Consider the following 124,278-nt stretch of genomic DNA (forward strand, 5'->3'; position numbering starts at 1 on the left):
GCAATGGAATTTCTTCCTTAGCTCTGGACCCTTCATCACTGTACAAAAACAAACAAACAAAAATGCATCAACAGAATGTAAGAATGGTTGGTCAAAGTCCTCTAGAAGTGGAAAGCTATTATTTTAAAGTTTCTGAGGAAGCATCTACCAGAGAGGAATAAATTATCCCTTCACTTGAACTTCTCTGCATTTCTCCATCAGTACAGGGTGCTATTATACCTGCCACTATAATTTGACCCCAAAATATAAAGAAACATGAGATAAAGTGCATGAAGGGTTTGGAAGAATGATTCTATTCTTTTCCCTTTTTTGCTGGGTTTCCATTCCTCAGGTTAATCTGATTGTTGTTTTTGCAAGGAGGGAATTCACCAAATACATTATAAATAAGCATTACCATGCTCAAAATCCTTCCGTATGGGAAGTTTTCTTTCCTTAATGCATTTACCTGTGTATGTAGAACCAGGTCGTCTTCCATTGCTAAGACAATAACAATTACTACTTCCAAACGAAGGTGTGACATTAAGTAGTTTAAATGCTGGCAGCCTCTCTCTACTTCTTTTTAATATTAAACTTCCACAGAAATGCTCAGTTCTTCAGGTCTTGCCTTTTAGTTAAAATCTACACATTGTGGACATACCTTAAACATGTTCTTGGGTGAAGGCTGATAAGGATTGGAACACGTATTAGGGGATATCGTTACCTGTCGACATTTCCAGAAGCCTTCAATCCTCTAGGAGGAAGGGAAAAACATGCTTAATGCTTAATTGGTCATTCCTTGACTACTGAACAGTAACCATGCCATGCATTTTTTTTTTAAACACACCAGTGGCAGGGTTGGTTGTATGAGGCATGAGTCTGCATGGCTGCTGTAACAAAATGCCTCAGACTGGATGGTTTGACCAGCAGACATTTATTTCTCGTGACAGAGTCCTGGAGGCTAGAAAGTCTAAGATCAAGGTGCAGCTGATTCAGTTCTTGACCAGGGATCTCTTCCTGACTTGCAGATGGCTTCCTTCTTATGTCCTCACATGGTGGAGAGAGAGAGAGAGAGAACTCTGGTGTCTCCTTCTCTTCTGATAAGGGCACTAACCCCATGGTGAGGCCCCTACCCACATGACCTCATCAAAATCTAATTACCTCCCAAAGGCCCACCTCCAAAGGCTGCCACTTTGAAAGTAAGGTCTTCAACATATGAACCTTGGCTGGGCTGGAATGGGGAGGACAGTTCACGCAGCATGAGTTAACAACCCCACCAAAATCTTAAGAGTTCTAATTCATCTGAGAAAGCGGCTTTCTAGACATCTGAATTTAACAAATACTAATAAAATACAGAGACGGCCATTCTTAAACGAATGTCTTTAATGTTCTAGACAAATCACACACCAAGAAGTTTATATTACCTTTTCCTGTAGCATTTATATTTCCTTATCTTTTACTCATTCTCTTTTTTTTAAATAATTGGGTTTAGTGTGCTAAAAATAGCCCATGTTGCACTGTTTTTCCTTCTAGCTTCGTTGTTACAAACTGATTTCTAATTGTCTTTGAGACTAGGAAATTCTCATGTGAATGCACTCAGCATATTTGACTGAAACTCAGGCATGCATTAATGCAACCTTGGATTGGGGGGGGGCCACAGCTCTTGTGACCCCTTCAGCTCTGCCCCTCCATCCCTCCTTAGTCATACACCCTTTGGGGATTTATTTCTGCCCAGTGTACAATCTGGGTATTAAATGCTCTGAGTTGCTATAATTAAAGAGACTCTATTTTTAGTTACAAACTGTTTCCCTGAGATACATACAACTGCTCATTAACCCTGGGAGCCTTTTTCGCAAAGCTTGTGTTCTCGACTTTTTTTTTTCAATGCCCAACAGGCTTATGAGGGAAAATACGAACACTGGTTATATTTAGTTTTCTCCTCAACCATGTCAAACCCTAAATTGAGAGGAAGTTATAAATACACTGCAAAGAAAGTGTTCTCTCTTTCCTTTAAGCAGTATTTTAGTGCCCCCCAGGATTGTGGTGTAAAGGGCAGAGAGAAGCCTGTGTTAAAATGAGAGATGAAGTAAATTAAACTCCAGCCTTTTGAAGGTGTTGTCCAGTCCGCAGGGCTGATCACACTCTGTGGCGTGGAAGAGTGTCTCAGACATAGTAGGCATTTGTCCAATATTTATGGGAACCAGAAGGATTGACCACATGTAGCAGCTATGCAGAAAAGGCCCATTGCTTGAATGAATATAACATTTTGCCTAGTTGACCCTTTGAGAGCAGAGGGAACGTTCTCTGAAGCAAATTCCTTGAAGAGGTGAGCACTGCAAAGCCACAAACCGTCCAACACCTTCCCAACAATGGATCCAGCCATCAATTTCAGTTTGCAAGTGGTCTCAGCAGCTTCTGGGGTGGTAGTGAGCTTTCACTTGAAAAGAGGCATTCCTGGGTTTGGAACTTCTAGCTTAGGAACATTCTGATACCCGCTGCCAAGCAGTTGCCCCATGATCAATCCCATCTCCCTGCTCTCCAGCTCAGAACCCATTTCCTAAGCTCTCTCGGGCCTGGTGACAAGTACCAGGAACCCATCTGACACCCTCTCGGGCACCTCTTCCATCCTTCTCAAAGGGCTCAGACGCAACATGACCCTCCACACCCGCTGTTTGCCACCTCTCACTGCAGTCTGGGGTGTGTTGTCACGTGAGGGCAGGGCTTGACAGTCAGGAGGCTGGTGTTTATATCCAGACTCATCTTTTACATGGAAGGAGCCGAGGTAGTGCCTTAAGTGAAGTGTTTCATCTCTAAATGTTGATTCCCCTAGGTGAGGCATAGAGGAAACAGCCTACTCATAAGGCTGCTGTGAGAATTCCATGAACTAATTCATATAAATAATCTAGTTCAGTTCCCAGCCCTGGAAGGAAAGTCTGTGTAAGTGGAGACTATTGTTACTCACAAGTCTGTGAACTGCCCCCCCAGCATCATCATAAACCTGAACGTCTTCATTTTCTCTCTTTCAGCTTCTGTCCATCATGCAGTCATCTCTTTCCCCCTCTCCATTTTTCTTTCCTTCCTTCTCTTTGTCTTCCTCACAAATCAAAACAAGGCTATTAGTGTTTCCAAGAGCCATATGATTGATAAACCCACAGACAAGAAAAGGGAAGCCATCAAAGTTCCCATCGTGGCTCAGCAGAAGTGAATCCGACTAGTATCCATGAGGATGCAGGTTCGATCCCTGGCCTTTCTCAGTGGGTTAAGGATCCAGCATTGCCACCAGCTGTGATGTAGGCTGCAGACATGCCTCAGACCTGGTGTTGCTGTGGCTGTGGCATAGGCCAGGGGCTACAGCTCCAATTTAACCCCTACCCTAGGAACTTCCATATGCTGTGAGTGCAGCCCTAAAAAGACCCAAAAAAAAAAATTTAAGAAAAGGGAAGCTATCAAATCTGAAATAAAATATCTGAAGTGAAAATAGGATGGGGTTAATAACTGCAAACACCCTTAACGATAAGTCCAGCATACTCCAAATACCTCTTCAAAATGTTCCCAGAAATCTCCCAATACTTCTAAGTTTAATCTGCTTTTTTTGAGCAGTCGACACTTCAGAACAAAGCAAAACCAAAAGTTGTTTTGTTTTTTTTTTTTTACTTTTCAAACATCAAACATATTTTTGGAGAGTGGCATCAAATAATTAATGCTCATATTTTGATCTGGGTTTCCATTAACAACAAGTACAACAGAAGTCTTTTCTAATATTTTTTGCTGCAAACACACCATCACAGGCTCCATGATGGGTAAAAGACGCTACTAGAGTGTGATCTTGGAAACTAGCAAATTACAACAGCACTTCCATGGAGCACATTTTTCAAGCTCCAAATAAGTGAGTTACAGCCACGTAGGGAAGGACTTGGTTGCAAGTTGAAGCCTGTGTCGTCAAGCATTTTCCCACACCAAGCACATCTTCCTTTCTCTGTTTTATTGCCTTGTTGTGTTTTGTTTTGTTTTTCTAAGATGTAGTTTGGAAAGGAGTTAGACAGTTCTCCAACACAGATAAAAGTTCAGGAACCCCTAATCCAGAAATGAATGACAGAAGGTGACAGATCAACTTGCTGAGAAGTTAGCACTTTTCATCACAGCTAATGTTTGGCCAAGAAATAATCATCAATCTTTCTGCAGCAACACCTGTAACCTCGGGTTTATTTATTTATTTTTTTCTCTTTTCATTCCTTTTCTTTCTGGTTTTTCTTGAGGGACTTAGCCTAGGGCAGGAATGCGTTTCCTTTTTAAGACAAGCATCGTAGCTTCATGGGAAAACGAAATGGAATCTCCCAAACTTTAAACACATAGATCAGACATCGTCTCCATCAGTTTTAAATAGCACATGAAGCGGGGGCTTGTGTACAACCTGCTGTGGTCCCCCTAGGACTGTGCTATGTGATATGAAATCTATTAGGCACGTGTGACTGCTTAAATTAAAATGAATTGAAAATGAGTAAAATGAAACCAGTTCCTCAAGGTGCGGTGGCCACTTGTGGATCATGGCTACCATATTGGAGAGGGCAGCTATGGAGAATTTCTTTCACTGGAGAAAGGTTTTTTTGGACAATGGGGCTGCAGAATATGGATTTTTTTCATGGCAGAACAGAGCTGGGGATCTTCACGACATCCGGATGATGAAGTTTCAGGGAGGACCTCTGCCGCTCTGGACCAGGGCTCAGACAAAGACTTCGCTATTTTACCACGCGATCTTTTGTGCGTCTCAGTGCGTAACATGAGAGTGTCATCACTCTGCTTTTCTGATGTAGAGGCTTATTGCTTCAGAAAGAGCTAAAGTTGCAGATTCAGACCTCTGACTCTCTTACACAATTCAGCAGGCCCTGAGCCGCCGAGGAGGCAACCTTTGCTCTCAAACACTTTGTAAAGAAGCAAACCGAGCAAGGACAACGACTTACTTATCATGTTCTTCCCAAATGCAACAGAGATTGTGAGGATGCAGCCAAGGTCATAATAGAGTTCTGGAAATAAAGCTTCCTTCGTTTCCTGGGTGGCATGATTTTCAAGAACCTCAGTGCTTGGACCACCTGCTCAGGAAGGGGGTGGTGCAGACAGCAGAGAAAAATGTCAGCCTTAGGGTTGAGTCAGCCTTTTGCAGTTGTCATCTCAGTTCAAATACAGAAAATATTTTCTTGACGTCCCCTCCATAATTATTTGGACACCAGTTTCCACCTTCTAAAAGGCACCAAGTGAATTTGGCAGCCCAATAAGTGTTTTAATGAATGCGTGTTGAGTTGGCTTTAACTTTACTATCAGCTTATTCAATGAAATACCACGACAACAACCCTCCAAGAAGATCAAAGTTCCCTCTTTTAATTCCTTTAGATCATTTGGGGAAAGCAATGTTGATCTCTGTAAAGTTCAAGTCTACATAACTAAGTCAACCAACTCAGATAACCAGCCACCGAAACTTGCAGAAGCCATCTCTCCCCCTCCTGCCTCCGTCTTGTATTCCCATTCCCGGCTTAGACTACAGTTTGGAAGTGGCTGAATGAATTCACAAGTACTACCGTTTGCACTTTCACATACTGTTTAAAGGCAGAAGTATCAGGTTTCACAGGGCTGAGAGGAAGTTGGCAACCACTTCAAAGCAATGTTGAAGCATCTATTACTACTTTATTAAGCAAGGGCAATAATGATCCGAAAAGTGCCAGCTTGTTCACGTTTTCCTGCTCTTTCTGCATTTCATTGCAAATACCACAGCCCCTCTTTTCCTGCTTAAATGCCAGTTAGTGTGTTGCCTTTACAATTATAGATGTGACTGCAATCACAAAGAAAGCGCTAAAAGCACATGGCTGCATGACTTATACAGCTATGCAAGTTAAAGAGGGGTAGAAAAATCTGCTGCAAAATAGTTTGTCTCTTGTCACTTTTTCTGTATCCGTATACTCTTTATCTCCCCCACTCCCTTCATTTTTGCATTCTGTATATTTTCTACAGGTATTGTGAAGAGCAGTAATAATTACAAATGATTCGTCCTTACGGTAACTCAAGAGACACCTAACTGTGTGTTTCCAATGAGTCCAACACTTGGTAGCCCAAGTGGATGCAATATAAGTGCAAATATTCTGTACTATATCCAAGGAACATATAATCTAATCTTGGGGATAAGTAAGTCTAACCCACATTAAGCCACAATGACAAATTCTACATCAAATAATGTAAATTTGGGGAAAATGGATGATCTGTTCTGGTCCCTTTCTACTGTAGTGGCGTATGAAATCTCAGACAGTATAACTTGAGGGCTCCATTATGCCCTACAGGCTGTAAGTCTTGTGGATGTTAAGATCTGAGGTGACGACTGAACTGCCATTCCTGAAACTTGACCTTGTGGCTTTTAACAAGGCCGGTTCTTACCAAGTGACCCCTCGCACTTAGGATCTATTTGTCAGCAACTAGTTTTACTCTGGTCAGCTGAAATCTACACTTACCGCTCCCCTCTGATGGTCCATCCACACTGGGGGGAAGATGAATGGAGCTGAATGACTTTCAAAGCCACAGTCCCCAAATCTGCCTATTTCACGTTATCCCTTAGCACTTGGTCTCGTCACAGTCCTCTGTATAAGTTCCTGTAAATGAATCCATTACATGGATTCTGAACGTTCAATCTGATTACTGGTCTTCCCGTTTATATGGAAAATGGAAATGGTTTGGTGTTTACCATCCCTCTCCCACTAAAAAAATCCAATGTTTTCAGACATGGAAATGATGTCTACCCAGAAAAGTTGAGGGCAAGTTTAGAGATTATCAGGAGTACCACCAGCCTGTCATCCGAGTATCTCAGACCTCAGGTCTGATGCCACAGTCTGTTTGTGGAGCATAGCTGGGTATGGCCGAGCATAAAGGAAGAGGAGGAGAATGGGTTGCTGTGCGTCTGCAAATCTCTTGTTCATATGTTGTAGCCACTACCTGACTTTTCTCTTGGATGGAGCACAAAGTCAAAGTTAATTCCCTCCTTTGACCACACTGGTAATGCTCACCCAATAATAAGAGCTGAATTGTTGCTCTTTTCCCTGTGTTGCTCTTGTGTCAAAGAGGTCATTTCTTACATCACAGCCAACTGGTTCAATCCAATAAATGGAGAAGCAGAGACTATATTTCCATATGCAAAGGGCCAGTGGACAGAATTTGGAGAAATTAGAAAGAAATAAGTCATATTCACACCTGTGAAGGCTGTCTTATTAAGGAATGACACTGCTTTTTTTAGGTAATTGTTTGTCCAAATGGGAATTGGCGTTCAAAACAATCAGCTTAGGGGTTCCCGTGGTGGCTCAGTGGTTAACGAACCCAACTAGGAACCATGAGGTTGCGGGTTCGATCCCTGGCCTCGCTCAGTGGGTTAAGGATCCAGCATTGCCGTGAGCTGTGCTGTAGGTCACAGACATGACTCAGATCCTGTGTTGCTATGGCTCTGGCATAGGCCGACGGCTACAGTTCTGATTAGACCTCTAGCCTGGGAACCTCCATATGCTGTGGGAGCGGCCCTAGAAAAGGTCAAAAGACAAAAAAAAAATCAGCTTAGAAGGTGATGTATGCCAAAGACATAGTTCTCTTCAGCATAGTTCTAAACCCTGATTTTGGCATCACCTTCAGCTCCAATGTATGAGACACCCCTGTAAATCTAGCCCATTACTTTAAAATCACACTTGGGTTAAGTCCAAACTGTGTTGCCTGATTTGACCACTCCCTTTGTTAGCCCAGTGCCTCAGTTCATTTAGGCTCTTATAACAAAAAGATGCCAGAGACTGGGTGGTTTATAAGCAACAAATATTTATTTCTCACAGTTCTGGAGGCTGGGACATCCAAGATCAAGGCACCAGCAGAATGTGTGTCTGGTAAAAGCCTACTTCCTAATTCCTAGTTTGCCATCTTTCCATGGAAGATGGAAGATGGTGGAAGGAGTGAGGAAGCTCTCTGGGTCTCGTTTTTAAAAGACTCTGCTGTACAGTAGAAAGCAACCACAACATTGTGAATAACTATACTTCAATAAAAGAGCAAACTAAAATATTTAAAGTTTCTAAAAAGGGTGCTAATCCCATTATTAATCCTATGAAAATCCTCATGCCCTAATTAACTCCAATGGCCTTCCTCCTCTTACCATCACTTTGGGCATTGTTAGGATTTCACATGTCAATGGGGAAGTGGAGGACAAACATTCCGTCTATAGCACCCAGCTTGACCATAACCTACTGTTGGTTTTTCTCGAAATATATGTTCCAATAATGAAGGATGCCACTGATGAGAAAGTTCGAAAGTACAAATTACAGTCTCTGAGGCTATAATGCTTCCAAAGGGTCATTTCACAAGAGTTGGAGCAAAAGTCTTATTATTGGGGGTGTCCCCTGGTGGCTCAGTGGGTTAAGGATCTGACATTGTCCCTGCTGTGGTGCACGTCTGACCCCTGGCCCTGGAAGTTCCACATGCTTCACGTGTGGCCAAAAAACAGAATTATTATTGGGAAAAGTTGACTGTTTTGCAAGATAACTTCTGCGGAGACCTCTCATGTAAATATCTAAGGGCTGTTTTATGCTATAGAGTACCTCCCAGTGTCATGGCTTTGCAAAGTCTTCCCCATAAGCCATGTGCCCTGCAGTGTACATTTCTCTACGCCATCATCCCTCCCCCATAGGTTTTATTTTTTCTCCTTAAACCCTGCACCCAAGGTCAAGTCTGACATTTTCCAGGAAACTTCTCCTGACCAATCAGCTGACCTTCAGTCAACTCAGCCAAGGCTGTCTAGACAGTCCTTCAGTTTTTTCCTCTTTTTCAGCTTGAGATATCTCGTTATTTTCCTATGCATTGTTATCTTTTCATACATGGTTTCATAGCTCCCTCATCAATTAAGTTATAAGCTATTTGGAGGTAGAGATCTCTCTTGAGCTTCATTGCATTTGCCATACAATCCAACATTATACCTGGTATGTAATAGGCACCCAATAAATATGAATTAGTTAATTGCTAGATGACTTTTTTACTTTCTAACTTTTATCTAATATTTTTTCTTTAAAATTTTTTGACTATGTAAAACATAAAAATGAAATGCATAGGCTATTAGATTTATCTTTACCTTGTGCAGAGGATAAAACTCCTTATCCTTGCTTTGGTCAACCAACATGCACTGAGCACCAGAGTGCATATAAAAAAGCCACATTCTCAGTGCTGAGACTCCAACTGTGTAAGAATGGAGCTCACATTTCCAGTGAGGGGAGAGGGAGATGGTTGATTAATAATAATAACAAATAAAATCCTAAAATAGATATTATATCTGATGGTTACTGGTGAGGAAGAAATAAAGCATGGAAGAAGAGCAGGGAAAAGTGAGGGTGTGCAGGCAGGAGGAAAAATTTAAAATGGGATGATTAGTGAAGACCTCAGTAGGAAGGCGATCTTTGAAGAAAGACTTGCAAAGAATGGGGAATCAAAGCTTATATCATGTAGGAGTTCCCACTGTGGCACAACAGAATCCGTGGCATCTTGGAGCTCTGAGTTGCAGGTTCAATTCTGAGCCCAGCACAATTGGTTAAGGGCTGTGCTGCCGCAGCTGTGGCTTAATTTAAAACTATGTTTTGGATCTGATACCTGGCCCCTGGAACTCAATATGCCATGGGTGGCCAAAAGAAAAAAGGAAAAAAAAGCTTGTCTCATGTAGGTGGTTGTACAAGTCTTTGGCAATTTCTTTTGGCTGTGCCCACAGCAAGTGGAAGTTCCCAGGCCAGGGCTCGAACCCATGCTATAGCAGTGACCTGAGCCATAGCAGTGACAACACAAGATCTTTAACCACTAGGCTACCAGGAAACGCCACCTTTGGCATTTCAGTGGGTAATCTTCTAAGCCTGATATTCCTTGTCTGGAGCAACCACGCCCCCCACCCCCTGCCCTGCCAAAATGGTGTCATGGCCCTCTGTGCTTATACACCCAAATATTAATCACAAAATTCCATTAATCCTTTTTTAATGTCTCCCTCAGGAGACTAAGAATGATTTGAAGATAAGGATTATCTCATTTATCAATACAAACCTCATAGATAATATTTAATACTTTGTGGCCAACAGTAAGAGATCAATAAAGCTTTGCTGGACATTGAATAAGTCTTTATTCAGCTAATCAAGTCAACAGTAAGAGATCAATAAAGCTTTGCTGGACATTGAATAAGTCTTTATTCAGCTAAGCAAATCATCACATCTAAATTCACAGCATAACATACCCTAATTTGAGTCCAATGATGTTTGTGTAGATATGTTTTTTGCTTTGGGGGGGGGTTGGGGGGTTTTTTGGTCTTTTTGCCTTTTCTAGGGCCACTTCCACGGCACATGGAGGTTCCCAGGCTAGGGGTCCAATCAGAGCTGTAGCCGCCAGCCTATGCCAGAGCCACGGCAACGCGGGATCTGAGCCGCATCAGCAACCTACACCACAGCTCACGGCAACGCCGGATCCTTAACCCACTGAGCAAAGCCAGGGATCGAACCCACAACCTCGTGGTTCCTAGTGGGATTCATTAACCACTGAGCCACGACAGGAACTCCGATATGTTTATTTTTAATGTAGACACTTGGCAAAACTTCCTTTGACATAAAGAATTAAATCTCTTATAAAAAGTTCAATAAAGCTGGCCCCGTCACCTCTTTTGGCACTTCTGTGTGGACCACGGAGAACCTGCCAAATATGGATCGAAAACCGGGTAGCACATTTGCTACTGTTCAGTAAAGGAGGAACAGCCAGTACAAGAAGAGATGGCACCGGTTCCCAAAGGAAACTTTTAAACTAGCACATGCAGTACCAATTTGGTCCTAGAATTATTAGCATGAGGAAAGAGTAAAGTTCAATTTGTCCAAACCCTCAAGGACAAATGCGATGACTAGACTGTTTCCTTGGCGTAATCGTGGTTGTGGCGAGACTTGACTTTCTTGCCGGCTTTTGAGTTGGGGTGGGGGAGTGGGTGGGGATGGGGTGAATGCCAGTCTCTTCTTCACCATGGTCTGCCCCTCACAGAGAAGTGTTCTTTCTCTCGTCATTCCTTTTCAGTTTTCCCTCTTGTTGAGTGTTAGAGGCTCCCAAACAGAAATACCCAAGTGCTCTGCCTTCTAGCCACGTGTCCAAAAGGGCTCGTCGCCGGAGGAAGGCTATCCGTGGAGTGATCTAAAGGCGGACGCCACTCTCTTATTGATAAGCTCCCTGGCGACAGGAGGTTGATTCCAATCCAGTAAAATCTATTTTAATTCCAACCGATACAACAGGCCAAAGCCATTCGGTATCACTCAACACGCAGCTAAGTGTTCCACCGCCTCTCTTGAGCTCTCTTGAGAGAACACAGATGACTCGGGGGTCCTGCCATGTGCTCCTTGGCCCTGAGCTGGTGAGGCAGTTCCAGTGAAATCTGCTGCTGGCTTCCAGCCAACCAGCAGCCTATTTACCACTGTTGCTCTAGGCATTTCATTGTGGGCAAGCTCCAGCTGTGGCCACAACGGTCACTCTCTGCCACCCCCAGAGGTAACAAGGTGCCTGTAAAACGCTGCTATAGCCACTCTCTGGGCTCAGGCTCTGTCTCTCTTCCTCTTCTCACCCTCTTGACCCATTTGGTTTCTCTCCCACTGACAGGACTCTCCTTTTCATTGACCACCTAGCTGGATGGTTTTATCTGATTTTCTTTTCAGTTTCTGCCCCAGATGCTACCTCTGGGGCTGATCCTCAGGGAATAAGCATGAGCATCTAAGGCTATTCCTTTCAGTACCATCCAACAAGTATTCCTCTCTCTCCGTCTTTTTTTTTTTTTTTCTTTTTAGGGCTACACTCATGGCCTATGGAAGTTCCCAGGCCAAGGGCTGAATCAGAGCTGCAGCTGCCAGCCACAGTCACAGCCACAGCAACGCCAAATCTGAGCCACATCTGCAGCCTACATCACAGCCGGTAGCAACAGTGGTGCCTTAACCCACTGTGTGAGGCCAGTGATGGAACCCGCATCCTCATGGACCCTATGTCGATGTCTTAGCCTACTGATCCACAATGGGAACTCTAACAACACGTGCTTCAAATACTGCTCATTTAGGGGAGGACGTGGATGGAATACTACCTATGACTCCACACCATAAAGTTAACACAAAACAAATGAAATAAAAGGACCGTGCTGAACATCTGTGCAACCATATAAACCCGACATCCAATCATCTTAAGGCACACTGTACACCTAGGAATAGCATAAGGGATCATCAGCGTGCTTATAGATGCTCTGGGTTCTGGGTGTGGCCAACACATCAGCAAGAAAAAGATGTGGTGTCCAGATACGTCCCTGTGGGCACAAGGTCGATGGAGACTTGATTTTGCCAATTTTTATTGTAAAGAATTTTTTTTTTAAAGCTAATTATGAACTACTTCAGGAAGTTTCCTGAGTCTTCTACAGCCTTTAAGGAGTAGTAAATATTAGGGAGTGGCCTAGAGATCCCCTCTAAACTAGTAAGCAGAGTTCCCTGAAGTTTAGATTTCAAAGAAGCCTGGAACTGGATTTGCAATTATAATTTTTTATCTTACAGGTGAAAAACCAAGGCTTTGGGGAGTTACATGGTGAACCTAAGATCTCTGTTGGGACTTTTCACTGAGTCCATTCAGACATTTGTCCCTACTGCTTTCAGTTCAGATGTGGCTCACTTTAAGTCTCATCTCTCTCTAAACTCTATCTAATGATGTTGAGGATCCCTTCCATAAGTGAAAAACCACCATGAGTTAAGAACATGATGGAAGAGTGTATGAGAAGAGGAATGTATGTATATGTATGACTAGGTCACTATACTATGCTGGACAGCAGCAATTGACACAACACTGTAAATCAACTACACTATAATAAAGAAAAAATTAGGGAGTTCCCGTTTTGGCTCAGCAGGTTAAGAATCTAACTAGTATCCATGAGGATGGAGGTTCGATCCCTGGCCTTGCTCAATGAGTTAAGGATCTGGCATTGTCATGAGCTGCAGTGAAATTCACAGACGCTGCTCAGATCTGGCATTGCTGTGGCTGTGGTGTAGGCCAGAAGCTGCAATTCCAACTTGACCCCTAGCCCGGGAACTTCCACATGCTGCAGGTGCGGACATAAAAATGCAAAAAAAAAATCAAATTAAAAAAGAAGTAAGTATATTACATGCAGTCTTCTCCAGTTTACTCAAAGAAATGAACTAACTCTGTGGTGTTGTGTTCATATATATCTGTCTCCCAAATCAACTGGAAGCCCCTTAAAGGCAGAGATGGCCCTTACATGGTTTCCCTGGGATTTAGTACATGATTACAAGCAGTTATTGAATAAATAATAAATCCTCCTAAAGTTAATGGGAGGGAGGTCAACATTTAGACATATTGACTTCACTGTGCCCTATCACCTCTAGTTAGTAAGATGCCTTGGTCAGATTACTTCAGGAAAGTCATGGTTTGGTTATCCTATAAGCTGGTTATCTATATTCTTTCTATAGAGATTAATTTCACCTATAATCTCTACTAGTCTTCTTGAAGTTGGGCACCATGACTGAAAAACAATTTACATCGAAGGCCATAAAATCGTGCTGCTTGACTTGATAGTTACACTTGAAATCACTCCCAAGGTAGGTGCTTTATAAATGTACCCCAAAGCATTTATAGTAATATAATTTATTCTTCTAAAAGTTGTCCCTGACTAAAGAGCAAAGTGAATTAGAGTACATTCACAGTACATAGAACCATTCAGTGGCTATCTATGAAGTGCTTGCTATGTCCAGGCACTATCCTTGGCACCTGATGGACATTGGTTAGGGCACCAAAGATCTCTTCCACAATGGAGTTTGAATAATAAAAAAAAAAAAATTCTGTTCTTGGGAGTTCCCAATGTAGCTCAGCGGTAACGAATCCAACTAGCATCCATAAGGATGTGGGTTCGGTCCCTGGCCTTGCTCCGTGGGTTAAGGATCCGGCATTGCCATGAGCTGTGGTGTAGGTCACAGACACAGCTCAGATCCTGCATTGCTGTGGCTGTGGTGTAGGACGGAAGCTATAGCTCCTATTTTACCCCTAGTCTGGGAACTTCCATATGCACAAGTGTGGCCCTAAAAAGACCAAAAAAAAAAAATATGTTCTTCAGAGCTTTTAGTTGCATAGGGAAATGCTTAACATATTAAGTTAAAAAAAAGCAATATACACAATTATACATTCAACATGATCTTTATCTGTTCCTATATCCAGATAATTATTTTAAAACCCAAAAATCTTAATGGAAGTTGTCTCTGAGTGTTAACATTGTAAGTTATTGTTATTTTTTCTTTATGACCTTCCATATTTCAATATTTTAAACCTTATTTTCCATAAGCAATTTTTATAGTGAGATAAACACTGAAGCAGATAGAACCATGAGTAACACACCCATCTGAGCTACAGGAATCTGGAATTCCTGTTCTAAAAACTCCTACTCGGTGTTCCTTACAAGTAATACCACTTTTTCTTTAAGTAAAAGTTTCCCAATCTACAAAGCCCTTTTCAGCATTCCTCTATCTGGCAGCTGAGAATAGCAAGCAGTAACCTGCCATGAACAATTGCTGCTCAGTGTTAAATGTGTTTGGGGCTGAAAAGTTAACGAGTTGATAGGTCGATGTAAAGTGCATTTTTGAGATGTTACATATTCTAACACCCATGGAATTATTTATATAATGGTACTTGTGTACAAAGTAGATTGAGCATCTGTGAGCATGATACACACACACACTCTCTCTCTCACACACACACACACACAAGCATGTGCATCCCCCCAGGGGTAACAAAACAACGATAGCCGGGTGCTAAAGATTTCCTAAAACATTCCTAATGTCATTGAATTTTTTTGGTATCAATGCAGATAACATTTAAACTACAGTCTTTACTTTTTATCTGTTCGTGAGACTTTGACCAAATAGATATTTAAGCACTAGAGAAAAAAAAAATTCTTTATCAGACCGTGTGTTCTAATTTTTGTTTCAGAATCTAAGCTCACCTAAAAAAAGGAGCATTATATAAATGCTCATGGCATACCCTAAATGGAGACTCTTACATTTGTTATCCCAAACAGGTGTCAGAGGTGTATAAACACACCCAATGGCTCTACTCTCATTTTCCTGCATATCTGCACATTAAACACACACATACACAAATGAATTTGAGAAAGACACTGAGGTGACCAGGAGGAAGGTGCCTTGAAGGCATAAGTTAGGTGAACATGAGTAATGGGGACAATGATATACGAAGGATCAGACCTTGTAGCATCTCAGCCCTGGTGATCCAGTGAGGAGGTAGGATATAGGACAGAGGGAGAGGGACTGTTGGATTTTCTGAAGTCTATGGAACTGATCTATTAACACCTTTGAAGTGATAAAAAGAAAAGAAAAGAAAGGAAAAAAAAAAAAAAAACACCTCAAATACCTGATTAATACCCAAAGCAGAATTAAGCTCAAGATTGTCTGTCTAACCAGAAGATTCGCTTTCAGGGAAAAGCTCATGACTACGTGCAAAGAAAGAATGGCACGTTTGACTTACTAAGTAGGTGCAGGGATTCGAGTAGTTGTTCAATGGGTAGTGATGACTCAGGCTGCCCTCCCACAGAGGTGGCTGGCAGAAAAGGGCACTATGGGAGGACAGGAAGGGGCGCAAAAGACAGTTCAAATTTTGTTCCAAATCAGTAGCTAAAAGAAGAGCCATCTCTTTTATGCCAGGGGTCCAAAGAGTTTCCTATCAATGACATGTGAAAAAGCCAGGCTTCGAGAAACCTGGTGGGAGTCAGAGAGGCAGTAAAGCAGTGCCACCGACGGCTTGATTCTGAGGACACAGGTGGTAAGATGGGGGTGGCAGTCCCTGGGAGTATATGCAGATTCTGGTCCCTAAATAGCTTGACCCGGTACCATACAGGGAACACAGTGAGAAGAGGGCGAAGAAGGGACAGGGACCCAGACTGTCTTTTCCTGTTGTGTTCACCTTTCCCATTTGTCTTTGTTTTGCTGGGCTTATTTCTTAACATAACAGCAATACAGATGAACATATGCTTATTGTGGAAAAATACATAGAGGCAGAAGGATGCAAAAATAGAAATAAATACCACCTGGAATCTCGTCTTTCAATGACAGTTTGAACATTCTGACATATATCCATCCAGCTTTTTTTTTTTTTTTTCCCAACACATAACATTGGGTTTTTTTTGTTGTTTTGTTTTACAGCCACCTCTTTGGCATAAGGATGTTCCCAGGCTAGCAGTTGAATCTGAGCTGCAGCTGAGGCCTATAGCACAGCCACAGCAGCACCAAATCCAAGCTGAATCCACACCTACGCCACACCTTGTGTCAATGCTGGATCCTTAACCCACTGAGTGAGGCTGGGGATCGAACCCAGAGCCTCACGAAAACTATGTCAGGTTCTCAACCCACTGAACCACAGTGGGAACTCCTGTTTCGTTTTGTTTTTTAATTGGGAATCATTGTGAAGATACTTGGTTCCTGCCTCTTAAATTTTAAACACGTGTTGAAACCTGCCTCTTAAATCTTAAAAAATATCCTGATGATTTAATAATGTCATTCAGTATTCTTTTAAAAAGTGACTTTTTTTTAATGGTGATTTTTATTTTTTCCATTATAGCTGGTTTACAGTGTTCTGTCAATTTTCTACTGTACGACAAGGTGGCCCAGCTGCACATACATGTATACCTTCTTTTTTCTCACATTATCATGTTCCATTATAAGCGACTCGTTAGAGTTCCCAGTGCTATGCAGCAGGATATCATTGCTTATCCATTCTGAAAGCAATAATTTGCATCCATTAAGCCCAAATTCCCAATCCATCCCACTCCCTCCCCCTTCCCGCTGGCAGCCACAGGTCTGTTCCTCATGTCCATGATTTTCTAAAAAGTGACTTTTAATGGCCACAGGCAATGCTGTCACGAAGTTTCTCTCTCACCTGAGCTATGACTGCACTCACATCTCAACGGATTCTGACCTACACAGAGTTTGTAATGCACGTGTTCGCACATAGGGCTGTAGCAAACCTCTGCTTTTCTTCTAGATAGTTTTCTTGGGGTGAAACTGGGTGAAATGACTGCGCATAACAGTCAGGCACTTGATATTCGATGTCCAGTTGTCCTCCAGACAAGTCTGCTGATCTGTCTTTCATCAGCAGGGCATGAGTCCGCCTGTTTCCCCCGTGTCACATTAACTATCACAATGTTACTGTAAAAAGAATTTGTTGCGGTTCTATTTAAATGTCAGTGTTTTATTACAGTTTCTACAACAATTTTAAAAATTATTGGTGAGATTTCCCTTATGCTTGTTCACATCTTGTGTTTTAACATAAAAAATAAAACCAAAATGCAAGTTTCTTTCCTTTTTTTTTTTTGCTTTTTAGGGCTGCATGGCATGTGGAGGTTCCCAGGCTAGGGGTCGAATTGGAGCTACAGCTGCCAGCCTCCACCCCAGCCACAGCAACGCAGGATCCAAGCCGCATCTTCGACCTACACTGCAGCTCACGGCAACACCGGATCCTTAACCCACTGAACGAGGCCAGGTGTAGAACCAGCAACCTCATGGTTACTAGTCCGATTCGTTTCCACCGAGCAGCAATGGGAACTCTCAAAATGCAAGTTTCTATGGCACACATTTTTTACACAAAAGCAGAAGGAGCACACACAATTATTTGCACCCCTTCTCAACTCCTGCAGTACTATTTCCTTCACAGTTGTTTTTTTCCCCCAAAGGGTCAGTAAAATGTTTTTTAAAAAGGAAGAGAAGGGGGAATAGCAGAAAAGAGTGTCAAAAAGTTTGAGAGACACGGCTTATGCTTCAGCTCCCGTGTCCCTGAAGGAAGGGAGTGAATATTTGACAGAGAATACTGGAACCACTCAGGAGCCAGTGCTGGAGTTCCCACTGTGACACAATTGGTTAAGAATCCAACTGAGGGAGTTCCCACTGTGGATCATTGGGTTAAGAACCCAACTTTGTGTCCATGAGGATTCAGATTCTATCCCTGGTCTCACTCAGGGGTTAAGGATTCAGTTTTGCCCCAAGCTGCAGCATAGATCACAGATGGGGCTAGGATCTGGTGCTGCCGTGGCTGTGGTGTAGGCCTGCAGCTGCAGCTCCGATGCAACCTCTAGGCTGGGAGCTTCCATACCATATGCAAGGGTGTGCCCCTCCCGCAAAAAAAGACTCTGATTGCAGCAGCTCAGGTGGCTGCAGAGGCAAAGATCTGATCCTGGCCCAACACACAGTGGGTTAAAGGAGCTGGCATTTCCGAAGCAGCAAAGTAGGTTACAGCTAAGGCTCAGATACAGTCCCTGGCCTGGGACCTTCCATATGCTGTGGGTGTGGCCAGAAAATTTAAAAAAAAAAAAATTTTTTTTTTAAAGAAGTCGGTATTAAGAGGGATTCATACTCCCTCTTCCAAGCTCACAGACTGAGAGCTGCCCCTCCCCGGGGAGATGATGGGCGGTTACCAGGAGGTGATCACAGAACCAGTCCTTGGGCACCAGCAAAGACACTTGGCTGGATGCTGCCCAGCTTAGCATTGTCCATCCCAAAGTGTCTTGCTTTGGACAAAAAAAAATGTATGTGGTCACCAGATTGGGGTGAACTGTGTCACACAAAAATATCCACCTGGGGAGTTTCCGTAGTGGCGCGGTGGTTAACAAATCCGACTAGGAACCATGAGGTTGCGGGTTCGGTCCCTGGCCTTGCTCAGTGGGTTAAGGATCCAGCGTTGCCATGAGCTATGGTGTAGGTTGCAGACACGGCTCAGATCCTGTGTTGCTGTGGCTGTGGTGTAGGCTGGCAGCTACAGCTCTGGTATAAGCCGGCGGCTACGGCTCCGATTAGACCCCTAGCCTGGGAACCTCCATATGCCACGGGAGATGCCCTAGAAAAGGAAAAAAGAAAAAAGAAAAAAAAATATCCACGTGGATCCTCAGAAGATGTCCTTATTTGGAATTTGCATACGTAGTGAACAGAAGGATCTTGAAGTGTGACCGTGCTGAATTAGGGTGGCCCTCAATTCAATGAGGAGAGCCCTAGGACGAGACAGAAAGGAGACAGAGCCACCGGGGAGGCCATGTGACCACCGAGGCAGAAAATGGAGATTCCGCTGCCCCCACGCCAAGGAGCATCAAGCGGTGCCAACAGCCACCAGAAGCGAGCAGAGAAGCATGGACTGGCTCCTCCCTCAGAGACTCCAGAAGGAACCAACCCTGCCAACAGCTTGATTTAGGACTTCTGGCCTCCAGAACTGTGAGAAAAAAAAAAAAATTCTGTTGTGTAAGCCACCTGGTTTGTGGTACTTGGCAACAGCGGCCCTAAGCAAGTCACCCAGTCACCTGACTTGGAGCAGCCTTCCCAGAGGTCCAGGTAGGAGTGCCGCTTCCTGGCTGTAGCCAGGTCAAGGGACATAGGAACGTGGAAAGGTCGGGAACTCTCTCCACTTTGCTCCAGAACTCAGTTTCTGGGTTTATACACCCAGCCCTTCCTGCCCAACAGGAGACGGGAAGAGATTTCTCTGAAGAAGCCAACTGCCCTAGCTAGGGACTTTACAGAACCTTTCCTGTGAGACATGGCTTCTGTCATATGTCCGTGCAACCGTCTTAAATGGACAACAAATAATCATAAATGGGAATAAATTCAGAGCATTAAGAGCATGACGTGCAGAGATTTATAAGTCTGGGGAGCACTGTGTTCTCTAGGAAACTGGCCCTCCTTCCCACAGCCCCAAATCCCTCTATCTTGCTCTGGATTCCTACAGTATGATCTAGCTGCCTTGGTCCTGTGGCATGTAAAAGATTTTTTTTTTTTTAAAGTCCACACACGAGTCATATGGAGGTTCCCAGGCGAGGGGTCAAATCAGAGCTGTAGCTGCCAGCAAGCACCACAGCCACAGCAACACCAGATCTGAGCTGCATCTTCGACCTACACCACAGCTCACAGTAACGCCAGATCCTTAACCCACTGAGTGAGGCCGGGAATCAAACCCACGTTTGATCCGCTGAGCCATGACAGGAACTCCTAGAAGAATTTTATATCTATTTTCCTCTCTCTTTCAGATGCTGAGTTCTATATTTTATACATCTATAGGTTCCGCACAGCACTGCCTCTGTCAAGAGTCTCCATAAATATGACTAAAGATAGGACTCAGGGTGCAGTGCATTTTCCCCCCACCTATATTTAGCACCACCTTGGTGAATCCACCAGCAAAGCTGTGTTCTGAGAGTCCCCACAGCTGGCACATCATTCCCAAGTGCATCCATGGATTGGGTACTTCCAGATGCCAGCACTGTGCTGAGAGTTTGACTCAAAGTTATATACCACTCGGTCTTTGCAGGAGCCCTAGAAGCTAAGAACTGCAATTGTCCCCCTCTTTACAGGTATGGAAACCAAGGCTCCCAAAGGTTTCTCAACTTGCCCAGGATCACACAGACTAGATTCAGGCTAAGGCAGTCTAACCCCAGATTCTGGGCCCTTCAATCTTAAACCAGGTTTTCCCTCTGACGTTCCATAGATCATTCTACCTGGCACTCAGATTCATTCGCCTCTTCTCCATTTATAGCATCCTCAGCCCTGGATGTGACAGGCACTCCTAGGATCATTCTAAAGGTATGCCAAGAAGACCGAGAGGGAATTCACTGGCCAGTGTCATAGGTGGGGCTCCCAACTGTGGAGTGGAAAGCAGCCAAGCCCAGAGCTTCACACGGGATCCTTCCAGGCCCTGCTGAGGTCCAGAGGGAGCCCAGCCAATAGAGTTTCCAGTCAGTGCTCCTGTGCTGTGACTAGACTTGCATTTGGAAGAGTGACGAGCACAAGAGGAGAAAGGAATAAGCCTTCTCTGCACAAACTCAGGCAAACATGGCCTCCTCCAGAGAGCAGTGCAGATTGAATACAAAGTCTTGGGAGTAGCTATTATGGATAAAAATCTAATCTGGTTCCCACGTGCCCAAGTTGAGTATGAAGTGGGCCTTTTGGAAAGAAGACAAACTTCTTTGGGCCTCTAGGATCCCACTGCACATTGATTAGTAATTAATTCCTATAGAATTAATTATGCTTAAATGGGGGGTATGTAAATCCATGAGCAAACTCACTGACCTTGCAGATTGTGGTCAGCTGAATAATGGCGCCACTAAAGAGTCTGAAGATGGAATCCTTACACCTGTGCAAGTTACCTTATATAGACACTTTGCAGGTGTGGTTACATTAAAGGTCTAGAGATGGAGGGATTAGCCTGAATGATCCAGGTGGGCTCTCAGTGGGATCACTCACTAGACACTCCAAGGAAACACAGCCCTGTCGCCATCCTGGTTTGTGCCCAGTGAAACTGAGTCCCAGCTTCTTTCCTCCAGAACTATAGCAGACTAAATGTGTGTCGTCTTAAGCCACCACATTTGCAGTCATTTATTACAGCAACCACAGGACACTAATACACAGGACGCTAATACACAGACTTGTGCCTATGAGCGAATAACCCACTTATTCTGCATTCGATTAGCCTCCCCATTTTCTCTTTTATTACATAAGTAGCAAGCTTAATCATCCAGGGCTTTGTGAACAAAGAATGGCAACAGCTGGTCCAGCAAATGACACTGTTGACTATTGGCAGGCTAGCTGCTCATTTCTTCTGACTCCGAGAAAGGTTAGCCCAGGGCAGGCTTCAATAGGATCCATGGGCCCCAAAGTCCATTGAGATCACCTGCTGTTCTTCAACAACAGGTAGCAGGTAAAACACTGCCAATTCACAGCTACCAGCATGATGCCACAGTCCCAGACTACCCCTTCCCTGCAACCCCATCCCGCAAAGGCAGGGAGAGACGGAAATCCCGTTGTCGTGATGATGCCTGCAGATCAAGGGCAAAGGATAAAGTTCTCCTCCCCAGTTGGAAGGAACAAAGCTAGGGGCCAAATGGATTTAGCCACCGTAACTCAATTCTTAATGTTTGGGCCAAGCCGACTTTCAATAAAAGCTCTGGGGCAATTATTCAAGATATTTAATAAACAGTTTTGACCACATTCCAGGCACTTCCAATCTTCTGGCAGCACTGGGTGGTAGAGAGCAGACTGGTCTTAGCATTAGAAAAATTCACCTTTGACACTTCACATCTGGGCCTCAATGTCCTCATCTGTGAAATGCGAGGATCGGATTAGATCGGGCTTTGCACCCCAGAACCTCTTATCTACGGATTTCATTGGTCTGCATTGTCAAAATAGTTTAAATATCATTGCTCAATATGCAGCTGAGAAAGAGTCTCTTTTAGACTATACATGCAATGAAAATTATTTTTTCAGATGAAACTATGGAGAATAAGAACCATACTTTTTAAATTCTCGGTAGAGATGGCTATGTTTTGAAGGGAGTACTTCAAGAGAGCAATCAAAATAACGCCAGCTGGAACTATAACTATCTTATTTGTGATGGTGAAAGCTGATGCTAACTAAGCAAGGGTTTAACTGAATATCACATTTCAAAGCCCCTCATTCGACCCTAGGTATAAACATGTGTCTGCCCTGCTAGACCCACTGCCAAACTTTAATGAATGATATAAACTTGCAGAAGCTCTCGAGACACACACTTTGCCATTGAGCACTTCCTGAAATAAACCTATAGAGTTTCTAACATCAAGGCACTGCAGAAACTGCTGATCATTCCGTGTTAAAGAAATGGACGTACCACAGGTGCCACAGGTGAGAAAGTGCTTATCGGTGAATATTGTCCACAGTCACAAACCGAAGAAAAATGCATCGGCCGTTCCCTGGGCTGTTAGCTCTGTGTTTTTTACTTTGCAAGGGCTTCGTCTTTTTCTTTCATGTTTATACAGGAAAGCATTTGTTCGTTTGGAAGCTCAGAGCTGGAAGGTTGGAAGGACCTCCGCACCCATGAGCATTTCCTGGAAGATGCAGGAGGTTAAAGAGATTCTGAGGGTTGCCGCACGCAGGCACCTCCTTCCGGCTCCCTTCTCATAATTGCTGTTTCTACTGTCTTTCATCACTGCCCTGCCTTGACTGCTCTAAATTAACCTCTGTGAATCAAAAGTGTTGAGGTCTACTGTAGAGAGAGGTTCATCTTCTCACCCAGCACAGCAGCGTGGCTAAGAGCATCAAAAAAGACCCCAACTCCCCCATTGACTGTGTCCCCAACCTCCACGAGTCTTGGCTGGGGCCACTTGAGATGCAGCAATACTCCTCCCACACCCCCAACTTCCTGACATACCAACGGTGGTTTCCTGGCCTCCCCAAGATTTAAGCAGGGAGGGAGGAGAGATATACAAGTGAAACGTTCTGACCTGCTTAGTGCTGTCCTAAAACGGTCCCAGCCGTGTCCTCTGGGACCATGAGGTGCATTAAGCTGACACTTTTTCTTGCGGGTGGGAGCATTTATGGGTTCGTTGGATACATGCTCCTGGGATTCTCTGGATATAAATTGTGAGGAGCGGAGGCTTCTTTGTCAGATCTGGCTCCATCCCTGTCAGCCCCTTCCACAACTGGCCTCTGGAGTCATCAGAGGGCCGGGTCAGGAGTTTCCAGATGTAATCCATGCTCTGCTGGCACAGCCACTTTTGTTTGTTAGGTTTGTGCCAGGCACCTGACCATGGTACCCAGCCTTGTTGGGACATAGCTCTCTGCGTGAGGTTAGACTTAGCTCAAAGGGGGATGACCTTGCACCCCGGTCCATGGAGGATTGGGGTTTCCAGCAAAGCTCTCGCCATAAAATACCTCCTGACAAACCACCTCCTAATTCCCATGTTCTTGACTCCTTTATAGCCTTCCTCAAGGTGACAGCCACTTGGGAAAGAGATATACCTGGTTTTAGAATACATTTTTGAAATATGCAAATGACGGGATAATAGGTATATTTGGTATCTGACCTTTATTGCAACTTTTTTTAAACATCATAATTTATAAACCAGAGAACTTACTCGTTTAAATTGTACAGTTCAGTGGGTGTTGGTGTATGCATGAGGCTGTGCATCCATCACCACTATCTATTTCCAAAACATCGCCATCACCCCCAAAAGGCACCCCGTATCCATTAGCATCATTTCTCACTCTCCACCTCCCTGGAAACCATTCATCTACTTTCTATCTCCATAAACTTGCCTATTCTGGACATTTCACATACATGAAATTAAACAATATGTGTCTTCTTTCACTTAGCCTAATATTTTCACCCATACTGTAGCGCACATCTGTATTTCATGCCTTGTTATGGCTGGAAAATACCATTGTAAAGAGACGTCATGTTTTGTTTATCCATTCATCAGGTGATGGGCATTTAGGTTTTTTTCATTTATTGGCTATTATGAATGAAATGTACAAGTTTTCACGTGGACAGATGTTTTCAGTTTCCTTGGGTTTATGCTCGAGTGGAAATGCTGGGTGATGTAGTAACTCTATGGTGACTCTTTTGAGAAACTGCCAGTCTGTTTTTCAAATTGCTACACCATTCTGCAATTCTTAAAGTATGAGGGTCTGATTTCTCTGCATGCTTGTCAGCATTTGTGATTGTCTGTCTTTTTTTTATTACAGCCACACTAGGGGGTATGGAATGGTATCTCCCTGTGATTTTGATTCATTTCCCCAATGACTAATGGTATTGACCATCTTTTCATCTGCTTATCAACCATTTGTATATCTCTTTTAGTGAAATAGCTATTCAAATTCTTTGCCTATTTTTGAATTGGGTAACTCCTCTTTTTATACTTATATACTCAATACCAGACTGTTAGCAGACATACGTATGATTTGCAAATATTCTCTCCCCTATGGAGGGTTGTCTTTCCACTTTCTTGAGAGTATTCTTTGAGTCACAAAGATTTTTAATTTTGATGGAATCCAATTCATCTTTTTTTGTTTCTTTCTTTGCTTGTGTGTTAGGTATCATAGCTAAGAAATCATTGCCTAATCCAAGGTCATGAAGATTTACATCTATGTTTTAAGAGTTTTATCAATTATCTGTTACATTAAGGTCTTTGGTCCTTTTTGTGTTGGTTTTTGTACATGGCATGAGCATTTGTTGTATCTTTACATTAAAACCACAAACTCAGCATCCTGCTACATAAGAAAATAATTATATTTTTGTAAATAAGAGGTGGCCAAAAACATCTAAGCCATTAAAGAAAAATATTTTAAGCTCTTTAAAATATTTGTTATAAAAATTAGAATAGTTATCAGTGTGTACATTATAAATCATCCTTATGAAATAAAAGAGATACCCTAAAATCCTTAGTAGGAAACATTTCCTGGAAGATGTGGAGGTTAAAGAGATTCTGTGGCTTAATTAACTGATAAATTAATTAAATAAAATAAAAGCAAAGCAAGCAGCATTTCTTTAAAAGTCATAATGCATAACTTTTAATACACTTGAGTTTTAACACTCAATAACTAATTTGTCTAAGAAAAAAACCATGACAGATGAATATGTTACTTACAGGGTTAAGGTAGTCATAACCTACCTTAGGCACATGTTAAAATATTATCCCTCAAGTTGTTCTTGCCAAAGTGTAGGGGCTTGACAAAGAGATATAACCTTGCAAGATTCTGGTTTCTTCTTAAATGAATTAGTACACCGCCATCAGAGCTCAGTGCATTCATGAAAATGTAAATAGAAGACATGCCAACTCAGTGGATGTGAGAGGAGAAATAGAGGAGGAAACTAGAGGTAGAGATATATTTTTGGAAAAAAACCTTTTCTTTCTTTCTTTTCCCTTTTTTTTTTTTTTTTTGGTCTTTTTGTTTGTTTGTTTGGGCCATATCGGTGGTATATGGAAGTTCGCAGGCTATGGTTCAAATCAGAACTGCAGCTGCCAGCCTACCCCACAGTGCTGGATCTGAACCACATCTGCAACCTACACCACAGCTCCTGGCAACACCAGATCCTTAACCCACTGAGCAAGGCCAGGGATCGAACCCGGGTGCTCATGGATACTACTTGGTTTTGTTAACTGCTGAGCCATGACAGGCACTCCAAGAAAAAACCTTTTGACAGAGGCACCCAAAAAATAATAAAGGATGTCATTTTGGCATTAGACTTTCTATGTAGGCAACTCAGTTTCACTGCTGACCAATTGTGTGAACCTGAGTGATTTAACCTCTGTAAAGCCTGTTTCCTCCCCTGTAAAATGGGTTTCATGACTGTGTCTGTCTCATAGATTTGTTATGAAGATTGAATGAGTTAATGCAGGTAGAACACTTAACTCAGTTTCTTGCTTATAGAGGTAACCCAATAAATGTTAGCTTTATTATTTATTATTGTTTACATTACAAAAAAGAGAAAGCTTGCACAGGGTCCCCAAACTTCTGAAAATTTTTGGCTCCTGGATTTAAAATCCCTTTTGCATGTGATACATAATGCCAGAACAGAACCCCAAGGAAAAACATTTCATATAAAAATGAATTTAGTTGTCATTCAGCTTTGACCATGAATTTCAAGGACTTAAATCCCCATTGGGAGAAAATGAACTTAGAAGAAACATCAAGTAGTTATTACACAATTAATACTGAGGAAAATCTACCTACATAAGAAAATAGCCTAAAACAAATCCTGCAAACACTAACTAAAGTTGCCAGGGAATCAATAGGAAAATGCCTGATGCCTTAGTTCTCACTAACTCTGACAGTAGGTAAATGAGACCACTTAACTCTTCTGGGTTTTGCTTTTCTCACTTGGCAAATGAGGTGTTTGAACTTCATCAGATGATTATTAAAGTCCACTTCAGGATTTCCCATCGTGGCTCAGTGGTTAACGAATCTGACTAGGAACCATGAGGTTGAGGGTTCGATCCCTGGCCTTGCTCAGTGGGTTAAGGATCCGGCACTGCCATGAGCTGTGGTGTAGGTTGCAGACGCAGCTCGGATCCCGTGTTGCTGTGGCTCTGGCATAGGCCGGTGGCTACAGCTCCAATTCGACCCCTAGCCTGGGAACCTCCATACGCTGCGGGAGCAGCCCAAGAAATGGCAAAAAAAAAAGACAAAAAATTTTAAAAAAATTAAAAAATAAAGTCCACTTCAGATTTTAAAAGCTGATGGTTACACTTCCAAAACAATGGGGACATTCACTTATTTTCAGTTTGATCCTAGACTACCTGAAAGCACCATTGGAAGGACTGTCACTTACAGTGAGAGCACATGTAATCATCGCAGCACAAATTTTAAATTTCTTTCTCAGGTTATCTGTCTGATATTTTGTATAGGTAATAGATTATTGAACTCAAATAACAAAAAGTACAAAAGTGTACACTATAAAAAACCTTCCTGGAGTTCCCATCGTGGCTCAGTGGAAACGAGTCTGAGTAGCATCCATGAGGACGCAGGTTCAATCCCTGCCCTCTCTCAGTAGGCTGGGGATCCGGTGTTGCCATGAGCTGAGGTGTAAGTCGCAGATGTGGCTCAGATCCCTTGTAGCTGTGGCTGTGGCGAAGGCTGGTGGCTACAGCTCTGATTGGACCCCTAGCCTGGAAACCTCCATATGCCGTGGGTGCAGCCCTAAAAAGACCAAAAAAAAAAAACAACAACATAACTTCCATCACCCATTTGATTCCAACTCTGTCCCTCCAACACACTCGTGTGCACACACACCAGTCACTTGATCTCACTTCCTTTTTATCCTTATGGATGTTGTTTATAAATTTATATACGTAAAGCAACACAAATATTTATTCTCTCCTACATACATATAATATATAATATTTGCTCTGGAGCATTTTGCTTTTTTCACTTAACAATATACAGAGGAGGTCTTTCTACATCTAAAATAAGGATTTTCCTCATTTTCTCTTACAGGCTCAGAGCATTTCATTGTGTATATGCATCACATTTGACATAACTAATCCCGTTGATAACTCTATAAAGTTTTTGGGTTCAGTCCTTTCTGTTCTGTTAAAGGGCCTTTTCCAGTTTAAGAAAATAAATATTAAATATTATCAAATGCCAGATCCTGCGTTGCTGTGGCTGTGGTATAGGCCAGTGGCTGCAGCCCCAACTCAACCCCTAGCCTGGGCACCTCCTTATGCCATGGGTGCAGCCCTAAAAAAAAATGACAATAAAAAAAATTATCAAATGCCTTTTCCACATATATCGGGACAAATGACCTCTGTAGTTTCAGCTACTGATGTGCTAGATTAAGTTAAACTTCCTGTTTTAAAATCATCCTTACCTCCCTACAATAAACCCTTCACTATGGGGAATTTTTTTTTTTTTCCATGTGTTGTTGGAGTGTGCCTGCTAGTATTTTATTTAGGCGTTTTGCCTTGATAGCCATGTCATATTGTTCATGGCTTTCTTTTTGTGCTGTCTTTGTTGGGTTGTGAGGACAGTATTATCCCGGCCTCATAAAGCTCATTTAGAAGCTCTCCCCTTGTCTGCTCTGGACCAGCCTAAGTAACATTGGAGTTATCTGCTCCTTAACAATTTGGTAGAACTTCTCTGTGAAACCATCTGGGCCTGGAGCTTTCCAAGGTTTCGCTTTCACAAACTTCTCTGTTTTGTTTATGCTGTTTGTCTAGTTTATATTCCAGTTTTGTTTTGTTTTTTTAAGCTTTAGGAACAGAAGGTTAGGCTTATCGGACACTTCAGTTCACGGCACGTTATTATCACTGGTTTCACAAGGCCCTTTGTATTTATTCTTTCAGAGTCTTTCTTTTCATCCCCACATTCCCTCCCTTGCCCTTCCCCCTCAGAGAGGCAACCATTCTAACATGTGTTCCGAACATCTTTCTAAAAAATATATCCTTGCAAACTGTGCATTGTGTTTCTATGCGCATGCATTCCATGATTTCCATAAATGCTATTGTGCTACAGTCTTTCCACGGGATCCAAGGGGTATTGGTTTCAGGACCTGCATATGGATACCAAGATCTGATGACCCTCAAATTCTTTGTGTAAAATGGCACAGTACAGTCGCACTTAAGCATCCACAGAGGTAGGACCAACGGATACAGAGGGCGGACTCATATGTCCCATTCCCTTTGTTACTTTTTTTCTCAAGCACTGTTTCTTTCTTTCTTTCTTAAGAGCCAAAACTGTGGCATATGGAAGTTCCTGGGCAAGGGGATGAATCAGAGCTGCAGCTGCTGGCCTACACCACAGCCACAGCAACAACAGATCTGATACCTGTCTGCAACCTACACCACAGCTTCTGGCAGCAACAGATCCTTAACCCACTGAGCAAGGCCAAGGATAGAACCAGCATCCTCATGGATACAACCAGCATCCTCATGGATACTCATCAGGTTCTTTACCACTGAGCCACAATGGAAACTCCCCGGGATCCACTGCTTCTCATGGGTGCAATAAACTCCAAGGTGTGAACCCTCTTGATCGTACATCTCAACTCTTCTGGTGACAGACACCCGGCTCTCCTGCCATCACCAGTGGCTCTGCAGTTCATATCCTTGCACCTAGCTCCTATGTGAGCATTCATCTGGTGGCCGTCCTAATCATAGCGTGGCTATTGAATCCGACCAAGACGGCTAAGCAGCCTACACTCCCACCAGCTCAACCTGAGGATTTCTGTTCTCCGAACCCCACTGATTATCTAGTTTTCTACCTAGTGTCAGTCCAAGAAGTGTACACTGCCTACCGTTGTTACTTTGATTTTTATTTCTCTTCAAATACTACCTAGTTGTTGAGGTGTCCTTGTCTGTATCCTGCCTATGCATATATTTTACCCACTTCCTAATTGGACTTGCTGTATTTCTCTTTTTGGTTTTCAAAAGTTTTCTGACTAATCTAAACGTGAGTCCTTGGCTCAGGCATTGCAAATACCCTCCCTCATTCTGTCGTGGATTGAGGCACTTGAGTCACGATGATCTTTGTTGACTAGAAATCCTTCATTCTGATGTAACCCTATTCACAGCTTTTTAGTGTATGCTCCTGCTTGTGACATTTTCTTTAAAAAGTCTTTCTCTATTCTAGGTAGCAAAAATATTCTTCTGTATTTTTCTATACTTTTTCTTTGAAAGGTAATTATGTAACTAAATCCATTTAAAATTCATCTTCATTTGAGATGCCTAGGAGGGATCTACACATGCTTTTCTCCAAGTTTTTCTAAAACGACCTTAATTGGATGAGTAGTGATGAGAGTTAATTTTATGTGTCTGTTTGGCTGGGCACAGTACTCAGATGTGTGGTCAGACATTATTCTGGTTATTTATGTGAGAGGGTTTTCTGATTAGATTAACCTTTAAGTTGGTGGATTTGAGGAGTTTCCATTGTGGCTCAGAGGGTTAAGGACCCAACGTTGTCCCTGTGAGGATGTGGGTTCAGTCTCTGGCCTCGCTCAGTGTGTTAAGGATCTGGTGTTGCTGCAGGCTGAGGTATAGGTTGCAGACGTGTCCTGGATCCAGTGTTGCCAATGGCATTGGCCTCAGCTGCAGCTCCAGTTGAACTGATCCCTAGCCCAGGAATGTCCATATGCCACAGGTACAGCCATTAAAAAAAAAAAAAAAAAGGTGGATTTTAGTAAAACAGACTGCCCTCCATCTTGTGGGTGGGCCTTATCCAATCAGTTGACGGCTCGAGTAGAACTAAAGATGGACCTCTGCTCAGCAACAGGGAATTCAGTAGCCTTCAGGTTTAAACAGAAGTATAGGCAGCTCCTTTGTGGATCTCCAGTTTACTGGATCACCTTGCAGAGTCTGGATTTGCCAGTCTCAGTAATGATGTTGTTATAACTGTTAACATTTGTTAGGTAAAGCCCTAGGGTGCTGGATGGTGAGCCATGATTCAACCAAAGGCCATAGGAGAAACTGAAATAGAGACGTTTATTACTCACAGATCTCAAAGGGCCACACGGGGAGGTCAAGGCAAGGTACAAGTGGAGAGAGAGACAGGACCTGGAGCAAATGACTTTATTATTATGAAATGGGTAGCATGCTTCAGAGTACCTGGGCTAAGACCAGACTGGTCAATTGAAACCAGAAAGAGTAGGGTTTGGGTAAGTTCCACAGAGGTCTTATCTAAGGGGTGCACAGGGGAAGGTCCTGGGAGTGAAGAAGACTGTCGAATCAGGAACTTGCCTTGTGACCCTTCAGGCTCTAACCTAGGGCATGTGCTTGTATGAGGGGCTAGAGTCAGTTCAAGACCCCACAGGCAGCTTGGCTAATTTGTGCCAACCAAGAGCATGGATATCTCTCCATTTCTCTGAACAGTTTCTATATCTTTTACTATTTTCACCATAAAGGTCTTAGGAATTCTTGTTTAGGCTAACTCCTAGAAACTTCATACTTTGATTGCCATTGTGAATGGGATTTTTAAAAGAAAAATTTTAATAGTTGATTTACCATGTTTTGTCAATTTCTGCCATACCATGAACGGGTGTTTTTGCATTGCATCTTTTAGTTGGATAATGTTCTGAACTGCTATCGATTCTAAGAGGATGACTTTGTGTCCAGCAACTTTATTAAACTCTCTTATTAGTTCTAAAAATTTGTCCATGCTCTTATTTTTCTATAGTGGTGGCTATACCACCAGCCAAAAATGACAATTTTATCTCTTTCTCACCAATGTGTACTGCTTTATTTTTATTTTTCCTTTTGGTTTCCTATAGCATTGGCAAGAATTTCTAGTTCTATGTTAAACAGCAGCAGTTCCTGATGTTTATAGATACACACTTAAATTTTGCCCATTATTTATGTTTGCTATAAATTTTCAATACATAACTTTTAAAGAAATTCCTTTCTAACCTTAGAGGATGGTTGTCTTCATGATAAATGGGTATGAACATGTCGAAACCTTTCTTAACATGCTTTGAGATAATCACATAGTATTTTCCCCTTTAGTCTGTTAATGTAATGAAATATAAAGTTTACAATAGTGAACCATCCTTGCATTCTTGGGACAGACAATCCCTAATCATACTGTATTTTGTCTTAAATATATTACTGGATTAAGATACTCCTCTTTTATTTAAAAATTTTGCATTTACATTATTTAATGAAATAGACATGATTTTCTTGGGAGTGGGTTATGAATTATTTTTATCTGGTTTTAGGATCAAGATTAGTTGGTTAAATGAGGCAGGCAAACTGCTCATTTTCCATCCTTCTTTCTTTGTTCCTTTCTCTTTTTTTCAAACTAATTCTATAAGATAAGAATGAACTGTCCTTAAAATCTTGATAAAACACACATGTAAAACCATCTGGACTGTGGTTTTGGGGGCAGGATTGAGATATTTTTCACTATCAATTTAATTTCTTTAACACTTGCTAATCTATTCAAGCTATCTATCTTATCTTTCATCAATTTTGACATGTTTTGCCAGAAAGCATAATTTCATCTGGATTTTCAAGGTTATTATCAAATAAATTAGTATTGTACTTGAAATTTTTTCCCCTTATGTCCATAGTTATTCTTTATTTTTTTTCCTCTGAATTCTATGTTTATTTGTACCTTTTCTCTTTTTTCATTAGCAGTCTTACTAGGAGTCTTTTTTATCTCATTAATATTTTCAAAGAATTTTGCTTTTGTTAATCTTTACTATTATTTTGTTGTTGATGCTGTTTACTTCCTTCTTGTTTTTTTTTTTTTTTTGGATTTGCTCTGTTACCCTTTCTAACTTCTTAACTTGATTAGCATATTTATTTTTTGAAGTGTTCTTGTTTCCAAGTAAATTTATATAAAACAAAATTCCTTCAAAGTGCTCCTTTATTGTCACACAATTTTAAAAATCCCCTTTACTGAGATATAATTTACATAAATAAAATAGTGAACAAGTTGATGAGTTTTAATGTATCTATAACTCCCAGGAACCACAGTCAAGATACACATATTTCCATTACCTCCAAAATGCTTCTTTCTTTTGGTCAACCTTTTCTGACCCTTTACCAAAGCAACCCTAATTTGTTTTCTAGTACTATAGATTAGTTTTGCCTTTTCTAGAACTTTATATAAATGAAATCACACAGGATGTATTTTTTTAGTTCTGATATTTTTTTGCTCAGCATAATGTTTTTGAGATCCATCCATCCATGTCATTGCATATGCCAATAATTTTTTCCTTTTTATTCCTGAGTATAATTCTATTGAATATACCACAATTTATGTCGCTGTTCACCTTTGATGGACATCTGCTTTGTTTCTAATTTGGGGTTAATAAGAATAAATCATCTATAAACTCTTGAGTACAAGAACATGTGTTGTCCCACAGATTTTGAACTACGGTATTTTTATATCTTTCATGACTAAATATTTAAAATTTTTCTTTATAATTTCCTTTTTAACTTGAGAGTTCTTTAATAATATATTACTTACTTTCCAAGTATACAAGCGTTTTAAGCTTTTGTTGTATTGTTGTTTTCTAGTGTTTCCATCTCCTACCTATTCTGGGGTCAGTTTTCATAAATTGTTATCCTAGAAAAATTATCCATTACAACCAAGTTCACAAATTAATTTTATGAAGTTATACAGTATATTCCCTGAAAGTCTTTCAGTGCTTTCCATTTCTGTGATTATTTTCCTATTATTAGTTCATGTTGTGTCTTCTTTTTTCCCTTGTTAGATTAGCTAATAGTTTTGTTTTGCTTTTTTGGAGGAAAAAAGCAAAATAAATCTTTGGTTCATTTTTTTAAAGTAGTTTTTTCTTTATTAATTATTCCCTTTACTTTCTTTTGGTTTATTTTCTTTCATTAATTTGTTTCCATTTTTTATTTTATGTAAATCGAATAGAATAGAATTTATAGTTTATAAGTACTGATATCTAGGTTTTAACTTTCATTATTTCCTTGATATTCTGCAATTTTGAATAGTCCTTTTGCTTTTGTTTTCTTCTAACTTGTTTCCATTACTCTCAACAGATGGTTTTTGTACAGGTTCATGCTTTGTATTCATGAACAGAGTATGATATATATTGATTAGCTTTCCCTTGTTAATTTTTTTTTCTTTTTTTTTGCTTTTTAGGGCCACATCCATGGCATATGGAGGGTCCCAGGCTAGGGGTCTAATTAGAGCTACAGCTGCCGGCCACAGCCACAGCCACAGCCACACCAGATCTGAGCCTCACCTGTGACCTACACCACAGCTCACAGCAATGCCGGATCTTTAACCCACTGGGCAAAGCCAGGGATCGAACTCACAACCTCATGGTTCCTAGTTGGGTTCATTTCTGCTGTGCCACAATGGGACCTCCCCTTGTTAATTTGATTGTCTGTATCTTCTACTGCCTTTATTGCTTTTTATTCACTTGATCTGCCACGGGCTAAGAGAATGCACAAAAAGTCTCTTCCTATGAAGTATTTCTGCCTGTATCTCGTATTGGAATTTTTTCTTTGTGCATGTTGATACTACATTCTTAGGCTTACATAGACTCAAAACTGTTAGATTCTTGTTCCCAGTTACACTCTTTATCCTGTTAAACTGTGATATAGTTGTGGTTTTTCAAGGCAACCAGTAGATCAGAATTATTATCCTGGCTCCCTCCTCCATTATTCAGTTTTATATTTATCTTTATAATTTTCTTTCTTTCTTTCTTTTTAGGCCCGCACCTGTGGCATATGGAAGTTCCCAGGCTAGGGGTCTAATTGGAGCTGTAGCTGCCGGCCTACACTGCAGCTCATGGCAATGCCAGATCCTTAACCCACTGAGCGAGGCCAGGGATCAAACCTGTGTCCTCATGGATACTAGTCAGATTCGTTTCCACTGTGCCACAACAGGTACTCCCTCCTTATACTTTAAATACAATTTTACTTCCCCTCTTTGCTTTATCAGCTATAAATTATAAAGTTTGCCTCTTCATCTGAGAGAACAGGAGAACAGTGGATGCACTTGACCTCCATTTCATTATACTCTCACTGTCGCCGGGACGTCACCAGGATTTATAACATGCACATTCAGTTCCATGACAACATATCGGTATCAATCTAAATGCAATCTATTACGATGCCAGTCCTTTGGCTGTGCTTTCGATTCTGGTTCCCAGCCCTCCCCCACGGGTCTTAGCTCTCAGAAGAGAGGAGGCCTTTGTCCCGGTCCTGTGACACTCCACTGCCTGGAGGACGCATAGGAAGGCAGCCAATTTGGAAACGAAGGACTCTGGTTTGGAGTCCCAGGCAGGGGGCTTGGTCCAAAACACAGAGTCCAAGAGCCTGTGGAGACTACAGACTCCGGCAGCAGAGAGAAGGCAAAGCAGTGCCAGCAGGGAGGACTCCTGTGAACGCAGCCCAAGTGCCTTCCTTGACGACTCAAGGGCAGTTTGGACAGAGGCTTTGCAGAGGATATAAATCCTACTCCAGTAGACAGAGACACTGACTCATGAACATGTGGGTTTAAGTGGTAAAGTGGCCACATATGACCCCCTCTCCCCCTCCCAGGCTAGACAGGCCTGGGAACATTTAGCCTACATCTGACATTAAAATGTGACTCGATAGGAAAGTACATTTTTTTCCAGCAGATAAACAGCGAGGTCTGCTTAAACAGAAATATGGGATTATACATGTTTAGAGGAAGCTCTTCCTCTAAAAGATACAGATGGGTAATTTCGTCTTAAAGAAGAATCCAAGTTAGAAGAGGATAAAAGAAGGCAATACGCCTTCCTGCAACTACGTACTTTCTCAGAATAGAATTTAAACTCCTGTTACCATTCTCACCTTTCTACTCTCCACTATCTCAAACACACACACACACACACACACACACAGAGTAGCTTTCTGGTGTTTTCCTTCAACGGACTCTGGGGTTTCATATTCCACCTCCAACTGTGCAAATTCTCCCACCTCCCTCCCATGCGTCTTCAGGGGCAGCAGTACAGAAATACAAAATCACCTTGTCCCAACCCTTTCTTGTTGCCCTCATCCAGAGGCCACTTCTTCCTTCTTCGAAGTCCCGTGATATTTTATCTGTACTTCCCATGGACCTTATCTCTTTCTGGCTTGTGTTTTCGTTGTTTGCGTGTATGAAACATGACGGTCAAGAGGAAAGAAGCACTGCTGGCTTTAGAGTCAGACCTGCCTCAGGATGGATCCCAGGTCCTTCCCTCGCAAGGTGGGTGGCCTTGGGAAAATACCAACTCTAGAGAACCTCCTGTTTTGGGGCAAAGTTTAAAAGTGGTACCCTCTCACGATTGTTTTGAAGATCGGAGATAGTATACATAAAACACAGTGCTCATAAAATACCCCCAGAAGTCAATCATTGCTATTATCATTATTTATGATGGGGTTTGGTTTGGTTTGGTTTGGTTTTTTTTTTTTTTTTGGCTTTTTAGGGCTGCACCCCTGGCATATGGTGGTTCCCAGGCTAGGGGTGGAATCGGATGTGTAGCTGCCGGCCACAGCCATAGAAACACCAGATCCGAGCCGCGTCAGCAACCTACACCACAGCTCACAGCAATGCCGGATCCTTAATCCACGGAGTGAGGCCAGGGATTGAACCCACATCCTCATGCATACCAGTCAGGTTCATTAGCCCTGAGCCACGGCAGGAACTTCATTTTTGTATTTCTTATGTCCATACTAGAATGTTTATTCCTCCATTCATCCCATAGGTATTTATTAAAGACAAATTATGTGGGCGGCATTGGGGGCGACGTAGAGAAAAAGAGAGTTTGTGGATGGGGAAAGGCAGAAAGTTAACAAGCAAAAAAATAAACACAGGGATAATTGCAGATGAAGGGCAGGGCCGTGAAGAAACTGAAACAAAAATATGCAACAGAGGTGGCAGGGGGGAGATAGACAAAGGGGTCTCTGGGAAGGGAGTGTGTGGGCTCAAAGCAGGGTAAGAGGGAGGCACCCATGAGAAGTTCTGAAGCCAGAGCATCTGGGGAGGAAGGAGAGTCAACGTGGCTCAGAGTTGAGGAAGCCACTGAGAGCAGGGTGAGGGAAGGAAGGCTGGAGAGGGAGAGGGTGCGAAGAGAGGGGGGCAGTCCCCGGATGGGGGGGGTGGCCTTGATGCAGTGCCCACATGACTGGGCACTACCTTGAAGACTTGGTCCACTGGCTTGTGCTCAGTCTCCCATCTGCCATTGTGCTTGACTCCTGGGGCGATGGTACCCAGCAGCCCACCCACCCACAGATGGTTGTGAAAGGGAGAAATAAAGGGAAGGAAGGAAGGAAGACAGGAGGGGAGAGAGAGGGAGGGAGGAAGCAAGGAAGCGGGGAGGGAGACTACAGAGCAGACATCCATACAGACCATGTCAGGGGCTCAAGGACAGAGCCGGCCGGCCTTGGTGGGTGGAGACAACGTCCATCCTCCGTGAACATTCGGTGTCACACCGTCCCTTTCCTCGGGTGGTCCCAGATGGTGGCGGGGGCTGGGGAGCTGGGAGGTCCATGCGAAGGACAGCTCATCCCTGCCTCTGGCTCCCATCGCTGGCGGTTCTGTCTCTCAGGTCCCAGATAACAACTGTCAGATGGTCTCCCTGTGAAGCAATAAGCTTCCCCCAAACAAAGAGGCCGGCCAAGCTCCAGAAAAGCTGCAGTCTGGACAAAACACACAAGCCTGGAAAAAATTAAGAGTTCATGAGCAGCTGAACAAAGGACCTGGGGGAAATGCAAGGGGTTAAACACCAGCACACAATGTTCCCGACGCCCTTGAACGCACAAGCAGAAAAATCATCGCACCTCCTTGGTAAAGGGAAAAAGAAACCACGGGAGAAACAAGTCAGTGTTTTCGTAGGAGAACTAAAAATAATGCTGCGAGAGGTCGGCCCAGCCCAGAAATGGAGGAAAAGAGAAATGACAGACAGTAGGGAAAGGCGAGAAACCAGGCAGGCAGGGGGCAGGAGCCCAGCTCCTTCACAGCCTTCGGGGCTGGGGAGGGAGGCTTTCCCCCTGGACCCGCTCCTCTGTGGCGGGGGATCTAGACTACAGATGAAGCAGAAATCACAGCCTCTCCTTAAATATTTTTCTTCATTCATTTTCATCTTAAATATAAAAGGAAGTAAACTCAAGCCTGGCCCACCCCAAGGGCCAAATGTTGTAGGGGTTATTTGCTAAGAAACAAACATCTCCAAATGAAGGCTTTGGGGAGTTCCCATTGTGGTTCAGGGGGTTAAGAACCCTACTAGTATCCACGAGGAAGCGGGTTTGATCCCTGGCCCCGCTCAGTGGGTTTAGGATCTGGCATTGCTGGGGCTGTGGTGTAGGCTGGCAGCTGTAGCTCCGATTCAACCCTGAGCCTTGGAACTGGCATATGCCGCGGGTATGGCCTTAACAAGAAAAAAAGAAGAAGAAGGCTTATAATTCAGAATAAAATAGCAGCATTTGGACGAACAAGAAGTGTGAGAGTGAGAGGCTCCGGAACCATATTTGAATCCAGCTTAAAGAATTAAGCGAGCAGGACTGGATGGCACAAGAGGTTGCAGTCTCAGCTTATAGCTTAAGAAAGGAATGCAATAGCTGGAATTAAAGGCAGAACTAGCTAACCTCTTCATCATTTGTAACAACCAGTTTCCTCATGGGTGCCAGTTTTGTGCTCAGAAAGTTGTATGAGTGTGTTTCTGAGATAGAGAGCCATAGTGGCAATATTCCATCTATGGCTTCACCATAAATTTTCCTTTGTACACAGGCCTTTTTCACCAGAAAGATAGGCACAAGGAAAACACGAAGCAAGGAAGACGCTTATGTCCAAGGCCTTTGAAACGTCACAGTCATAATGAAGGTAGACCCCACCATTTTGGCACAAAGAAAGAGATTTTGTCCAAAAGTTGTAAAGATGTTTAGAATTAAAATTATCCAACAAGGTCTGTAATGTACACAGTGCCAGCTGCAGGCGAAGCACAATTCCACATGCTCTGCATATGGTGAGAGTGCCTTGAATGCTCTCCAAACCTCTGTAAAGCAAATATCATCCCCACGTCACAGATGGAAACACTATGGCTCCAAGAGGTTAAGAATTTTTCCCACGGTCTCATAGCTGGTAAATGGAATTTCCAGGTTGGTCTGGGACTGCCTCAGCAATATAGCCCCCACTGGGTCTTGTTTGCTTTGTTTGTTTGTTTGCTTGTTTGTTTGTTTAATGGCTGTACTGCAGCATATGGAAATAGCCAGGTCTGGGACTAAATCTGAGCGACAGCTGCAGCAAAACTCAATCCTTTAATCTATTGCACAAGGCCGGGGATGGAACCCCAAGCCTCCGCAGCAACCCAAGCCGCTACAATTGAATTCTTAACCCACTGCGCCACAGGGGGTGCAATAAAAACTTTTCTGCAATAAAAACTCATCACCGTGTCATGCCTCTCCCCACATGCTTGCCCTGTGTATCTCTTCCTCTGGCTGCTAATTCGGACCTTTTAAAATCCTTTGTAGTAAATCAGTAATCTAGTAAGTTAAAAAAAGCCAAAACCCTCATCACTCCACAACCACGTAGAAAAACTTAAATGGAAGATTTCGACTTTGTGGTCATCTTCGGTGAAAATCTTTGATAAGTGATTACGTTTTCATTGGCGGCTCAACATTTTAATAGAACACACGCAGTGGGCATAGTATTCTTACCTGCAATGTGGTTTTCCTAAAGAAGCTATTTTGAGTGTATAACATCCAAAGAGAAATGCTGTTTTTGCATTTTTGGCTGAGGGTTTCTTTGTGTCATGAAGATCAACTCCACTGCTGGGGCATGAAAGAGTAAAAATAGATTTCCATTAGTAGCAACAAGTAGGAGTTGTTTGTCAGCCAGAAGGAAATTCTTTCATTCTTTTCCTGCTTTGGTTCTTTTTCTGCCAATAGTTAAGCAAGGGTCATTAGAGGGTGGTCAGAGCCAACTTCACGTACGAGTAGGTGGTTGCCTACAAAAGCTGATTTCAGAGATGGGAGCTCAGGCGTGTTGATCCCAGGCAAGACTTCAGGGCAACAGCCAAGCAGGGACCCATCCCCCCGAAACGAAGGAGAACAAGTTTAGCTCTGATGGAGTTTTCCAGAATTACAATTATTCAGAAACTCTGCAAATAAGGTTTCTTGATTGCAAACATGCGTGCTTTATGTCATTGTCAAAGTAAAGTTTTATCTTGTCTTTTTTTTTCTTTTTAGGCTGCACCTGTGGCATGTGGAAATTCCCAGGCTAGGAGTCGAACTGAAGCTGCAGCTGTGGCCTACACCACAGCCACGGCAACATAGGACCCTAGCTTCATCTGCAAACTATGCCTCACCTTGTGGCAACGCCAGATCCTTAACCCACTGAGCGAGGTCAGGGATTGAGCCCAAATCCTCCTAGATACTAATCAAGTTCTTAATCAGATGAGCCACACCAGGAAATCCTAAATCTTTATCTTAATTTCATAAAGAGAAAAGGGACCCCCTTACCATATTCTTTCAAGACTCATTGCCTGTAAAGCACTAAATCTTCTCCAACTAAACAAAAGCTCTCCCACTAAACATCTCTCCATGTGGACACCTAAAACCCTACGATTAACAATTAGTTCCCATTGTTCTCGTCCTTCTGGGTAGATTTTCTTTTTTGAGCCAAATGCCTTGGGAGCTAATGCATTTCATATATCTTTGGGGGGAAAAATAGTTTATCAGATGTGTTTTCGACTCCAGAAAGTCCCTGGATCCCAAGAAAACATTTGGCAAAGGGGGAACACCCAACCTCAACCCATGTGTAGAGCTGAGCAGAGAAAGAAATAGGAACAAAATTCACTCACCTAATATTTTGCCCTCAGCCAGTCCCTAACTCTATCAAATTTGCTAGGACATCATAAAGATCATGAAATTCTATGATTCGAAGACACCATCTCTGCTTTGCCTCTTTAATGAGCCTCCTGGAAGTTATAGCCATACCCAGGAAAACACTAGGTTTGATTTTAGAGTGTTGACAAATTTTTGAATCCCATGTTAAGATCAGATAAGCCTCATATTTTATAAACAAAGAAGGAGAGAGCCGGAGAGAAGTGCTTTGCTCCAAATCACTCAGTTAGGGGCAAAGCAACGATGAGAGCCGCAGTCTCCCACAATCACTGAAAGGAACACCCCCGTCGGATTCCCATCTTTCAAACATTTCAGCAAACACAAAAAGGAGGGTGACTCTACTCAGGAAGAAGTGTGTTGAGCTCAGCCAAACTTACTTCTTTTACGACAGATAAAGTAAACCAGATTCAGAAATCTACATTTTTTTTTAACTGATGGGGCAGGGGACCCTACTAACTGGAATAATTTGTGTGTGCTGGTGATGAGATGGGGGGGGGGGATGTAAAGTTAAAGGAACTATTGGAATTTAAACCAGAAACATTCTGCTGATGTTAAAAACAAGTTAGCTGTTTTAGATGCATCATTAACTTTTCCTCCTTGAATTTTATGGTGGGGCGGGGAAGGAGGGGGGCTGTGGTGTGCGTGCATGCATGTATGTGTGTGTGTGTGTGTGTGTGTGTGTGTATGAGTGGTGCGATATGGTGTGTGCATGTGTGTATTTGGCTGCCATCTTCTGTGAAAAGCAAATGAGAAGCTGAATTTAACCCTATGAGGAGAAGCTCTTTATTAGGAATTGAGCTTGAAAAGGTTAATGAGAGACAGCTGAGGAGCTCTTTCATGACAACTTAACCAGAAGCCCCCCCCCAAAAGAAGGGGAAGAAAGTTGGACGTGGGAGGTGGGAGTGGGGGAGGGGTATAGGTTATGTCCGGGGACGGGAACGAGGAATCAAAAACTTTCCACATGGCCGCATAATTAAGCATCTATTGATAGCAAGGGGAGGAGTTCCCTGGTGGCCTAGCTATTAAGGATCCAGCATTGTCACTGCTGTGGTTCAGGTCACTGCTGGGACTCAGGTTGGATCCTCAGCCTGGAAACCGCTGCATGTTGCAGGCACAGGCAAAAAAAATAGCAGTGGGAATATGTGAAAGCCAAAAGTTATTTTAAAATAGATTTATCATTTCTCTGTTAGCACCTGAAGACCAGACAGAGGAAGGCAGCCCTTTAAAACAAAACAATTTGTAGCAACATGGATAGAATTGGAGATTCTCACACTAAGTGAAGTAAGTGAGAAAGAGAAAGACAAATATTATATGATATCACTTCTATGAGGATTATAAAATATGGCACAAATGAACCTATCTACAGAACAGAAACAAACGCATGGACATAAAGAACAGACTTGTAGTTTCCCAGGGTGCGGGGGGCAATAGGATGGATTGGGAGTTAGGGGTTAGTAGATGCAAATTATTACATTTAGAATGGATAAGCAATGAAGTCCTACTGTATAGCACAGGGAACTCTCTCCAATAACTTGTGACAGAACATGATGGAAAATAACATGAGAAAAAGAATGTATATATGTGTATAAATGTATATATACAACCTGTATATATATATATATATGTATAACTGTAAATATATATATAATTTCTGCTGTATAGCAAAAATTGACAGAACATTGTAAATCAACTATCATAATTTTTTTAAATAAAACAGAAATACGAATTAAAAAAAGAGAGAGAACTTTCCAACAGGACATTTTCCAACAACGCAGTGTCATAAATATGCATCAGGATTTCAAAGATGTGGATTTTTTGTTCAGTGTCCATATCTCAGTTGTTCAAAGTCTAGACTTAAAGCTCTCCAGTAGGATGGAACGAGTTGGAATCCCAGCGCTACATTTACCCACTGAGTGGCCTTAGGCAACTTTTATTTTTTACTTTCCAAAGTGGTGTTACATGTAATATCTACAAATCTTTGAGATGAAGGCACATGAGTTGATCCATGACCAGGGATAGGCAGGTAGCAAAATGCTTGATAAATGTGAGCTGTGGGTGTGACTCGGGTTTTCGCTCTATCTGATCCAGGAGGAGTTCTGAATTCAGGGGCGAGAGACTAGGGACCTTAGATTCTTGACTCTTCTTAGGGAGTTGTACCATAGATAAATAAAGAATTCCACCCAGCAGGACCCCTTCGAGATTCTCTGATGCTTTCTGCTCTCTTTGAAAGCCAGGCTTGGAGCATCTCCAATTGGCTGTTTTGATTCCTCATTCCAGCTTTGAGGTCCTCATGGCCGTCCTATCTCAGTGCCTCTCCTGTTCCCTACTTGCCACCCAGCTGGCTATCCAGGTCAATGTCAGGAACCCTCCAGGACAGGACTTTTCAATCCGTGCTAGCTTCACCCACCCCATCCTGAGCCATAAGAGTATCTCAGAACTTGCCAGGAACGGGGCATGGAAGCCCTTTGAGAATCTGTTTTAATCAATTTGCTATAAATATGATTTTAAAATAAAGTCATGTAAAATGGGGGGTGGAACTGAAATCCAGTTTTCTTACCCATAAAACAAGTGGGCCAGACATGCTGAGATCTGAGATCCCTTCCAGAACAAATACGGGAACGTCAAGGGAGTAAGAACTCGGTCCTTGTGCCGCATAGCTGCATATAAATTTTCCTCAATAATATCATGAGTGTGATGAGTAAATAAATAGTGGGATTTTTTTTTTTTTTCTCTTTTTAGGGCCGCACCTGGGGCATATGGAAGTTCCCGGGATAGGGGTGGAATCAGAGATGCAGCTGAAGACCTACACAACGGCTTGTGGCAATGCCGGATCCTTAATCCACTGAGTGAGGCCAAAGACTGAACGCACCTCCTCATGGATGCTAATCGGGTTCTTAACCTTTGAGCCACAGCAGGAACTCCCAATTTAATTTTATAATCTAAAACTACCAAGGTATCGTGTTCCTATCTAATGACTTAATTTATAACAATGGTTCGTTCTTTTTTGTTTTTTGTTTTTTGTTTTTAATCCAATAATCCTCAACTATTTTATCATCCTCTCATAGGTATTGTCTTCTGGCTGGAATTCACTCCTGGCGCTGTCTTGTCCGCACTGCAGTAGAGGACGAGTTGGAAAAAGGGACTCGAAAGGGATGCTCGTTTTCTTGTCTCTGCTCTTGGTAGGGGTCCTGCTCTTCCACAGACCACAACTTACTTTGAGTTGCCTTTGGACCCTCCTAAGGAAACTCCATCTCAATTTGAAAAAGACAGCTTTTAACTCATGATTTAAAAAAAAAAATAAATGGTTTTTTCTTGTCTGTTAATCTAGAAATACTGAGACAGCAAGAAAAACATATCATCCCAGATTTACTTTAATTCAGTTCCAAGTGCCTAACCAGAAGAGTACCTTGGCGGTGTTGATGAAATGTAAAGACATTTTCGCACTTGGATGACCGACAGCATAGGGAATTAAGATAAGGTAATAAACTCTGTCCAACGGCACTATAATTGTGGCCACAGAGCTCCAGAAAGTTCCTTGAACAGGAGAATTTCAGAAGCCCAGTGCAGGGGACTTTGCCTCATCCCAATTCTCTCTCTTAAAACACATCTAATTAGAGGGCTGGGCAAACAGTTTTATAAAGGATCAGATAATAAGTATATTACTTTGGAGGGGGTGGCGTTTGGTCTTTGTCAAGATTACTTAACCTACCATTGCAGCGCCAGAAGCAATATGTAAATGAATGAGCACAGCTATGTTCCAATAAAACTTTATTTACAAAAACAGGCATCTGGGCTGGATTGGGCTGACCCCTGATTTATTGATCAGGGAGGGGTGTGATGTATGGCAAAATTCCAGCCCATGGGGATTCACTAAAATTCTCATCCAACCCCCTGTGTTTTTTTATAATATTTTGTTTTCTTTCTCATTATGAACATGAGACATGATCACTGGAAAAAGTTTATAGAAGAAAAAAGATTAAAAAAAAAATCATCCATACTGCCATCAGACCTACCACGTTTTAATAACTCTAGATATTCTGTTTTGCTTTGTTTGGGATTTTGTTATATAGAATGAGGATACTGTGGTATGTACCTGCAAATCGACCTAATTCTCTTGTTTTTATGCTGTTTCCTACATAAATTTAGACCAATTTTTACTAATCCCTACTTCATAGGTTGTTTTTCCAAGAGCCCTGAGTCACACCAGCAATATCATCGCTTCTCTTACATTTACAGTGAAGGCTTGTGGTGCTTGCAATTTGGAGCCACTGCCACCGAGAAGGAAGCGGAAAGGACACTGCCCGGTGAGTGCCAACAACACATTCCACCAAGGTCAGGGTGTAGAACAGCCCTGGAGAGAAGAAGTGTGTGCTTCTGTGTTGGGGAAACAACTTGTTACGAATTTAGTTTCCTGAGGCCCCTGTTAAAATCTCTGCTATAAGCCCTTCAGGAAATTCTGCACGGGGAGTGTACAGCCCAGGCTTTGAGGAGCACTGTGGGTTATGGGGTTCAGAGATGCCATCCCCCAACACAGCCCTTTGGCACACTGAATATTTTAAGCTGAAGGCATCTGAGAAACAGCACAAGCAGGAAGGTCACTCTGACCTCCCTCCCCTCTTCCCCTGAAATAGGTCATAAAACCCTCATGTGAGAGGTGCCCTCCCTACACCCAGAGGAAAGGAGGCGCATCCTTATCTGCAAAGACAAAGAGCCGCCAAGAAGAATGCGAACAAACAGGTCTAGCAGAGTCCCTCCCCCCGCTCCCCGCCCCCGAACCCAGCCGCATCCCCCTCCTGGCTGGACCGCTACCTCACACTGCTTAACCTGTCCTAGTCCTCCGCCCGTGTCCACTCGCCATCAACCCCAGCGTAATGCTACTCAGCTAGCTCTTTCTCCAGGGCATCCTTTAGAAAGGCTCCCCTGGCATGGAAAACTCGGTACGCGTACCTCGGTTGGCATCTCTCCTGTTACTATGTCTTGGTCCGTTTAATTTTCAGATCCAGCCAGGGACCTTAAGCGAGTCAGGAAGCCTTTTCCTCCCGGGCAAGGGGTGTGATTGAGGAGACTGTGTGTTGGAGGAGCTCCGACGACTCCATCGCTTCAGGTGAGGGCTCGCTCCAGCTCACATGACCCTGTTTTTTTTTCCTAGGGCCAGTCTCATTTGCCACATCATTAGCATAGCATCTTTTGTAGGGAACATAAGGGGTTCTGATCTAACAGGTTTACAGCAGGCCATGTGTAAAACCTGATGACTGAAAACACAGGTGTTTGCTTCTTTTTTTTCCTTCTTTCTTTTCTTTTCTTTTTTTTTTTTTTTTGTGGCTTTCCCATTTCACCTACTGCCCTGGTGCCTTCCTAAAATAGAGTTCTCTCTATTCTGGTGCTAAAAAGAGGTGGGGGTTTTTTGGTTGGTTGGTTGGTTGGTTGGTTTTTTAGGGCTGCACCTGCAGCATATGGAAGTTCCCAGGCTAGGGGTTGAATTGGAGCCACAGCTGCCAGCCTACGCCACAGCCATGGCAATGTAGGATCCGAGGCAAATGTGTGACCTACACCACAGCTCACGCCAACGCCAGATGCTTAGCCCAGTGAGTGAGGCCAGGGATCAAACCCGCATCCTATGGATACCACGCAGGTTCTTAACCTGCTGAGCCGCAACGGAAACCCCAGGGATGAACTTCTTGAGGAAACAAATGGGGAGTCAGAAAAAGCTTTTTGACACGAATGAACTAAACACAAAGATAAAGAACAGAAATAAATGTGATAAGGGCCTGTTATTTCATAGGGTGAAACGTATGTACACTGGACAGAGCTTTCCTCTCAGGCTCATGGGAGGTCATATTTGCTCAGTATGCTAGTAACAAGGTAGTTTGGGTGGTGATTTTTTTTCTTTTTGGCCTCATGCACGGCATGTGGAAGTTCCCAGGCCAGGGATTGAGCCCACAACACTGCAGTGACAATGCTAGATCCTTAACCACTAGGCCACCAGGGAACTCTGGAGTGATAATTTTTTGTTGTTGTTATTGTTTTCTTTTCACAGCTGCACCTGCCACAGATGGAAGTTCCCAGGCTAGGGGTTGAATCGGAGCTGTAGCTTCGGGCCTACACCACAGCCACAGCAACGTGGGATCCAAGTTGCATTTGCAGTCTATGATGCAGCTTGTGGTAACGCTGGATCCTTAACCCACTGAGCGAGGCCAGGGATTGAACCTGCATCCTCACGGACACTATGTTGGGGTGTTAGCCTGCTGAGCCACAACAGGGACTCGGAAGTGATAATGTTTTTAATGTAAAGAACTTATTTTTAAGTTTTTGGAAACCAGAGACTTGCAGTGGCATTGATGAGAATATGGACTATGCCGTGAAGCAGTCCATGGCTGAGACTGCTGGAGCCCATAGTAGCCGGTGACCACAGCCATGCCCCTTCTCTCTTCTGCTCTCCCATCTGCGAAATAAGAATAATGATGTATCTGCCTCTGAGCTGCTGGAAGGATAAAATGAGATGACTGCTGTAAATCCTGATGGCTAACCTTGAAGGAATGCAGAATAAAACCACTGTTTATAACAGAATTATAAGCTCTATTATACAGGTAATTACAAATTCTCCTTGACTGGTAATTCTCACAGGCACTTTATTGACAACATTTTACTTGCTATAGTTTGTTTCTGAATATGTGTAAAGGTAAGAAGACAATTATGCTGTAAATTGCACCATGAATTCACCCCAACAAGACTTCCCTCAAGTTAATACTAATTAGTGATGTACAATACTGATGCTTGTAATTTCAATGGAAGTTAGAGGGATGTTTGCTTTGCAATACCACTGGGAGAGAAAAAAATCAGTTGTTTTTTTTTTTAAATAAATGGAGGAAGCTAATATAAAGGGAAGATGAAATAATGACTTCAAGCATTTATTCAGTCATGTTGTGTGCTGCTTCTTAACAATAAACATATCATTTACAACACTAAGCAGAAGGAAGACTCCTCTAGCCTGTGTACCAAATAAGGACAAAAAAGACAGAAAACCCAGCCTTTTTACTCTCAATGGAGCATCGCGCTCATTAAAAAAAAAATTTTTTTTTTAAATTAATCTCAGGCGTTCCTGTCATAGCTCAGCAGAAACGAATCTGACTAGGAACCATGAGGTTGCGGGTTTGATCTCTAGCCTCACTCAGTGGGTTAAGGATCTGGCTTTGCCGTGAGCTGTGGTGTAGGCCAACAGCTGTAGCTCTAATTGGACCCCTAGCCTGGGAACCTCTGTGTGCCTTGGGTGTAGCCCTAAAAAAAAGCAAAAAAAAAAAAACCTCAAAGCTGTTTCCAAATGTTTAATAACCTGAGTCCACCCTAATAACCTAAGACAGATCAATCACCTATTTCAATTGTTTAAGCAGGAAAGCTCAATTTGGGAGGAGTGGGGGAGTTGGCTCCTGTACACTGGCAACCTGCTTTATTAGTTTCAAAAGACATTGTTGTTTTTGAAAAGGGTTTTTCCAGCCCTTCTAGTGGTAACAATCCAAAAGACTCTGCCTGTAAAGAAATCAGGATTTCCCAAACTTGCCCATCACAAGAGTCCCCTGTTTAAGCACATATTCCCAGACAGCCCTAGGGAATCAGCATTTCTAAGTGGCTCTAGTCATCAGACAGGTTTGGGCAACACCTCCCTGCAGTGGCTCTTGACCCTGATCACGGGCTGGAGTCTTCTGGGGAGCAGAAAAAGCAGCCGCGGCAACACCTGAGGCCTGGACCCACCGCAGACAAGAGAAATCACCATCTCTGGAGCTGGCCTGGCCCCTCTGGTTTTTGGTTTTGCCTGTGTCTGCCGCACGTGGAAGTTCTTGAGCCAGGGATCCAACCTGCGCCACAGCGGTGGCAATGCCGGATCCTTCATCCCCTGTGCTACAAGATAACTCCATCACTGGTGTTTTTTCCAAAGCTACCCAGAGGATGCTAGCCATCTCAGGCCCCCTGTCCCATCCCCAGGCCCCCTCAAGGGCAGTCTGCATCAGAACAAGAGCTTCGGCAATCTACATGCACACGGAAGGTCGACGAGGCTGTCCTCATGCCTCCCAACAAACAGAACTCATATCTTTCCACCCCAGGAAGGATGGATTTTTTGGCTCTCCTTTCCCTCTAGCCACCACAAGAAACTCACCCTCTTTCCAGGTCTTTTTCTTTATACTCTTGGCCATTGAAAGCCAAGTGAAGACGGACAGGGTGAGGCAAACCTCTCCGTTCCAAAATCATTTATTAACATAGGTTCGATGGTATACACTGCTCTTACCCAATCGAATGCCCCGGAAAAACTTTAATTGGCAGTTTCAGTTTCATGTCCCATAAATCAAAAACATGAAGGATCACTAGCATTCACATCCGTGAACTCATTTAGACAGTTTTCTTTAATTAACGATGAAGACACTACAGTTCTAAGTACCAGACAGAATCGGGGGCGGGGGGGGGGGGGAGGGGGAAGACTGAAAAGCATAACACTATAAAGAAGACTGGGAAAAAAGTGAATCTAAATAAAAATATATACCTGGCCTGGTACCCATTACATATATACATAATACATATGTTATACACATATTTACAATAAGTGTTTTGGTAGCAATACAGACCATGCATTGGTCCTTTTGAACACAGATGACGTAGCACCCAAATCAGCACCACCATCTTAAGATGAAAAACCCAATTGCACAGACATTAAAGGAAAAAATAGATATGTATTTGATTTGGCCCACCCTGTAGCCAAGAGGTGTAAGGAAAGAACTCAGTGAGAAAAATGGTTCCGGGAACTGCATTCTTAAGCCAATAGCAAAGTTCTAAAAAGAAAAAAAAAAAAAAGGAAAACAGCAGTAAAGACGTCTATAGACTGGTTTTCCTGATTACTGAAATCTGTCCTATCATGTGACATATTGGTTGCCACTGGGAAGCTGAACCCCAAAAATTAAGAGCAAGATTGAAAGGCCAGGCGCATAGCAAAAGTCTGCCATACTAGATCTCTTGGTGTATATATCACAGATGCCAAATCATCAACAGACTAGGAAAAGACAACTTTCCAGCTCTGCCCTGTTTTTCTAATATTAGCTAATTCTAAGTTCTTGATTACTGATGAATTCGTTAAGAGGAGGGTCGAACACCTCCAGTATCATCCCACCTCCTCCCAGCACTTAATTTGATGCTCTGGTTACAAGCACGGAAGGAATCCAACGTGCCATCTGACCCACCCTTTGTCTCTCCAGCCCTGGGAGACTGACTCAGAGAGCAACGAAGGACCCCTGCGACCTCCTCTGGCCTGGCTTTGGAAATGACCAAAGGCACCCAGTTTAACCCCTGGATGGTCTACTGACTGCAAGGCTCTATTTGCCCGCCATGACTACACTCACGGAACGGGGGTCTTTCTTTTCCTGTTGGCAAGGTCATGTTTCTCACATCCCTAGAAATGCCTGCTGCTTCCTCTCAAATTTCTCAGCTGCCCATACGAAGGCAACATTACCTCCATCTAACACACTCAAGGTCCTAGGAACACTAATTCCCCTGTCAAGTCACTGTAAAGAGCGAGTTCCCACCTGGCCTCCATCTCTTCTCCTTCCCGTGCCTTCTAGAGGGGTCCTCTGTCTTCAATCAAGGTCTGAATCCCCACAGTGTTTCTAGTTTCAGCACCTCCTTGTGTGACAGGCTGACCTACAGAGCTCTGCTGACGTGGTTGGAACACCTCCCACCAAGCCTGTGTTTTGTGGCTCTTGTTGTCAGTGGACGCTGGGCTCCCCTCCCCCATTTTGAAACCACCTGCAGTAAAGAAAATGAAGGTTTTCAACTACACAGCCTATCAAGCTCAGGATGCAAGACTGAACAAAACAGGGCTTTGGTAGTGTCGGATACGGGTTCTTACCATATAGTAAAATTGTTTAATATACTTTAAATGTCTCATGTCAAAGACGGCGAGGAGACAAGAGTCAGGGAAAGAAAAGTTAAAAAAAAAAAAAAAAACTCCTTCTGGCTAGACGATTTTTAGAAAATCCATTTTTGCGCTCAACTTAGTCAAGAGAGTCCCTGACCTTTGCAAGTGAGCAAGAAGTGGCCACAGAGGTAACATCAGTACTGAGTCGTCATTATTGACTCAGGTGGTTGATCATTAATGGATTCTCTTCACTTTTAAGGGTTCTAGGACCTTTTCTTTTTTCCCCCAGAATAAAGATATCATCAAAGTCATAGAACATATTTGTTCTTCCCACAAAGGAGAATTTTAACACTCTGCCTAAGTCTCTAAGAAAGAACACTGTGAAAGGTTGGTCTCATGAAGAAAAAGCCCCTCACTTGTAGTTACCCAGAGGCCACTAGAAGCCCTATTCATGGAAGCCCTTGGCTGACCTACAAATACTTTGAAATGGATAAAAGCCAAGTCTCCTGAATAGGAACTGAACACAAGGACTTAGCAGCTGATGGTGCTCAAGGTCAACCCCTCATGGAGACAGAGCATGAGTTTTTGCCTTAAATACCAGCAACTTCCAGTTTTAAAGGGATGAGGTTTGATACCAGCCTCAAACCCCACTCAGGGATGGCAAGGAGCAGCTTAAATAAGAATTTCTACCTGTACGCCATTTGACTCACCAAAACATCAGAGAACTAGAAACCAAGAGAGATGGTTTTTCCAGTCTGGGTCATTCCTTGTTCTCACCCCAGATATGCTGACAGTCCCACATGCAGAGGTATCTTGGTAATAACATATTCAAAGTTCAGGTTCCTTGAGAAATAATAACCACCTTTACAGGGAAATGGTTGGGGCCAACGTGGTTGGTTGGTTTCCTGTTAACTACTTATGTCCTCAATGGAAGAGAGTGGGACAGCTTGCTTTCACCCTACACAAGCAAGAGTATGAGTCAGAATACTTGAAAAAAAAAAAAAAAGTAAGTTAATTTGACTAAGAAAGTCTTTTTGATCCAAGAGTTTAACAAAAAAGAAAAGCTTTCCTATCAGACTTGTAAAATTGGTCTTGTTCTCTCCTGATAGGAAATGGTGTCATTCAGCAAGTTCCTCGAAAACAATGGATTCTTATGACTACAGACCTATTTCATCTTAGAAACTGATGAGCATGCAAACGATTAGAATCTGCAACAATGAACATTGTACAACAGTCTGTGAGGTCCATGCCATCCGGTGGAATTAACAGTAACACAGGCCTCAGCAGTGAGGGGTTCCACTGATGTCCACTCCCTTTTGAGTAGAGTTGGGGGGGCGTTCCCCGATCTGTGGGTAAGGGGGTCAGCGGCCACGGCAATGGCCCCCAACCCTGGCCCTTTCCTGGCATCCCCTCCCCTATCCAGGGAACTCAACCCCTTCCGTGAAAGAAAATGTTGCTCCTCTCAACAGCAGGGCTGGGCATTCCTGACAGAGAGTTTACCAGGACGCCCTCGGAGGGAGCCTGAGATTAGGCTCAATTCACTTAACCTTTAGGAGGTTTCCTGGTAAAAAGATTCACAACTCTCTAGGTAATTTTTTTTTTTTTTTTAAGTACATTCACTGCCATTTCTCGTTCATAAGGAAGAAATTCCAGGTTGGGTGTAGTTTCCAAACAAGAAAAGGATTAACGTTTTCACTGCTGGCTAGATGTTTCAGTAGCAGGTCCTGAAGCGTGGATGAGCTCTCCATGCACTGGGCTGTATGAACGAATCACCACTAGGCCAGGAGCCACCTGGCCACATGGACCAAGTTACATTCAGTTACGTGACGTCACACTGGACGTTCTCAGAAAACATGAGTTAAAGAGTCTTCAGGACGGGGATGTGTATGTGGCCCTGGTCATGCTAAAAAAAACAATTTCTGGAATTTTAATTTATGGTTGGTTGGACATTAAAGACAAGCCCTCACCTGTCTTAACATCTTTCTTGAGACAATGCAGGACAGGAACGATCCTAACGTGTGCAGCAGGGAAAAAACAAATGGTGCCAATGGAACAGGAAGCTTACAGAAGTGGGGGGAGGGGGAGAAGAAAGATCAACAGTCTCTAGTTTATTATGAATAGAAAGAAATTTCCAGAATTTACAAACACCCACATTGTTCATTCCAAAGAGAGCTTTTGATTCAAAGGGATCCCCCATGTCTCCTCCTCTTTACAGTATATACAATGGAAGACTCTGATTTCCTTTTTTTGCAATTTTGCTTCCATTCAATGGCCAAGTTTAAGCTGACACTTGAAAATACCCAGTAGCCTCTATCCTTCTTCAGTTTCATTAACATGGCCTACTGCCTTACAGAAAAAAAAAAAAAAAAATACAAAATGAAGATCAATTCTTGGAAGGACCTCAGCTCAACATCAGGGCTATATTACACGACAAGTTATCAGCAAATATAACTATACAACTGAGAACCATCTATGGCACTATGATTCTTATTATATTATTTTTCTGAATTACAATCTTAAAACAAGGATCGTACCCTAGTCTACGCTGTTAGCCTTGTTTTAAGCCTCTGCTCCACTCTTTACAACAGAACACTGTATATACCTCAGTTCCACATCCAAAAAAGAGATGTGCTGTAAGAAAGTTACATTTTAATTAAAAAAATTACACATATAAATCAAAAACCTATGTTAAATATTTAATACTCTCTCCACCCAACGCAAACAGTTTCGTATGAAATAATTTACAATGATGCTCTGTCGCACACAGTTTCAGCAGCAGATGAAATGTGTCTTGTAAATGCAATGAGCGTAAACCCATTCTCCCGTGGCACGGTGGAGGGCCCATCAGCTCATGTGGCCAGCTAAGTCCTTAAGGTCGAAGATGAAGTTTATGCAGGTTCATTGCTCTGGTGTCACAGTGCTTTTTATTTTTTTATTTTTTTTTTCTTGGCACGATAGAGAACGTGCAGTTCAGTCAACAAACTCCTGAGGATTGTGTAAAGTAAACAAACTGAAATGGATGCATCGTACCATCTACTGAGGAGGAAGGTGTGAGGTCCTGGTTGTGAATCATGAAATAGTTAGAGTCTGGGTACCCATGAGTTTAAAGGAGAATTTGCTGAGGTCATTTAGGTCTTCATTCTGAAAAGGAAAAGAAAAGAATTCGTCATCATCAGCATCTCAAAATGATGATCACTTTTTTCGGGTTTTTCTTTAAAAAGGGATGGCACCAGATAAGCTGGGGTCACAGGCACAAACAGTACTGTGTACGTAGGTAAAAGCAACAAACTGTATTTAACTTCTTTTTTTTTTTTTTAATGCAAGGGTCTAAAGCAATCACAAACTGAAAAGAGTCAATATTAAGTCAGCAAACAAATCAATATGATTTGGAGGTTTCAGATGTTTAGCAACTCAAAAACATAAAACATCTTGATGTTCTTATGATCAAACCAAAAACGTCCACTACAGTTACTGTGTAAAACAACTACGAAGTATGGCACACAGGTTACAGTCAGGCTATGCTTACATATTTGAATTAAAAGTCAGCTGCAGATTTTAGAACTGCAAGTTGCAGGGATCAACCTTACAAAATCCGAAATCGGTTTTTAACATGATATTGTTTGACAGGAGAATTTCAGATGCAAAAGGATATCCAAGCCCAAGAGACCTGGTTGATCATTAAATAAAGAGAAGGGTTCCGATGTAGGTCTAATAGAAATAAGTTATTCTGCCAGAAACACAACATTTCTCCTATGAAATTTCAAAAGCCAGACCTCAGGATGTGTTATTCATTTATCCCCAGAGAAGGAACACCTTTTCAACCTCCTAAAGCCTCGTTTGCTCTCAAGTCTTAATACCAGATAGTCCTTCTGAGGTCTCTCTTTTTCAGGCATCCCAAAGGTCTCTATAAATATCAATGTTTATAGAATGTCCTGAGCAGGAGGTGGCACAGAGCTAATCAATAAATACCTGTTAAACGAGTAAATGGCTGCATTAGGCACTACAGAGGATACAAAGGTGAATTCTGCTATAGGCTCTTCTTTCTAGAAATTCTACCAAGGAAGGTAAGTTCCATTCCCAGATAGAATACAAAGAAACAGAGTGAATTCCATGATAGATGCACACGGGCAAAAAGCTCTAGAAGCATTGAGGAGGGAGGGACACGGCTTCTACCTGGGAAAGTAAAGGAAGTACCCTGCTGACACACTTGGCTTGGTTTGGAAGAAATGGCATAGTCTGGGGGTGTGGAAATGGGAATGGTGTTTCAGCATCTCCAGAGCCTAGCGCAAGGGCTGGCATCAAGAGAGAACTCCCCAAATAGGAGCAGAATGAATGGAAGGGACAAAGCACACTTCCGGCTGAAGGCACAGAACCAAACAGCACCCGGAGGATGAGAGCAGCCCTGGACAGGCCACGTGAGGAATGTGGCTTCCTTAGAAGCATCAGGTGTCTGCAAAGGGGTAGCAGGAGTGACATCTACAAATGTAGGACAGGGTAGATGGCGGGGAACCTTAATTAACAGGTCACCATGTTTCTAAATAAGTGAAGGGACACAGGACACGCTTTGTGATACTATCGATACGCAGCAGTAATGATCCATGTCCACTGTGAGGACAGTAATTAGACTTTAAAATCCACATGAGGGAAAAGTCGTCTCAGAGTTGCTGTCGTGGCGCGGCAGAAATGAATCTGACTCATATCCAAAAGGATGCAGGTGCGATCCTTGGCCTCGCTCAGTGGGTTAAGGATCCGCTACTGCAGGGCACTGCGGTGTAGGTCACAGACGCGGCTCAGATCTGGTGTTGCAGTGGCTGTGGTGCAGGCTGGCGGCTGCAGCTCCGATTCACACCCTAGCCTGGGAACCTCCATATGCTGTGGGTGGGGCCCCAAAAAGCCAAAAAAATAAATAAATAAACCAAAATCCACACAAGGTAATAAACATTGACAAATGCAACTTTTTACCCCCTTCTCTTGCTCCTTTTTGAAGGAGAGTATGGCTGGGACCAGTCAGCCCTCACCATGCACAGAATGGCTTTCAGGTAAGTTGAAGATTACCAAATGCAGACTGGAGTTTTACCAGGAGACTTTCTATTCATTTCGCAATTATTAACTCTGCCCCTAAATGACAGAGAATGTCTGTTTTCTACTTAGAAATAAAGACCTGATGGGGAGACAGCAAGGTAAAAAATAACACAACACAAAAATGCACCCCAGGCTTATCTCTTTAATTGCCAGAGACACCAGATCTGCTTTCATGTGCTTTCCAAAAAAAGAAAGGAAAACCTAGCCTTTCAAAAACTCCGGAGATCTTACTTTCAAGTTTCTCCTGAACTCACAATGCAAACTATCAGAATGTTCTTAAAAGATACCCACATACAGCTTAACACAGCTTCCTATGGCCAGGCCTGAACGTAGGTAGGAAGGCCATTACTTTGCCAAAAGTCTGGAGCCACATAAACTGCCAACTTATATAAAATAGAGGAAAAGTTTAGGGTACACGGTATGTTTTTCATTTTACATTCTGGCTCTTATCCAGAATGGCTGAATGAAGAGCTTAGCGCAGGAACAAACTCTATCCAGTTTTGTCACATGTGCCAACCTGCATGGATGCAGAAGGGTGGAGACTGGAGGCCCTATGAGGAGAGAAAAAAAAATCTGGCTTCACCAGATGCTGAAATCTTTTGCTCTGGGCCCCTCTGAAACCATCCTTGTAATCTGCCACAAGTAGTACCTTCAAATTGCAGGAAATAAAAAGATATATCCGTTCCATCATATACCTTCCCCTTTAAGACCTCAGAATACTGCTTTTCAAAGCCTTTCTTGTAAATCCTGGTCAACACACGTCTCAGCCACTAATGCTACCTGCTGGCGCCATCCATTTAGGAGTAGAGGGAAAAGGGAAAGTGGGAAAAAGAGAGGGAAGGCTGACGTGGAGGGGATGGGAACAGAACTATAAACAGGCAATAGAGGTCTGGAAATAGAAGAGTCTGAAGTTCACAACAATTTATCTTTATACAAGGGTGTGTGTGTGTGTGTGCGTGCGAGCACGTGTGCATAAAGTTTAGCTACTGAGTAAACAATACGGATTTTTAACACACACACCCTCAGTGAGGACTGTCTGGCCCTCCCACCCCCACCCCTTGCAGCCACTTTGGGGTCTGCATACTTAGTCCAATCACGCAGCCATTGTCGCCAGCATTTTTGGAATGCCTTCTTAACTTCCCATTTCTTTCTTCCAACTGCCTTCTCAGCCTGGGCATATTCTTTCACATGGTCTCTCTAGCAGCCAGCTTGGCCCTTTGACGGTACTTTTGATCTCTGGAGACAGCCAAAAAGCTTTGAGAGCCAAATACAGTGCAGAAAAGAGCTGATTATGCTGGGTTAATGGATCCCAGCAAGGTATTATCTACTGCCAAAGAACTGCGAAACTAAAGTTCCAGAAACATAACTGTTCACAATGGCTGTAAGGAGTTTTGCTAGAAAGGAACTCTCGTAATATTATAGACAGACCTTAGCATATGCCTCACAGGACTGTAGTACATCTGCCTTTATCCCTGTCTCTACACACTTGCAGACTAGAAAGGCTGAGTTTGAATAAAGCAACTCCTTGCAGAAGGGCAACTGTGTATATTAGTCTGCATGCATACGCATAATGTATGAATGTATATTCATAATTTTTATAACTTAGGAATATGTTGAAAAAAAAAAAGCAATACCATACTAGGCTCCTACAGTCATTAAAGGCAACAAATATCTGTTGAGTGACACATAAAAATACAATGATAAAGACTGTAATACGCACTGAAAAAGATGACATGGGTAATGGGTGTTTAATGTACTTTATGTATGCAACTCCAAGGGACTCACACCAACCATATGAGGCAAATATTGCTAGGATGTTTTATAAAACCTCATTTGTAGCACTCATAAACTGGAAACAAAAAAAGCAAACCATATCCCTGGAGAAGGGCTGTGCAAATATCAACCCGTGATGTTCCCGGGATACATTCTCTCTAGTTACGTCATTGGGGAATAACTTCTGAACCCAGAAATACGATGCACCTGTCACGAGATTTAGTCGCAGGAAATTACATTTTGACAAAATTTCATCACCACATCAGCATCTACTGTCCGCATGTGTCTTCTCACAGGATAAAACCCACCTAATCCTGTTGCCAGTAATGAAAAATGTAATTTTTAAGGCATTATCTAATAAGTCAACACTTGGGCAACACTACTTGAGACCTATGGATTATTGCATCATGGCATCCACTAGGAATTTACATCTTCTGGGCTCGACCGATGTAAACTATGCCCGCTAGAGCTGAAAAACAAATAAAGCTTCTGCTTCCTTTCACACTGTCTCAGCTTACTGAATAGTCTCCACTACGTAAGCAGCTGAAAACAGCATAAGGTTATGATGTAAATACACGAGAGAGATCCGCACCCCTTCAGCAAGGCCTTCTTAGTCAAACCCATCGATTAAAAGTTTTGATCTTGCTGTACAGGAGAAAATTGACAGAACACCGTAAACCAGCTATAATGGAAAAAATAAAAATCATTTAAAAAAAGTTTCGATCTTGTATTTAAATGCCTTGAAACTTCTTGCCAATTTATGGAGTCCAGTGCAACATAATTAAAATACCTGGTTAGAGATTTACTAGCAGTTTCTCTTTTTACTGAGAACACAGGAATAAAATATTGTTGCTTGGCTATTGTCATGTACTCAGATGTAGCCAGAAAGTAATTCTTCCTCATCCAACCATGCTTGGGGAAAAAAAAAAAAAATCACTATAGTAATGACTTTTCCTTCAATGGAGATCATTGTTTGAAATCTTATATTGTAGATGCAACTAGAAAAATTCATCTAAATAAATTCCTCCACTTGAAGAAATGTGTCAAAACAGCATATTTCTCATTGCCTTAACATAAACAGCTGTGACTTTTAAAAAAATCTTGAGTATAATATAGAAAACATATAAAATACAGTAAATGTAGAGACGGAGTAAACATATACTTTATTATAAACATTATAATTCCTATCACCCAGGAAAACCCACTTTTCAGCTATGGTTCTGATTTCACTATTTAAAGGATTTGAACTTTGAATATTCTATAGTTAATGTCAAAAATGTTTAAGCAGACAGTTAATGTTTTAATCCTATTTAGATCTTTCCCGTTCTGAAAAAAAAATCTGTGAGAAGATAAAATGTCAACCAACTCTTGCAACCTTCCTGGTATTCTATCCCTTTTGCGTGCTCCCAATTCACTATGTATATGGAGAAGTATAACAGTTTGAAAGGAGAAAAAAAAACCCTCTGGCTTCCTGGGTTTGGTTTCCCAAAGTGTTAAGTCCTGAAGGGAAGGGCACAGGCAAAGTATGCAGAAGAACCAGGAAGGTGGGGCAGGGGGGACTCTTCTACAAGGAGGAGGTTACCTTAAGCTGGGATTTGAAGAAGAAAAAAGGTGGAACGGGAGTTCCCGTTGTGGCGCAGTGGTTAACGAATCCGACTAGGAACCATGAGGTTGCGGGTTCGGTCCCTGCCCTTGCTCAGTGTGTTAACGATCCGGCGTTGCCGTGGGCTGTGGTGTAGGTTGCAGATGCGGCTTGGATCCCGAGTTGCTGTGGCTCTGGCGTAGGCCAGCGGCTACAGTTCCGATTAGACCCCTAGCCTGGGAACCTCCATATGCCGCGGAAGCGGCCCAAAGAAATAGCAAAAAGACCAAAAAAAAAAAAAAAAGGTGGAACGGATGTGAGAGCAGAGAGAGGTTGGTGGGTACCTTTGCACCTTGCAGGATGCTAAGCATAGAGCGCCTATGACATCTCTCTATATGCTGTCTTCCCAGGTCCGTTGATTTCTTACTTCACACAATTGTATTCCACTGTATACCGTTACCTATGGCCACAGATCATTTCTTCAGCCACCTCTTTGATGCTAATGCAATTAATTCACGGCATCACTAATTTAGAGCTGACCAAGTCTCCTACAATGCTTACCTATAAGAAAACACCTTATAAAAACACTGCAAAAGTACTCTGTTTTTTGGAGTACTTGACGTCTGAAAAATGGGCCCAGTAATTTCTTTCCAATCATCAGTATCAAATACATTGATAGTTCTGGTAGTATACCAGTGCTCCTCATTTTAACATTTACCATGCAGTCTTGGATGGATAGGTGAAAGCACGGACCCACCTGATGGACAGTCAAACCTTTTATGAAAGGAATTTCCTGCCTTAGAGCTTGGCTTCCACTATGTGGTTTCAACGGTAGCATCTAAGGAGAAAGCAGCAGGCCCAGCCCAGGTGTTGGCTGTGGTGACCACCCAAGGAAAAAGGAAATGCACGTTCAATCCAGAGAGCTTCAAGTGCGGGCCAAGGGGAACTGCTCTGCTCTTCCCAGGGTACGGCTGGGAAGTGTGGGGGCAAGCTGAGACGCTGCAAAAGCTCAGATCTAAATAGTGAAAAAGCATTCTGTTTTAAAGCTTTCCGGCCATTATCACCAAAGAGAAAAAAGAAAAAAAATCAAGATCTAGTTGAACTAAAGAAAGAAAGTCAGAGGTGAGACCAAGATGTTTGCTACTTTACGTTGACAGGAGGAGAGGGCCATCGTAGCTAAAGAAAGGAAACCAACATCTTTTAAAATAGGCCAGAATTGAGCTGGAAAGACTTGGTTTCATGGTCTTAAATGGCAAAGGGTAACCGACCGGCCAAGCCAGTGCTTTAATGGAGCTGCTTACATAGCACTTTTGCCTGGTGCGAGTCACATGGGCAGGGCTGGTGAAAATAACAAGGTTGCTGGCCAGCCCTTCCAGCACACAGAGTTGCCAAGGAAGGAAATTCAGGGAGAGGTGCCAACATGTGAGAGGCCATCTCGCTCCAGTTCCCCTTTTGTCCCAGGAAAGACCTTCTGGCAGGGCTGGTGACTTCAGGGGACCACCAATGAAGGAAGGCACATGTATTATGCAAAAGAAAGAGAGGGAGAGGGAGGACCCCAGGAGCCAACCACCACGCCTGCAGGCTCCGGGCTCCTGCTGCGGTCCAGCGGGGTGAATGCCCTCAGCACCAAGGACTCCTCCTTCCCCGGCAACAAAAGGCAGGAGGAGGGTCCAGAAACATTTCCGGAGGCCAGGGACTCACAGAGAAGATAGATTTCAACAACAACGACAGAGCGTCCTCAACAATGAAAAGTATTCCGCCACTGATCTATTAAGGAAATGTGAATAAACAATCAGAAATCATTTAAGCCAAAGGATAGGCACTCTGTTACCACTCCTTTTATGAAAGACAGAGCATGCTGATAAAGCAAAAGGTAACTGAAAGATGAAGCAAATGGGGGGGGTCAACCCCATAAACATCTCCCCCCAAAATGTAAATCAAAATGTCTCAGATCTCTCTTCTGCCTAAACTCGTACTTTTTATGTTATTTTTTGCTTTTTAGGGCCGCACCCATGACTTATGGAAGTTCCCAGGCTAGGGGCTGAATCAGAGCTGCAGCTGCTACAGCCACAGCAATGCAGGATCTGAGCCGAGTCTGGGACCTACACCACAGCTCACGGCAACACCGACTCCTTGACCCACTGAGCAAGGCCAGGGATCGAACACACATCCTCATGGATACTAGTCGGGCTTTGTTTCTGGTGAGCCACAACGGGAACTCTTCTGGCAAAATTCTAATATGTCCCCACATACCTGACGGTCAAAGTAGAGGAACTCAGAAAAAACAATGCAGCATTTCAAGTCAGGCCACATGTGCTGGGGGAAAGGAAGCTTTCATTTTAACAGAGCTCAACCAAAATCAACTGTTACCTGAAGACCTGAAAATAACATGATATCATCTTCCCGACCCGAGTAAGAAAGTCATAAAAGTCGTGCTTTCTTCTGCTTTCATGGGAATTATTTCTGCCGTCTATTTTCCCCAACAGGAATTAAAATTCCAGTTCTGAGGCTTATACTGTCATTTCGCATCAGGGTTTTTTGGGGGGTTTTTTGTTTGTTTTTGTAATATTCAGAAGTACAGGACAGAAGTTTTATGTGTCTGGCTCTGACACAAACAGGTAGACTTCAAATAACATCACAACTTGGTTTGCAATGTGGTGTAGGTTTAGTAAAAGGTGTTTGCAATACCGTTTCTGTCATGAGGCAAAAGGAAATCAAGCAGACCCAGGCGCCCTGCCTTGACTTTTTCTGTTAAACACTAAAGAGATGTCACATTCTTGGCCCATTCCCTGGAGTCATCTCATACACTTCAGGAAAGCAAGTGCCTGACCTTACCATCGAGTAACTGTCCGGCTGCTGCTCCATCAGGTGTTTGTTTGTTAATCAAGCATCATCAGCTTTTCTGTAACAGCAGAGGAACCAGAACACAGAACAGGCGTCCGCAGAGATGGCCTTACGTCTGCCGAGGGCTGAGGTAAGGCTCATTAACGCCAGTGACATCACTCTTGGCAGCCAGAGAAAAGGAAAAACCTGTGTTTAATCTATTTCCTACTCACCACAAGTTTGAGTCGGAGTCCCCGATAATACGGGTTGTGGTTGACTTTATGGAAGAACTTGGTAATGCGAGAAAAATGTACTGAACTGCACAAGCATCTTTAAAAGGAACTATGAGGTACCACAGCCATGGGGCCTTGATCTCCTTCCGGCAGGTTTTTTGGATATTCAACTAACCTAACAGAGGACAGGCCATGAGCAACTGTTTCTAGGAAGGTCAAGGTCAGTCAAAGACCGCGCCCTCCTACATGCATGCAATTAACATCTCCTGCAACCCATCCTCATGTATTATAAACAAAAAGGTTTTAGCCGTTGTCTTCCCTCTTGCTTTGAGAATACCAAGGGGGAAATGCTGAGAAGAAGTTCATCTGAGATTTCTTTGCAGTTAAGTGAGTTGTTCCTTTTTTTTTTCCCCCTTAAGCAATCGAAAGAATGACAGAACATTCTCTGAAACCAATTGAAACTAGTCATAAATATGCGAGTGTATGAGAGCATATTTCAAGTGTATTGAACCCACAATTCTCATTTGTTTTACCTTAAGAATTCTTGTTAAAGAAGCTCAGGGCATTACGATCTCTGGGTTATGAGAGCAGTAATTAAACAAAAGTCAGTGTGAAGGAGGATGGAAACGGGTACCATTCACCTTGGACTACAAAAGGGCCACAGGTTCTAAAATAACGGGATCACTATAAAGATGGGCTTAAAGTCGCTTACAATAAAGGAACAATAAATGTGTGTCCCTTGAGTTGCCACTACCTGAGTGATTCGTGAGTAACCTGGAAGCAATTCTGAATTCTAAAATGTAATTTAGGACATTCCATCCAGACGAGTTAGAACGAAGGCAGAGCTTTGTTACATGGCTCTTATGCTTTTAAAAGACTGGTCAATTTTAACTCCGGACTTATTTCCAAGGTAAAATTTTTAAAAGGACTAAGACAATGTACATTACCCCTTCCCTTGATGCTCTGCTCTTTGCGATTTGGGGCAAGTTACTAACCCTCCTAAATCTCGATGTTTTCACCTGTAACAAACATGGTGCTAACAGTACCCATTCCATAGGCTTATCATGGAGGTTCAATGAGATAAGACATGAAAAGGTCTCATCATTGTGCTTGACACATAATAAGCCCTCAAACATGAACTCTTATTGGAAGCAATCTCATGAAGGAGTGGAAGTCCTTGGATCTCATCTCTTCTCTTGGTACCTGAATACACACCAGCCAAAAATGCCCTGGTGGGAGGAGCAAGCACGAATGACTCCACAAAACAGGTGGCAGCCAAGGACCAAAGCTGAAGCCAAGATGAGGATGCGTCTTGGGAAGAGAGACAAGGTTATTTCAGCGAGGAGGTAAATATGGGAGAAAGGCCAGAACAAAACGAGAAAGTAAAAGCAGGCGTAGTAAAGCTAAAAATCTGACCCTGGGATAAGATTTTAGACAAAGACCTACTTACCTTCAAAAGGGACAGTTTGAATTAAGTATGAGGACAGATACCGTTAGCAAATCTGAAAGTAATGCCATCTACTGAAATGTCATGGAAAGGCCACTTCTGTTGCTTTCACAGAAGAAATTAGAAGCTTGAAGCCCCCCACCCCTTCTGAGTTGGCTAATGAAAGACTTACGAGGCTACCTAAAAGGATTTCCAAAGCATTCTCATGAAGAGGCTTAAGAGGATGTTCAATGAGATTCTTAGACACAATTTCCAGGTTCTAAAGCTCATTTCTAATTGTTGGGGAAGGAATTGGGTGGCTTTTACTTCTGAATTCTTGCCCCCCGTCTTTCATCTGAAGGAACTGCAGTGTGACACAGCCTGGGTAACTTGGGTGATGCTGCCTGGGTTAACGTGACAAAAAACTGAAATTACTGCCAGATGCACAAGTCTCATTGTGTGCAGCTGGCAGGGGAGGGGAAAAACTTGGAAAGATAATCTGAAATAATTGATAATGTATCCATTGCTTGTGTCGCTAAGGTCTTTGAAGGAGATGATGGTGCGGATTTCCAACTAAACTGCAAACACTTCTTGACTGTCTCCGATAAGGAGGCAAAATTCTTCCAGTTGACAAAGCAGCGCTGACCTTTCACCCTCTGACCCCAAAGCTCCTGGTCCTTTGCTTTCATCTTTCAAGTCCCACCTCCCCGGTGCCCTCGTTCCTCCCTCTTTTCTTCATTATCTGGCATCTCAGCCTTTTCCTTTTTGACTCAGAAAATGGCATTTGCTGAAAAGTCCCCTACCCACATGCTGAGTTAAGTGCATCCCGTTGGTGTGGTACCCAGCTGGCTGCCTGGCTGAACTAAAAGCATACTGAGGACAGATGGGGCAGATGCTTCTTCTTTTTTTTTTTTTTTTTCTTTTTTAGGGCCACACCAGCAGCATATGGAAGTTCCCTGGCTAAGGGTGGAATGGGAGCTGCACCTGCAGGACTACAGCAATGCCAGATCCAAGTTGCATCTACAACCTACACCAAAACTCATGGCAATGCCAGATCCTTAGCCCATCGAGGCCAGATCAAACCCACATCCTCATAGATACTAGTTGGGTTCTTAGCCCGCTGAGCCACAACAGGAACTCCGGGGCAAATTCTTTAATGAAGAGGTGGTGGCGACTCTTAACTAAGGAATCCTTGAAGGTTATTTATCAGCCTCTGAGGGGCTCTTGGTCCCAGGGATTGTTGGTTCAATCCCTGGCCCAGGAACTTCCACATGCCACACGAGTGGCCAAAAAAAAAAAATGAGAGAGAGAGAGAGAATGTGACTGGAAAATGATTACTAGAAAATTATAACTTTCCACAATTTATTTATTTATTTGTGGAGTGCCGGGCTGGAGTCACCTGGACTTTGGCTGAAAAGTGCTCATGGGGCTACATCACTTCTCAGCGCAGAGACCCTCTACAGCCTCCGGTCATTCCACAAAGTCTCTAGAGCAACAGTTCTCAGTGTGTGTGGCTAGAAGTAATTTCTCTCCTTGAGGGAATTTAGCGATGCCTCAAATCATTTTGGGTTGTCCCAACTCGGGTGTGGTAAGGTGGGAGCGGTGCTATTGGTGTTTAGTACGTAGAGGGCAGGAAGGCTACCAAACGTCCAACAAGGCACAGGATGGCCACCTGCAGCAAAGAATTACCTGGCCCAAAATGTCAACAGTGCTGAGGCTGAGAAGCCCTGCTCCAGAGCCATTGCCCATAGCTGAGGAAATGAAAGAAGCCCAGTGCATGCTCATCAGCTGTTTCTGGAGTTCACACCAGTTTTAGGAAGAGGTGTCCCCGTCCCAAGGCTTTTTTAAAATTTCCGATGGCCACACTGTGGCCTCAGAGTTCCAGTGCGTGCCTCCTGATTGATCACTGATGGAAAGTGCCACGACTGCACCTCACTCCTGCACAACCTTTTACTAGCAGACCGCTAATCTGGTTAACAGTCCCAGCCCATGATTTCATACATCCCTCCTCCCAAGGAAAACAGGAACCTTCTGGATGCAACGCAAAACCACTGACCGAAGAGGGGAGAGTACCGGGCATCACTGAGACCAAAGCAAGAGTGTGCGGAAGACCAGCAGGGAGTGATGCTGCCCCATCTATTCTGACCACAGGAATGAGATTAACCCCATGAGGAAACACATCTAAACCCTCTCAGGTCTGCATCTCTGCCCAGCTCAGCCAGGACTTTCCCTCTGGTCTTGGACAAGTCATTTGACCTCATTTTGCCTCTACAATGTAATACAGTGGAGAAAATGCTTTGTTCTCACTATCATTTGCCGAACTCAGTGAGATAACAAGAGAAGGACACTGTGAGCCAGAAGACCCTTTCTTTATGTGACTCATCACTTTGAGTCCTGCTCACTACCCTTCAGCTATCTGGGAGTAGAAGGAAAAAGTAAGGATTAGGTCCCCACTTGTTCCAGAATTAGTCTCTTCAAAATAAACCCACTCACTTTGTTCTCTAAGAGGCTACTCTTAAGTCACAAAACTGTTTCCTAGAGACTTTTTTCCCTTTATGACATCAATGCCCACCTTGGAAGATGATTTATTATACAAAGAAAAAGTCAAAGTACAAGACTGAGATAGAAACAGCAACTGAAATTTCTAAATATATCCTCCCAGGAAGACACTTTTAGGTCTGTTTCCCTAAACTTAAACTTGAAGAAAAACAGTGGAGGGGTGGGCGGTCAGGGAGCAGGGGACCGCACATAAACCATCACCCATGAAACTACACAGGGTTCAACGTTCTAAAATCTAGACAACGAACAGAAAGAATACGTTGATTTCTGGGGAGTTAAATACAAAGTTTTTCTGGCTGGATCCTAAGATAATGGTAATAAGAACAGATCCCCTTTAAATACAGCCACCGAAGCTGCTGTGGTCCTAACACACACAAAGAAAACAAAACCTTCTATTCTTTCTAGACTGTAGCCTGAGAGGCTAACAAAATGCCTTCAACATAAAACTGAACCAGGCAATTTCGCCATGACTACCCACCAGCGACGGGCCGTAATTAACACTTAATTAACAGATCTATGATGAGCTTTGCTTCATTCGGCGCAAAAATTGATTTCATTTTTTTTTCCATAAAACCTATCGCCAATGGACAACGGCCGATCTGTTTGCAGGGTTTCTTGAGGCTTGCCTTCCTCAACAAGAGAGGAAGAGCCTGACAAGCTCAAGGTCCAGGTTAAGATGGATCCTTCAGAGACGTTCCTGTCTTCTTCTCTTCCGACTCTCAGCTCTCCTCACTCCCAGCCATCAGCAGTACCTACCAGGGCCTCGAAAAAAACACTATTTCTTCTTGGAGCCTCCCTAGAGAGGCTCCGGTAGACCTAAAGGCTCTCCAGAGTCTTTCAACAGAGGTGCGAACATTGAGAGCAACCAGATGCTTGCGAATTTCCCATCATGCACAGCTAGAGAACGTCGGTAGGAAGGTGACTTGAGAACCACTGGACATCAGTAAATAAGCAGAGACCCTTCCTATGGTGGCCTCCTGCCCCCGCCTCGGACCATTTAGTGTCTTCCCAGCACTTCTTCCAGGGAGAGATCCAAGAAAGAAAAGGAAAACTCAACAAGAATTCAACGTGGGGCTCCCAGGCGGGGACACCTTGCTATGCAAATGGTGAGGAAGGTCGTCCAAGGACAAAATACGCATCTGGATGACGATTATCCCCATTTCTGTTTTGGATGCCCCATTCCTATTTCTACAGCCAACGTCCACTACATGAACAAGTCACTGTAGAAACGCTTCATGGATGGAAGAAGCAGAACGCACAAAGCAATCCCAGGCCTGGTATTATGGGGACTTCCTCGACTGTGTGGTTATTGTTAAACAGTTAAATCATCACTAAATGAAGAGGCCCAAGCTCATGACACTGGAGCATGGAGATGACACTTGGAATCTCCCCACCCCCAAAGCAGCACTCTTTCTAACCCTGGGTCATTTAAACCTTAGTACCCCAATTCTTTAGAAAAGCAAAATGATTCTAACAGAGGCAAAAACACAGAGTGGTATTCCGTGTAAGGGCAAAGCGAGATTCCTGGCAGCCAGTTCATTCAACCACAAAGTGGGGAGTTTCTTTAGGTGATGGGAGTAAATACATGGCAGAAAAAGATGCCCTCCCCCCCGCCCGAGTCTCTGAAGACTACATACTTATTGTAAATGAAGGTTACACATCAATTTAGTTGGAAGTATTTTAACATCATGTGTGTGAACAGACAGCTAAGTACTTACTAAAAATATTTCCTTTACTGTAGTACCTTGTCTGGCTTTGGCCTCCACTGTTAAGGCATACTAGAGAAAAGTACAGAGAAATTACAAAGGGATAATAAAAATAAAGTGGTGCTTGTGAAAATTTAACGTGCTTAGGGTCTCCTGAAGACTTGGTGAAAATGCAGACTCTGATTATCTAGGTTTGGGGCGGGGACCGAGATCCTGAATTTTTAACCAACTCCCAGGTGACCCCTGGGGCTGCTCATCTGAGGACCAAACTTTGAGTAGCAAAGGAGTAAAGGACCTAAAAGGAAAAAGAAAGCATATACCATTTAATTTATAGAAAAGAATAATAAGAGGGCTTAACTGGGGAGCGACAAGGAGGGCTACACTGTACACCATCTGTTCTCCAGCTCCATAGGTAAAGGGGCTAAATTACAAAAACCGCTTTGAATTGAAACAGGAAGCAACAGGTGGAAATGGTTCTAGAAGAGATAGCTGGGAGCAGAACGCGAGAGCGCTGCCTCTGGGACTCTGGAACAACACAGAAGATCTGGATGGTTGCAAAGAGGATCCTGGAGAAGGCAACAGGAGTCAGAAGTCCTTAAAGACTCCACACTGATGGGTTTGTACCCTGCCTCATGTTCAGGCCAGGGGAGATGGAGACTCTTGGACTGGGGAAGGGAGAATGGAAACTGTGACCAATACATTGCCATCTCTTTCAAAAATGAATGCTGATTACTTTGAGGTCTGGCCGTCTTGGTCAAGAGGAACTGAGGAGGGCCATGTGTGTCAGCTCACAGACGACAGAACCCAAATAAACAGGCACTTCCCACATCTCAAGGAAATGCATGCACCCTGCCCTCTGCTCGTCTTTTACCAGATAAACCGCAAGGCACAAATCAGAGGTCAGTCCTCAACATCACATCTTTATGATGTGAGGGGACCCAAAGGTCGTCAAAGCCACTGAACTGCCAAGCAGATTTCTTCTCAAATAAAGGAGGAGAATCAATATAATGATTACATGATTATAACAACTCATGGCACCTTTAACTCTGAAACAGCAACAGTACTGATATTGGGTGTTCCCACTGTGGCACCAGAACCGAGGTTCCATCTCTAGCCCAGCACAGTGGGTTAAAGCATCTGGCATTGCCACAGCTATAGTGTAGGTCACAGCTGCAGCTTGGATCTGATCCCTGGCCCAGGAACTCCATATGCCTCCAGGTGGCCAAAAAAAAAAAAGGAAAAAAGAAAAAAAAAAACTGATATCAAACCATGCTTCTATTTTTCCCATGAGTATTAGCTCATCCTCCATCATCGTTCTTAAGAACAAGGATGATTCCATGTGTGGATATTTCATCCCCCAAACCATCGATGTATGCAAAAGAAGATCTGGAAGTGGCACTCTGGGTAGTATCAGGGGAAGCAGCAAAGCCATCATGACTTAAAGGTATCAAAATTTGAAAAAGACTACAAAATAAGCACAAAGGGATAGTCTGTGTATGCTAAAAACTTCCATTCAGGTCAACAGACAGTAGAAAACTGGTCCCAATTTCTAGAGGATGGCAAACAACCCAAGTCAAGAGCATGCCCTTCAGTCTGATTTATTAGGACTGGATAAAGAAGATGTGGTACATATATACAGTGGAATATTATTCAGCCATCAAAAAGAATGAAATAACGGCACTTTCGGCAACATGGGTGGATGGACCTAGATATTATCATACTAAGTGAAGTAAATCAGATGGAGAAAGACAGACATCATATGATGTCACTTATATGTAGAATCTAAAAAATGATGCAAATGAACATATTTACAAAACAGAAGAGACTACAGACTTTGAACACAAATTTATAGTTACCAAAGAGGAAAGGAGCAGGGGAGGGATGGACTGGGGGTTTGGGACTGGCATATGTACACTATTACATATGGAATCAATGGTCAGCAGGGACCTGCTGTATAGCATAGGAAACTCCACTCAGTATTCTATGACAACCTCTATGGGGAAAGAATCTGAAAAAGAATGGATGTAGGTACATGTATAACAGAACCACTTTGTTGTAGAGCAGAAATAAACACCACATTGTAAATCAACTATACCTCAAAAAATTTTTTTAAAAATGAAGAAAAGAGAAAGAGCATGCCCTTTGATCTGATTTATTAGGAAGTCAGTTATAAGAGTTCCGTTCCCCATCAATGAAGTTTCATAGGCACACAAAGGGCTTCATTATTAGATGGCAATTTCATTCACGGGGCCAGACCCTGTGCTCTGACCAGGAGGTCCAAGTTTACTGGTCTGGAAGAGAACCCCAGGCAGGGCAAGCAAAGATGTCTAACAGCTTTAGGAAACAGCAGGAAAATGCTGCTGGCCAGAGACACTCCCCAAGAAGTAGTGGCCAAAGATACTCCTCAAGAAGCGGGTAGCCAGAGATACTCCCCAAGAATTACTTCCAAAACCACTGCAGGGGTTGTTTTGAGCATTAAATGAGATGGTGACTGTAAAACACATGGCAGAGACCCTGACAACTGAGCCAATTCAGAACAATTCATTCATTCCAGCCAGCAGCAAGAAGCCACCAGAAAACCACGTGGGAGGGAGACAGAAGACGAATGAAAGTGGGAAGGTACCTAAGGCTAAAGCTCTCTGCTCTTGGTCATACCATAGACATGGCTGAAGAGAGGAACACCTCCAAAAATGCTGGCAAGGAAACCCCAATAATCACAGTCAAAGGATGATACCGCTGGTCTCAAATGAGGAATTCTGCCCACGTTACAACTGTTTAACACTGAGTATGAAGGTGCTTCCTATTTTGATTTGAACTTACAATGTAAGAAGTTGATCCATATTAACACGGGCTGTCCTCAGTAATTATAAAGCACCTCCCCCTCCTCCCCAGTCCCCACCAACTGTCCTAACCTGGATGGATCTTTTTGTTTGTTTTTTATGGCTGCAACGATGGCATATTGGAAACTCCTGGGTCAGGGATTGAATCCGAGCTGCAGCTGAAGACTACACCACAGCTACAGCCACCTGGGATCCTTTAACCCACTGCACGGTGCCAGGGATTGAACCTGTACCTCTGCCATGACCTGAGCCGCTGCAGTCCGATTCGATTCTTCACCCACAGAGCCAGAGTGAGACCTCCTAACCTGAATGTTTATACTTCACTAGCTGAAAGGAAAAATACTATCTAGGCATGGTAGAGTCATACCAATCTTCAGATATGCCATGACGTTTAATTTTCTGAGACTGTGGGAAAAAACAAACAAACAAAACCCTTCTATTTGATTAATATCCTTTCCCCAGTAGCTCTTGAGGTTTCTTCTCTGCAACTCTCAACTTGATTTATCACTGTTTTATACAAAATTGGCACTCAATAAATAACTGTTTGTAGTGTCTAAAAAGTACCTACAGGGAAATCACATGTACTCAGACACACGGATTCTAATGTCCATTAAGTCTTGACCAAGGGTAATTTCAGCCAAAGGCAAAATGGGCTGTTGCGTGTCTGTGAGGTTCCCCTCACATCTGGCAGTGAGTAAAGCAGGGGTTTGTTACCCTTTGCAAGGTGTGCATCCCCTTTAGATAAACATATTTTAAAAATCCCGACCAATTACTTAATGCTATAAATTCTATATCATGACTAAGACAGAAATTTTAATATTGATTATAGTTGTTTTCGAATAACATGTGTATCCTCCTCCTCCCTCCCCAGATATTTCAGTAAACTGGTCCTGGGGTGAGGCTGTTGTGTATAAACTTATCCAACCCACGAACACGTCACAGTAATTGAGAGCCTACATCACCAGCACAGCTAACATTTGTTCCATGTCACACCCTATGTCAGGGTGGTTTTTTGGTTTGTTGTTGTTGTTGTTGTTTTGGCCACACTCCCAGTCTGCGGGAGTTCCAGGACCAGGAATCAAACTTGGACCACAGCAGAGACCCGCGCCCCAGCAGTGACAGTGATCCTGAACCTGCTAGGCCACCCGGGCATGGGCCTCCAGGGAACTCCTGTTAGGGCTTTAAATAGGCCTTATTTCATTTAATGCTCATGACCATCCAGAGACTGCATGACGATCCCACCCCGAGGTTCAAAACGGATAAGAACATTCCTCCCGATCTCCAAGCTAGTAATTGGGGTAATGAGGAGTCGAAAGCCATGCTCTTGTCTACAAACGTATAGACCACTTGCTATAAACAGCATGGGTGGAAGTGCTGTCAAACCACCCATCTAAACAGAATCTACTGGAATATACAAAGTTATTTTTATAAAAGGAAACGGGGGGGGGGGGTGAGCTTGGTGTTTACAAAGGGTAATGAGAAATTACATAGTGAAATGCCATTCTGATAAATCTAAACGAAATCAGCTAAAACAACATTTCACAGAATAGGCACCTGGATATCAGAAATGCCTTCACTTCTGGAAAATCGTTTGCAAGAGAGATTGCCATCGTAAAAGCACCCTTTTATCCTTTAATTCGTGCCCTCCTGTAAAAACACTAAATATGAAATCTCTCATTCCTTGAAGCGTCTAGACAGCGGTAGATGCAAGCAACCGGGTGTGACTAATAGCTTCTGACAAACACACACAAACAGAGCCCTAAGGTAAAGACTGAGGCCTGACATTTATTGGCCCCATAAAATAGAAAGCCCCTGTCACTCCAGGACGGAGGCTCTTCTGGCCCAACGCTTGCCGTGCAACATCTAGTCGACGCGGGGCTATTTTTATCTGACAACTTTTCCTTCGGTCCTTCCGTCCCTTATTTAGAAAGCCAAAATAAAAACCAGAAAAAGTCTACTTACAGAGCCATAAGCGAAAGCAAAGCCCTTTGCCATTACAAGCCAGGAAAGAGCAGAAAGATTAAAAAGTAAATTGCAAGCAGCTGCATCTCCCTCCTGATTTGTTTACATGCTTAGACATCTACTTTTTAAAAATATTCCCTATGTAGATCAAAACATGCTGCACTTTGAGGAGGGGCAGACAATGACGTTAGCTTGAAGATATTACACAGTTTACATATAAACAGAGCCAGCATTCTGCGCATTGTTCTGGTTGGCAGTAACCGATCCGAAGGGCGCAAAGGGAGAGCTGTAATTGTGTTAATTATCTGTCTACAGAAAACGCTAAAATATATAGGTAACCTTTAAAATGCTATCTAGCTTGCGTGTTATCGTCCCCATTGTAGGATATAGGATACTACTGGTTTAACAAGTCAAACTAATTTGGAAAGCTTTCAGTTAAACCCAGGTGGCACGAGGCCTAGATGATACCAGATGCAATTATTGGGGCACTTTGTCCCTTCAACCCAACTTCCCTCTCTCCCTGTCCCAACTTTTGTTTTAGCACCACTCATAAATACTTATTGATACTCAGGCTTAGAACACTGAATGGCTCCATATCAAGAACCACTTTTAAAAAAAATTCTTATAACCATTTTTTAAAAAAAATTCTTACTTTCGAGCATTGAAACACTAATGCAACAATAGATAAACCTTAGGAGTGTGGATCTCTCTATCCCAAGATCGCATATACATGTGGGAGAGGAGCAGGGAAGAGTCAAAGCTCTAAAATTCTAGTTTGCCACATTTTTAAGCCATCGACAGTTGACAAAACATCTTTAAAAAAGTGATGCCCATTCAGACCTCATGCATTTACTGTCCATTGTCCATATCAAGAGAGAGACCTCATTCTAAAATGTTTTCAGTTTTAACACAAGCCCACTTCTGTCAGGAGCAGCCAATTAATATCAAAGGGGAGAGAGCCAATAAATGCAGGCAGATTAAAAAAAAAATTGGGCCACCCTAAACTATCATTAAGAAATCATTTCTCCTATACCCATGTGTTTGAGGTACAGGCCAAGGTGAATCACCAACTTGATCTTACTGAGAAATATCTGATGTTAAAATCTGGCATCGATGACCTCACTGAAATCAAAACATATGCTCCACTGAAGGTGGTGAAAGAGCCCTGGACGTGCATCCCTTTTCAGTAAATCACTGTTGCCCCAAAGTTCCCATTAACCCCACGACTAGGTCTTGACATTCAAAAAAGTGGCTCTAAGTGTTACACACCCAAAGGTTTAATGATGAGCCAACAGAAACAATGTCTCATCTTCAGAAGGAGAAAAGATAGCTTTGCAATCAGATGACTTAGTGATCCATCATATCCTCATTGATGCCATACAACAGCAATATGAATTCGGACCCAATGGTTCAAATCACAATACAACAGAATTACAGGGAAGCATGGGATGGTGTCCTTTAAAATATGATGGTTCTTCTCTTCCACAGCCTTCAGAGAAGGCAGCCTCATGTAGCCAAAGAGAAGTCTAGTTGCTGTGAGCTTGCTTTCAATAATGAAAACCGCATGTAAGAAGTAAAAATCTGATTATTTATAAAGTACTGCAATTAATGGGTCATGACAACGACTCCAAAGTCATACAATGTTTGGGGGGAGGGGGGCAGCACAAGAAGTAGCAGATGGGAGTTTTCTACTGTGGTGCAATGGGATCGGCAGTGGCATCTCTGGATCACTGGGGATGCAGGTTCGATCCCTGGCCCAGCACAGCGTTGCCGTAGCTGTGCCATAGCTCACAACTGTGGCTCAGATCTGATCCCTGGCCCGGGAACTCCATGTGGCATGGGGTGGTCAAAAAAGAAAAAAAAAGTAGCAGAGGATGGCTGGTGCTACTTCTGCAAACCCAGTCCTGGGCATGGAATAAGCCTGCAGTTCCAAAATGTGTTCTACAGAACAGGAGCTCCAGGACAAAGAAGGTTCTGTAGCCAATGTCATGTAGACAGTATCTCCCTCTGGACATCAGAGCCTTCACATTTTTGGAACCATGTGCTTCCTAAACTTCTGATCAGAAAACATATAGATGTTATTTCATACTAATAACTCCAACATCCTGTGAAACACACTTAGGAAAAGACTGCTAAAATGTTTCCCCTCAAAAACCATTTTCCCCTGAACTTTGCTATCAAAAAGTATTCTGATAAAATACTAGACAAAATAATAGGCATAAACAAAAGAAATGTATTTTTGGATGGAAAATTGATAAAAAATTAATTGAACACAAAAAATACCCTTTGAGAATACCATATTTGGGTTTTATTCCTAAATTCCTAATATGATTTGTAGTCACTAAAATATGACTGCATCAGTAATCTATAATTTGGCATATCATACGTCAAAAGTAGTATTTTTTGCTTTGATTCTGAAAGGAAATGAATACATATAGAGAGAAAATAAACTGAAGAGTGGAGAGAACAAACTTCCTTCCCTAATTATTCACAGACTCAATCTGAGTTCAAAAAGCATCCTTCAGTTTTCACGGCTCATGTGTGAAAGGTGTTTCATTTTGACCTTCATGGCACTGGTGGGTGATTGTCATATAAATGAAATGGCTTATTACTACACAAATAATCTGAAGTAATACTTGAAGAAATACAGACCAAAGTAAAAATATTTTGCATTGCTAGAAAAACCAACACTACCATTAGTCTACCACTATAACCAAACACACATGATGAGTACTTTTAAAACTATAAAAAAATAAATGAAAACACTATACTTTTTTCAAAATATTAAACAGAATATGGTACTATTTTTAGCCTAAATATTTTCTCAATATACAAGTTGTGTATATTGGAAAAACGTGAAGTTTGAATGTCCAAGGTTGCATATTTAGACGTGGGTAGAAATTTTAGCTCATGGGGTTAAAGTTAAATTTTGATGTAATATAGAGATAATAACAATGAATCAGACTCTTACTTTGATCCTTTTTTTGGTTTCCAAATGGCTGTGATCATATACATATTTTCTAAGATACATTTATATGTACAAATTATATACTGCCAGAAATATGGATATGCAACAAAAAGAACATAATGTTTTATATGGAATAAGCAAAAAGGGAATGGTGGCAGGGAAGGGGCGGTTAAATTACCAGATGTAAATGGGAACAAGCCCACAATTAACCAGACAAGACGAAGTCCAATGTAAGATGCCTAAAATGTCCAAGGAAGTAGAATTTTTGAAACTCTTCAGAGAGACACAGTGAGGATCTTGAAGACGTGTTTATAAATTCTGTTAGCAAAAATGCTTAGTGCACATGACAAAATTATTTTATCTGATAATTGTGGAATAAGGGAGGCTGGGCAATTATACATTCACTTCTGTTTGTGCCCAAAAGATGACTCATGGAGGCCCAATGGGAGATCCTGAAAAAAATAAGCCCTATTATCCAAAACTCCCTGTTTCAGTCGGGAGAAAAAGTATTACACAAGGCTGAAAGCACAAATAAAAGTCACAACTAGCAAGTAATATTCATTAGGCATCCATGCGGTTTTTCAAAGCCAAATCCAAATGCTTCTTTCTAAATGTGAGATAAAACTGCTGTATTTTTTAACAAGGCAATGCTGTTAAATGGAAAAGTTCCAATTTCCATAAAGCCAAATACCTTGACCAGAGGAAACCTCTATAGAGATCTGGAACAAATGAACTTCTAAACATGGTACCTGCATTTAATAAAGAGGCAAATAAGTACTGGGTTCTTGAGTCTGAAGTTACAAAGGTTTTGACATCGCCAGCAAACCGTGGCAGCTGGCAAACATCCTGAACCATGAACCACCAAACAGCAGCTGAAGCAGGTCACATTCCAAACCTCTGTAGCATTTCCTACAATATAGTAAATGTTGATGGGCAGGGAAATTTATTTCCTTCAGGGGAGCAGAGAAGAGCTTATTTGGATCAGAGCAGATAGCAAATTTCAAATGTACTCAAAAAGTGAATGAAAAACAACATAGAAACTTTTTTTTTTTTTGCAAAATTCATGCAAAGGCAAATAAAAACCATTTTTAATATAATTGAAAACATGCCACTCTCTTTACACTGGAGAAAACTCAAGAGAATCATACATCACAATAAAATGCAAGTGTATCATGAATCATGAAGCCATGAAAATACACTGAAATGTTTTGCCTCCAAGAACTCCACTAGAACGTGTACATATAGGCTCAGATGAGAGACAGAAGTCATTCGCAAAACAAGCCTACCCTCCCAACAAAAGCCTTTAATGTATGTGCATAAATTAAATTTGGGGTTGGTTTTTTGTTTGGGTTTTGGTGCGCTGTTTGGGTTTTGTTTTGTTTTGTTTCTTGGCACCGTTTGTTTTATTGTCTTTTGCCTTAAGATAAGATTAGCAGTTAACTTTAAAACCAAGATTCGATAAGTAGGTTTACCTAAAGGTTGCCTGAAATATTGTTTCAACAAAAAATAGCATTAAGAATCTCCTCTCTAGTCCCCAGAGTGGGCTGAAACACCCAGTTCGTTTATAAAACGTCAACAGAAGAGGATCTCAGGAACAGCAAAGCTGATGGTGTCCGGTCCACACTTCCCTACAAAGATAAGCAGTCACCCTTTTTTCCCCCCCTTAATCTGCTGTGGCTCCATTAGTAAGCCCCTAAAAATGCAACCTGGCATTTACACTCTTGTCCATCTGGAATGTCTCTACGTCAGAGGAAAACCCTCTCCCCCCGTGAAAGATGAACAAGTACACAGCTGGTAGAGATCTGGGCACGCAGAAAGGAGCCCGCTTAAGCGGCCGCAGGCACATGGCTCCACGGCTAATCCCTCCGCACCCTCTTCTTCCCACTTTCAGATGAAGCTGGCAAGGAAATGAGCTGCGTTTGTAACCGAATTCTCTACTATTATCAGACACCGAACAATTCCTTGTTGAAAAGAGATTGCAAGGACAAAGCTTGAACACTCGCCATAGAAGCTGTCTGAAGTCCAAGGTGCTGTCTTTTACCGTCACTGGAAGCCTTGCAAGCACATATGCACAAGGTCTTGTGAAAGCCGCATTGTGAAATCTAATCCTGCCCCTCTGCCCCCCGCCCAGCGGCAGACTCACACATGGGCACTGCCGCGGAGATTCGGGAATTGCTGAGGTTTTCCACGCCGCTTCCATGAAAACCAATACTTCTAGGTTTCACTGCTGGCCCGCGATGTGAAGCTAAACTTAGAAATCAAAGCTGGGTTCTCTATCAAGCCGCACCACCTAGGTAGCTGTGGGCAGGAATGTGAACATCCAAACAATTCCAATTCCTAACTATGGGTTTTGATGAGCAAAGCTCGGCAATAAAACCCAACTCTCTAGATAATTTAACTACAACAACAGCGTAATTAATTGCTCTGGAATGCTTCTGGTATTAAATTTGGCTTTTGTTGAAACTGAGGTTTTGACAGTACCACCACAGGGGGCGCTAGCTGCACCCTCATCTGTGCAAAACAGACCCCAGGTGCTGTGTCTTACACAGCCCAGCTGGTTGTGGGTTTTATTAAATCTAAGCTAGTTATCAAGAGCTATACTAGAAAAAGCTGGAAATTAATCCATTTTACCTCTGCTACTTCCTATGGAATTCTTCCCAACCACACTGGTCAACTGTCATTCCCAGTGACAAAGTTTTGCTCCTTATCAAAATTTACACCGAATGAAGGCTAATTGAGGTTTCAAAGAGCTTCCTCCCTCCCACAAAGCATCCTACACCGCAGATGATATAGGTTTTAAAATTGTGAAGAGGCATTCCCGTCGTGGCTCAGTGGTTAACAAACCCGACTAGTATCCATGAGGACGCAGGTTCGATGCCTGGACTTGCTCAGTGGGTTAAGGATCGGGCGTTGTTGCGAGCTGTGGTGTGGCGTAAGCAGGAGGTACAGCTCCGATTAGACCCCTACCCTGGGAACCTCCATATGTTGCAGGGGCGGCCCTAAAAAGACACACACACACACACACACAAAATTGTGAAGAGAACCAAGATTTTATAGGTAATTCAATAAATCTAAAATTCTCCAAATCCAAGGACTCTGCCCAAGAAGAGGCGGTTGACCTGGTTAAGCTCCAAATTGTGAATCTTGAAACTTAAATGACTATTTCATTAATGTCATTTGGAAATCATGACAGAGACATAAACATGGTCATGAATAACAGAAGTTGCCACGCGACATTGCTTTCCATCCTAAATCAGAGGAATACTCAAGTTCCTTCTCGTTATTTTTAGCAAAGACACCCTGGTTCCTGGCTTGCACCAGCACTTCCTTCCGATTATCCAAAAAGCACTTAAAGCAAAAGTGACCAATCTATACAAAGGGCTTATCTGTAGCCCCACAACAATACAATCCCAGCTTACTACAGAAGCAGTCTAAATAAATATTAAAAGGCTCCCTAAGGCTTCCTACTATCTTCCAACAACTGGCAATCATTATTTTCCACAACGACATAGATTTGACTTTGGTTTGATTTATATATCTAGTGAAGTGTTTAAAAATCTTGCCCTTAGTGAATAGAAGAATGCACTATTGACAAAAATCATACCATAGCAGGTATGTGTAGAAATCTTTAAAAATGATACAAATAAATTATTTATAAAACAGAAACGCACTCACAGACATGGAAAACAAGTTTATGGTTACCAAGGCGTAAGGAGCAGAGGAACCCAGGATAAATGAAATTTGGAGTTTGGGATTAACAGCTACACACTACTAAATATCAGATAAACAACAGAGTCCTACTGTATAGCAGAGGGAACTATATGCTATATCTTGTAATAACCTATGATGGAAAAGCATCTGAAAAAGAAAAAAAATATATATATATACACATGCCTTTTATATATATATATATATATATATACACACACAATATATAAACTGAATTACTTTATGGTACACCATAAACTAACACAATATTGTAAGCTAACTATACTTCGATTTAAAAAAAAAAATGCACTATCACCATTTGAATGTGGCACCCTAACTTAGAAGCAATGCCCAGAATTCTTTAGGAAGCCATTACATATGTCATGTCATACCAGCAATTAAAAGACCTGTAACTCAGGCCTGCTGTGATATAACCACCTAAAATGCCATGAGACCACAGAAATGTAAAAAATGGTAAAGAGAAAAAAAAAATCACAATATACATTTTGCCCACCATACTACCTAAAATTTCTACTATAACAACTCAATTCTGCTGTTACAGCTAGAAAGCAGCCACTGACAATACAGAAGGAAATGAGGGTAGCCGCACCCCTCCCCCAAACTACAGAGACAGATGATGGCCAGATTTTGGTCTATAAGGTTAATCTGCCGACTCCTGCTCGAGTGTAAAGTCAGCAAAACCACATATTTCACTGTAATTCAGAAATAAGAGTAAAAAAGGGACTGCACATTAAAACCAAGCCGGGGGGGGGGGGAGGTTGGGGAGGGATGGATTGGGAGTTGGGGATTAGTAGATGCAAACTGTGATATATATACAGACATATACACATACATACACACAGTGGATAAACAACATAGCACAGGGAACTATGTTCAACATTCTGTGATAAACCATAAAGGAAAAGAATATGAAAAAGAACATATACATAATTATTTATATATAATATACATTATGTATACATATGATTATGTCCCTTTGCTGTACAGTAGAAATTAACACCACACTGTACACCAACTATACTTCAATTAAATAATTATTTTTTAAATAAACCAATCAGCCTACAAACAGAAAACATCTCTCTAATGTGAGGAATCCAATAAGGAAAACAGCTAACAAGTGGCCTGCCCAGGTATAAGTAGGTATTTGGTATTCTTATGACCCAGTATACTATTTTGAGCACCCAGAAGAGAACAAGACGACCTTCTCAGGAACACTCTGTGCCATTATCTTCCTTTAAATGCTTTTATAGGAAAGGATGCACAGTCATTTTCTTAATGGAGAGAAAGACAATACCTTCAAAGGCAAGAAAGGAAGATGTTTACTGTAAGGGATAAAGGACCTGCAAAGACCATGTGAGGGCCTTATACTGGAGGGTTTTGTTAATTTTAAATTCACCATTCCCGAAACATTTCCCATACCATCCTATTTTTAGCTTCTTTTCATTCAAATTCCTACATTTGGTGTGGGGGGGGGGAGGTTCTTGTAATACCATGTGTGGTTTCTTCAGTCCTGGAACTATGCAAGGTTCTGAGAGTCCTGTGTTAAGGCTCTCTAGGAAGCCTACTCTGCCTGTTTATGACAAAAATATGACGTTAAAAAAATCCACACAAAGTGCCATAGATGCCGCATCTCAGATCCCGCTGGTTACCACCCCTTAGAATGCCAACATGATGATGAAACGAGCAATTCGGGGAACGTGGATTTCAAGGGTATTTTTTAAATACCCCAAAGCAAAACAACAGCAGAAATAGTTCTCTACGTCTCTGGCACCAGTGACCCAAAACATCAGATCATAGTGCGTTTGATTTCCAATGGCCAAGGTATCGATATTTTTGCGGTCTTTCTCTCTTGGTTCCTATGATGTAAGTTTTAGTCCATCTGGAATTATTGATTATGGTCACAATAATTCCAAACCAACTATAACTGCCATCAAAAAAGACTCTACATAAATCCCCCATTCATAAAAAACTTTTTAACTTCTGAATTGAATTTCTCTTGAGCGACACCCACGCTATTCTTCACCTCATTGTCAATACTGACAATGGCCCCAGGGTATTAATATACCCTACTTAATATGACTAGCTTTGGACCAATCATGTGTAATAATGCTGCACAGTAAATGAAATCCAAATACCAAAACGAAGATGAAAATCCCTACACATAACTCCACAGTTCATTTCCACTCCATTTGAAAATCAGTTCAGTGCTTTCTCTCCATACCAGGTTTTCTAAATAATATTTTTTTCTGCCTTGTTTTTTTTTGTTGTTTGTTTTTTTGTTTTGTTTTGTTTTGTTTTTTTTAGGGCCACACCCATGGCATACAGAGGTTCCCAGGCTAGGAGTCGAATTAGAGCTGTAGCTGCCAGCCTACACCCCAGCCACAGCCACGCAGAATCTGAGCCACATCTGCAAGCTACACCACAGCTCATGGCAACGCCAGATCCTTAACCCACTGAGTAAGGCCAGGGATCAAATCTGCATCCTCATGGATGCTAGTCAGATTCATTTTCTGCTGAGCCACGATGGGAACTCCTCTAAATAATATTTTACGTTGCTTTTACAGCACTAATAAAAGTGTGTGTTCCTTTGGCAATGACAAAGGACCACTAAAGGAAGGTGACGAAGAATCACATTTTAAAATTGTCGTGGAAAGCATGCCACAAACCTGACACATGAGGACCAGGAAAAAGAGAGAGAGAAGGAAGGAGGAAAAGGAGTTGAAGAAGAACACGGGGTGTCAACCACAGCATCAGCTCTGTACAAGAACTACCTACAACCTGTCTTAGGTGTTGGAGCTGTCAAGGTCTTAAGCTCATCTCTATGTGAGCAGATCAGAACCGAATCAGCTGCCTGGCTAGTTTTCCTACGAAATTAAAAAATACCACATGCCAATAATGAAGTGCTCCCTAGAAATCTGAAAAATACAGCAAACCGGTGACTATAACAAAAAAGTATACTCACAAACATAGAAGACAAACGAGTGGTTACCAGTGGGAAAGAGGGAGGGGCAACCAAGGGTTAGCGATTTAGGAGGTATAAATTATTAGGTGGAAACAAAGGGAACATGGCTAATGTTTCCTAATAGCTATAAATGGAGCATAACCTTTAAAAATTATGAATCACTATATTGTACACTTGTTATATGTAATAGTGTACAGTAGCCCATACATCAACAGAAAAATTAAAAAGTAAAGACCTAGGAGACACTGAAGTGGTGATTATAGAAATGCATAATCCATAGAGTACTTGGAACTCTACCACTGGGAGTTCCCTAGTGGCTCAGCAGGTTAAGGATCTGGCACTGTCACTCAAGTGGCTCCAGTCACTGCTATGGCTGGGGTTTGATCCCTGGCTCCGGAACTTCTGCATGCTATGTGTGTGGCAAAAAAAAAAAAAAAAAAAAGCTAAGAGAACCCTATCACACAAACCCCAAACTTTGTTTCTTGGTAATTCTCTTCAAAGCCAAGAAAATCTGCTTCCATTTCCATTTCCTTCCTCTTGGATTAGAGACCTATCTCAATCTCACATTACCACTTCATCAATTCAGATTTCTTTCTTGGAAAAAAAAAAATTGCTCAAACTCATCTCCTTCAGGAAATACACAGCTGAGCTGACATGGGAATTAGACATGAGATAATCCCCTTAAAATCTAAAATATTACTGAGTAACAAGTTGCAAGCTTTTCATGAATAGCTGTTTGTTGTCAGATAAACTTTTTCGGAGGGTCCTCCTGAGACAGCTGTCTTCAGACTGGTCCATATCTAGCCTTAAGGGCCAGGAAGATTTTTATTGGGGCCCTATGAGGAATCGACAACTTACTTGGGTTCCCTACAAAGTTGGCTAGCATCACTCTGTTCCAGTGATTTCTTGAAAACCCATGAGCACTCACGGTCTTTCATGGGCCCACAGGAGTGAAATATCCTCCTTTGCCATCTGCCTATTGAACAACTGGCCGTAGAGCTCTGGAAAAATTAGAAACTTCTACTTTGTAAAATTTGGGGAGCAAAAAAAAAAAAAAAAAAGGCTTCCCATGATTGTCTTCTGCCACATCCTTAAAAGAAATACAGAGGATGTCTTTATCAGCTGAACCTAACTGGTACCAGGAAAAGGTCACTTTTAATTTTTTTTTTTTTTTTTTTTTTTTTTTTTTTAGGGCTGCACCTGCAGCATATGGGAGTTCCCAGGCTAGGGGTTGAATCAGAGCTGCAGCTACTGACCAAAACCACAGCCACAACAACACAGGATCCAATCCGTGTCTGTGACCTACACCATAGCTCACAGCAGCACTGGATCCTTAACCCACTGAGCGAGGCCAGGAATCAAACCAGCATCCTCATGGATACTAGTTGGGCTGGTAATCTACTGCGCCACAACAGGAACTCTCAGGAAAGGGTTGTTTTAAAAAGTAAAACCTGGAGTTCCTGTTGTGGGGCAGTGGGTTAAGAACCCAACTAGTATCCATGAGAATTCAGGTTAGATTCCTGGCCTCGCTCAGTGGGCTAAGGATCCAGCATTGCCGTGGCTGGCTGTGGTGCACGCTGGCAGCTTGCAGCTTTGATTCAACCCCCTAGCCCAGGAACGGCTATACGCTGCAGGTGCAGCCCTTAAAAAATAAAAAAAAAAAGAAAGAAAGAAAAGTAAAATCTATTTAACTAAGAACCTGATTTCATAGTTAAAAAAAAAGAAAAAAAAAGGTTTGAATGGAATTTTACATTGGAAAACTAAAATATTGAAAATATTGTAACTAAAATATATGGGGAAAAAGCTCTTTATGTTTAACAAAACGTAAGTCTTCGTTGCTTCTACTGGCAAAGTCTCCGAATGAATAGGGTGATCAAGTGTTCATTTTTTGGCTTATTTTTCCTTCGTGTTTCATCTTTGACGTCTTGTTTGGTTTTCATAGAACAGTCATAAAAAGGATCACTTCTATGGATATTCAAAGGCTTTATCAGTTTTCCCAAGGGCCTCTCTTAATCCTCTATTTTTACCGTGCGAATTTTTAGAAGTGCTAAGAAAGTCGTTATCTTTGATTTGTTTCTTCAACAGTTGGCTGATCTAATTCCGCTAGATATTCAGGTGTCACTGACTCCTTATGAATCCCAGCCCCTTCTCTAACATCATTTCACTGTCTTCAGGAAGTCCTGCATCTTTTGCAAAGGGCACATTTTCTACGTTGACTAAAACCGATGGAGGCACAGTCCCCGGGACTAAGAATAGCGAGATAATAAGCAAGGAGCGAGTTTTAAAGTGGCTAGTTCCTTAGAGAATGTTTTCATAGCTTCTCCTTCCTTACTAAATCCTTCTAATTGTAGGAACTCAGATCATGAAGCTCACTCTCCCACCACCCCCGCCACCCACCTATTTAGAGTTTCATCAGCTCACGAGCAAGTCCCCACGAAGCCACTAGAGCCAGCTGTCCAGAGCAGCTCAAAACAAGGATGGTTACAGAATTAACACCTTAAAGCACATGGCATATCCAAATATCATGAAACGTTAACTCAGCCAACATTCTCCAGGAAGTAGGTAAAATCCGGTTTAAAAAAAGCCAGTAACCGTCAAAGCGAACTCGCTCACTCTACCTGACTGATGCCATATGTTTCCATTAGAGGTTTTAAATGTCACAGAAAGAATGCTCTGAAATGTAGGTGTTGGAGCAGCCCAGTATCTAGCACACAGAAGATTAAAGGATTAAAATGAACTAATACTGTACTTCCTAAAACCTACAGACTTCCACTCAGTGCCAGTCAACTGGCAGCCAAGTGTTATCAGCAAGTCTAAATTTGGATCTCTATAACCTAAAAACCACTTCAGATAAAAAGAGGGCTGAAATAAGGGCAAGGACCAACGGGGCCAATGTGAGTGGGTCACGTCAGGTGACACAGATTCCAAAAGCAAAACGACCAAATCGAGATATGGAAAAATTAAAATAGGTTCAATTATTCATTTACCTCTTTTCTGTTTATGGACACACCCACGCAGATGGCAGTTCCCCAACTAGGGGTGTCATTGGAGCTGCAGCTGCAGGCCTATGCCACGGCAACGCTGGACTGGAGCCACTGTCTGCAGCCTCGGCTGTGGCTTGCAGCTACTGTGTGACCGACAGACAGATCGAGGCCAGGGATCAAACCTCCATCCTCAGAGATACCATGCCAGTCAGGTTCTTAACCCGCTGAGCCATAACAAAAACTTCAAAATGGGCTGAATTATTTACACTTAGAATGCTTGTTTGAGGCTTAAATCAAGGATCCTACCCCAGAAGGAAGGAAGGAAGGGGCTCGGTGGTTCTTTTTTTCTTTTTCTTTTTAAATTTTATTGAAGTATAGTAGATAGGTGGGATCGGTCTTTTTTTTTTTTTTTTTTGTCTTTTTGCCTTTTCTGGGGCCGCTTCCATGGCACATGGAGGCTCCCAGGCTAGGGGTCTCATCAGAGCTGCAGCCACCGGCCTATGCCAGAGCCACAGCAACAGGGGATCCAAGCCGTGTCTGCGACCCACACCACAGCTCATGGCAACGCCAGATCCTTAACCCCCTAAGCGAGGCCAGAGGTCAGACCTGCAACCTCATGGTCCCTAGTCGGATTCGTTAACCACTGCACCACAATCGGAACTCCGGGATGGGTCTTTAATGAAACCAGAGAAGGCGTGTCCTGCAAGGAATGTGTCCATGATCATCAGGTAGGTGGCCAAGCATCCAGACAGGCCTGCAGCTAGGACCAAACTGTAGTCCCAATACTCAAGAGCAGGGTTTGGCCAATGGGCCATATCCCAGGAGCCTGAGCAGGAGGTTGCCAGGGCAAGACCAAAGAGGAAATCTCCTGAACGCACCCCTGGGTAGACACCTGCGTGATGCTGGGAAGGAACCTAGGAAAATCTAGGTCACAGGTGGCTTTAGTTCATATCTAAGAGGTCCCAGCTGATTGGCTCAATCAAATGACAGACTCCAGACAGAAGAACTCCATGTCTCTCCAGCAGGAAACTTGGTAGGCATGTTGGGTGGTCCTGGCATATCTGCTAGCTTTCTTCATGGACTTCCCATCCCACTTACAATGAATCCAAATGACTCACCACAGCCTATCCAGCCCTCCAGGACCTGGCCCTAACCTGCTCCTCTGGTTGCATCTCCTATCCCGCTCTCCACTGCTCCAGGTGCACTGGAACCTGCTGGAATGTTCCCACCACAGGACTCCAGCTGCGGCTGCTCCTGAGAACAGTCTTCGCAGCATCTGGTTACACGGCTTTCTCCTTCACCTCATCAGGTGTTTGCTCTAACACAGCCTCCATTTCTGACTCCTTTCCTCCAAAAGAGCCCACCCTACCCCTTCGCCGCTATCATCTTACACTACTTAATCTTCTTTGTAGTGCTCACTCTCTGAAATTATATTACTTTTGTTGGCTTGTTTGTCATTCATCTCCTCCACTGGAATAATACACACTCCACAAGGACAAAAGTCTATTCCTCTGCCTGATTCACTAAAGAATCTGAATTTTCCAAAAACCTATCTGGGCACAGAGGAAGGTCTCAACAAGTAAATATCTGTGGAAGGAATAAACAGACATAAATTTGTCGCACTGACGTAAATATATTTGATGAAATAATAATGAACATCATAAGCAAATCATCACTGATAAGATGAAAACAGGAGTTCCCACTGTGGTGCAGCAGGTTAAGGATCTGGCATGGTCTCTGCACTGGCGCAGGTTCGATCCTCAGCTCAACACAGAGAGTTAAGGATCCTGTGTTGCCACAGCTGCAGCTCGGATTCAATTCTTGGCCCAGGAACTTCCATCCACTGAGGGCGCGGCCAAAAAAAACCACAGCCAAAGGGCCAAAGGCATGAGCGTTTGTGTGTTACAATATATGCCAAGAGCCGACTGGCAGAACTGCCTTGGGCACTCCTCTGTTCTTCCTGACCTTAAAATCCATTTGAAACGAGGCTCTGGCTGTACCAGTTTGGAAGTCCTCAGAAGTTCACTAAGATCTTTTTTTTTTTTTGGTCTTTTTGCTATTTCTTGGGCCACTCCTGAGGCATATGGAGGTTCCCAGGCTAGGGGTCGAATCAGAGCTGTAGCCACCGGCCTACGCCAGAGCCACAGCAACGCGGGATCCAAGCCATGTCTGCAACCTACACCACAGCTCACGGCAACGCTGGATCCTTAACCCCCTGAGCAAGGGCAGGGACCGAACCCGCCACCTCATGGTTCCTAGTCGGATTTGTTAACCACTGCGCCACGACGGGAACTCCAAGATCTTGATTCTCCTTGAAAACCATCAGAGCTGACCGAAGCAGGATAGCTGGTCCCTTCCGTGAACTATTCTCCAACTACATGTGTTTGCCGAATGGACCACTCGCCTTCTGTATATTTCATGTAATTCTGTTCAGTACATTTTAATTTTGTTTATGCAACTGAGGAGATGACCAGAACTTAGAAACTGGTACTAGAATTCTCAGAATGCACCACTACCACCATCACCACATCGCTCTACGACCACAAGAATGCTCTTACAGCCCTGAGGACATGCCAAAGATTGTAATCAACTGTGCAGAGTCAGAAAAGAGTTATGAACAAACCAAGAAGCCCAGGACAACTAAGGACACCAGCCCTTGTCCAGTCAAGGATGGACACTGGCAATGGCAGAAGAGGGACATTAAAACCAGGACAGTTCAGGTTCACCGAAGCAGTGACTGACAAGGGGAAGGAAGCTCGATCGAGATGGCCTTGAGCATCTTCAGCAAACTCAAACGTTACACCAAAGCAATGCAGGCTTTCGGCACCCCACGGAACCAGACAGCCACATCAGTGCCTGGCCTTCCAGCCCACTAGTTCGTGGATGAAGACCTAGCTGTGTAGGACGTGTCATTCTAGGCTTCCTAAGAGTTTCACAGGAGACGTAACTTCCACTTGAAAAGAAACAGCTGATCACGTCATCATTACAGTATCAAAGGAGTTTAATAAAGCGATTCTTTTAGTGGGACCAGGGGAGATCACAAGGAGGGACTCCTCTGGTCACTGTCAGTAGAAAACTTTGCACCTATGACTCTAGGAAAATGGGCATATTTTTTAAAAAGTCATGAGCCAAATGGAATAGTCTTCCAACTTTTCTGAATGAACTTGAGTCACTCCGATAGCGAGCATATATTTCTCTTAGTTAAGATTCGCCATCCAGTGACTGCCTTACTATCATGTAAGACATGTCCTTTCAAGTGGTATAAAATAGAATATGGTTTTACTGCTCTCCGATATGAGCAGTAGAGAGGCTGGGAAGTGTACTCCTCTCCCAAAAAGGAAACAGGAGAATGAAAAACGAGCACTAATGGAATTCCTGTTGTGGCTCATCGGTCTGGAAACCGAGTCAAGTAACCATGAGGATGTGGGATTGATCCCTGGCCTCACTCAGTGGGTTAAGGATCCGGCGTTGCCATGAGCTGTGGTGTAGGTCACAGATGTGGTTTGGATCTGGCGTTGCTGTGGATGTGGTGTAAGCCAGCAGCTGCAGCTCCGATTTGACCCCTAGCCTGGGAACCTGCATCTGCTGTGGGTGCAGCCTCCATCCTCCCCGCAAAAAAAAAACCCAAAAAAGAGCACTAATAAAGTCCTAGTGGTCATAAATGCATTTTTAAAACTTTACGGTTAGTGTTGACTAGGTCATAGATACAGGCAGTTAATTACCAGTGTTCATAAATTATTTTCAAGCTGTGCTAATAATCAGACACTCTATATATAAAAGAGGAAACTTCATTTAACAAGCAATCTTTTAAATCCTTTAATTAGTCTCATCAATTACAAGTTTTCCCAACATATCTTTGAAACTTTGAATGCTTCTTGTCCAATAGGGTTTTTCAAAACAACCTTCCAAAATAATAAATTAAAACTAAACTTGAGTGTTGGTCCACTTAGCTTCTTTGACACAGCCGTGATCATGATTTCGCCCACGAAACCCTCTACTCTGCTTGCTTTTTTTTCCTGAGAGTACTTACCACAATCTGAAATAATGTTATCTGTTTATTGTCTGTGTGTCCTTCTTGGATATAAACTCCTTGAAGGCAGAAACTAAGTCTTATTCCTGGGTTTATTCCCAGCACCCAAAACCATGGCTGGCATTAAAAATATGGGAGCAACAAATAAATGAACAGTTAAATCTGCAACACAAACACACAGACGGACCACATATAAATGTGAATATGATCTATGTAACCTATTTTATATGCATATAAATGTAAAATAGACAAAGCATTATACACATACACATGTAATATAGCACTGGGGAAAAACATCCACCTGGAAATGATACTCTGGGGTCCTTTGCGGACACTACCACAAACCAGCTGTATCATCTTGAGCAAGTTTATTTATCCATATCTATAAAATGAATGTTTTATGCTTTATCATCTTTAAGGACACTGACAGCCCTAATATTTTTCTTAATAAATTCGAGAGACTCATACAAGGTGTTACATAATCTACATGGAAAACCAAATAGCAAAACAACTAAAATTCTAGCTCTTGACCCCTGGGTAATTATAAATCATTAACGAATCATTGTCACTAACTACCTACAAAACTGTCATACAGTTGTACATCTCTTCCAACCTATCCCTTTGTTCTCATTTTTTCTCTATTTTCTTTTTCCTTGACCAATGGAACCAAATGCTCTGAATTTTGGAATACAAAAATTCAGTATTTTTGCACCAAACAAGCCCCTGAAATTGCTGTTCTGGATAGCTCACTAATGCTATGCACTTGAGCATGGGAAGGGCACTTTGCTGTAAACTCCTCTGTAGCCACGTGGACCCTACTGTCCTTATCTTTCCCCCAAACCTTGACAAACACAAGACCAAGAATGAGCTAAATACTCTCCTATTTACAAACAAAAAAACATGGTGGAGCTTCCGTTGTGGCTCAGCAGAAACAAATCTGACTAGCATCCATAAGGACACAGGTTCAATCCCTGGCCTTGATCAGTGGGTTAAGGATCCAGTGTTGCCGGGAGCTGTGGTGTAGACCGCAGATGTGGCTCGGATCTGACGCTGCTGTGGCTGTGGCGTCGGCTGGTGGCTACAGCTCCGATTAGACCCCTAGCCTGGGAATCCCCATATGCCGAGGGGGCTGCCCTAAAAAGCAAAAAAACAAAACAAAGAAAACAAACATGGTAATCTTTGAAATCATAACACAGCCAATACTACCATTCATTTTCGGACAGCAAGAGGAAAAGAGCATTCTTGTAGCTAGCTTTCACTCTCCATGGCCTCTTTTCTTTAAGACTAGTAAACTGCACCATTTAGACCAACCTTCAAGAGTTAATCCACTTCCTTCGCTAAGTAGGTGAGTCATGCTTCCTGTTCCCCATCTCTTCACAAAGGCCACCCTTCTGCCCAGCACAGCACACAACACCAGATCTTTCTGGCAAAGGGTGCGGAGACTCAAGAGCAGAGATATTTATAAACAAGACTTTTTGTGGAAGAAAACCTTCAGTGCCACCCAGTAATACTTGTATTTTCTATACTTAGTGTATAATTAAATCCACGAGAACTATAAAATGCAGGTTAACATGCCTTTTTTTTATATCTAATAAATACATTTCACTCTTTAATCCTGATTTATACCTTCAGCTTATAATTTAGCCCACGTGTAGAACTTTGGTTTTTTTTTTCCTACATCAACCCAGTTTCTTAAGACTCTTAACAGTGCAACACACTCACACTTCATGAAACAAGTATTGGAACTAGAGAGTCAATGGCCATGCCCCCTTTTGGTCAGCTCCATCACAGTACACTTATCCAGCCAAGAAGTCCAAGGAAGCTGAGTGAGTTTGAAAAGTATGTTAATAAGGAAGCAACATAAACTAAGAGGACCCTTGTGTTCTAAGAGTGAAAGGGGGCGTGGTGCCGTTTAAACTCACCACAGCAAACCCTAGGCTCGAAAGGCAACTCAAAGTTTACAACTGTACTTTTACTGGGGCCTTAGAACAACACTGTAAGATAGATGGGGTGAATATCACTACCTCCAATTTTAAGGACCAGAAAATCAGATCAAAGAATGCTGGATCCCAGGAAGGGGCAGAAGTAGGAATAAAAGTCACATCTCTTTTCTTGTCTATTCATTCTCCTCCTACCATATCATTTGACCTCCCACGTACAATGGCCAGCCTGGAAAAATGATGCTGGTAAATTCACCCCAGACCCCTCAACTTGTACCCCCTACTCCCCTTTTTTTAATCCTCTTATAGGAGCTGATTACATGAAAAGAAATCAGGAAAGCAGAACTGAAACTTAAAGCTTATTCCACTGATAAGGATACTTATACAGGAAGCAATAAATTACCATTGCTTCCTGTTTTCAAGTATTCTTATCTGTAGGACACTACATTTTTTTCCACCACAGAATCTCACATTTAGGACACTTCCCGAAATAGAATCTTCTGATCTTCAGCTGTCAGCTGAAGTTGTTTCATAAATAGCCCAGCATATGTACTCCGGAGGCTTGCTAACACTCTAAATGCAAATATAGTCCAGTCACACCAATTCCTCTTAGGCTCTGGTGACAATTGAGAACGTACAAAATCCAGCAGCCCCAGAAATTCTACGGAGGAGCCCACGAATGTCCATAGTCAATGACCTGTAGAACTCTATTGGGACATTTCTGGAAATTTTGAAATAAAAGCCATGAGCTTTTATATATATATCTCCCTACATTTGATATATGGTTCACAAAGAACCTACGATTTGTTTCAGGTCAGTTAATTTTTAAATAGTTTTACAAACAGCTTTTATCCAAAGATTCATTTTGGTGAAAAGAGTAAGCATAAAGAAACCCCTGGGTCCTGTATTTTAAACAACTTTTCCAGAGGCTTTGCTAGTCAACAAGTACAGACAGCAAAAGTGATTATAAGGGAATGAGTTTGAAACATTGCTCATGTAACCCAAGGTTAAATACATGGAGACGCACACACATATGGAGGTATAAAAATGCCTAACTCTAATCTTTATGATCTAGTATGTCAGGAATTCTATTGCCAGAATTACACAACAAGCTGAGACCATTTCAGAGAGAAAGAGGAAAAAAAAAAAAATCAATGTCTGTGTTTTAAAGGGGAAAAAAAAAGGGACTGCAGGGAATGGGACCATGAGGCATAAATGGCCTGGGATTTTATCATTTGTCTTTTGTGTCCTGGTAACCAAACAAAACATCTGTGCCTGTATGGCCCCCTTATCACTCCCTCCTCTAATAACCTGCCCTACACTCACCCCAGGTGGGTAAGAAGGGATTTTACCTGTGTTGATGGAAGCTTAAGAGAAGAGTCTTAAGGTTGATCTCACTTTGAATATAATAAAAAATATGGTTGAGTGTCTTTTGGGTTTCTTTGCATTTAAAAAAATTTTTTTATTATGATTGATTTACAGTGTTCCATCAATTTCTGCTGTACAGCAAAGTGACACAGTCATATACGTAGGTACATTCTTTTGAGTGTTGACTCTATAAATATGCTCTTCAAGCCCCTTTAAGCCAATTGCCAAGAAGCTGCCTTTTTCACACAAAGGTGATAAACACAGATTCACACAGAGGGGCCCCTTTATGAGCCTGGGAATAATTCCGAAGTCCAGGAAGGAAACCGCTGTCCCCAGACTACAGATCCAAACAGGCAGGAGGGCCTGATCAGTTCCATATTCCCAGGGGATGCCCAGAATGGCTGATGACCAAATTCACAGGAACTTGATTAACCTGATTCTCTAAGAAACAATTATTATAAGGAAAAAAGAGGTGGAATTTTATAAATAGCTATTGTAAGACAATATTATAAAATAATTTTTAAAAAAGACTACCAGTAGAAGGATTCAAATAACTCTGTTTAAAAAAAAAAAAAAAAATCCATATAGCTAGGTCCTTGAAGGAAGAGAGCTTAAGAAGGTTCTGATCAGAGTGGCTCCAAGATGATGCAAAAATCTATGTTCTGCTGTCATGGATCAAATAAACGCTGATACAGAGAAGATTATCATGGGAAGAACTGGACAAATTAGGAAGCAAATCTCCTGGGTTGGTCTGAGACATTACTCCAGAATGTTGGCCAATTCTGGGCAGGAAAAAGATCTGGAATACTTTAGAGGTTTTGGAAAGAACCACAAAATTGTTTGAAAGTTTGAGAAATCCGAGTGATGACTAAAACCTGATGATGGTTAATATTAAGGGAAAACTGAGCGCTGACTTCACAAAGGTCTTCGAACACAGGGAGGAAAACATCCCATAAGAGGTCAGTGGGCTGGATAAACAAACTGTGGTACATCCATACAGCGGAACACTACTCGGCAAAGAAGAGAAACGAACTACCAAGCCATTACAAAAAGGGCTTGGATGAATCTTAAGAGCAGACTTCTCAGTAAAAGAAGCCAGTCTGAGAAATGGATGGACTGTGTGAGTCCAATCATAGAACATTCTGGAAAAGGCAAAAACCTGACAGAGATGATAAACAGAGCAGCGGTTTATCCCCAGAGGTTGGGGAGAGGGAGGAGGTTTGAATAGGGAAGTACAGGAAATTGTTAAGGGAGTGAAACTATTTACATGACATTATAATGGTAAATAGGACCATAAGGGTTTGTCAAAACTTAAAACTTTATGGCAAAAATAGTAAACCTTAAGTGTATGAAAAAACATTTTTTTTCCCACAGGTAGACTGCAGAATGTAACTGAAGCATCTAAATGTTTATAGATGTGTATGTACATAGATTAGTACACACAGGTAGGCCTTGCTCTGGCAACTCAGAGGGCAAAGGAGAGCAAAAACTACATCTAGCGCCAAGATCTTGGTTTCTGATGTGATTCTCCAATAAAAGGAACCAGGGCTCCTTGGAGGAATGGATGATTCTAAGACTGGGGGAGGAAATAAATAAGATGATCATGGGAGCTCCCGTCGTGGCTCAGCAGTTAACCAACCCGACTAGGATCCAAGAGGATGTGGGTTCAATCCCTGGCCTTGGTGAGTTAAGGATCAAGGGTTGCTGTGAGCTATGGTGTAGGTCACGGACCCGGCTCAGATCTGGCCTTGCTGTGGCTGTGGCATAGGCCAGCAGCTATAGCTCCGATTGGACCCCTAGCCTGGGAACCTCCCTATGCCTCAGGGGCAACCCTAAAAAGCAAATAAATAAATAAATAAATAAATAAGACGGTCACGGAATATCTCATAATAACAGAAAGTAAGGAAATGCATTTTAAAAATAGTACTGAGTTTAAAATGAATGATAAAACAAGTTTAGGTAATTATGAAAATATTCATGAATTCTGCTCTCTAAATGGTTTCCAAACACCTGCAAATTGCCTGGCCACTTTGAAGAACCACCAATTTTAGTTGATGAATTATTGATTTGTTTAATAGAAAAGCTGGATGATGCAAATTTTCTTTTAGAGGCAACGAACTCCACAATTAAATTTCAGCAAATGAGGAGTTCCCGTCGTGGTGCAGTGGTTAACGAATCCGACTAGGAACCATGAGGTTGCGGGTTCGGTCCCTGCCCTTGCTCAGTGGGTTAACGATCCGGCGTTGCCGTGAGCTGCGGTGTAGGTTGCAGACGCGGCTCGGATCCTGCGTTGCTGTGGCTCTGGCGTAGGCCGGTGGCTGCAGCTCCGATTCGACCCCTAGCCTAGGAATCTCCATGTGCCATGGGAGCGGCCCAAAGAAATAGCAAAATAAATAAATAAATAAATAAATAAATTTCAGCAAATGAATACATATTATATTTGAAACTCAGAAAGTCATATTCGGTTTCATGAGAACTGTGTAATCACTTAAGAAACACTTTACATTTATGGCTATTTTTTCCCAAGAATTTCTGTTTAAATTCATTTCCATTTTTACTTCCTCTTTTAGCAAACTCATTAATAACAGTACCAAGGTTGGTTACGATTTCCTGTTTCATCTTCTGCTCATTTAAATGTATTCATTGTGTTTTATTTTTCATTTGTTTTTAGAACCTTACTATATCTTAGAGGAGTTTTTTTTTTTAACTACGTAAATTTAAATCTTCTGACAAAAATATCATTTATATCTTCAACTTAAAAAAAAAAAAAAAAGGCCATCACTTGTCACCACTACTAAAATCAGAATGAGGGGAATAATCTCATATTTCCACTAGAACCACCAGAAAAACTTAACCTCAAAATGGTAGGATTTAATTTTTTGCTGTATGGATACAACAGGAACATACCTACAGATTCATATTAGTAAATTACACAGTAATATCAAAATAAAAGCATTTTTTTAAAAGAGTAGTTTCAAAACGTAAGGTTACAAAGGGGACAAGTGGGAGTCCGGGGGGATAGACTGAGGGTTTGGGATTGGCATATGCACACTAAGGTATATGGCATAATTGGCCAACAGGGACTGCTGTATAGCACAGAGAACTCTGCCCAATATTCTCTGATCATCTGTGTGGGAAAAGAATCTGAAAGAGAATGGATGCATTTACATGCACAACTGAATCACTTTGTTGTACAGCAGAAATTAACACAACATTGTAATTAAGTGATACTTAATAAAACTTAAAAAAATATAAAGAGTCGTTTAAGACATTGGTTTTTCTCCCAAACATTTTGGATAAATGTAGAGAAGAGTAAACATATTACATATGTTTCCGAGAGAATTTTCAAACAAAACTTCAAAAAATGACCCATCACCCGTTTCGCATAACAGTCTTCGAAAGAAACTTCTTAACACCCAGTGACCACCAATTCCCATCCAATACCACACCCCATCGCTACGGTTCATGATGCCAACACACACATGTGGCCCAACACGCAGTGGGGGCCACACTTGTCTGTGTCTTTTCTAGGGCCTCCGGGAGACAGCACACACTCCGCTCACCCTTTCCCTAGGTGGGATCTGTTCCAGATCTTGCCTTTCACATCAGGCCACCTCTCCAAAGCAGCACACTTCAATTTCAAGTCTTTCTTCTTTCTGTGTACTATCCTGCCTTATGACATCAGAAAAATCTGACTTCGCTTCCTTTGTGAGTCACAAGGTAACCTTAACATGACGAAAAAGCCACAAGGAGGACATATGATGTACTCACATCTGGGCAAGAGGATGTGACGAAAAAGGGAAGAGTACATGAACCAATCACTGTCAACCCCTCCGGTCCATGAAAGAGACCAGCAGTCCTTGTCCCTGCCCTTAGGGGTCTTAGTTGGCCCCAGAGGAAACTGATCCTTTAGAGCCTCTCCCTTAACCAGTCCTCAAGGGAAAAATGCTCTCTGACGGCCTGCGTTTTCATCTGTTTTCTTTACCACTGTAACTCAAGCACTTAGGGATATGCCAGGCATTCAATAGAAACGAACTCCTTATTGGATTAATTAACCAGAACATTCTCTAGTGTCTGGTCTGCACATATTTGAATCTCTGGCGATTCCCCACAACTATCTTCAAGACCAGTTATGATTTCTTCCAATTTCCAGGTTCAGTCATTACAACAGCTCAATTATGGAATGAAGGGACATGTTTAAGACCAGAAGGACCCACCAAGTGTCAGACCGTGGTGATGTAGCTAAGAAAAGCTCTGCGTCCACCTGAATAGAAGATGATTCTGCTCTACAGACAAATGAGGTGCTGGCACATTTCCCATACTGTGGTTTAAAAACATATGGCCCCGCGTTTACTCATTCAGTATCTACAACAAATACTGTCTACTGAATGCCAGACGCATTGCACTAAGCATCTGAACCTGCTCCACCTCCCTGGCGGAGAGAAAAATAGCCTCGCTCAATACCAGACACACACCCGCTGGAAACGCTTTCAAGTTTCAGAAAGCAGCATAAATGCCAAGTGACTGTACAGGACCAAGAACAGTGGAGTCCTATTTAAAATAAAAAAGAACGCATGGATCTTGGGGAGTCGTGGGGTTTTCCGTTGAAGGACAATAAGTGTTTTGCTACAATGCTAAGTTTTAGCTTAATACTTAAAATGTCCAGCAATTTTAAAAAGAATTGCTATAGCAGCTGATAAACTAGGTTTTAGAATGCGCATTCTATTCCTTTGGTCATCAAACCAGCCCAGCCTCCATCAGGGGCAGAAAGAGAATGCAGGGGAAACATCTCTTTTCTTGACAAGGAAGCTCAAATACCCAGACCAAGGTAACTTTTTTAGCATGAGTCGTAACAAGTACCACACTGGCAAAAGGGACTCATCTAAATTTAATTTCTTTCCCCAGCCCTTACCTGTATTTCAGCAGAAGGGCTAATTAGCCACAATATACTCAAGAGGAAGAAAAAAAAAATGAGCATAGGGACAAATTAGAAGGGGACTCTATGAATCATATACTTAATAACTGGCCTCTTTTTAAAAATAGAGGTAACTATGATACAATAATTATTTTTCAAATAATTGTCTTCTGGCTTTTGATATCTTTAAACTTCAGTGAAAACGTTATGCTCTGACCTAGATCAGTAGGCTACAATTAACATCAGAAGAACTCTATTAGTAGAATAAAAGTTGATGAACTACTGTTGGAAGCAGAGAAATAAATCTTGTCAAAACAGAGCAGAGTTTCTGTCAATCTTTAAAATAATTGTTTGGGGGAACAGAGGAAATATCCATGGATTTCAGACACAGTCATGATGCAGCTGTAATTAATTTTCCCCGAGTTTTCATATCCAGTCATATCAGATTGCAAAGACTCCTGTAATTTTGTTTGACCATTTTTAATATCTTGTTAAATCCGAATTTGATTTTTTTCAAAAATATTTGGCAAATGAAACAGTTTGAGGTCTTCAAAATATATCCACCATATAGTTTTTGTTTGGGATTTTTCTAAAGCCATTCTTTCCCTTGATTCAATACCTCTCTCCTGAACTGTGGATAAACAAATGTTTAATTTGGAAGGTATCTCCATAGATATTGGAGTCATAAAACCATTGGCAAGACTACTCTCAAATAGGAAAAGTAGCATGAAACTAATCATTAGAGTCAGGACAGGGGTTTCCACCATCTCGCAGGAAGGGGTGAACTTTCTGAAAGAAAAGAGAAAGAGTGCTAGGTACCCTGGAACCCAGCAAATCAAATACTTAAAATGGTCCCTTTGATCATTTGAATGTATTGGTTTCACATGATAAATACAATTTTCCAAAAGGTGGAAATCCATTCTTCAGCGCTAAGAATTCTTTCCTTATGTCCCTAAATACCTGCCGCCACTCTTTTTAAAAATAATATAGAATAACATTCATTGACAATCCACCTAAAAGTAGCTCATGAATTAGATAGAAGTGGGTGGCCTGGGTTTTTGCTGAGGGTTTGATTATGCAAAGATGCTTTTCAAGAGCCCATCTAAAACGGCCTGGTGGGATGCAGGCTCTGAAGGCACAATAACATTCCTCCAGCCTTTTAACTGGAGGCTAAAAGCACCAGCCATTCATTTTTTCGCCTTGAGACACATTCCTCGCCCAGTGCAAAGGCCTGAGAAACAGCAAAGCCTGCACACTCTCAGAAGGTGATCCTTTGCAGGGACTTGCGAGGGACCAAAGGTTTAAGGCTGAAAAATATCTTTAAAGACATAGATTTAGGACTATAACCCTCTTCACCAGACTGTGGTTTCCACCCCCTAACCTGCCGCCCCAATTCCCCAGCCCCCAGCCCCACCCCCTACTCCGTAAAGTTTCCGCAAAAGGGAACATTTTAACTATAACCCCAAATACGTCCAGGGTACCCTACTCATGGAAGTAAAATATTTTCAAAAGTTAAGTCATTACTCATTCTTTTAAAAATCTAATGTTTATGTTCCTTAATCTAACCATAGGGATGGGATCAACTTTGAAAGGAAGTTATTGTTTAGCTGTGGTTTAAAGAGTGCGCTGGAATTGGGGAGGGGGGCAGAAAGGGCTGTCAAGGGAGGAGATGGGGGTGGGTGGGAGCAGCCAAGACTAGGCTATAAATACACCACTGGGCTAAGGCCTCAAAACATGTGAGGGATCTCCTCCCCCGCCCCCCACCATGACACACTTTAGACAGTGTCCCACTTGGTTTTGTTCTAACCTCAGAAACATTTAAGGCATTGGAGATTCTGGGGGAAAAAAAAACAAACAAACAGTGTAAATACTGCCTGGGAGAAGATCTGGGGGCAAAGAATTAAAAGCACCACCTTGGCTCTGAGGGGGATGTTGCCAACCTCTGGGTTTGGGTTTGCTTTCCAATAACTGGGCAGCTCTGCAGTACCCAGATCTGGATTTGTGCTCAGGTAGGAAAACCTCCGTCAACCCATTTAAAAGGTTCTGCTGCATTTCAGTCATTGCTCTCCATCTCTCCGCACTCACGGTTAAGTTCTCATCTGGCCCAGCTTCCTGTGTCCATGGGTAAAGGGGCAGAGAGAGGGAGGATCACTGAAAATGCCTCATGTGCTCTGGTTCTGGCTGCCTTTCTAGGGCATTTCGTCTCCAGTCCTCTGCGAGCCGCATGGGGACTCTTAGCAAGTGTCATCCTCTAGTCTAGGAAAAGAGCAGGGATACTGTCACCGACCACTGACAGCACAGAGAATACAGACAACAACAGCCTCTGGTAATAGAAACCCCAGTATATTCCCTTTTCACCTTTTTCTCAGAGGTGGACTTGCAGTTTTCACTCCTCCAGCAAGGTGCATTCTCATCCCCCAACCTGGATCTGCACCTGCCCCATCTGGACATGCGGGATAGAAACACATGTTTCCCCATCACAAACCGGTCCCTGCCCCCACATTGAAAGGGGTCCTCCACTATCTACCCCCTGACCCCTGCTCCTTTCATCACACCACGTTTTGTAGTAGCACCTCTGTGTGCACTTCTTTGTTCTCTGCCTCCTGTGAAAGCTCCAGGACAGGGAACTGTCTACCTCCGTCTTCAATGCCTGGCTCAGAGCACAAAACCAATAAAGATTTACTGAGAGGAGTGCCCTGGTCGCCTAGCAGTTAAAGATCTGGCATTGTCACTGCTGTGGCTTGGGTTTGATCCCTAGCCTGGGAACTTCCATATGCCTTGAGTGCGGCCCTAAAAAGACCAAAAACTAAAAATTAAAAAAAAAAAAAAATTTAATGAGAGAACAGAAACTTTCATGTTTTTCAAAGAAAAAGAGGAAAAAAGTGATACCACCTGAATATGAAGGAAACTCTGATATTTGGCCCAAAACTGAGAATGTTCATTATAAACATGGTGAATAATTGTATTCTAAGTGTTTGACATGCAACTGATAAATCTTTGGTAATGATGACATTAATAAATGCATTTATGTCCTGTATGGAGCAGAAAAAATGGTTTCTCCCATCAAAAAGTACTATCTATATTTCTACCCCTTGAAACTGGGCATGACTTTGTGACTTGCTTTGGGCAAAGGCACAGTGGCAAATGTGAATCATGCAAGCAGTGGCTTGAGAAGTGCCTGGGCACGCTTGCCCTCCCTTGCTGCTGGGAACTCATCCAATGCCAGGTGAAGCTCGGGTTAGCCTGCAGGGGACATGTGGTACAGACGGTCACAATCACCAATGGACAGCCAGCATCATCCATCAGACAAGTGAGGGGAGCCATCCTAGACCAACCAGCCCCCAGCCGACCCTCCAGCCACTGCAACCATGGGACCTCACCCACGTAAGACAAGCAGAACCCAGCCCAAACCACCAATCCCCAGAATTTTCATCTGACAAATGGCTGATAATTTAAGGCCATCAGTTTTGAAGCGGTTTCTGTTAAACATCAAAGCGAAAGGATGCATACTGCAAAGAAACGAAATGGCTTCATGTTCTAATTAAAGCATTAGTTCTTTTGAACTCTCGAAACTATGAGACTTTGGTGTCCATGAAAGTCTTCACAAAGATCCTTAACCTTTATACTTAATCCTACTACACTATATTAAGAACTAGTTATTCATTCAGTCTTGGAGGGAGTGAGGGGGTTGGGTGCCAAATGCCTGAGTATTACCATGAACATGAACTGGAGAGGTAAAGTATTAAAAATGGTTAGTGTTTGAAAACTGAGACACCTTTCCATTCTCAATCAATTAGCACAAGCACATCAAAATGAGAAAAGGTGGTCCTTTCTTGACTAATGCATTTCCTCCTTCCTGGGTTATGTAACATTTTGTATCCTGAGGATTCCAAAGAGGCATGGAAAAATAACGAATGCTTTTCTTTTTCCCTTTAACAAAAACAAAGCAGTGAGTCTATTGTAACAGGTCTGCTGGCTTCCTTTACTGCAGAAATGTGGGATCGGAGCGTGTTCTTCCGTGGAAGACTCTGGGCGCTTGAGCATTTAACCAAATTTCTATTACTAAGCTTCAAAATTTATGAGCAGCTCATCTCTGGAAAGATAAACAAAAAAACCAGCGTTGGTGGTGGCCTCCGAGAAGAGAAGCTGGGGAACAGGGGTGGGAGGAAGCCTTCATTTTCACTCTATACCTTGGGGAAAAATTTTTAACCACTTGAAACTTACAGCACATGCATGCACTGCCTAGACTAAAATATTTAAGGAAAAAAATCATAGTGTGAATAGGTTCAGCAAACAATCACAAGGCTTGGTCTTTTTAAGAAAGGCTTGTTTCTGGAAGAAACAACTATAAACTTAAAAACAAGTATGACCACACCATCAAGAGAGAAAGAGAGAGAGGGAGAGGGAGGGAGAAAGAGAATGTGTGCAAGCTTAAAAAAGAGAAAAGACAAAATCTCAAAGGAGAGTATATTTCCCGCCAGAAGCAAGCAGAGGAACCAGAGGTCAGAAGGTTAGAGGTTTTCACTGCTAAAAATAAAAACCACTCACCCAAAGGGGAAGAGTGGGAAGCCCTTGAATAGAGAGGTTCTAAGGCCAGGAGAAAAGATTTTACAGTTTCTTTCGCAGCCCTCGTCTTTACCCCAAGTTTCCTAACACTGCCCAACTCCAAACAAGCACTCACTGAACTCCTACTCGTTGAACACCTGGACCCCTCTCCTGGATGCTTCACTTAGGCCAAAGACATCTTTTTCTTGCTTCTGGCAAAGGTTATGTTTGCTAGCTGAATATCTGAAAAATGGAACATTCTTCCAAAGGAGAGTTCTGACAGTCTCATAAACTATTTAAGTATGCTGGTGTAATTGTAAGGCAGGAAGCCATGGTGAGAATGATGAAGAAAAGCACAAAACTGGCAGCACTATTTACAAGAGCCAAGACATGGAAGCAACCTAAACGTCCATCAACAGGAGAATGGATACAGATATGGTACATATATACAATGGAATACTACTCAGACATAAAAAAGACCAAAATCATGCCATTGGCAGCAACATGGATGGTCCCTAGAAATGATGAATAATAAGTGAGGTCAGAGAAAGACAAATATCCTATAAGATCTCCAATAAGTGGAACTGAATAAAAAATGAAACAAAAGAAGTTAGTCACAAAACAGAAACAGACTCAGTTTTCTAAACCAAACTTGTGGTTACCAAAAGAGAAATGCTGTGGCGGGGGATAATCCGGAGGTTGAGATGAACATACTCACACGACCAGGTATAAAGCAGATAACCAGCAAGGACCTACTGCAGCGCACAGGGAAATCTACTCAATGCTGCATCATAACCTATATGGGAAAAGACTCTGAAAAGGAACGCATAAATGTGTACGCATAACTGATTTACTTTTTTAGTTTACCGAAACCAACACAGCATTGTAAGTCAACTATACTCCCATAAAAATTTTTTTAATTATTTTTAAAAAAGAAAAAGCTCAGAACTTTAAAGTAGATGGGCACCTTGGCCCCATGAGTGTATGAAAAATGCTGACTTTCATGGATTGCGCCTCCTGAATCTTGATTTTTTTTTTCCTCCCAGAGGAGTTGGGCCATAAGAAACTGGGTAACGACTTGAATGAACTCTCCTCACTCCCATTTTTGTCTCCATCCTCATCCTCTTAACAAAATATGTGCTATTTGGAATACAGCAGGTGCTCAATGGTGTTTACTGAGGCAAAAGAGGGAGGGGCGCCAACAAGAAATGACAGTTTAGAGCCTGTCTGGCCAAAGGCCAATCAATTGGGGTTCAGTGGTGGGTGACTCCATCACCGTGCTGGAGACAGAACGTTCTTCTGATTATTCCCACAATCCCTAGAATTCAAGGGTAAGTATGAATATTTCTCATTTCCCACAGAGTCCTTTTAACAGTTTTAAGAACAGGTAAATCATCACTGGAGACTACAGAATAACAGTTAAATACACAGTAGTTACTGAATAATTCAGACTTTAGGAGTTCCCTTGTGGCACAGTGGATTAAGGATCTGGCATTGTCACTGCAGTGGCTCAGGTCACTGCTGTGGTGGAGATTCCATCCCTGGCCCTGGAACATCCACAGGCCACAGACACAGCCAAATAATAACAACAGTAATAATAATAATAATAATTCAGATGTTCAACTGCTATATCTTTAGCAAAAGCCTTCTTTTAAAAAAATGTTGCCCGTTTCATTGAGAGCATAACCTTCCTAAAAGTAAGAATCATGGCTTTCTGTGCAAAATATATTGTGTTTGCCACACTACATATATTTTAAGGCAAAAAAAAAAAAAAAAGACGCAGAAAGAATGCCTCTTTGATCATTTTAACAAACATAACACAACTGTCTATTTCTCAAGATTGATACTGTTCAGAAACATGACTTCAGTTATCTCAGAGATTAGAGAACTTGAATCAAAGATAGGAAAAAAGGGGGAGGGTTATCAAAGTCTTTTTTTCTTTACTACAACTTTGGTTACACCGGCATCTTCTTCAGCCCAACCAACTGGCATCCAGCGTACATGCATTTGGCTCTAACAAGGCCAAGGGTGAATGGCCAGTGTGACACAGGGTGGGAAACGACAACAAAAAACACGCAATGGCAACGAAAGACAATGAAGGCAACTCAGTTTACCCAGTAAGACGTTCAAGGACGGGCAATAAAACCACAAAAATCTCTTCTCTGCTTGAAGGTAGACACCATTAAAATCACAGTCTGAGCCCCAGAGCGAATGCCACTGCCATCATGAATGAAAATGCAGAAGGAAGGTTGAAAAAGAGAAGCAGGCTTTTTTCCATAAATGCATCATTTCTGAGCACTCGATTATGCAAAGATGACTGACTCATTGAAGAAACACAAATAACATGTATCCAACCAAATGTATTTTAACAAATAGATTATAGTCGAGCCTGCAGCAAGATGATTAAAACGGTGGAAATGTTCCTTTTCCCATAGATGACAGCCCCTTACGCTCATCTAATCTAGCTTCCCCCTCTTCCCGTAAGAATGGGAAAGAGACTACCATTTCCCACGGTCAAAGATAAGAATAGAACCCTAAAGATGATATGTACTAGTCTATCATTTTAAAAAGCTGTACAACAACTTTTCTTTTTAGCAATGTTTCACAATAGTTGGAAATTAGTATACGTATCCCACACTAATATTAAAATATAATTCTGTTAACTTAAAATTCAATGCGATCACAACTTCTGAGCATGTTTCAATAACATTTTAAAAAGAACCTGGAAAAGTCTGCCCCACAGCTATGGCCTCGGAAGGTAATGAAATAACAAATCAATTATATAATTGTAAATGCAGTAGAGTGCTTTCTTAAACACAAGAAGAGTATTCATATGAAAAAAAGTTACAGACTCTTTAGTGAGAAACTGACTCTAAACTGAATTCACAAGAAACTATTTTCCTTGAATACAATTCCCAGTAACTCTGCAACAAGAGGAAATAATTGAGGAAACGGTTTTCTTTAAAACAAAGCAAAACAAAACCTTAAAATGGTGAAGTGTTCCGTTATGCTAAAATGACCAACCCACCAAAATGAAAGGAACCATTTACATGCTCTACAGCTAAGAAATATATCTGATAATAGCAGGAGGTTTGGAAAAGCATTAGGTCAACGAAGGTTTGAATGAAAGAGTCAATAGAGGAGTCTAATGACTTATGAAATCCACATGGAGGTGCCCAAGGGCACTGGCAACTGGACAGCCAGGATTACACTAGGTCAGCAAAGCATTGTACAGCTCAACCAATCAATCAAAACATCCTGAAACACAAAAGAGCTGGACAACGTTGAATGCCCCAGCAAGAGAAGTTTTGAGCTTTTTCACACACCTAAGAGAGAAAAATAAAGCCAAACCAAAAATTATGGAAGGTTTCCCATAGTTCCCTATTGCCTCTCAGATTTCCTCTCCATTCATACAAGTGGATACCTCACTGAAGGATTCCAGTGGCACAAATGAGAAACATTATCCATTAACAGACCACCAGCGCAAGAAGGGGTGATTCCCAACCGAGAATAAACAGAATAATGTCATAAACATGGACTGGTTAAAGCTTGACCTATACAGTCAGGTGGGGAGGGATGAGGCCAATAGTTGACCTTAGGGTGAAGGAACCAGCAGGTGACTTGCATCCTTACACAAATTTTATTTCTAAAAAGGGAGGAGGGAGAGGAACTGACTCCAATCTAGAGAAAGTTCCAAAAACTTAAAATTAGTAGAGTCAGGAAGGTTTATCTTAAGGTCTGTTAGAACCTGAAAATACTCCCTCCAAATAAGAAAGGTTAAAATTGGTCCTGAATCAAACCATGAAGAGTGATCCAAAAGCTAGAACAGGACAGATCAGAATATTCTAACACACTTCTTTACAGCCCCACCAATAGCTGCTTCAGAAAGAATCCTCATTTCAACTGACCCATTAAAGAATATCAGTCATTTTCTCCAAAATATCCCTATGTTTAGACTTACAAAGGAGGTTAGAGTAATTTAGAACAAAATCTTCAAGTTACTGATGAGGAAATAGGTCCAGAGAAATTAAGTGACTTTCTCAAGGTCATTTAGCTTACAAAGGGCACACAGACTGTGTTACAACCCAAGATCTCTGGCTCCCAGGAGCTGCTTTTTCCATTGTATCATTCAAGATAGCTTTAAACTATTTTCTGGAAATTTTGATAAACAAACAAACAAAAAGGAGGGGGACGGGAAGTATGCCCTTTTGGATTCCAAGTCTCTTACTCTAAAACAATTCTAGAGATGGTATTTATTTGGGGGGCATCAGATAAATGACAACATGAGAGCTTTACGGATTTAGTTTTTAATATAAAAAGTTACCTAAACAAACGGCAGAATTAAGAAGATTGTTTAACACTCAAAGTTTTTGGAACAATGGAGAAGCTCACTCCCACCTGTTCAGAAGCAGTCTTGGGGTATAGAATTACTCAGGGGCTGTTTTTCTTCCTTACATTTTCACCTGTGATGTTTCAATCAACACCTAAGGAAAAAGGCTGCCTTTGGGGCTTATTCAGTGATTGCAACAGGGATCACTGGCTGGTGAGAAGTGCTTATTTGAGAGGAATCAAGAGAAGAAAACACTTCCATAGTATTTCTTTGTTATTTTCCTTCTTTATTTTAGAAAGGACAGATTTGAACAAATTTCCAATCTCATTTGGTATCACATCTCACAAAAGTTTGGTTACAGGAGGGAGCCCAACACAAATCTACCAAGCTTTCACAACCAGTTTCCCCTGCTGCCCTGATGATCTGTCACTTGGGCTGTCACTGGTCAAAAAACAAATCTGGTTTTGAGAATCAAGCAGCCTCACCTCCAAGCTCAGTGAGGAACCCAACCCAAGCCCTTGTAAGAATCTAAATTCTCACGGTTTGCAAGCTATTTCAGACGTGAGCTCCCCTGGGCCCAGGATGGCCAGTTTTGTTGGTTTTACCTAGCTTCGTGCTTTGCAAACTGCAAACACCGAATAAAGTGCAGACCCTGACGCAATTTCAAGCCAAATATGTGTTCCGAATGACCCCCATAAGGTGCCAGCCACAGCACTTCTATTTCCTACTTCTTTTTTCCTCTCCTCCCTCCCAATAGTAAGGGATGTAAATGTAAAAATCTTGAGCCAACCCAATCAATCCCACAACCACGTGCCCTAGGCTCCCTCCAGCTTGCAGATTTCAAGACAGGAAGGTGAAGGAACAGGAATGTGGCTAGTAGTAAACCGTAGTAAACAGAGGAGGGAAACAAAATGGGGAACGTCACATGGTCACGGCCTGGATTTTTCTCAATTAAATATAAGAGGAAGTGTGTGTTTCCGGCCTCTGTCAGTGGGCTGGTTGGACTTTCTCATTCTTAGGATTCTGGTCTACATGCAGGAATAAGGCTGAGTGCATAACATCCCCTGGAAGAGGGGTGGAGAGGACGCGTATTTGGCTCAATTCTGCGGGATCAAGAGGGAAGGGGCGGAGGGAAAGAGGTGGGTGACTCCCGGACGCCTGGCCCGAAGCCACCACCCGACCCCCGTACGGAGGCCCCCACCCGACCCCCGCCCCACCCTCACTGCAGCTTGGCCTACACTCGCGCTGATTGGCTCCGGCGGGAGCCAATCAGCGCCTGACTGCCCCGCCCGCTCAGGGCCAGTCTCTGCACCACTCTGGGCCAGGGTTCACCCGCCCCGCCACCTCCCACCACGCGCCCGGGAGGGGACCCGGCCGGGCCTGCGCCCCCAAGAGACCAGAGGTGGGCGGGGGGGCCTAGTTTTCCTAGGGTGGTCTCTGCCTCGCTGCAGGTTTCCCAACCCCGGGCCAAAGGGGGCTTGGAGAAGGGCAAGGGAGCCAAGCTCCAAACAGATAGGAGGAATGCAGGAAGCAGACGTGACCCGGGAAACGGGAAAGTGCCAGAGCCGAGAGAGTTTGCGCCAGACAAAAAGGCCACACAGCGAGAGGACAGGAGGGAGGGAGAGATGGGAGGTACTAGTGGAGGTAGGGATCTTTGAAATCACAACTAGGAAATTGAGTGAAAGGAAGAAAAATAGAAAATGGCTCATTTTTTAAGGGGACATAGCAAAATTGCCCCCCCCCCAAATAAAGGAACCTAAAAGCGATGTGTCCTTGTCAACGCATGCTCTGTCTGCCCAGCTGCAGTTTCAAAACTAAAAACAAACTTGACGTAAGCGGTGGTTGACGATAACTGGGCTGCTATGCCCTTTTTGCCCTCCTTTTTGGGCTCTCAGTTTACTCTCTGCAGAGCGCAGGCCACAACTACTGTGAAATTCTGAAGTGGAACCAATAAAGAAAAAAAAAAAAAATAGCCAATGCCAGGAACATGAAAGGAGGTGGGAAACAAGGGGAATAGGAGAGGAGGGTCCTGAAAACAATCTAGCAGGTCTGAACCCAGAGGAGACACAGATGGACAAGAGAAGAGAAACAGAAAAGGTGGTTGGACAGGAGGTGAATTCAAGGACAACCAACAGCCCTGAGCACCTGCACCAAATGCCTCAGAAATGCTTTCCTGTAACAGAAAGAAATACTGAGCAGGCAGAGATGTTTAGAATGAAGAGTTAGGAGAAAAAGCACACATCTCCTAGCCCCTCATTCTCTCTTTTGTTTCAGGTTTTACCTGAAAAATAGGAAGGAGAAGCAAAGCTAGCAATTGCTAAGGAGTTAGGAAAACAATGTTTTCATAAACTAATATACCATTCCCAGGCAAAGTGGTGTGTCACAGGAAGGTTTGATTTCTTTTTGTTTCCGATGATAATTGACTATCAAATCCCATCTTGAAACTCCAACAGGGCAAAGACAAACAAGCAGAATTCAGGATGTACATGCGCCCAAGTAGCATTTGGTGCCTCATTTAAAACACACACACACACACACACACACACACACACACCCTCATCTCTCTCTATCAACATCTTAGAAATATACACTGTAGAATTTTTCTGGTATGGCACTGTCAAAGCATGGTCTACTGCCACTCCAAGATTATTAAGGATATGATTATATGGTTGTTCCAGAATATTATATTTTCCCTCAGAAAGCTAAGAATAGAAGATTGTTTTGTTTTGGTTGGTTGGTTTTAATGTATCCTCCATATAAGGAGGATTTATTTTAAAGCCCTTTTGAAAAACGAAAATGTTATTTGGCCATCGGTTTCCTTCAGAGCAAGTATTATTTACTCTATAAAAAGAAACCTGCTCCAATCAAGAAAACAGGTGAGAAAAACTCATTTCTTAGCCTCTCCTTTCATCTCCTTTAAAGCCATAATCGTAGTTCTGCTGGGTTTTTTCTCTTCAAATTCCCATTCCTTTATAAATGAAACACTTTGCAACACAGTTAAAGTCTTAGAGGGATTCACATTCCCAAAAACATCATTTGAAATAACCAAAATGTTTACTGCTGATGTACACAGTTAAATCTCTCTTCTAGAGACTGCATCATGAAAATAAATCTCAAATAGTGTTCAAATAAATACTTTGTATAATATATCATATCACCTAAAATCTTAGTTTGTAGGTATATTTATACCCTGTTCTATAAGACAGAACCTGATCTAGGTCAACTATTAGAAACTGTTAGAATCAAGGAGACTATGATCACGTAATAAAGAAAAACCTGTCAATAGGAACCCAATACACACATGAATTTCTTATGAATGGACACATATTAAGAAGAATGATGTTTTTAAAAGCTCATTCAGTGAAACATGTATAAAAGGACTATCACAAGATAATCAGTTTGTCAGAATAAAGTGTTTCCAAATGCTGGAAACTTCTGCATTGCCAACTCATCACACTGTTTGCAAACTGTACTCGCTTCTTCCCACAATTATGACCACCAGAAAATAAGTGCAACCGAATGAAGGGCAGGCTAATTTCCTATTACAAATGTTTTTCATTTTCAATACAGCCTTAGCCACAGAAGACCGGAAGCCAACTTTCAACCTTTACTGGGGTATCTACTCTTGAACTTACAGGTAAACAATAAATATCCTAAAAATAGAGAGTCCGAGGTTTAGCCCTTAGGTTCAATGAAGAAAACCAAGCCCTTCCATTTCCCTGACTTCATACTCCTTCTTTTCAAGTAAAAATGTCAAGTAATTTTGCCGAAGATATACAGTAGCCCCCAAATGATGTGTGTGGTGTCTCTGTGCAGGCCTTTTCAAGAACAGACAACAGTAAGGCAGACACGCCAGGAGGAATTTTCATAACTCTTAATAATGGGTCCCAGATGCATGCCGACCTCACTGCATATCCTGTACCAAAGTGGCCATGCCTGTGAGGTGGTGGGTCAGTGTGAGTAACATTTCATAAATCTTCATTCAGGAACAAAAAGAAAAAGTCACCAATAATTACTTTCTAAAAAGAGTCATCAAGAGATAGTTATTTCTCTATGGAAGCCTAAGCAAGCTCTGCATCTTTTTAGGGCAACTGGAATAAAAATTGATCTTTCCCACTGCCATTTATGTTGCCATGGTCTTGTGAAATCACTGAACTAAAGTACACAGAGCAATTTGATAAGATCGCCCTTAAGAGCTCCGAGAATCTACCTTTAAATGAAGGACCTAGCCCCTGGGTAGCAAATATTTTTGTAGAGTTGTCCCTTCCCGACACTGACCCAAATATACAGCCAAAAGAAAACTTCAATAAAGACAGCAAGGTTCTTATATATGAACTTTGCAAACCTCAGAACTGGTGTTAGAGTATACGTCTTGGCAATACCACGGGAAGTCCTTCACTTGGGAACCTCAAATGAAAAAGCCTTCCTGTGTGGCTGCTCCTACAGATGTACCGATTTCTCTGACCAGCAGCTGGGTGTCATCTCGGGTGCCCTGACCTCCCCTCTCCTGCGAGGGCACTCCCTAAGGAAGCAGTGGGGAAGAGGGGGAAGGGGCGGAGGTAGAAGAGCAGAATTCGAGCACAAGGTTAAAAGTGGTTTTGTCTTCTGATTGGTCACCATGAAACGCACCTGCTGTGATGTCCAGTTGAGCTACTGGAGGTCCTCTGGCTGCTTCTGGAAACTGATGCTGGCATAGGCGCTTAAATCCTCGCTGGAGCGGCTGGTGGAGCTGCTCTCACTGTTGCCCAGAGGCTGATGAGGAGGTGGGGGTGGAGGAGGCTGCGGTTGAGGGGGGCGCTCTTGAGGGCGCTGTTTGAAGTCCTTGACCAAATCCAGGTCTATGTAGTTAAGACCATTCTCCAAACCCCCAGCTGCTCCGCACACCTGGGCCAGCTCCTTGGGGGCTCCCCCAAGCTCCCCAGGCCTCAGCCACACGTTCTCGAAGGAGGCAGAGCTGTGGCGTTTCACATCCTCAGTGCTGCTGCTGCCACCTCCGCCGCCCCCGACTGCAGCTCCCCCTCCGAAGGGTACCGTGTTGCCCGCCCGGGTGGCACTGGGTGTCGAGGAGAAGGTCTCGGAGCTGTGCCGCCTCCTGCACCCTTGAGGGTCGGCACGGATCACTTTGGCACTCTGGTTGCGGTTGGGACTGAGATTCACCCGTGTGAAGGCGCTCAGGCCCCCGGGTCCCTGCGGGCCCCCCAGCAAGGAAGAGCGGGCCGCCAGCTCCCCTGCTCCTTGGGGCGCGGCGGAGGAAGCAGAGGTGGCCGAGGACGCGGAGGGAGCGGCCGCTGTGGCCCCGGGAAGGCTGGCCTCCTCCACGACGATGCCGGTCCGCATATCGGCATAGCTGATGGGGGCCACTGGCGAGGTGTCCACGTAGCTCTGACGGGGACAACCCATCTGCATGGTCATGTAGTCACCCCGGCTGCTGGGCACCGCCCGGGTCGGCCTGCACACGCTGGCAGCTCCCGGGGGGGCGGGGCCCACCCTGCCGGGCTGGACCCCAGCGCTCTCCTGCCAGATCGCCCTCCGGCCTGGCCCCAGGTCCATGTTCATGTACTCTTCTGCGCCAGTCTCCTCTTCTCTGGGAGCTGGCTGGAGCTGCGATGAACATCTCACCGAAGGCGCACTGTGGGACGCCACCGGGCCTGATAAGTAGCCTGGCTGATCGCCCCCAAATTCAATATTCACATATTCCCCTGGACTTTTGGGTTCCGGAGGGTGCAGCAGGGCCGGCTGCGGCGGCTGCTCTCGGGCCCGAGGTAAGGTGCTGGCCTTGGGATCCCCCAGGGACAGCCTCGTGGGACGAGCCAGGCGGTTGTTGGTCTGGGCTGCTGTGTCCACCTTTCGAGGCAGATGGGGCTGCAGGACCTGATGATGGAGATGCGGGAGGCCGGGCTCGGGCCTAGCCCCACAGTATCCCCCGCCCAGGCTGTCGCTGCTGGTGGATGACGACGAATCTTCTGCTGCCGCAGCATAGAGAAGCCGACCGGAGCTGGAGGAAAGGCGGAGGTGCTGGTGCCTGGCGCTCTCCTCCAGCTCCCCGGGGCGCTGCGTGTGCTTGAAGGACCTTGGCAACGAGTAGTAGGAGAGGACTGGCTTGTGCTGGGGATCCTCGGGGCCATAGTAGCAGTCGGAAGGGCTGCTGGTGTTGGAGTCCCCCACTGGCGACATGTTCATGTAGTCACCTGTACAAGACAAGAGCTTGCCACTACTGCTCTCCACGGGGAGTTTGGGGTGTGGCAGGGCGTGAGAGTGGTGGCCCCCTACCCCGTTTGTCCATAACTTGCCATAGCTGCTCCCAGAAGGGGCGGCACCGCTGCTGCTGCCCCCGCTGCTGGGACCACCTCCAATGTCAGGAGAGCAGCTGCCGCTGGGGGACATCATCATGTAGCCATTGGGGTCCACTCTCTGGGGATGGCGTCTGATGGGGTTGATGATCTGCTGCGGGGCAGACACGCTCTTGGGGCTCATGGGCATGTAGTCTCCACTGCCCTTTCGGGTGCCGGGCACTGGGGCTACTCCTGGGGACATGGGCATGTAGCCATCATCGGTGTGGAGGCTGGAGGTGTCTTGGCGGTGGTGACCCCCACGCCGCTCCAAGGGATGCATTTCCAGACCCTCCTCAGGGTAGGAGTGGGTGGGCACGAAGGCGGAGTGCCGGTAGTTGGGCATCCGGCCTCCACTGCCACCTCCTGGTGGGTAGGCCGGCATCATCTCTGTATATTCCTCAATGGAAGCCACAGAGAACTGGGATGGGGTCTTCTGGTGGGAAATAGTAGGGGATGTGCCAGCAGAGTGAGTCCGCTTTCGGAACCGATTATCCAGATCAGATGCAGGGCCTGCTTCCTCCCCGGTCAGGGCTGGGCTCGTGCCCAAGCCAGCTCCTGGGAGGCAGCGGTGGCCATTGCCACCCCGAGGCAAAATGTAGTGGCCGTTGGGGGCAGCGAGGGTGGAGGCCCCCTTGCCCCCCATGCAGATGTAGTTGCTCAGCTCCTCCTCACCGCGGGCGGGCGGGGTGTGGCCCAGGGAATCCGGCGTGACACTGCGGAAGGAACTTCGGAAATCACAGGGACTAGAGCCATACTCATCGGAAGAGATGAAACCGCCGTCACTGGGGGACCCGGACACAGAAGCACTAGACCGCCGCGGGAAGAGACAGTCCGAGGTGGAGCCATGGCCGCTGGTGCTGCTGGACGACAGGCTGACCGGGCTGGTGGCGGAGGGTGAGCAGCGAGAAGAAGGCATGGGAATAGAGCGGCTGTGGTTAAGAGGCGGGTGCAGCCGGGAGCTGCCTCGATGCCGGTGGGCGTGAGTCCTGTTGGTGCTAGGGCTCACAGGACTGCCGTCCACAGAGGCGGGGCGAGACATGGTGCCTTCCCCATCACTGGACGCACGGACGCGGAAGGAGCCCTGCTTCCCGCCCACCAAGCTGGCCGGGGAGGTGGCAGTGATGCTCTCTGTGCGAGAGCGGCGGGTCAGCCCCACCTGGCTGGGCGGAGGGTTGTTGAGGTGGTGCCTGCGCAGAGGTACACTGATGGGGTTGGAGCAGTTAGAGGAGGACTGGCTCTTGCTTCGAGGGCGGAACTCATCGCTCATGGCCCGCATGGCCTCCAGGATTGTCTCATGCATATTCTGGGCCACCACAGAATCATCCACCTGCATCCAAAACTCCCCGGGTCCCGTCACTGCAGAACGGCCCACTTCGATGAAGAAGAAGTTCTCTGAGTGGCCACAGCGCCTGATGTTCATCAGCTGCAGCACCACAGCCGCCGCCTCCGAGTTCAGCTTCACGAAACTGATGGTCTTGCTGGTCAGGCAGAGGCGGTAGATGCCAATCAGGTTCTTTGTCTGACCCAGGCCTTTGGGTTTCAGGATCACCTGCCAAACCTCCTTGAAGGCGGGTCCTGGGGGCACGTCCCCGTAGCTCAAGTCCTCCCCAGCCTCGCCGAGGCCAGAGCTGCCACTGCAGCTGCCCCCACCGCCTCCCGCCCCGGGGCCTGCGGCCCCGTCGTGGTGGCCCTTGGCACGGTTGTGCAGCTGCAGGAGGGCCTGGTACCAGCTGTCCTGTTCGGCCTCGCTGTCCGCCGCGATGGCAAAGTGCTCGTCCCGGGTGTAGAGGGCCACCAGGTGCTTGTTCTTGGAATCCGCCCGCTTGTTGATGTTGAAGCAGCTCTCCAGGGGGATCGAGCGTTTGGGGGCGCTCGACTTGTGCCGCCACTTCTTCTCGTTCTCGTAGTACTCGAGGCGCGCGGGGCCCCCAGCCTCGCTGGCCGCCCGCAGCACGAAAAAGCGCTTGTGCATGCTCTTGGGTTTGCGCAGGTAGCCCACCTTGCGCACGTCCGAGAAGCCATCCGTCTCGGGAGGGCTCGCCATGCTGCCGCCGCCACCGCCGCCGAGGAGAGGGAGGCGCCGAAAAACAACCGGGTGGGGGGCGGAGGCTCCTCGCCGCGGCCCCGCACATGCAAACAGGGCTGGAGGCGGCAGAAACCCCGACTCCGAAATCCACGCCGCCCTCCGCGCCGGGGAGGGGCAGCCGAGGGAGGACGCAGCAGCTGCGCCAAGGAGATAGCCCCGACCGGAGTTTACTGGCGTTTCATGCCCTGGGGGGAGGCAGCGCGTCCGGCGTGAGTGCAGCCCGGATCCTCGGGGAACCAAATCTCTTCTCAGCCGCCGCGGCTGGGAAGGAGAGAAGATGCATCTCTCGCCGCCAGAGCTGGAGTCCGGCGCGCAGGCGGCGGCGGCCGGGGGTCCCCGCGTTGCCCCTCCAGGCACGCGCGCCTTCCCTCCTGAGTTCCCCTCTGGAAGTAGCGATTCCCGAGGCAAATTAAATATCCTTGGGCAGGGGGAGGCGAGCTGCCAAGTCCCAACGTTGCACGGGGTTCTCCCTCCTCCTTCTCCTTCGCCTCCTCCTCCGCCTCCTCCCACCCCCCAACCGTCCCCGCCGCCACCAGCCGCCCAAATACCAGCTCAGTCGCAGAGACCGCGGCGCTGCGGCTGTTGCTGCTGCTGCTGCCGCCGCCCGCGGACGCGTCCTCTGCAGCCCCCATTCGGGCCCATCTCCACAGGCGAAGAAAGTGGCTTTTCCACGCAAAACGCTACTGGGGAGCTGGGGACGCGCCGGAGGGACAGGCTCATCCCTGCCCCTCGCTCCAGTCGGCAGGGGAGGAGGGGAGGGGACGAGGGCGGGAGGCAAAGGGGGAGGTTGGGGAAGGAGTCGGGGAAGACGCCTCTTCCCCGGGAGGCGCTGCTGCAGCAGTTACTTCTCCCCGCCTCCCTCCTCCTCCTCGGAGAGTTGCCGAGAGCCCCAACCAAAACAAGCAGCGGCGTCTGGCTCTGCGCGTCGGCCCCCTCCGACCGCGCCGCCGTCTCACTCAGGAGAGAAACACGTGATGGAGCCTCCGCGCTCCGCAGCTCGGCTGCCGCCGCCGCCGCCGGGAGGCTCCCGCCTGGGTCTCTACATTCCCGGTTGAGCCCGCCCCGCGCCCGCCCCTCTCCGCCCCCCGGTCTTGCCGCAGAGGCGCCCGCGCAGGCTTCAGCGCTGCGCTCGGGCAGCGCCCCTGCGCGGCCGCCCGCCCTGGCGCAGAGCCTTCCTCCCCGAGCGCCACCCAGGGTGCCCCCGGCCCGCAGGAATCCCCGCCGCGGGCGCGGGCGGGGGTGTTTGGGTGGCTACCCGAAAGCACGAGGGGAATCTGGGAAAACGGGGGGTGTGCGTGTGCCGAACTCGGGAAGACGCAGGAGTGAGGGTGGGGGGCGACGGGCGGGGAGTTGGGGGGCGGGCACTGCGGCTACAGAGCCTAGCCTGGGAGGGTCCGGGAGGAGGGGGCGCGGGAGCTGGGCTAAATCTTTCCTAACAGGTAAGATCGACTCTTCCGGAGGGAGGTTTTTTCTCCCTGGAAATATAAAAGCTGGATTTCAGTTTCAGGGTGATAGGCCATAGTGAAATCTTTGTTTTTGCGAGGTTTTCGAAAGGACTTATGAGCCAGCCTTCCACCTTGGAATCCCCGCATTTGCGGCAGTGAGGTACCTCAAAGGAACGCCCAAGGGCAGTGATTGGGGGGTTATGGGCACTCCAAAACAAGAGGGATCTCTGAGAAGCGTTGTACCTCCCGCGTTGCGGTGTTAGAGGCTGATCAATTAGGAAGAAAACGTAAATATCCAGTTTCTCCTTTTCCCCACCCCACCCCCAGCGAGGGGGCGGGGATTCGCACCTTGGGATGAAGGCTTGGGGAGAAAAATGAGACGCCAGCCCCTCGTCATACTCCGAAATCTATTTATGACTTCAAAAAGATGTTAGGGACCTACAGAGGGTTTGTAAGGCCAAAACCCTACTATGTAAATACTGCTTGAAGTGTTTGTTTCACACACAGCTTCCACACCCACTGAACCACCCCATAACGTTTTTACCCTTGACCACAAGGATAATCGGGAGAAAACAAGAATGGTGCCAGCTCAACTGTACAGGAAAATGAGTTCTTCATGAGAAGGACAGACTCTTACACAGTTACCTTGCGGTATCAGGCTCACCACAAGCAAATGATCCCCCAAAGTTTTTGTGTTTAAGCTGACCTGTAAACAAGCAGGCTGCCCTCTGCTTGTCCAGCTGGCATTAGGGACCCTTTAGAAAATGACGCTTGCCACTCTGTTTAGGGCTTATCTTATTTTCCCACCCCATTCCTGGCGGGTTTGGGGTCTCCGCCCCCTCTCAGCGCTGGAGACCCTGCTCGCGGCGAAAAGCAGCAGTAGAGGCACTGGGCATGCTCAGTGTTCGGACGGACTGGGCGGTGGAGGAGCGCGCCTGGGCCTAATACCAGGGTGAGGGGCGGGGAGTTTCTTGGGGGAGCCTGCTGATTGGTGGGACTGCCTGTCTCTCAGGCCTTGTTTGGCAGGAGGGGACGTAGGGAGAGAGGGTGAGGGTACCAAGGTAGGTTGCAAAGCGTAGTAAGAAAAAAAGAAAAAAAGAAAGAAACGAAAAAGAACCAAAGGCGCCATTCAGCAGCGTACGATATGTGAACTGGGGGAGCCAGTATCTGAAGAGGGGCTACTGCCCACCGAAGCCAAGGAGCTTCTCATTTCTTCCCTCACAGTGTTCCCTGCCATCGTGCAGCCTCACTTCAACCTGGTTAATCTGTAATTTGTGTATACGCTGTTGAATTGAAAGCCCGTCCTTCTCTATCTCTGACAGCTTGGTCATGTGGGCACACGTGCCCACTACAGCAAAGCTATAAATAGCAGATAGAATCTGGTAACGAGGCGGCAATAACAGTGACCGAGATTCTGGGGTAATAGCGAGCTTTGTGGTGAGCAGAGAAGAGGGATGCGGAGCGGGGTAGTCCGAAGTTAGTAGTAAAGTAACTGGTTTTACATTTGGAGAGGAAAAAAAAAAAAAAAGATAAAAGAGTTGTTTACTAGTAACAGGGTAATCTAAGGCCAAAGGGCTTTTTACAGGTTTGATGTTTAGCGCCGGATGAGGGTGGAGAATATTTCACATTTTATAGGAAAAACAAACGAAATCTATTTACTTTTGAAATGATTTCCCCAACCCTCCTCCCCAAAGCTAAAAAAAAAGAAAGAAAAGAAATATACCTCTATGGAAAACAAAGTACCCTTTCCTGGAAAGAGAGGTCTGGAAGATCAACTTAAAATTTGCAAATATTCTAGAATAATCATCACAGAAGGATTAGGATTTTGATCACATAAAACTAATTATTATAAAAGCTTTTTTTTAAAAAAAAAAATCTCAGTAGGAAAGAATTTCCGCTTAAAGCAGAAATTCAGTTTCGGTGGCTAAAATATTCATAAGAAGTCCTGAAATAAGCCAGATTGCTGTGCCATTTTTTTCCACACCAATGGATTTCACGTGGTAGCTAATCACTGAGCATAGGATGTTATTGTCCTTTCTCCCTACTTGCTGATGTTTTACCACCCGCGTTAAAGGTGTTTAATATTTATTATAATTGTTAATATGATAATTTCATATTTTCTACATTTTTATTAATGGACTGAGAGAACTCTGGAAATGCACATTTGGTTCATATACAGAATAGAAAGAAATGCTTTTGTAGAAACTGAACTGAAGTAATTTTGAGCAGGTACAAGTATTATCCTGTCACCACACTCCAAATTAGTCTTGTGGTGTACTGTAGTGAAATATACTGTATGAAAAATTGACTCCTAACTGAAAATTCACAGAAACCAAAAAGCAGCCCCACCAAATGTATTGCTCAATGCTGCCATCTGTAGGACAGCTACAGGTGATTTGGGTAGCAGGCTATAAAGTGTATTTTAAAACTACCAGAGCTGAGATAATGATTCAACCAAACACCAGAACAGCTACGTTGACAAATGCAGTTATGATTCCAGGAGTTAAAACTTTACATGTCATGGATGCACTGTTGGGCAGTATGTCTACAATTAGCTGTAAAATGGAAATATTCATGTGTTTGAGATGCCATCAGGGATATCATACAAATTTTATCAATTATTACATATTTCCCTAAAGCGATCTCCAGCTGTAAATTTGTTTTGCTTATGAATTGATCTGTTATAAATTAAGCATTTTATATATGCTCAACACAGAGAACTGTAAGTTACTGTCATAGAGAATAGAAATTAGAATTGGCTTGGCAGAAGGTACAACTAGGCATTTGAAAATTAACAATATTTCTTATATCAGAGTAGATGTTTTCCTTAAGATAAATAGGTCACAACTGGAGGAGCTGTTTAAATATTGTCATTTCTAGAATTAATTTTGGCAATTTAGAATGACGCTTAACGGAAAATAAAAACTTGCAGATTTTCTTATTTTAATGTCTTTTTAAATTTTGAGATTGCTCTCAATAGTAACCAATATTTGAATGCCTACCCAGCAAGGTAGTATGGCGTATATAAAAAGAAATAATTTCTTACAACTTTAATGGGGTAATAAGAGGGATAAAAAATGAAGATAATTGATAACTAAAATCCTCTGTGTTTGTGTGAGTTAAATGTCAAATGAGGGGTATTAGAGCAGAGAAAGACCATGGTAACTGGTGAAACAATTAAAGAAGTCTTTATGGAGGAGTAGAACCTTAAGCTTGAACTTGAGGTGTGGATATAACTCATAAGTGATTGGCAATGTTTTTCCAATTCAAGTATTTTGGACCATCTCCTTGGGTGGCATTAGGCTAGCCACCAAGGATTTAGACATGATCCTGCCCAGTGGAAGCTTACAGTGAAGAAGGAAGACAAGTTAAATCAATGGCAAGATACTAGAGTCTCACAGCACTAGGATCTCAAATGAAATCCTATAATAACCACTTTTTCTGATTTAAAAGTCATCGATCACAGGAGTTCCCCTTCGTGGCACAGTGGAAACAAATCCGACTAAGAACCATGAGGTTGTGGGTTCAATCCCTGGCCTCGCTCAGTGGGTTAAGGATCCCGCCTTGCCATGAGCTGTGGTTTAGGTCACAGACGCGCCTCGGATCAGGCATTGCAGTGGCTGTGGTGTAGGCCAGCAGCTTCAGTTCCAATTAGACCCCGAGCCTAGGAACCTCCATGTGCCAAGAGTGTGGCCCTGAAAAGAAAAAAAGACAAAAGACAAAAATAAATAAAGTCTTCCATCACAGACACTATTTGGGACCCTCTGATAAATAACCTTGTTTTCTCTTGTAATTAAAATCTTTCATCCTTTTGGATTAAAAATGTGAAATAGTGAAATTAGAAGTGAGCTGAAAAGCCACATTGAGCTTAAGAATCTGCTAGATCAATGTATTTCAAATCTGAGGATCTTATTAAACTGCAGGTTCTGATTTAGAAGATCTAGGGCAGGCTGGGGATCTGCATTCTTCACATATTCCAGGTGATCCGGGATTCTGCTGGGTGGGTGTGGGCATCACCCTCAGTGGCACAGTTCTAGGTGACTGATGACTTGTTCTAAGGCACAGTAATATGGTTCTGTGAAATGCAAGTAGGATACTTACATTTTAGTATGTCCCTATCAAGAACGACAGAAATAAAAACTCTGCTTAACTAAGACATGACTGCATTAGGGATTCTCTCTTTTCTCTTTTCAATCACAAGTATCAAATCTTTCCGACAGGAGTTCCAGTCATGGCTCAGCAGTTAACAAGTCCAACTAGTATCCATGAGGATGCGGGTTCAGTCCCTGGCCTCGCTTAGTGGGTTAAGGATCTGGCGTTGCGTGAGCTGTGGTGTAGGCCAGCTGTGGTGTAGGTCTCAGTTGTGGATCCGAAACCAAGTTGCTGTGGCTGTGGTGTAGACCAGCAGCTACAGCTCGGATTCAACCGCTAGCCTGGGAACCTCCATGTGCCAAGGGTGCCATCCTAAAAAGATAAAACAAAAGACAAAAAACTTTCTGACAACAGTCAAGAGTTATTCTCTTGCAAATGTTTGTGTAAGTGTTCTGCAAAGCATGATTAAAAATGCAGAGTTCTGGTTATATCCAAGTCCTGTTGAACCAGAATCTCTTAGAAAATGCTGCCCCCCACCCCACCACCTGTATTCTCAGTAATATTCCAAGAGACTGTTACTTACACTAAAATGTAAGAATCTTTGGCTTAGGCGTCAAGGAAAACTGCTTCAATATCTTGGGAACAGGATTTCAGAAAGATGCTAGTACTTTCAACAGACAATTTCAAAACATTTGTTGCCTTTGGAGTAAATAAAACTTGAAAGGAAATGGTTGTGGTTGAAGGCGAGGAAGAAGGTGAAAAATCCATGCCACTATTTAATTTTTCCATTTCAGAAATTTTACTGATTGGTGATTTTTTTAGATTAGTCTCTAATAACTGACACAACTAAGAGACTTGCTTTTTAAAATTTTTCTTGATTTCTTTAATTATTATATTTTCTTTTGCATTCTTCAATAAGGATTAGGAGGTTGTCAATTTGGCATGTTAGGTAATGCCACCAACTCTTTTGAATAAAGAAAGAACCTTCAGCTGTTTCTTAAATAAGACAGAAAAAGCACATGTCTCGAAGGATCCATAAACCTTATAACACCTCTTGCTGGTTTTGCCCCATCATTCATCTTAAAGTTGTTTTTTGATACAGGGCATTCAGTCTAAAATTTGGTAGCCAAACAATGTCTTCATAACAATTCCTCACCTTTACTGTTTGGTTTTTAATAGGAATTGGAATAATTATTGTTATTTGCTTTACTTCTAGAACCTCTGTTAGGGGTTCTAGAAGTAAAGCTGGTTGGTTTTCTTAAGAATTACTGTCACCCACGACTTTGGCTTTTCCCACACCCCCTCCTTAATTGCAAGATTAACATTCATCTTTTTTCTTTGCCTTTTTTTTTTTTTAAGAAATCGTTCCTCAAACTGGAAACCAGGACTTCAAGGATTTTCATTAAAAAACAAAAAAGAAAAGAAAAACAACTGATTAGAAGCTTAGGAATATTTGCCATGTGTGTATTAGGAAGATATGAGTTAATGTGAGTTCAAGACATTTGTAATTACATCGCTACCTGTGGTATTGCCTGGTGTGGCTCTTCAAGGGGGCAGAGGGCCACCCACATCAGAATCCCCTGGGGGGTCATTAAACGAAAGCTTCCTCCATCCCACCCCTGACCCTAGTAAATCAGCTGCTTTGTAGGTTAGTGTGCCCTTCCCCCATTCCCCACCCCAACTCCCAGGAGTTATATGGGTGCAAAGATTTGAAAACCACTCATTAGCCTATGTCTAGAACCATATATTTTATTTTTGGGTTTTTTTTGTATTTTTTTAATATTTTTAGGGCCACACCCTCAGCATATGGAGGTTCCCAGGCTAGGGGTCAATTCTGAGCTGTAGCTGCCAGCCTACACCACAGCCGCAGTAAGACAGGATCCAGGCCAAGTCTGTGACCTACACCACAGCTCATGGCAAGGCCAGATCCTTTAACCCACTGAGCGAGGTCAGGGGTCGAACCTGTGTTCTCATGGATGCTAGTCAGATTCATTTCCACTGAGCCACTACGGGAACCCCCTAAAACCACATGCTTTATTTAAATGAGGATGTTATGAAACACATGTGGATGGACCTCCAGTAATTGTTACAAGTCTGGTCAATAGCTCTATTCAGAAATATTCTACTGCATTTATATAAAAACTTTTGACTATAAGTGCAATAAAAATACCGTGACAAACATATTGTACCTCAAACCCTGTCCACAAACACACTCAACTGAAATACAACCTACCCTTACTCTTTGCAATGCACACAAATCCTTCTTCCCTTCTTTCTTGCTCCCTAGCTTTTTCTTTTAATACTTGCTAAGATCCACTAAATTAATTTCCCAGCATATTCAGGCATCACGACCTACAGTGTAAAAATAGTTCAACTTTCAGGTTCCCAGGCTATGTAAGTATTTCTGAGTTCGAAAGCAAAATAACAGTCATCTGTATTTCCTTGGTTGTGCCATCCATATGGTTCCTAAGGCAGAAATTTACATCACTTCCGGTGGGTATCTAATAGCATTTTGGGTACCAACCATATATCATTCTTCCACAGCTTTTTTAAAAAGCAGTCAGTCTGTACCTACTAAGCAATGAAATCTGATGCACTTAAATTTCCATGTATCTCGACAATGAAAATCTAACTACTTTTGAAAAGGATATTAAGAACACTGAATGCAGTTTCTTCAAAATTAGAGATGTTTATTACCATTTCCCAATTTTACTCTACTGTAATATTGAGTTAATGTCATTTTCTTGATGCTACATATAAAGTATTGTATAAAGGTGTAGCAGACATAAATGCATTTAAATTACATCCAGGTAAATTTTTATTTTGTTTTTGCATCCATTTTGAATTGAGGCTAAATGAGACATGGACTGTTCTCTTTTATAAAGGAGACATATTTTAAAACTAATTACTTTTTAGTAATTTAAATTAGTTTTATTAACATGTTTTATTACAACTAGCTGAGATATTCCTATTTTGCATTTCTCAGTTTATGAAACATAAATTTCTCCAAGTAATGGAAAATTGAATTCTTAGGAGCTAATTTTCTTTCATTTATTCAACAAAATATTTATGGAGTGTGTCTGCCACTGTTTCAGGTGTTTGAGATTCTTAAAGCACAAAGAAGACAAGTACCTGCTGCCCTCATGGAGCTTACATTCTAGGAAGAAAAGACAAAAGGCAATAAAACTAAGCAGCTTAAATAATCTAGTATGTGAGAAAGTGAAAAGTGCCATGGAAGAAAAATGAAATCAGGTGAGGAGGATTGGGAGGGCTGCAATTATAAACAGGTAGCAGAAGGTTGCAATTATAAACAGGTGGTCCAGGTAAGCTCCAGTCGAGAAGGTGACATTGAGGAGTTTCTGTTGTGGCTCAGCAGCTTAAGAACCCGACTTGTATCCATGAGGGCGAAGGTTCAATCCCTGGCCTCGCTCAGTGGGTTAATCTGGTGTTGCCATGAGCTGTGGTGTAGGTCGCAGACGAGGCTTGGATCCCAAGTTGCTGTGGCTGTGTCATAGGCTGGCAGCTGCAGCTCTGATTCAACCTCTAGCCTGGGAACTTCTGTATGCTGCAGGTGTAGCCTTAAAAAAGGAAAAAAAAAGAAAGAAAGAAAAAGAAAAAAAAAAAGTGACATTGAGTAAAGACCTGGGCTCACCAGCCAGCTGGGAAAGGGTGATGAGTGTTCTATGCAGAAGAAATAATACAAAGGGCCCAAGTTAGGGACGTGTTTAACAGGGTCAAGGGACAGTAAGGAAGGGTGACCGAAGCTAAGTGGAGGGGAAGAAATAGCAGGAAGAGAGATTAGAGAGAGCAGTGAATGCAATCATAGAAGACCACGTGGGCTTTTTAAAGGACTTTGGTTTTTACTCTGAATGAGATAAGAAGCCACCTGAGGGCATTTGATATTTTAAAGACTCATTCTGGCAGTTCTGTTGGGGGAAAGAAGCCAGGAGTAAAGGCAGAAGCAAGAAGACCTGTTAAAAGGCTATTGTAGAAATCCAACCGAGAGATGGAGTCAGCAGTGAAGATGGTGAAAAGGCGTCAAGT

General features: G+C 43.3%; 1 protein-coding gene across 1 annotated transcript; it reads right to left on the reverse strand.

The window, feature by feature from the left end:
- Positions 1-52,610: 52,610 nt before the first annotated feature.
- Positions 52,611-115,707, reverse strand: IRS1 (insulin receptor substrate 1). Its single transcript, XM_047773657.1, has 2 exons — positions 110,909-115,707; positions 52,611-53,663 (listed from the first exon to the last, which is right to left on the reverse strand). Exon 1 carries the CDS (start codon positions 114,653-114,655, stop codon positions 110,930-110,932), a length of 3,726 nt encoding a protein of 1,241 aa, XP_047629613.1. The 5' UTR covers positions 114,656-115,707; the 3' UTR covers positions 52,611-53,663; positions 110,909-110,929.
- Between the last annotated feature and the right edge of the window lie 8,571 nt (positions 115,708-124,278).

Source organism: Phacochoerus africanus, chromosome 3 (genome assembly GCF_016906955.1).
Source record: "Phacochoerus africanus isolate WHEZ1 chromosome 3, ROS_Pafr_v1, whole genome shotgun sequence".
Lineage (NCBI taxonomy): Eukaryota > Metazoa > Chordata > Mammalia > Artiodactyla > Suidae > Phacochoerus > Phacochoerus africanus.

Excerpts from the sequence above, each read along its gene's own strand:
- IRS1 (XM_047773657.1), bottom strand. The coding sequence starts at position 114,655 with ATGGCGAGCCCTCCCGAGACGGATGGCTTCTCGGACGTGCGCAAGGTG.